The 114869-nt window shown below is 46.1% G+C and overlaps 1 protein-coding gene across 1 annotated transcript; it reads left to right on the forward strand.

Moving 5' to 3' along the window:
• The first annotated feature begins 41491 nt into the window (after window positions 1-41491).
• SDC2 (syndecan 2) lies at window positions 41492-112328 on the forward strand. Its single transcript, XM_087825292.1, has 5 exons — window positions 41492-41626; window positions 104084-104195; window positions 107488-107621; window positions 110005-110140; window positions 111054-112328. Exons 1-5 carry the CDS (start codon window positions 41567-41569, stop codon window positions 111215-111217), a joined length of 606 nt encoding a protein of 201 aa, XP_087681418.1. The 5' UTR covers window positions 41492-41566; the 3' UTR covers window positions 111218-112328.
• The last annotated feature ends 2541 nt before the right edge of the window (window positions 112329-114869 follow it).

Below are 114869 nucleotides of genomic sequence, written 5' to 3' on the forward strand. Positions count from 1 at the left end.
ATGAACGGTGCTGGTGTCGTTTTCCATTGCGCTAATGGTTGCATCGAGCCAGTGGGACTTTTTCCGCTAACAAGGGGCTGGTACCCAGCTGGTTGGCTTAGAGATACATATAAATGTCCTGAAGTTAATCCTTTTGTTCCCTCATTTCACGGAGCACAAAAGTGCCGATGTCCCTTTTCCCTTTAAGGAAATCTTTAACCGTGGAAGTGTAACGTTTCCTTTTTCTGCTAAAGAATTCCAGCGTGAAGGGGCTCAGTGAATCACGCAGGCCGGTCACACCCTGTGGTCTGGGCCTCTGGCGGCCACTGGGTTGAGAGCCTCACACAGACGTGCTGGGCGGTCACCAGCTGGTGCAGCGAGGACAGGGCCGCTGCTCTGAGCTGCCCCATGCTGTGCAAGCAGCAGCCCTGTCCTTGCCGTGGCAGCTCCGAGGAGAGGCCAAGAGCTGCTCGTCTCAGAAATGCACCGACTTTTATCCCCATCAGAGAGGCCTTCGGAAGACACAGGCACGGTGTAAACACTGTGCGACTTTGGAAGTAGGTGCGTTCGGTGTGTTTTCCCTGCATTCTGCTCTTCTGAGCACTGAGTGGTTCCGTGTCTCCTGCACACGTCTGCCTCACTCCTTCCCCGTGCCTGGGCCACTTCCATCGTTCTGCAGGTTCGTTTTCTGGGAGAGCCGGGCCCACCGCCTTAACGCTCCCCTAGTTAATCAGCCCCACCGGCGGAGCACCTGGTTAGCGTCGGGGGCCTTTGACTCCCTTCACGGGACATGCGAAAAGCAGACGTGCACGGGACCATTTTTCCTCCGTGGCTTTGTACGAAATGGCCAGGAAAGTCCTCAGATACTTTCCACGCCCTTTCCTGGAGGTTTAGACTCTTTTTTCCCCTTTCAGTAAGAACTCCTGACTGCTGCGGTTACAAAACCGGAGCGGCTCATGACTGGCCAGTCCCACAGCTGCTGTGCCTCCTAGAAACCATACTGCTGGGCTTGGCCCACTTGCCCACCCGTTCCCATGGAAATGGACCTCATGTGGATGGAAATAGAACGCAGGTTTCAGAGACCTCATTTAATACTGGAAATTATTTGATTGCAAATTATCTCACGGTCGTCATCACAGACTGCCCTCCTCGAAGGCCGTTATTTTAGACGTAACACAGGAAGAATGTTTTATGTCTTTTCCTCCATACGCATCACTGGGAGTGTTAGATACTTTCCCCCCTTTGTCATTCCTGGTCTTCCCATGGCCTCTCCCTGCTCTTCTGCGTCTGTTTCCCATTTGTAAAAGCCTTGCCCAGGCTGCTCCCACTGCATTGACCCGTTAAGCGTCATGGTGATGAAAGACATCCTGTAAATGCCAGTCTTGTTTTCACTAGGACTTTCACTAGAATGGCTTCCACAGGGAGCGCCCGAGAACAGTCCTCGTCCAGGAGAAATAAAGTGTGTGTGGGGGCCGGCGGGGTTCCTCCGAGCTGCCTGGCCGCCTGCCCCTCCACAGTCTCCCCAAGGCCTCCGATACCAATGTCCCTGCGTAGGGTGCCGCCCGTTTCTGGACGCTGAGTAAAGGGGACTCGTGGCTGTACAAACCGCAGGAAGTAAGGTTTGTTTGCCTTTCAACGAAAAATAGAAAAATTTGAGACTGAAGACCCAAAATGTTGTGTTTTCGTGCCTGAAGTGTACACACAGTAGCCTTAATTACAGTGTGGGGTTGCAGGCAGGTATGTCCACAGTCCATATGGAGAGTGGACTGCACACTCCTGTTCCCACTCGCCCGGCTCCCGGCTGCTTTGGCCCATCCTTGCCAGTCCGACTGCGCACCGCCTGAGCAGGGTTCGGGTTTGGGTTAGGTGCTGCGTTTCACGGGTGCTACCTGGGAGGGGCTTAAAGAGCTCTAGCTTTCAGTGTTTAGATTCCCCCACCTTCTCTTAGAGTGGGGGGGATCCAGGCCAGGAGCAGAGGGATGAGTTGTTCACTGGGGTCACTGCTAACAACTCCAGATAAAAGCATTTGCAGCCCTGGGAACCTTTGAAAGGCCCCCGGATGGGGCTCTTGGGACCCTCTCTCCGTTTCGAATCTTCCTAGTGGCCAGATGAGCACTTGCCTGGCGTTGCTGGAGCCCCGATGCCAGAGCAGCATCTTCATCTCCAGGGGAGGGGGTGTCATCCCTCACAGCCCCCTCCCCACCTGAGTCCAGCACCATGTGGTCTCGAATCCTGTGAGTCTGGTGTGTGATCCCCATTTCTAGGGTCTTGAGGTTTACAAGTTAAGCACTTGCACAAGAGGACGCAGCCACCAGGGGGCACCGGGTCAGCTCAGCCCCGTGTTCCTCTGCTCCAGGCTCCTTGATTCCTGTAGGACCGCGGTCTCCGCTGGCCGCCCCACCTCGCCCCCAGCCAGCCTCAGCCTCAGCCTATTGACGGGGATGAGCCTGGGAACGGCCACGCCTTTGTCTCCCTCCCTTTGGAAGGAGACTCCAGTGACTCAGATGCAGGTGGTCCCCTTAGGGTGGCCAAGCCTCCCAGCCGCTCCAGATGTTGGCCGGGTGATTTCGGCTGGCTGCTCAGGGGAAGGAACAACTGTGTCCACCTTCGGCGTCCCTCCTGCTCCCTTGAAGCGGGGTCCTGCCTCCCCCTGGGTTCTTCCCCGGGTGGTCCGATGCAGCCTGCAACCTGGAAGCCAGCGCCTCCTGCCTGCAGCAGCTCCCTCTGCCCTCGGGAACCTGATTTACGGCCCGGCGAGGCCGTAAACCTCTGCTCTTCGCCTCTGAAAAATAGCAAAGTATGGGAGAGAATGTAAATCATAAATCCCGAATTCCTATGGTCAGCAATAATGCCATGGCTGGGCGGTTGGCTTTTAAATACAGTGTGCATATGGCTTTAATTTCTGGGTTCTCTGACCCACCACCGTATTTCCAGGGGAGACAGATAACGGTGAGATGTCCCACCCAGATAGCGTTCTTCCGCAATGAGAATTAGCATTTTTCTGATGACTCACTGCCAAGTAGTTTGAAATGCCACGCTCCCCCGAGAGGGATGGGACAGTAGGTGACTGCAAGAACCCCCTAAAATATTACCTTTCTAGGAGGAGGTTTTCCTGGATATTTTTTAAATTCTCTTGTCCCTTTTATCAGTCACTAGCTGGGGACAGACTTGCTCTGCCGCCAGCAGTAAGGACAGCCCCGCGGTCATCCCGAGCACCAGTGGCGTGGGGTTGGGTTTGACCCCGGGCGGGTGGGCTCCGGCTCCAGGCGTGGGTTTCACCGGCCGGCAGAAGCGGCTCCTCGCTCTGCCCGGGCCTCCGCTCCCCGCACGAATTCCCGGTGCCGCCTCCGACCCCGGGAGCCAGCGCCTCCCCTGGCTGGGCTGGTGTCCAGCCTTTTCCCCTTTAAGCCCGACCTCGCCCAGTTCGAAATGATGGGTGAAAGCTGAACAAACACCCGGAGGCTCGGAGCTCCCGAGCTGCGCCAGAGCATCTATTAAAGTTGGTTGTGTTTTCCTTTGTGTGGCCGGCGGGTGTGCTGACAGTGGAGCGGTGTGTGTGAGAACACGGAGCTGGAAACCACGAACGTGTCCACCCACCGAAATATATAACCTCACAAGCACCTATTCACTCCTGCGCTCGCCCCGTGTCTCCCTGATGTTTTCTTTGGACCACGTTTGGTTCACAAGATGCCAGCCTCAGCAGGGGACAGGCCAGACCACCCAGAGGGCATGGGGGAGAGGGCTCAGGGACGTCCGAGCGGAGGTGACCTCAGCTGCAGGCCCATCCTTCCGTGTCACGCCTCTGCCGAAGGTTTCCGTGTACCCGCATCTGATCATTTCAGCAGCAAAGATAAGCCCAGAAGTGACTGCCGCAGAACATGTATACCTCGGAGCGGTGGTTACCATTATGTGTCGGCTTGACCAGGCTCAAGGATGCCCAGGCAGCTAGGAAGACGTTATGTCTGGGTGTGTCTGTGGGTGTCTTGGGAAGACAGCCTGTGAATCGGGAGACCGATGCCACGGGGTGGGCATCGCCCAATCCGTCGACCTGAAGAGAATAAGGGTGGAGGGAGGGTGCGTTTGTTCTGTTCCTGCTGGAGCTGGGGCATCGACCTTCTCAGGCCCGCAGCACCTCTTGGCTCTCAGGCTTCAAACTCAGACTAGGACCCAACATCACCGGCCCCCCAACTCTCAGGCCTTTGGACTCAAACTGAACTCACCTGAGCCATCCTGGGTCTCCAGCTGCAGACAGTAGACTGGGAGTCTTGTCGGTCTCTCTAACTCTGTGAGCTAATTCCTGTAACATCTCATATATATAGGAACTGCGTGTGTGTGCATACAGTTGACCGTGTGTGTGTGTGTGTGTGTGTGTGTGTGCGTGCAGTTGACTCAAACAACATGAGTTTGAACTGCATAGGTCCACATGCACAGGATTTTTTCCAACAAATACTGTAAATGTATTTCCTCTTACAGTTTTTCTATTTTTCTCTTCTCTAGCTTACTTTGTTGGAAGAATATAGTAACAATACATAAAACATACACAATATGTGTTAATGGATTATGTTACCAGCAAGGCTTTTGGTCAACAGGCTATCAGGAGCTACGCTTTGGGGGGGTTATACATGGACCTTCCACTGTGCAGGGAGTCAGCGCACCCCTAACCCCTGCATTTTGTACGTACGTGTATCCTATCGGTTCTGTTTCTGTGGAGAATCCTGAATCTTACAACCAGCTTTGTACTTGCACTAAGGTTTATAAGGTAAACTCAGAAAGGGAAATGACAAAGTTCTTGAGTAGGGACTGCTCCAAAATGTGATTGTTGGCATGGAAATTGGCTTGCATTGTTACTGGCTTTTCCGATACCCTTGCCGTGAACAGCAGAACTGCCTTTTTAATTTTAGAACAGTGGGGTAAACAATTTCCTTCAGCTGCGGCTGCTGGTGTCGTGAAACCAGCCCCAATGAGTACGAAAAAGTTGACCTGAGGACAGAAACGAGGTCTGCAAACATCATGCCTGGACTCGCGGCCTCTGACTTTCCCACTGGTCCTATTCCAGCCCTTGAGTTTTAAAAAATTACTTCAGTTTAGTTGTGTGTAAGAAATCCTTTACTATCCAGCTGCTCAGACCGGAAGAAGGGAAAAGAATATTTGGGTAAACTAACGCTTAGGCCAGTCATGTGCCCAGCACCGTGCTTGGTGCTCTTGGCAGATGATCCAGTTTATTCCTCAAAAGACCCTCCTTGGTTTAGCTACTGTAAATAATGCCGCTATGAACGTACAAATCTCTTTGAGGCCCTGCTTGCAGTTCTTTGGGGTAGATACCCAGAAGTGGAATTCCTGAATCATAGGGTAATCCTATGTTTAATATTTTGAAGAATCACCATACTGTTTTCCACAGCAGCTGCACCGTCTCACATTGTCACCAGGGATCCAACCACATCCTCGCCAGCAACTGTTATTTTGTTTTGCTTTGTTTTTTTTGTTTGAACAATAGCCATCCTAATGGGTGTGAGGGGGACCTTGGTGTCTTGACCTAGGAACTGGGGGGGTCCCACCACAGGCTGACCCAGAGCCCCCTCCCCGAATGCCTGCTTCTTCCTCTGTCCCTGTGTGCGTGTGACCAGGTGAAGGTTAGTCACGCGGCCCCTTGCTGTTGGGGCCACACCTTCCTGCGCTGCTGATGAGTCAGAAGCTGGGCCGCAGAAACCGCATCTGGGAGCAACTCTCTTTGGATCAGAGCGGGTGAGAGTGTGCTGGCCTGTGTCACGTCCTTAGCCACCTTTTAACACAGCCCAGCCTTCTGGCTTCAATCAGGAGGGACTAGTAGTCTGACTACGGGGTTGTAATCTTGCAGAACCACAGGTTGGCTTCTCCCTGCAGCCCAGCGATTTGTTTTTGGCTCCGTGGACCCCAGAGCGAAGTCAGATCCCAGATCCGCACCGGCACTGGCCTGGGAAAGGCGGATGGGCGGGGGTGGCTTTCTTGAGGAAACATGTTTTTTTAAAAAAAACAAAACATAAGCGCTTTGTTCAAGGAGTAAAATATTTTACTCAGTGGTCTGTCATTGCCTGTTTGGAAAGCTTGTGGTGAGCAGATGCGAGAGGGAAGAACATTCGCGTTCAAAGCAAAAATAGTTCCCCCAGCAAAACTGGTCGCAGCAGGATCGAGTTAGCAGGATGAAAGGTAATTATTTCAGTTTGGGGAAAACCGCCAATGGAAGCGCCGTTTCTGGGGCCCCTGTGGAAGCAGGAACCGGGCTCGCAGGACACAGAAGGAAGACATCTCCCCTAGACACACAGCAGACGCGGCTCCTGGCAGCCCAGATGCTGGGCTCCGGAAAGCGCCCCCCGAGCTCTGCCGTCACATCTGAAAACCAGAGGGGCTGGGTCTTGTCAGGAAGGAAGCAGCTTCCATGGGAGCAGGGACTCCTCTGTAAACTGTCAGATCCGATGAAGCAGATCCAGCCGGTTCCTCCTGGGGAGAGAGCCACAGAACTGGGGAACGGGGGGCTGCTGCCACAGAGCGTCCTGGGCCCGCCTCTGGGGCCTGGCAGGGTGCCCACTCGCAAGTCCCCCCTAGGGGCAAGCTGTTCTGGGTGGGCAGGGGGTGACAGAGTGGCAGAGAGGCCAAAGGGCGGGAGGGGCTGAGAACTCCACTCTTTCCTGTTGGTGGGGCACTTACGGGACTCTCCTGGATGTGCTAGCTGGGCCCTGGCCTGATGGGTACTGTGGCCCCAGAGGAGGGAAGGAGGTGCCTGACTGGTGAACGGGGCTCCCCTGGGGCAAGAGCTGAGTGTGCAGGAGGCTGTGTTTGAGGTCTGAATGTCCAAGAGGCCCCCTTCCTGGCGCAGTGTAGTACTGTGGGAATGACTTTCAGGCATGGTGCCACCTGGCCACCCAAGCTGGACACTACTATGGGATGGGAGCTGATAAACGTGCCATGGTAGAGTGGACAACAGGTGGGCAACTGTGCCCTGCTCCGTGGGGGTGAGCCCCTGGATCCTGGTGCTCCAGGGTTGATGGGGCTCCTCCAGTGTATGGACCAGATGCCTACTGTTCTTGGAGAATTTGGATGGCGTGGAATAAGCCTCAGGGGGACAAGGCTACACCTCCTGCTGGTGATGGAGCTCATGTCAGGGTCTGAGCAGTCAACTGGAAGAATTTGAGATGTGCCTTATGTGAGCCCCTAGCAGGTAAAGCAAGTGCTGGTTCCCGGAAAGGCAGATTCACAATGAGGTTGAGGGAGCTCATGCTTTGAGTCCCCTTCACCAGCCTCGGCCTCTTCCGAGCCTACAGAGGTGGCCTAGCATTGGGGTTATGTGGCATTTACTTTAATCACAGGGCAGTGCCAGGAAAGGAGGGCCGCCTGGTCCTTCAGCCAGGCCCACCCTTTAGCAGGGCTGAGTAGGATGAGCAGTTCCCATCCTCAGAGGTAACAGGGGTCTATTTTCAGAGAGAACCAACATATAAGGAGCACCTTCCATCTGCCACATACACTGTCAACTGTTTTCACATCCCAATCCCATTTAGTCCCCTCTACGCTGTATGAAAACATGTGCTGACTAAAGGAAACATCCTCAGTTGGGTTCATGTGTGGTGTATGGGTAATATCACATCAAGGCGCCTGGCTGGCATGGCTCAGTAGTTGAGCGTCAACCTATGATCCAAGAGATCATGGTTCGATTCTCAGTTAGGGTACATGCCCCCAGTAGGGCTCCATCCCCAGTAGGAGGCCTGCAGGAGGCAGCCGATCAATGACCCTCATCATTGATGTTTCTATCTCTCCCTCTCCCTTCCTCTCTCTGAAATCACATCAAGGCCACCACTGGTAAAATCAACTCCAGGGCAGGAAAAGGCCTCCTTAAATGGGATTACCAGCCACAGAGCCTGGTTACCAGAGGGCGGTGTTTTCCAGTCACCAAAACAGGGCTCCAAGTTCCTCTTGGTTAGTGAGCTGCTTTAGCCAACGGACATTTCTAAAAAACACTTAAAAATCAGCCTGGTGGGAATTGAATCTGTTACAAAATGATTGGGTCCTTAAACATTAGTAATCTGTGAATTCCCTAATTAAAAGTTCTCCCTGGCCTTACTATCTGACATTAATTCCTTAGAAAGAATGGTGGCCAATGCTTCAGGCTGAAAGTGGGGAGCGGGACACAAGAAAAATCCATATTCTTTAAGTCAGTCAGTGTTTGTTTTGTAGGCAGAACTCAAATCCAAACCATATTTCCTGAAAAGATTTCCCCCTTAATTCTCAAATCCATGTGTGTTCTATGAGAAACCGAACCCGCGTGTTTCTTACTCATTTACACTTAACTCATCAAAGCGTCTCCTCTGAAGAATTATTTGATGTCCAAGGAGACGTTAGAGACTTTTTCTAACAAGCCTTTGTTCTTAGAAATGAAGGAGCTGCTGAAATTGTAGATGCGAAGAATAAATGAACTTGAACCTCAGAAAGGTTAAACGTTGTTTAAGTAGGTTCTATATTTGGAAGAAACTTTAGGAAGGGGCTGTTTTTCTTTAAAAAAAATTTTTTTAGGAGGGGCCTCCAAGCAGACTTGGGTTTTCATTCAAAAACAGTTTGCTCTCAGCTGTTGGTAGGCACCGTTGGTTGATAAGGTCTGTCTCCGTAAGGCATCCTGAGGTGGTCTTCAACTTTTTAATTAGAAGGGACCACACCTAATTTTGATCTCTCTCTGAGAATTTGCAGCAGAATCTGCCCAAAGGAGCGGATAAAGTTAATTCTAATATATTTATTTAACCCAATATATCCCAAATGCCCTCATTAGGACCCAGCACTCTCAATATAGAACCCCTATAAAAACTATCAGTGAGATATTTCGTTTTCTTTTCCTTGTAAAAGTTTTTGCCATCTGCGTGTGTTTCGCACTGACAGCCCTAACTAGCCCCCTTTCTAGCGCTAACAGCCGCAGGTGGGTGGTGGTTACCAGGCCGGACAGCGAAGGTCTAGGTAACAGCTAACACCTGCGGAGCAGGTTCCCTGCCGGGCCCTGCTGTGCATTCCTCCCGTGGACCGACTCATTCCATCCTAACGGCCCGAGATGGGCACAATCACTGTCCCCATTACACACGGGGAGCTGAGGATCAGAGGGCTTGAGTAGCCTGCCCGAGGCCATGCACCGCTGCGTCCCCAGGTGGGCAGCTGAACCCAGGCATCTTGGCCTTGCCTTAACCACTGTGCCATGGGTGCCTTAGTAGGACTTGGCCCTGGGACTCCTTTTCTGGCAACGGGGGTCTGCACAGCCCGGTGGCCTTGGGCTGGCCCCGCTGGGAGCGTGTCTCCCTGCCGGTCCTCAGGAGCATGGCAGAGACGCTGCCACCTTCCGAGAAGCAGAAGGGAGCACGGGCTCGCTCACAACTGCCCTTGACGTCGACGTCCACTGTTCTTGTTTCCTTTAGGAGAGGCTGTGGGTCTGCGCAAATCAACACAAAACAGGTGGGGCCCCAAGACCGCCCAGCTTACCCCCAGGATCCTGCTGGTGACCCGTCTGCTTCCACTACCCCTTTCTCCTGGGTCCTCCTCAATAAAGGCAGATTTCTTCATTTCTGGGACTCCCTCAAGATTATACCGACAACTCACTCATTAATTATCAAATTACCCCCCATCACAAAATGATTACACTTGCTTCCCACCTAAACACCACCCCTCACTGATGCGAAGTCTCATTTAAACTATGCTTTTAACTCGCTTCATTTCAACGCCTCCGTGGAGGCTGCTAATGAGCTGACTCCTCGCCCGGCTGGCCCCTCGGCCCTGCCTCCTGCCCCGTGTTCAACACCAACTCGACTCCTGCCGTCCAGGGAAGGGGCGGGCTCGCCTCTGGAATCAGAGGCCTGGCCGGAGCCTTCTCCAGGGATGTGTGTGTACTTAAACCCAGGACCGTGATTCTGAGCCCCACAAAGTGAGACTCCACTCGCTGCTTCCAGCAACCTGAAAACCGCCTGAGAGTGCAGCCCCTGGACTGAAACGGCCCGGTTTCGACTGGGCAGCTTAATGAGTCAGGTAATTATACCCAGATTCCTTTTACGGGGGCCTCTTAATTATTATTTAACAACGGGGATGATTTCAGGCGGCGACCCACAGCCTGGTGGCATTAGAACCCCAGAGCTGGAGAAGGGGCCCCTCCCAGATGCTCTCCGCAGGGAGGCCGGGGGCTCGGAAAGGACCCCTTGTCCCTGCCCTCGGGAGAGAGCACATGCCAAGCCATTTCTCTTCCTGGCACGGTCTCCTCAGGGGTGTCAGATGGGCCCTTTCACGGCAGTGCCATGAATCAGGTCAGCCTGTTCCTCTGATTAACCCTGATCTCATTCTGTTGGCAACAGGCGGCACCCGGAGGCCCTGCTGCCTCCTGAAGGCTGCCCACTCCCGCGGGGCGGCTGGGAGCAGGAAGCTGGCTGAGCTCACACCTCACCTCGCCAGCCAGGCTCGGTTCTGAGTGCTCTCCGTGCCTGTCTCCTTACAATTCCATGTAGATATTACTTTCCTTTCCTTCCCATTTTACAGATTAGGAAAGTGAGTCTCTTGGGTTTACTGACATTGCCCAAAGCCTCACAAGTAACGTAACTGGGAAAGTGGGGGGTTGAACCTAATTCTGACCCCAGAGCCTAGGGTCTCAACTCCTGCCCCATCCCGCCAAGGGTTAGCTGGCCAGGGAGGGAGTTATTTGGACTATGTTCTCATGGCTAAAACTTTGGTAGGTTATCTAAGGACTTCCATTCTCATCAGTGTTGATGGCGCCTTCTGCTCTTGGCATATAGTAATTACCCTTTCCCTTCCCCATCCCAGCCACGTCCATTAGACCAGGCACGAGCCCATTATCCCAGCCAGACCTATAGAAGGTCTTCAATGGGGATTTTCAAATTGGAATTTTAAAAAGTGGGGTCTTCCCCACTCCAGTGGTAGAGCTGGGTAAATGTGAGCTCCCAGGGGCCATGGGTCAAGGTCCCGGCTTGTAGAAAAAGGCAAAGAGATACACAGAGAAAGAGAAAAAATTCCCAATGGCATGTGAGCCCCTGATTCAAATTCCTGCGGCACAACCCTTTTATTTCCCACAATTCAGCTATGAAAGCCAATAAATTTCCCCTTTTCACCCAAAATAGTCCTGCTTAGGTTTCTATTACTTGTGATAAAATCATTCTAATACACCATGCTCTGGAATTTGGTCTACGGACGACGGGGATGGTGGTTGGTGTCAAGAAATATTCAGTGGGTAGAAGCTCTTCCATTTTGTGATTGATTCCAATGGGAAAGATGACATTGGAGGTACCCAGGATGACCCTCAAGTGGCTTGTGATGCCGTCAGCCAAACGGTAAAGATGAGGCAGAGCCGACTCGGGGAGGCAGAGAAGCAGCAGGTCCTAGACTTGGCCGTGGAGACTCGGCCAGCCGAGCGCGGCTCCTTTAAGCGGAACAGCCTGTCCTGGCACCAGGACCGAGGTGTACTCTGGCGGCCACCTGCTGGCCGCAGGCTCCGTCCTGACCTGTGCCTCACACCCGTCCATCCGCTCTCGGCTCGCCCGCTCGCCAAGTGGCCATCTCATTTTTGTCACTGCGTCACCCTGATTTGTCAGAACCGGTACTGCCTTCCTGTTGGGGTTGGGCTCTTTCCACGGGATTCGTCCTTCCTGCTGCTCGGCTGGGTTGAGCCGCCTTGAATAACTAACTCCCTCCCCGGGCGCGGGAGAAATGGCTGGCACTGTTAAAAACAACCGGGAGCCCCGCTGCGGAAACCCAGGCGGCCAGCTTGGCCGCTTGCAACCCTGCCCCGCTTGACGGGACACGAGGACCCTAGATCTCAGCGGCCCCAGCCGCCCAGCGAAGGGGTGTGCTAGCCGGCAGGGAGAGCGGGGCCCAGGCCACACGCCGCTGTACGGACACGCCTGGTCCCGGGCACGGTAAATAAGGCGTGATCTTTTTTCTGTTGGATGACATCCTTGCTCTCTGTCCGACACAACCCGGCGCGATGAGACAGACAGTATTCTGTGCGGCACAGAGGCCGGGTGGAGTCTCAGGCTCGGTGGGCTAAGCTGCTGAGCCTCCAGAATCCTCACACTCCGCTCATGTGCGCGCGGAGGGCTTGCCTCATGGCTCCAGCTATCCGCAGATCTCTTGCACCATTGATTTTACAAATGAAAAATCATTTCTAAACCCATTATACAAGTGAACAAACCCTCTAGCGCCAATGAAAGATAAAGATTGCTAAAGGTCTACCCAGAAATAAACATGCACAGATAGGGTCAATTAATATTTGACACAGGAGTTAAAAACACCCAGTGGGGAAAAGATGGTCTCTTCAATAAATGGTGATGGGAAAACTGGATACCCACATACGGAAGAATAAAATTAGACCCCTATCTTACACCACTCACAAAAGTTCGCTTAAAATGGATTAGAGACTGCAATGTAAGACCCCAAATTGTAAAATTACTAGAATAAAACATAGGGAAAAGCTCCTTGACATTGGTCTTGGAAAAGGTCTTTTAGATATGACACCAACAGTGTAAGCAAAAATAAGCAAGTGGGACTATATCAAACTAAAAAGCTTTATTCTCCCCCCCCAACAAAAGAAAGAATCAGCAAAATACAAAGGCAATGTAGAAAATGGGAGAAAATATTTGCAAACCACCTATCTGATAAAGTGTTAATATCCAAAATATATAAGAAACTCATACCACTCAGTAGCAAGCAAACAAACAACAATCCAATTAAAAATGGGCAAAGGACTTGAATAGACATTTTTTCCAGGGAAGATATGCAAATGGTCAACAGATACACAAAAAGATGCTCAATGTTACTAATCATCAGGGCCATCCAAAGCAAACCATGGTGAGGTATCACCTCATATTTGTTAGAATGGCTGTTATCAAAAAGACAAAAGATAAGTGTTGGTGAGAAAGCAGTGAAAAGGAAATTTCCTTATATCCTGTTGATGGGAATGCAAATTGGTGCAGCTAATATATTGCTAAAGGTCTACCCAGAAATATGGAAAACAGTGTGTAAGTTCCTCAAAAAATTAAAAATATAACTGCATATGATCCAGCAATCTCCCTTCTGGGTATATATTCAAATAAAATGAAATTACTGTCTCAGGGAGATATCTGCACCTCCATGTTCATGCAGAATTATTCACAATAGTCAGACATGGACACAACCTAGATGTCCATCATCGGTGGATGAGTAGGTAGAGAAAATGTTATATATATATAATTTAGCCATAAAAAGGAAATCCTGATTTTGAGACAATATAGATGAACCTCGAGGGCATTATGTGAAGTGTAATAAATCAGACAGAGAAAGACAAATTCAGTATGCACTCAGTTATATGAGGAATCTAAAAAAAAGTGGAACTCACAGAAACAGAGAACGGAATAGCGGTAGCCAGGGGCTGGTGGTGGGTGAGGGAAATGAGAAGTTGCTGGTCAAAGGGTACAACCCCCAGCTATAAGATGAAGCTCCGGGGACCTAATGTGAAGCGTGGTGACTATAACAGAACTGTATTAAATACTTGAAAATTGTTAATAGAGTAGACTTTAAATTTTATCAACACACACAATAGTAATTATATGAGGGGATGAAGGTGTTAACTAACTTTACTGTGGTAATCATTTTGCACTATATATATACACCTTAAACTTACATATAAGTCAAAAATATCCATAGAGCTGAAGAGAAAGATTGCTGAAGATCTCACTTAGAAAACACTCTGGGATGTGTATTCCCGATCAGAATACAATAGATGTTAACAAATTGCTCCTAGAATGTAGGTTGAAACTAACACACACATCTCTCTGTCTAGGCTAAAATATTTAAAAATAAATCCATGCAGTGTAAGTCACACCATGTACTTGCCCCACCCCTTTCTCATCAGTTACCTGTCTTTGGCCAACAAATCATCGTTGGTGATCCCTTTTCCAATACATGGGTGGGAAGGAGGGAGGAAATAAAACAAAATCGGTTTCTCTTTTGAGTTAAATTCAATTTTACAAACAAATTGAGCACCTGTGAATGGCCAGATATTCTGCTTGGTACTAGGGATAAATGGACTAGGAATTACAGTCCAGTGAAGGAGACGGGCTAGTTGACTCTCAATGATGAGAACTTAGCACAAGGTGCTACAGAAGGACCCAGCCCTGGAGGGATCATGAGTTTGACAATAATTTGAAAGTGACCAAATATAGAAATATCTTTAGTCTGTTTTCACTTTAAAGGTTCCAAGTCTTCACTGCGTTTGCTCTCAGGGTGAGCTCTGGCGCTGGAGTCTGTGCTGGCTGATCTCTGATATTTAACTTGAACAGAAGAAAGCGACCAGAAGCCTTATTGAGTTGATGCGCCCCGCGAGTCACAATCCCTGGTGGGGGGAAGGTCGGTGAGGTGCTGTCGGCCAGACAGGAAGCCCGCCGGGGGGCCACTGACCTCGTTTTATGCACCACAGTCCAAATACACATACTTGGACTTGACATTTGCCAAAGTGGAGCTAAACAAACGGTGGGAAAGTGATGCGCCACCTATTCAACGGCATATCGAAGTGTCGAAATGGGGTTTTTAATGTTAGAAAATAGACTCGGCAGAAATAGTGAGATACAGGCCATTCATTCAGAGCAGCTCTGAACCTGTAATTTTAAATAAGACCAGGCCTATATCTCATTGAACATTTTGTCTCCTTCAAATATATAGCAAAGAAGGAGCGAGCGTGATGTGTCATTTATGCATCTAGTATATGCTTTCACATTATGTGGAAAACACTGTGGGCAAATGATTGCTGATCCCAGAAGTGCCAGGAAAGAAACTGGAGACTGGGGAGGGGCAGGGCTCCTGTTTCTCTTCTGCACCTTTAGCCAGAGCCCCAACATCACAAAGTCTCGCCAGAATCAGCATTCTGGGCAGGAAATTCTATCATACAGAGTTGACAGCCACAATTCTAGGAAGCTCTGGGCCTCCATTCCAGTAGAGCTGGACAGGTGTGTATGGCCTGGGGCTTCTCATTTTTCCTTGTGGGTCCTCCGAGGAGCTCTTGGATGAAGGTCATTCTGTGAATAAAATCTGGAGGGTCTGCATTCTTTGTGCTGGTCAGTAGTAAGAATGGCCAGAGATTTCACAACAAAAGGCTCCCAGCCTTCATTCAGAATTCTTGGAGGACCGGATGTGTTCCAGAATTTAGAATTTTTCAGTAGGTTGCCTTTTCTTTTTGTTAATGGTTTCCTTTGCTGTGAAAAAACATTTCAGTTTGATGTAGTCCAATTTGTTTATTCTTTCTTTTGTTTTCTTTGCCTGAGGAAATATGTAAAAAATGTTGCTAAGAAAAATTTCAGAGTTCACTGCCTATGTTGTTTTTTTCTAGGAGTTTTATGATTTCGAGTCTTACATTTAAGTCTTTGTCAGTTTTGAGTTTATTCTTGTGTATGGTGTAAGGAGGTGGTCTAGTGCATTTTTTTTGCATCTGTCTAATTTTCCCAGCACCGTTTATTGAATAGACTGTCTTTACCCCACTGTATGCTATTTATTGTCTCCTTTGTCATCTATTAACTGACCATATAGGCGTGGGTTCCTTTATGGGCCCTCTATTCTGTTCCACTCACCTATGTGTCTGTTTGTATGCCAGTACCATGCTGTTTTGATTACTGTGGCCTTGTAATATAGTTTGATATCAAGTAGTGTGATACCTCCAACTTTGTTCTTCTTTCTCAGGATTGCTATGGGTAGTTGGGATCTTTTGTGGTTTCATATAAATTTTTAGAATATTTGCTCTAGTGCTATGAAAACCGCCATTGTTATTTTGATAGGGATCTCCTTGAATCTATACATTGCTTTGGATAATGTGGACATTTTAATGATATTAATTCTTCCTATTCGTGAGCACAATACATCCTTCCATTAATTTATATCTTCTTCAGTTTCTTTCTTCAGTGTCATTAGATTTGGATAGGTCATGGAGTAGGACCTTCAAGATGGGATTAGTGCCCTTTTAAGAAGAGGGCGAGAGAGATCGTGACCTTTCTGTACAGCTATGCACCTGGGAAAGGCCCTGTAAGCACATAGCTAGACAGTGTCTGTCTGTCTACAAGCCTGGAAGCAGGCCATCACCAGGAACTAAATCTGCCCATACTTTGAACTTGGACTTTCCAGCCTCCAGAACTGTAAGCAGTAAATGTCTATTGCGCCTGTGGTATTTTGTTCTAGGAGCCTAAACTGACTAAGATATTACTGCGATCCATTATTTGTATGATCACGGGTTCCTTCACTTATATTACAGCTCTCCAAGAGCATGTTTTATTCACCTTTGTCCCTCCTGGTGTCTAACTACAGGTACCTGTATAAATGCTTATTACATGTTTGTTAAAGCTTAATTCTGTTCTAAGGAGTTTGGACTTGGACAAGGAGAGCCAATGAGAGTTTTTGAATGGGGAGTGGTGGTAGCTGTGCTTCCTCAGGCAAACAGCTTGCCTCTGAAGCCTCAGAGGAATTAGGTTACACAAGGACAGAAGGATGCACAGGTTCTCTGAACAGCATAATCCATTACTGCAGAATCCAGGGGCTTCACGTTTGGCCCCCTGCCCTCCTCCCAAGGCGAGAGCACCGGCCACAGGGCCACTCTGTGACGTGCTCAGTGCATTTCTGTTTATCAAACAGGGCTGACTCGCGGCTGAGTGATTATTCTAACCCTCTGCTTCTGCTGCTTCTGCAGAGGCAGTGTTCAAATGTGGAGAGGATTTGAAATCCTTTATTTTGGGGGAAAAAAAAGATCTCCCATCATGCCTTGCAACTTTACTTCTAGGCAGTAACTGGAAATTCCTTTCTAAATAGTTAAAATTCATTTTGCTGTCCAAGAACTACTAACGGCGATGAAACCTCCCGTTTAAATTTGTCGGCTGTGTTCTAGCAGCCATAAAGGCCCTTTTGACTCGCACACACATGCACACACACATGCACACTCACACTCCATACCTGTTGCTGTGGTTGCCAACCCCCCCTTAGGATTGCTTGACTTATAAAGCCCACAATACACTGAACACTTCCCATGAAAATGTCCTAGCTGGGGAGTTCGCTGTGCGACAAGAATTTCCATATATGGCAGTGTGACTAAGAGCCGAGAGAAAATGTGGCAGAGGCCGTTGGCTACAGCTCCTGACTCATCCCCTGAGAGGGGGAAAGGGTAAGGAGACCTGCGGGCGCAGGAAATGCCTGTCTGCGTGACCAGCCACCCCTGGTGGGAAAACGCCAGCCCCCGCGCGTGGGAAGATGCCTTAAAGGCTCTCTCCCACTTCCACCCTTTCAGATGCCCAAGAGCTTCTCGGGGTGCTCTTGGAAAAGCCCGGGGCGCTCCAGGCCGCTCTGCACAGCCCTTCGCACGGGCTCCGTGTTCCTTGCAAACTGCGGAATCCTTCAACCTCTATATTTTGTTTCCAAGTCATAAATTTCTCTCCGGGCGTCTTGGTTTTCAGAACCAGCCCAGCATGTCTCATTTGTGAACAACTGGAAGAAAGCCATTTTACTGCCCAGCTAAAAAAAAAATGTTTTAACTTTTATTGGGTTTTAATTTTACATAAAGTTATGCCCTGTCTGCCAGATGCAGGGAAACGCAATGGCATTGAAGTCATTTAATCCTCAGAATTATGCTGGTTTTCTGGTCTAAAAATATCTCGCCAGGCTGAAATGTTGGGCTGATTTAACAAACTATAAATGAGGCAAGATGAATGTAAGATCCCTCGCTCAGCTTCAGTGGTCCAGCGGCACGAGGGCAGTCAGGGGCTATCTACCTGCAAGCCCCTGGTCCTGGGCTGGATTTCCATTCTGCCGTCTCGGGCCCCCCGGCACAGGCAGGGCCATCGGTGTGGACCCCTCAGGTACGGAGGGCTGGCTGTAATCAGAGTCACCACCCAGCGACTCCACCTCTGCTATCACCTAGTCCAGGTCTCTGTTGTTACTCACGGGAGCTGTAATGGCCCCCTAACTAGTCTTCCCTCATCCATCCAGGCCCTATCCAATTCTCCATACTATAGACGAGTGACTTTCCTAAAATGCAAATCTGATCACGTCACTTTTGAGGAAAAAAGGACTGCACCCCAAGATTCCTACACTAGCCAAGATATCCTTCATCTGTCCATGAGAAAGAGATATTTGGGGTATGCACGAATTTGGAGTATGTCTTATTCCTATAACCTACATGGGGAAAATACTGGAGAAAGGATTCTAATGAAACAACAAATGAACCAGGACCAAGGACTCAAGTTCAGGGAAGACGATAGGAAGCGGGAGTGAGCGTGAGGTTGTTTCTATTCCCGGGTGCAGCACCCAAGTCCACAGTAGGCTGCCTGAGAGTGTATACACGGAGTCCTAGAGAGGATTCTTGAAATGGGCAAGGAATGCCCCAAGGAAGTTGTAATAAAAATAACCTACAATGTACAGTTCTCCTGTATTTCAGCTAAAACTAGAAGGAGAAGAGGGACAGAGCCGAAAAGCAAAATCATCACGTCTCCTCTGGAGCGGGAGAGGGAGCAGGGAAGGAAAAGCATCCTAAAGGGGAATCAGTCAACATGGATACTGAGTGAACCAGGTAGAAAACAGAAGCATAGTCGATGCTATGAGCAAACCCCAAGACTAGTTCTTGAAAAATTCAGCAAAACTAATAAACCCCTCTCAAGTCTGATTAAAGAAAGAAGGAAAAATAGATTGGGAATGAAAAAAAGAGTTGTCACCACAGATATAGGAGAGATTAAAATAATTATAATTTATTGTATGCTAACTCTATAACAATAAGTTTGAATATCTAAGGGAAATTACCAAAATTAATCTAAGAAGTTAAATCCTGAATAACTAATTATAGTGGAAGAGAAGGGAAAGATTAAGATCTATCACTAAAAAGGGAAATGAGACAGATGGTTCCACAGCTCAGTTTCCTAGTCTTCAAAGAATAGATTATATCAATGTTAATTAATTTATTCTAGGCCATGGGAAAAATGGAAAGCTTCTCAATCTATTTTATAAAGCAAGCCTAATCTTAGTGTTAAACTCTGATAAAGATAGTACCAAAAAGGACACGATAGGCCAATCTTACAGCTGTAGATGCAAAAATCCTAAATATTCACAAATGTAATCGAGAAATACGGCAACATGTAGCTAAGAAGAGTTTATTCTAGAATTACTATGTACAACATCAAGAACTTTATCAACATAAATATTTTTGTCAATAGATTAAAGGTGAAAAATCATATCATCCTATTAATAGTTTCAGAAAAGTCATTTAATGAAATTCAGCAGCCACCCCTATTAAAGCTTTAAGGAAAATAACAAAATAATAGTTGGATATAATAAAGTCTCTCTATCAAAAACCAATAGCTAATATCATTCTAATCAGCAAAAGAGAAAGCATTTTTATTAAAATCAAGAACAGGACAAGAATGCCCACTATTGTCATTTTAATTCAGTATTTTCTTAAAGACTTAGAGATTTAAACAAATGTAATAAGTTAAGCAAATAAAGTGATTAGTACAAACATTTGAAAGCAGAAATAAAGTATTGGAATATTTCTCTTTGCTCATGGTTCTCTCTCTTCTTTTCCAGATTCATGCCTGCTATTGACATTACTATTTAACAGTGCCTTGGAGGTTTTTAGGAAACACAAAAAGAACATAAAATTAAGTAACTGACATGAATATTTTCTTCCACTAATAACATGATTGCATTCTAAAACCCAACAAACTAGTTTTTTCTAAAACAAACAAACAACCTCCCCCCCCCCAAATTAATGAATTTGGTAAGGTGGAAAGAGTTACAAAAATGCATACAAAAATTAATCACTTCTCCATATGATAGCATTAAGGGATCCAATCATAATCCACATCAACACATCTTAAAACTTTTCTCAGGGCATATTCCTCTGCAGTGATGAAATGTTTAGGAACGAGATAAAGGTGGCAGTTGGACAACAGTGTGAATGTAAATAAATGCCTCTGAATTGTTCGCTTTAAAAGGATTCATTTTATGTTCGATAAACTTCACCTCAATAAATTTATTTAGGGGGGAAAAAATCCCTTTCTCTCCCAGCCTAAAACTGCTTTTATGTCTTACTCTCAACTCTACCAAAACTGTTCCTCGAAGCCCAGCCCATGAGCCTAGGCCGCTTCTTTCCCTTCTCTCTCCTTCCTCGGTTTCCACTCCTGTGTCTTTGCACCCAAGCTCTTTATCCCGAATCTCAAAGCCCCGGGAGGCGGGCTGCAAACGTGGAATTCTCCAGGTGGGTGAGGAAAGAGGGGCGCCGAGGGGAAAAAGACAGTTTCCCTTTAACGGGCGGTGGGAATGGGGGGCGTCACTCCAGTCCCTGTGTGTCTTCCTCTCTTCTGTCTATAAGAGCACTTGTCATTGGACGTAGGGCCCACCCAGGTGATCCGCAATAATTTCATCTCAAGATACTTAATTATGTGTGTAAAGACGCTTTTTCCAAATAAGGTCACATACTGTTTTGATTCCTGTAGGTTTCTGATACAGTTTGAAACCAGAAAGTGCAATGTCTCCAGCTCTGTTGTTCTCCCTGAAAATTGCTTTGGCTATTTGGGCTCTTTCATAATTCCCTGTACATTTTAGGATTTCTTCTTTTTCCCTATTTCTGTGCAAAATGCCCCTGGAATGTGGACAGCGATGGCATTGAATCTGTAGACTGCTTTGGGTAGTATGGGCATTTAACAAGATTACGCAGAATCTCTCCGTCTCGCTGTGTGCGCTTCAGTTTCTTTCCTCAGTGTTTTCAAATCCAGCGTTTCAGACGTTTACGCCAGTAGGAGGACTGCAAAGGAGGGCAGGGCCGGAGGAAGGGCGAGCAGGCAGGACACCAGTTAGGCTGTTGTTGCCACTTTTAAGCACATTAGGAAAGACACCTCTTCATCACAGAAGCCACCCAGACAGGCCCGGCGAGCAGAGCGCAGGCTGGATTGCAGGCCACTTCGGCCCAGGCGCCCCGGTGCAACGAACACCATGCGTGGCCGTGCGTGGGAGCAGGCGGCTGTCGTCCAGGCGAGTGAGGAGGCCTGAGCTGCACCGCTTGGGGATGTTAAGAACAAGACACAACTGTGCGAGGTGTTGCTTTGGGAAGTGCCACGCGCTGGAGGCGCAAAGGGCAGTGGGAGCCGTGGGAGCGAGGACCTGCCCAGCGAGGGCCGAAACGGAGGGCTGGCCTCTCCACGCCTCTGCTAAGGGGCAGCCCTGCTCTGTAGTGTCCGTTTCATTTCACGCCAGGAGAGTGATCGAACTAATTGCCTTGAAGCAGTGCTGCATTTCATGTGTATAATGCCCATCATTTGGGATCGGAATACGGTTGCAGTAAATTATACTAATCACAGAAAAACTTCATTAAACTAATACAGGTTTATTCAAAAGCATGTAGTTTTAAGCAATCGGCATTCCCTAATTGAAATGGTGCCTCTTTGTTTTATAATAAAAGATACTGGATAGTCCTCAACTCTGTTAATTGGAAGTCCATTTTTTTCTAAAATAATGGGAGTTTTTAGACAATGTGAACCCATTTGGAAAATGGTCATCCTTAAGTCATGAGACATATGCTAAGAAAAAGATTATTAAAAACCCCAGAAACCTAGAAAGTTTTTAAAAACCTAGAAACCTTAAGTGGGAAGTCTTTAAAACTCAGTTCTCTCTATTCTGAATACTTACGGGTTTCTCAGGCAAGGAAAGTTTAATTTTTGCAATTCTGATTGCCTGAGTGTGAACCGAGGCAGAGAAAATGTCCACCACGGCCACACAAGGTCGAACACGCACACAGATACGAATACATATCCTCTATTGGTCAGGGTTCCTGCAGGCTTTCCACTGACATTCAGTCAGGGCAATTGAAAATTGTTTAATAAAAAGATCATTTACAGCTGTGTAGGTAGGGCTAAGGGAAATTACTGCTGACTGTGACACCTGGGGGCTGTTACCACCCTCAGCCAGGAGAAAGGAGTGGAGGCCCTTCCAAAAACTCTGGGAGGGTAGTTGCAAGGGGAGGCTGGCCATAAGGGGCTTTGGCCTTCGGTAGAGGGGTGCGACCAACTTACAGCTGAGACAGGACAGTAAGAAGCTAGGAAAATTCCTGGGCAAGCGGAATGGGGAAACTGAGACAAGATCATTAAGCAAAGCCAAACAATTTGAACAACTTACAGCCCGCTAATGAATCCCAAGACCTTATCTCCCCTAACCAAGGACACTTGAGAGCAAATGGTTCATACCCTCCTCCCTGACCAGAGAATAAATAGCTTAAATTACTCAGATCAGGAAAATAGAGAACAGAGGACCAATTAATGCCATTGTGCCAGCCAAACCCAAACCCAAATAACAAAAACCCACTTAGAACCAGACAGACAGTTCTGCACAAACACACAGCCTCCCTTTCACAACGCCTTACAGCTAGCAAGTACTTTGGAATATTTTTCAAATACGCATCACACTCATAGCAGATACTCCATACGTACTTATTAAATAAATCAATGAAATGTATTATTTGCAACTGAAATGCTTTTCTTATTCCCAATAATTAGGTTTCTTTATGCATTTATTTTTTTTACTATGGAAAAGTATACATAACATACGATTTATCATTTTAGCCGTTCAAAAATATATAATTCCGTGGCATAAAGTGCATTCATGGTGTGCAACCAACATTATTATCAGTTCAGAACTTTTTCATTACCCCAGATGGAATCTCTGTAATACAGAATTATTTTTAAAGCGACAGGCCCGTTTTGCGTGCAAAGATTTGTGACGGACGACTTGTATAAAGATCTATTAAATGGTGTGGCAGTTTTCCTGATGGTGAAGAAACAAACCGAGCTCAGTATGACTCCATCTGTAGAAACCGTGAAACACAGAGAGCTTACGTACAATTGGTAGACGCAGAGGGGTGGACTCGAATAGGGGACCTGGCTCTCTGAGGAGGTAACTTTCTGCAGCCTGCCTTGATTAAAATTGGCCAGAAAGGCGGTCGCTTCCTCGCTGCCTTTTGACCGCAGAGATGCTAATGCCTTGAGAGTGCGCCCTTCTTCCCTCTCCAGCTAGGAAACAGTCATGATCAATCCCTGAACCTCGCCAGTGAAGCTCTGATATGTTCCCACAGAGTTCAGGGTAAACGTAATTCCATGGTCTCGGCGGGCCCGTGAGTGGCAGGAGGGTTGTGCATCCACTAGCTGTGTGGGTGCAGGCTGCCAACCTGGCCTCCCTTATCCAAGGAGGGTGCTGGACCTTGATCCCCGAAGGCCCCAGCTGCTTGGATGCCCTGGGGCTCTGGGCTCTGCTGCAAACCTCCGACGCTTTCGCTGGGAAATGCTCTCAGGCCGAGCACATGAACTATCTAGCCCGCGGTATTTACCTTTCTGATGAAACTGCCAGTGTGGAATTTGGCCCTTTCAACAAATCACGGATGGCGAGGCCGGCACTGCGCGCGTGCAGGGCCGGTGGGGACAGGCGGAGCGCTTGGAGAAGCAAGTAAGCCGGACTCACTGACTAACCTGGTTTTGAAGGGGCATTTCAGGGATCTGGAGAGGCTAGTTCTGACCTTTCTCAGCAGCACCGTTTTCCCTGTGGCACTGGCAGGCCGGCGCTGCTCCACCTGGTCTCCTTGGTAACCAAGGGCCTAGATTTGTGAAATGTTTGCAGGACATCTGGCCAAGATTAAGGTGCAGACTACTGCTATGGGAGATCAGGCCCTTAGCCGTGGCCTTTGAAGACCCCACGCTGATTAAAGACCCGGCAGGCACTGGAGCGCCCAGCCCTGCTGGTGAGTCAGGCGCACAGTGGTGGAGACGCGGGGCTCTGGATCCACGCTGCTCGGGACTAAATACCAACCTGTCTCTGGCTATTGGTGGAATCTTGGGCAAGTTTTTTGTTTTTTATTTTTAATGTTTTTATTGATTTGAGAGAGAGAGGAAAGGAGAGAGGGATAGAGACATCAAAACATGGATTGGTAGCCTCCCACACGCCCCCCAAGGGGGATCGAGCCCACGACCAGGGCATGGCCCCTGACCAGGAATTGAACCGGTGACCTCTTGGTTCATGGGTCGTCGCTCAATTTGCCAGGCAACCTTGGGCAAGTTTTAACTTGCCTCTCTGGGCCTCAGTCTCCTCATTTGTAAAAGGAGTTTACAAAAAGTACCTTCCTCACGCAGTTGTTGACTCGCTTAAATGCAGTGAGCTATTAAAAATACCTAGAGCTCGAACTAGAGCCAGGGCTCCGTGTGAATTAGGCTGCAGTAGTGAGCATGTGATGATCACGTAACACCACGAAGAAACATGGAGCTTTCTCAAGACCGCACGCAGCCTTGTTTTAGGGAGACCCCAGCAAAGGAGGTGGGAAAATTCAGGGCAAAATCCCCTGTATGTTCCCATAATAAGGTCCTGTCCTGAATATTTGCTGTAGGTTATTTCAGTTAATTCTCTCACAAAGCTAATAAGTTTCAGAGCTGGGGTTTGAATCTAGGTCATTTTTAACCCCAACCCATCCAGTCCATCCCACGGCAGAGGAAGCGGGCAGTCCTGGGCGGGCGAGTGGGGGGTTGGGGTCTTGGGACAAGGGACTAACCTCGCCTTCCCGGAGGTGGGAAACCACTGGGGGCAGGAGTGGAAATTCCTTCCAGGTCTGAGGCAGGCACCTGGCATTGTTCGTTGCCCAACCCTAAAGTAGCTTTAGAATTCTTCTCTCTCCAGGGCCACCCAGGATCAGATCTGAAACTTGTTTGCCACGTAGAATAGATCTGGAAGAGTCACAGGGTCCTAAAGGAGTCTCGCAGAGCCAGAGGTTCGGAGAGGATGACTTGAATTTTCTAAAGTTTCTCAGTTGCCTTGGGGGTTGGCGGGAGTTATTAACTTGAAAATCCTACTGCTAAAAATTTGAGTCTCTTGCTTACCCAAGGAGCAGAACCTGAGTTCAAGGTTTGGATGGCTTGTCTTTGGTGCAGAAATCTCAGCATTAGTTACTTGTAAACACTGGCTGACTACCCCAAATTCAGACTCCAGGATGGCACTGCAGGCTTAGTAAGAAGTGTTCACAACTTAATATCCAAACCGATTCCCACCAGCAAGCCGGCTGCTTTGCTTCCCTCTGCTCCAGGCGCTCTGCGGTTAAGGAAGCAGTTTGAAAGACTAGCCAATGGGTATTTTCTAGCTAATTCCAGGAAACCCCAACGAGGCTTTAGAAAACAAAACTCCAAACTGTGGCAGGTGGTATTATTCCAGAGAAGAAATTAGGCCCCACTAAGGATGGTAACACTAGACCCAGATGTCTCTCTCCCCCCTGTGTGGGGGAGTTGCTGGAGGGTGCTAGGGTGTTGCATGGACACATCTGAAGCTCTTCAAGAAACACACTTGGGTCCCAAGCGGCCCTTTAGGGGAAGGGTTTGGTTTGTTAGCCAGAAAGCTTTTAACCGGAAGGGAAACATCCACATAAACATTGTTTCTCTCTCTCCCTGGAACTCCCTATGGCAGGGATCAGAGAGAGAAGGGGAGTGCAAAAGTTTTCACAGAGTAAGGAATTGAACCTGGCAGAGGGACAGCCACCGGGGGTGTGAATTTTTTATGACAAGGCATAAAAACTATATTTGAGACAAATATTGTTGAAATGAGTACCGTCCTGCTTAAATAAAGTGATTGTGCAGGTATAAACAGGAGGCTGTGTTTGGTAAGATATTAAGTGAACATAAAAGTAAGCTATCGAATACTATATTTAATGTCATCCTAACTTTATTTAAAAATAAGAAAAATGCTGCTTATAAAAATCAGTATTGAGACTAGAGGTTTGCATTTTTTGGTATTTTATATATTTTTTTATACTGAGTACATGTTGCCTTTATAATAGAAAAGCAGTAAATTTTACTGAATAATAGTAAATAAACAGTAGTAAATTAAAACACGAGGCTCTATGGACCTGGGTATTAGATCAGTTAAGCTGTGAACTTGCAGAGTGAAGGCATGCACAGGGTCATTTCTTACTCTTTGCCAATTTGACAAATAAAAAAACAAACAAAACTAATGTCGTTAATTTTTATTACTTTAAAAATTTCTTATCTTATTTTCGTTTTTAAAATAACTTTTAAAATTTTTCAATTATGGTTAACATAATATATACTATAATGTATTATATTAATTATATTATTATATATCACATACAGTCCAGTGATTAGACAGTTATATAACTTACTAAATGATCATCCTGATAAATCTAGTACCCATCGTATACTAGATTTAGTATCTAGTATACATAGCATCTAGTACACCACACATAGTTATTATAATATTATTGACTCTGTTTCCTATGCTGTATGTTGCATCCCTGTGACTGCTCTGTAACTACCAGTTTGTACTTATTCCCTTCACCTTTCACTCATTTCCCCCAATCCCCTCCCATCTGGCAACCGTCAAAATGTTCTCTGTGTCTATGGGTTTCTGTTCTGCTTATTTGTTTATTCTATTATTTTTAGATTCGATTGCTGATAGAGCTGTACTTATTGCCATTTTATTATTCATATTTTTTATCATTTCCCCCTCCTCCCCCTTCTTTGTCATCTTCAAGAAGACCTTCAACATTTCATGTAATACTAGTTTGGTGGTGGTAACTCCTTTAGCTTTTTCTTGTCTGGGAAGCTCTTTATCCGTCCTTTGACTCTAAATGATAGCTTCGCCAGGTAGAGTGATCCTGGTTGTAGGTCCTTGCTTTTCATCACCTTGAATATTTCTTGCCCATCCCTTCTGGCCTGCAAGGTTTCTGTTGAGAAATCAGCTGACAGTCTCATGGACGCTCCCTTGTAGGTAACTAATTGCTTTTCTCTTGCTGCTTTTAAGGTTTTCTCTTTGTCTTTAGGCTTTTGCATTTTTATTATGATGTATCTTGGTGTGGTTCTCTTTGGGTTCATTTTGTTTGGGCTGCGTACAGCCTCCTATTTTAGTCGAGCCTTGATTGTTGTTGGCACAACAATGGAAGAGATCTACCCCCAAGTAGATAAGCTGTAAAGACTGGCAGCGACCAACCACTGTGGAGGATCAGTAGTGCAGCGGCCTACTTCACAGAGCAGGACTAACTTCAGCAGGGCTCTGGTGCCCACTGACTCCCTCCCTCCTACCAGTCTTGATGTGGCTTCTTCTTTATATCTTTAGTTGTAGGACTTCTGTTCAGCTAGGTTTCAGGTGGTTCTGAATGATGCTTGTTCTGTAGTTTGGTTATAATTGTGACGTTGTTGTGGAAGGGTTCAAGTAATGCATTTAGCTACACTGCCACCTTAACCGGAAGTCCTCATTTTTATTACTTTGATACCCATTGAACACTTCTCTTTTGGAGAAAACACTGAGGAGAGCACTTTGGGTATCTGGCATGCAGTACTGTATCATTAAGGGGGGCACCCACAGTGTTCTCTTTACACACAAAAGTCACACTTCTGAACTTGGTGTGACTTGGTGAACTTTCCTTAAAAACTGTGGGTGAACTTCCAATGCATAAATAAGGTTAGTGGAATTCTGCATTCTACCAGAGAATCATTAGCTTTATGCAGATTCTGTGAACTCAGTGTGGACCTGTGGGCTGTGGGTAAGGTGGGTGGGATTTGGAGAAAAACTGACAATTCAAACAGGAAAAGATGGTTGACTAGCTACATATACCACATACAACTGGTATCCTAGGTGCCTCCATGCCAGCCTTTATGTTCCACCACTTGCCTAGGGCCAACTACCAGCTATCTGTAGGCACCTGGTAGATACCTGTGCCCAATTATTGGCCACTGATGAAGAGTTAGACCTTGATTAGAAAGTAAAGGGGAAAAGATGAATCAAGCCTCACAGTAATTTCTGCAGCTTCTACTCTCCCATGCAGACCTATTGAGAGTTTTTCCAGAAGCCAAAGTATCCTTCTGTCCTTTAAAGTCACTCTATTGTGTCATTCTGGGGATCCCCCAGGAAGTCCTCACGCATTGTGAGCTATGACTTTCATGCCAATGGGAAGAGTTACTGTTAATATCTGTTAGGCTCTTCCTGCGTGTATGAGCCGTTGAGAAAATGCTGCAGAGTTTCAGAACTGTGTTATCATAATTGGCAGCAGCGTCATCATCGTCATCATTACTAACTTCAAGCAAATTGACTGTGCAGTCTACATAGCATTTTATAGCTATCCTTTGCTGAACCAATTTTCTGAGTAAAACCTTCCCAGTCTAACATTGGGTCGAATGAGGTTTTTTAGAACACAGCAAGGAGGAGCTTAATGGGAGGTTTAGCAAGGTGTGGGAAATGAAGACTAGAATATGTAAAAGTGTTAGACAACCACGAATGGCAACTATTACTTACATAACAAACACTCCATGATTTTAATATTTATAACATCAATGACTATGTTTTTGATAATTTTCCTTTAAAAATTATTATGTAGTATAATGAACTTTGTTGTTGTTGTACAGAGCTACAAACTTTAACAGATGCAGGGATTCATGTAACTGCCACCGTAATCAAGATATAGAACGATTCCATCACCCCAGAAAACTCCTTGTGCTCCCCTTTGTAGACACACCCTCCCTCACCCCTATCTCCTGACCACCGATCGGTTCTCTGTCACTATAGTTCTGTCTTTAAGAGACCGTCGTCATGTGAGCGCAGTCACACAGTATATAACCTTTTCAGACTGACTTCTTTCACTCAGCCTAATGCTTGTGGACCCTGAGAAAGAGGATGCCTACTAAGAAGGGCTCCTGGCAGCTAACTAAACAAAAAAAGGCAACAAAAAGCCAGCCTAGCACCATTTATAAACGGGGGTGTCTCGCATAAGCCATGTTTCAGGGAGAAGCCTGCACTGACCTGCCTGCCAGCCCTTATGAAGGTGTTCCTGGAATTATATTTCAACCAAAAGGCCTGAGACTTTCCCTGTGCAACAGGAGCTGTGCAGCTATATCCCAAATACCATCTTCACTGACCAATCAGAGTGGCTTTACTCTGACCACTCAGGACACTCTTTTGGGACTAATCAGGGACCAGGGGCAGGGGCCGTTCTCTGCGTAAGTTAGCTCCCCACTGGCTCCCAGAGTTCACATCTAAGACAGAAAACTGCCTTTGGGTAGTTAGAGCTGACCCCAAAGTCCCACCAGGGCAGAGCAGGGGGAGCAGGGGGAGTGGAGTGGACCAGAGTAGGTGGAACAGACTGAAGCAGAGCAGGCCTGCCTCGCCCTAGGGCCACCTCACGGCTGTGCTGTTTCATGATTGGACTGGAACGTACTGAGCAGCTCCACCGTGTGCTCTTCCCATGGCCATGCGGTATCGCACTTGAGCTGTTTGCACTGAATAGTTTCCTTCCTCATCGCACCCCAAATTGGAGATTCCTGCTGACACTCAGTTGGCACCAATGACCACTGGTTGACGTGCCTTTGAGAGTTACCCATGTCGTTGCCTGTATTTCCTTTTCATTGCTGAGTGGTGTGCCAGTGTATGTATGTACCACAGTTCATGCATCATTTGTTGAAGGGCATTTGGGTTGTTTCCCTTTTTAGGGAGCCAAGAATAGAGCTGCTGTAAATATTTGTGTACAGATTTTTGTATGAACACAAGTTTTCATTTCTGTAGGATAAATGCCCCGGAGTAGGAATTGCTGGGTCATATGGTAAGTCTATAATTAAAGTTCCAGAAAAACTTAAATGGAAAGTTCCAGAGTGGCCGTATTCCTTTGCATTTCCTAAATCAGCTATGTATAAGAGTTTAAGTTGCTTTATATCCTTACCAGCACTTGGTATTGTCTTTTTTTTTTTTTTAATAACTATTGCACTGAGCACGTAGTGGTATTTCACTGTAACCACAATTCGCATTTCCCTCATGGTTAAAGATGCTGAACATCTTTTCTTGTGCCTATTGACCATCCTTAGATCCTCTTTGGTGAGGTATCTGTTCCTCTCTTGCTTGTGTTTTAATTGTTTTTGTTTTCTTACTGTGGAGTTTCAAGGGTTCTTTTGTATTCTAGGTATAAGTTATTTATGGAATATTTAATTTGCCAATATTTTCTCCCAGTCTGTAGCTTGTCCTTTCATTCTCTTAACAGTGTATTTCATAGAGACAACGTTTTTAATTTTGATGAAGTCTGACTTATGATTGTTTTCTTTTATGGATCATGCTTTCGTGTAGTGTCTAAGAACCAACTCTAAGTTACAAATATTTTCTACTGTGTTTCCCTCTAAAAGTACACGGTTTTAGGTTTTGCATATAGATCTAGGACCTATTTTGAGATAACTTTTGTATAAAGTGTGAAGATAGCTCAAGGTTCATTAATTTGCCAATCGTTCCAACATCATGGTTTTAAAAGAGCATTGTTTTCCTCCACAGAATTGATTTTGCCCATTTGTCAAAATCAGCTGGTTAGACTTGCATGGGCCTATTTCTGGACTCTCCATTCTGTTCCACTGACCTATGCGTGTTGCTTCACCAATACTCCCACTGCCTTGATAACTGTAGCTTTGTAGTTAAGTCTTAAAATCAAGTCGTGTGATTACTCCAACTTCATCTTTCTCAGAATTTCAGCAGCCAGTTTTCAATAAGCTTTTGCTATGAATCCAACACCATACCAAGCACCTTACATGAACTGTCTCATTTAACCTTCACAACAAACCTGGGAGGATGTGTGTCAGTTCAAGTCTGCCAAGAAGCAGATGTCAGAGTGGATTTAGAAGTGCAATCTTTAGCCCTGGCCGGTGTGGCTCAGTTGGTTGGGCGTTGTCCTGTGCCCCAAAACGTTGCCGGGTTGATTCTGGGTCAGGGCACATGCCTGGCTGTGAGCTCAATGCCCTGGTAGCCAGTTAACGTTTTGCTCTCTAGTATCGATGTTTTTCTCTCTCTTTCCCTCTTCCTTCCTCTCTCTCTAGACATCAATAAAATCTGTTTTTAAAAGTGCAGTATATTTATTGGGTGAATTGCTATAAAGGGGAGAGGGAGCAAGAAAGACAGAGAGCCTTCAGCTTGTCACACTCCTCTGACACCTGTGGAAGGACAGGAGGAGGCAGAGCTGTCTCTGAGGTTCAATACTCCAGGTGCATCCCTTGAACATTGAGAGCATCTCAGTTTGTACAAGATTTTTAATGTGTTTTGAATGCAAGCTGGGGGACTCAGCTTGTAGCACAGCTCTGAGGAAGCCTCAGCCAGAGGTTAGGAGGAAAAATACCAATTTGGGAAGGAATCTCCAGGATTCTTGGACCTCACTGTGCTCAGCCATTGGCTGGGAGCAGCCTGGGAAGAGTTTTGCCAGGCATGAATGCTGCAGAGGAATTAAAAAAACCATCTGATTCTACCCTTATTATTTCTCCAAACGCAAAGTACATCTTATGGTCAAATTTAATACTACGAACATGTAAAATAATCTGAACCCTCCCTGCTCAAAAATGAAGATCTCACGGTTAATAGAGTTAGAAATTTTACAGCATTTTTTTCTGGCAACAATGCAATATTACCAGAGCTCAATATAGTGCTTTGTTGATGGTGTTGAGACCCATTTTCCTGGACACAGACCAGGGGACTGGATTTGGAATTTATTTCTTGCCCTGGCTCCTTATTAAATGATGTTTTTTCCCTTAATATTTCGATCCTTTCCATTCTTCCTTTCTTACCCCTCTGTATAAATTTTTTCAAAGATCAAAGTCACCATCCACTCATGTCCTCCTGTCTGGTTAAGAGGCCAGCTGTCTTCTGCTTTATGGGACTCGCACATTCGGAGTGTCTTTAATCAGTGTTCCCGTTTAACACGTGTAATAAAGCGCTAACAGCGACCAGGCCCCCGTGCAGAGCCTGTGGCCAACGGCAGCGCTGTCTCTGAGGTCATGCTCCAGGTGCATCCCTTGAACACCGAGAGCATCTCTGTTCTACAACAGATTTTTAATGTGTTTTGAATGCATATGCTGACCAGCAGCTGACAAATCGGGGCTTTATCTCCACTAATTTTTCACTGATCTTTCCATTCGTTAAGAAAAGAAACAGTCACAAAGGAAAACGGTACTCTTTTTAGTAAAAGCAATGAAAACATGGACTTAAGTATGTATAGTTCTACTTCGGAATGTGCTCCCTTCTTTCCGTCCTGAAACGAACCTGCGAGGTAGATGGCCAGTGCTATCACCCGCATTTTACAGATGAGAGAGGCGTAGCCCAGAGAGTTAAAGTGACATCCAAGGCAGAATTGTGACGCCCATTTAAGTTTCATAACTCATGTGCTCTCTTCTCTATACTTGAAAGCCTGTAGATAGCATCATAATATGTAAACATAGATGATATACAAACCTTTCAACAAGTAAATAGTGGACAGAAGGGTTTGAGTGTTTGTGAACATGAAACATACTAGACATACGCATGTTTATGTGGCAGCCCAGCCACCCGCACTAACGAAAGATTGACCCAGAGGAAGTTTAAAGACAGTTGAATGAATGAACGAGTGAATGAATGGAGGGCCTGCCCCAGATCCTGGCAAAGCACCCACGGACAGCATCGGGGCTCGGAGGGTAACCAGCAAGTCCCGCCCGTCCCGGGACATCTCTTCCTGTGTCACCATGTCACATTTTCCTCCCACTTGCCCTGAAAGCCTCGCAGGCAGCCTCTGCTGAGAGTCGGGCAGCGAAGGGAGAGCGTATCCCAGCCCTGGGCAAACCAGAAAATGTACGGCCTTCCTCCCAGCCTCCTCCCTGCCACCTCCGCCCCTGTTGTCTAACTCGGCCCATTGTCTATGTGTCTGTCTCCTTCGTCATCGAGTGAACAGTGTGATTTCGGGACCGCACTCATTGGTCCTTAAATTCTGAAGTGCCCATGGCAGTTCCTGGTGTAGCTGGCACTCCTGAGGCACTTCTGTAAATAAAGGAAATTAGGGCCAGGTTTTCTAGCATTCAGGTGGGGAGCGGGCTAAAGGTGAAGGCCGACGTGGGTGCTATCGGTTAACATTTATCAGCAATTTTTACATGCCAAGCACTGTACTACATTCTCTCTGTTATAATGTAAAGCTGACAAACACCTTTTTTTTTTTTTTTTTTCAAGCCAGGAGATATAAATTATAAGCCTTCTGTTTTAGAGAATAGACCAAAAAGCTATGTGTAATCATAACAAAGCTATAAAGTTCTATTCTGTTCTTCAGCATGAGGCAAAAAATATTTTCAGAGTAGTGAATATAATTTTGTGTTCGGATGTCAACTTCAGGCTTTGCATCTTACAGCAACGCCCTTCATTACTCAGATTTTCAACTGATGCTTTTTGTAGATTTGCTTTTTATACATGGAACACCAAAATACGGGGGTGGAATGTACAAGTGGATGCTCAAGTACCTTTTTTTAACCCGATTGTGTATCTGCACATACTTTGATTCAACTGTTCTCTAAATACCTAAATGTGTCGTTTCACAAGAAGAATGCAGTTGGTGGGGAGGGTCAGTAGGAAGCGAGGAAATACAGAACTAAACGAAAATGTTACCTGTGGGGCCTCCTCCCACAGAGAAGGCTCCCAGACTCTCAGAGAACTACGAATAAGCAACCCAAATGCCCATCGACAGATGAATGGATCAACAAGTGTTTATCTATCTATCTATGTATATATATACACACACACGCTGGAATATTATTCAGTCTTGAAAAGGAAAGAGGTTGGGAACCATGCTACAACATGGGTAAATGTTGAAGACATTATGTTAAGTGAAATAAGCCAGCCACAAACGGACAAATCCTGAATAATTCCACTTATATGAGGTACCTAGAGAAGTCAAATTCACAGAATCAGAATGTAGAATGGTGGCTGCCAGGGGCTGAGGAAATGAAGAGTTATTGTTTAATGGTTAGAGAATTTCAGTTTTGCAAGATTAAAAAAGTTCTGGAGACCTGGTTCTTAACAATGTGAATGTACTTAAACACTGCTGAACTGTATACACCTAGAAATAGCTAAGACAATTACATTTATGTTATGTGTATTTTACCACAGTTTTTAAAATTTACAGACGATCTAACCCAGATAACTAGACTTTGAGTAACCTGCCATCCGCGCTTATATTTAAAGTTGCATTCTCAAGCTCAGCTGTATGAGTTGGGGTAGTCTAAACCCCAGAAGCAGAAGATCGTCTCTCTCTTGCGTAACAGTCCACGGCAGGTGGTAGGAAATGTTGGGTTATAAGATGGGTCATAAGATGGGTATACGAGCCACAGCGCCAGGTGCGAATCTCATTTCACAAACTCAGACGTGAACGGTATGGGACTTCGTTCGTATTGAAACTAAAATGTGTTTTGAATATTCTTTCTGCTAGGCTAGGTGGCCAAAACTAAATCTGAGACAGCTCCCTGCCACCCTGTGGTAAGTAAAATAATCACCTCCCCGGGGATGTCGGCGTCCTAATCCCTGGAGCCTGGGGGACGCCGCGTTCTTGCCCTGCCCTCTCCCCTTGCCCTCGGCCCCCCCAGATGCCTCCTGAGGGCTCCCTCAGTCTGTGGCGGGCTGAGGTTCGGGCGCAGGCTGCTTGCGGGGAGCCGAACATAACCCGCGGCCTAGGACAATTGGTAGGAGCTGCGCAGGGCACCGTGGTGGGTGGCCTGGGAGGCGATCATCAAAAGTGAGGGACCGAGAGGCTGGGCTGGCGGAGGCGGAGGCAGGCTTCACGGAGTGTCCTGAGCCAACGTTCGGCCTGTACACGTTTAATCAAAAAGGCACACTTTGAGACTAGGCTTCATTTCATCGGCCACCTTCAGATGTCATTGTGTCCTATGCGCACAGAATGTGTAATGCTATTTTCAGTCCAACCGGAGTTGTCACAAAGCCAATTTTTTTTTTCTCTCCAAAGCAATAACACTTCTACCCCTTAAGGTTTCCTTATGTCCTCAATCTTAAAAGTAAAACTTACCAGCTCAAATTTTTATTGCACATAGAAACCAAGTAAAAAGTTACTTAGAGAAGCAAAATTATGTTTGTAGTTTTCCCTGAGTATATATTTTTTAAAAGACCAAATAAACCATTAAATTTTGAGACATCTCGGCAGTTCATACTATCATCTTTTTGCTTTATTTTACCTTTAGGTGATTTACTGCTTAATATGTAAGCGTTTATGCCATAGTGTCTCAGTGCTTTATGATTTCACTCCGTTCCATTTTCTGTAGTTTACATGTTTATGTTCCTTCCCGCCTTCCCCGCTATCCAAGAAAACTCCTACCCCATTCTTTTTCTTTTTCACAAAAGAACTATGGACATGGCAAGCTATTCTGAGAGTTAAAAGAATATAATTCATATCGATTCGATGAAAAAAAGACACTGGCTATAAGTCCCAGTGGAGGTGCAGATAATAAATCTAAAGAACAGTGTCTTGCCAGGATATGAAAGTGTTCAGTGGAAGAAGCCACCAACAGTGACCAGTCATCTGCCACTGAGCGGGGCAAGAAAAATGGTAATGAGCGACTTCCCACCACCCATGGCTTCTTTACCTCCTGCCTTCTTATCTTAGCAGACAGTGTGGGAACCAAACACGAGAAGCTGACCCGCGGGGACTGCCCCCGAGCTGGCCGCCGGGCCCGGCCCCTCCGCGGGGTGACCGGCCCGGAGAGGCTGGGCCGCCCCTGGACCAGAGGCGCTTACTCGGCAGAGGGACACTGGAAAGGCCGGGACACAGGTGCTCCTTCCCTCTGCTGCTCACAGGAACCGCACTGGCGCCCGGCACTTTCACATTGGGGGTCTCCAGGGCAATCCTTTGAAACCTGAAAAATGAGGACAGGAAGATACTTTCACTCCTTCCTCTGATTTCTCTCTTAAAAATGTACTTACCACGTGCTTCGGGACTTTCATCCAGTCTTTTCTGTAATCCTTTGCTTTGCCCTTTTTAGTTCTAAGCCAAGGATGGAGCTAGACCAGAACCCAGATGCCTTACAAATTACTTCAAGGGGAAATCAGGAGTTGTGTGTAAACATAGCCTGTGGTAGTTAATCATACTGAGCTATTTTTATTTCTAACAAAAGCCTTGTAAAATGTGTTGGTCGTCTCCATTTAATATAGTAACAAAAACAGACGAAACATAGAGTGATTTGTTCAAAATTCATCATATTCATGGAAGAGGCAAAGCGAGAAACCAAGAACGCTTTGATCTGAATCCAAAAGAGTTTGTATAGCTTCCAGTTTAATGGGGGAAAAGCTGTGAGTACAGGTCTTTGAACATAAAATCAAAAGAGAAATATAACTTCTAGTGCATTTACTAATTGTCAGAGAATGCAGCCTCCAGTTTTAGAGGGCTTTTTTTTTTTTTTAATCTTCACCCAACGATATGTTTACTGATTTTTAGAGAGAGAGAGAGAGAGAGAGAGAAACATTGATCAGTTGCCTCCTGTAGGCACCCTGACCAGGGATCGAACCCAATCAAACCCACAACCCTTTTGCATCCGGAATGGTGCTCCAACCAACTGAGCCACCCCACCAAGGCTCCAGTTTTAGAGTTTTAAAGTCTATTTCAGCATTTCAATGGTTTTGGCACCAGCCTCAATTAAGCCTTCATTTAGATTGCTATTAGCAACATCACTATGTAAGAGATTTTTCTAACTAAAAGGAAATTAAATGTTTATACATCTTCTCCCAGTCCCGCCCCCGAATGTGTTTCGCTATTTCGAATTGTCCATAAAAGCAATACAGCTCCAGCAGCAGCTTCGGCCTCAAGCTGGCACGGGCCCTCACGACTCGCCTCTTGGATTTCCACCCCGAGACCGCTAAGCTAGAAGTAAACCCTGCCCTTCAGGACAGCATCCTTTAGCCTCTGGCAAAGGATCTGCAGGACAGTGTTAAAGGAAGCGAAGTGACAGGTACTCAGGAGAAAATTTCATCAGGAAAGAAGAGCACCAGACTACAGTAGAGAGAGATGAAATAATTTATGGTCGCTCTCAGAATGATCAGGTTTGGATAAGTTTCCTGGTTTATTTTCTCTTAATTCTTTACAAATACGAAGACACAACATTTTTATTACTAGATGAACTATCTACCCAAGGGTATTCGAATTTTAAGACCTTTCTTGTTCTGTTTTCAGCATGTAATTGGCCAAAACAGAGCCACAGCCTAATTATTTTTGCCTCTTGTTTCCCTGTTACCTAAAGAAGTTAAAAAAAGGAAAAAAGAAAAAAAACACAACACCCTGAGGATTAGATTTAAATTCATTGTTTGTAATTCAATTTTTGGTGGTGGTGGTGGTGGTTATTGTTTAAAATAATTACCTTTTCTAACTCCATTCCCTCCCCTAGACTCCTTCGGGCTAAAATAAACTGGGTTAAACTTAAAATTAAATGAATGCAGTATTTTTTGATGGAAAGAAAGGACCACCAATATTCTCTATGCTATTACTGATCCCTGCCTTCACCACAGCATATTGTGACAAGGTCAAAAAGAGAGGCAGATGTTTTCAGGCCAGTACTTTTATGGACTTGGGTTCAAAATCTTTATCTGTAATACTAATTAAAATTAATTTGAGATTATGATCTTTGGGGAGATCTGTGATCCATGTGCATATTATTATTATAAATTATTTTCCAGTAGGGCTCCACATAAAGGAAATGAATATGATTCTATGACTAAGCAGAGGTGAAACTTCATAATAAAAACCAGCAAGGGTTGGAATGAGAAATCTTTTCCCAGAGATACCTTAAACTGAGTCAGAACTTATTTGCCCTGAGTGATTCAGCTGAAGCATCTCTGGAGGCTGAGTGATGGATTATATAACTCTGAAGTCTCTTCCCACTGCTGCAACCCAGTGATAAATCTCCAGGCAGTACATCAGGTTTGTGTCCCCACAGATGGGAGACAGGGCCTTCTCCTCTGTGACTTCAATGAGAAATATATGCATTGAGAGATTTTCTTCTGAGGCTCTCTGTCACTCTTCCTGCCTGAAGACAATGAAGACAGATACAGTTATCTAGAAAGGAAAACAAGAAATTTATTAGATCCCTACCTTATACCAAACAAAAATCAATTCCACATGGATAAGATGGATATGTCAAATGCAGAACTTTAAAACTTTCAGAGTTGTATAGGTGAATATCTTTTTGACCATGAGTATTTTAAATAGTACCTCAAAATGTGCTGGCTATGAACTAAAAGCTTGAGAAAGTCAACTCCATTAAAACAAAGAACTTCTACTCATCAGAAAAGACCTTTAAAAAGTGAAAAGCTAAGTGATAAACTGATAGGGGGTATCTGTAACACATATAACAGACAATATTGTTATTTGAGTTTAAAGGACACCTTCAAGTTAATGAGACATAGACAATCAATAAAATAAGCAAAAAAAATGAAGAGGCGTTTCACAAAAGGTAACTACATAGCCAAAAGACATCTGAAGAGATGCTGAAGCTTATTAGCAAGAAGGGAAATGCAAATCAAGACTACAAGGCTCCATTTTATACCCATTTAATCAGCAAAAATTGAGAAATTTGACAATATCAGATATTGGAAAGAATGTGACTAAACAGAACCGCTTGTACCCTTCAGGTAGAAATATAAATTGCTGCATTCATTTTGGAAGACAATCCGGCATTCTCTCCTTAAGTCACACCTCAGGGCTCACCTGTTCTGTTCCTGGGCATACACTTGTGCGCTCCCTGAACGCTCAGATTTTGGGGACTAGCAAAACCCCCAACCGTTCACAGAATAGAGAGATTGTCCTGTGGCATACTCACCCACTAGGGTGAGTGAACTCTAACTCCCCACAACACCATGGAGGGGTTTTAGTGACACAATAGTGCACGAGAAAACGTGACTGAGATATAAAATACGCAAAACTAAGGAACACCGTGTACACATACATAAAGAACGATAAACCCAAAATTCAGGATAGTGGTTGCTTCCGGAGCTGAGGAAGATAGCACAGAGGTAAGTTTAACTTGGGGGTTATTTGTAGTTATCAGAGTGCACGGCAGGTTCATAGGTTTTTGTTAAATAATTAAACAAAAACAAAAGAAAAAAATAAATGAAAAGAAGATAGCTGCGTTCATACAAAAGATAACGGTAACTAGAAGACACATTAAAGACAAAACTGGAAACGTCCTCAGTGCTTTCCATTTCCAACCAAGAAGAGTTTATGGAAGTGATTTCAGAAAACTTTCAAAAGCTCCAGACACATTGGGCTGGGAATCCTGGATCTAAAATTCACTAGTTGGGTCAATTTGGACAAATGATGGAAACTCTTCGAGCTATCAGTTTCTAGTCTGTTAAATGCAAACATTCCTTGGTTTACATGATGTTTCCCCTGAAATAGTCACCGTGAGAGTTATTACAATAAAACGTTACTAAGACATTGTAATTCTCACTTAGAGTATGGCTGTATTTTATTCTAACGTTAAATTAAAAAATTACCGTATCCTAGTATCTATCTATCATCTATCTATCATCTACCTATCTATCTATCTATCTATCTATCTATCTATCTATCTATCTATCTATCTATCTATCATCTATCTATCTATCTATCTATCTAATCTATCATCTATCTATCATCTATCATCTATCTATCTATCTATCTATCTATCTATCTATCTATCTATCTATCTATCATCATCTATCTATCTATCATCTATCTATCTATCTATCTATCTATCATCTATCTATCTATCTATCTATCTATCTATCTATCTATCTATCTATCTATCATCTATTTATCTATCTATCATCTATCTATCTATATCTATGCATCTTTTATTTTTTTAATCCTCACTGGAGGATATTTTTTCCATTGCTTTTCAGAGAGAGTAGAGGGAGAGGGGGAAGAGAGAGAGAAACATGGGTGTGAGAGAGACCCATCAATTGGTTGCCCCGGGATCAAACCCAGTACGTGCACAGGTAGGTGCCTCGGTAGGTGCCCTGACCGGCCACTGAACCTGCACGCAACCTTTTGGTGCACAGGAGGACACTCCAACCAACCGAGCCACCCGGCCAGGGCAGGGTCACAGCTCTTATGCAGTACAGATTGAGTTTTAGATCAAAATTTATTCAATAAATACTTATTGTGTCTTAGGTACCAGAATTGAGAAAACAGTGGTGGACAGGACAGAAAGGTCCCTGGTCTCCTGGAGCCGGCATTCTAGAAACAGAACGGCTCCATAATGCATTTACCCCGTAAGTCAGACGGAAAAACAGTGTTAGAAGCTGGGAGAAGTGCATTTGCCGTGTCCCGCAGTACGCCCTTGATGTGGAATTGAAAAAAAAGCAACAAGACTTCAGATTGATTACTTTCATTCGGGAAATACATGCTCATTATTTCCTTCCAACTAGAAATTACTCTATCCCTCTTTTCTTTGAAGTCCTCTTAAATCTGTTATTATTCAGGGTCTCCATCCAATTTTTCATCAAATTCCCCTATTTGTAGCTTCCAAATGTTAACACCTCTATGCTGAAACGAAGCCTATAAAACGCCTTAGGGGCTTAAACAGCGTGTGAGGCAGAAATGGTATCTAAGCCCTTAATGAAATTAGGAGCTTTGAAGCTGCTGCATTTGGGGTTTGCAGGAGTCTTCCTCCACTTCTCTTTTTTTGGGGGGGGGGGCGAGGGACTGGGGGGAGGGAATACTTTTAATTCACGTTTTTTACCTGTATTGTCTTAGCTTTTAAATGACCGAGCTCATGCACTGGAGCTGTCTGCCCACTGCCCCCTGCTTGGAGCAGGCATCTGCACACTTGGTGTGTTTTCCCAACTCCCAGAGCAGTTTCTCCCCTCTGCTCTCATCCTCGCGGGCGGACAAGCTACAGACGTCTCTCGCTGCTCCATCGATCTTTCTCCAGAAAAATGAAAGCGAAGAGAACACGACCCAGAGCAGCCAGGGGCGCGGGGCTTGGAGAGGGAGCGAGGACGCGCGGGGAGGGGAGGGAAGGGGCGCGAGGAAGCCGGGGGCGCTGGGGGCCGGCTGCGGGCGAGCCGCCCGCGCGCGCGGGGCCCGGCGCTGCCCACCCGGGCGGGGTCCCGCAGGATCTCTCCGGGCTGAGCGGGGAGTCGCCCCAGGAGCCCGCAGCAGCCGGCTCGGGCGGGAGGGAGGGACGGAGGGAGGAGGGAGGAGGCGGGGGAGCGCGAGGCGAGGCCGGGAGGAGGACCCGCGGGGCGGCGCGGCTGGAGGAGGGGCGCAGCCGCCGAGCCACTAGCCGCGCCGCGCCGCGCTCCTCGCCAGACTCGCCGCGAGCTCCAGCCGCGCGGAGCGCGCCCCCGCCGCTCTGCCCCCGAACTTCAGCCGCAGCCGCGTTCCAGGGCGTCCAGTTGACTCCCCGGGAAGGGAAGCGGAGCCGCGACGCGGACGGGGAGCCCGGGAGGAGCAGGACCGCCGCAGAGCAAGGGGAGGTCCGGGGAGCAGCTTCCCCCGAGCGGCCACTCGGCGGCCGGAGTGCGGAGACCAACAAGTGAGAAGGCGCCGCGTTCCCGGGGCGCAGCCGAGGGCCGGGGAGCAGGCGCAGGAGGAGGCGGCGAGCGGCCCCGAGCCCCGAGCCGGAGCCCCGAGCCGGAGCCCCCGAGCCCGAGCCCGAGCCGCGATCGCCGCGGCCGCCCTGCCCCGGATCCCTCCTCGCGGGCTGCGCCCGGTGCTGGACAAGAGGCTTCCTGGCGAGCGGCGGCTCCCAGCGCGTCCCCGGGGAATATGCGGCGAGCTTGGATCCTGCTCACCTTGGGCTTGGTGGCCTGCGCGGCGGCGGAGTCGGTGAGTGGGCCCGGCGGGGGGCGCGCGCCGTTTAGGGGTGATCGAGGCGGCGCGGAGGGCGCAGCGCCGTGGGAGTCGGGGAGCACCGCCGGGGGTTCTCGCCTCTCCAGGCGCCCGGCCGCGGCGCTCGGCCCCCGGGGGATCTGCTGGAGCAAATGCGCCCGCTTCCCCGCCCTCGCCCCCTTCCCTGCCCGCTGGAGTTGCCCCGCGGTCCCCGCGGATGAGGGCGCGAGGGTCGCAGATTTGTCACACCGCAGAGGCCCCTGAAGTCACTACCAACTTCTTGGCCTGCGGAGGGGAGAGGGTGGCCGGGGACGGGAGCCCGGACAGGGCTCGCGGAGGAACGGGCCCCCTCCTCGCGCTCCTCCGGACCCAGGGGCGGCCAGGAAACCTCGGGGTCCCTGCGTCGGCACCCCGTCTCCCCGCGCCCGCTCTGCTGCCCGGTTGAGCGCAGGTTCTGAGCGGAGGCGGCCCTGATTTTAGGAAGCCCCGAGTGCTGGGAGAGGAAAGTTTGCAGAAGTTCTTTTGTTTGATGATCCCCGTGGCTGGGGCGAGGGAGCGGACACGACGTGGAAATGCTGCTCGCGGAGGCGCCGGCCGCGTTCCTGCGGGGGGTGCGCCAAACGGCCGCAACACGCCGGGGCCCGGCCTGCGGGAACCCCGGCCCCGCGGCGAACCCCCTCCTCCTGGAAGGACCGAGGGCGGCCCCGCGGGCTCTTGGGGGGCAGGAGGACACGCTAATGCTGATTGCACTGGGGCGCAGCGAGCTGCACGTGGCGGGGTGCCTGGGACGCCGCGGGGCCGTGGGGCGCCGGGGAGCTCGGGGCCCGGGCGGGGCGTGCGGGAGGCCGGAGGAGCCTCTTTCCTGCCCCGCAGGCTGCGGGCACTCGGTTCCCGGTGGTGGGAAGTTGGATCCTCCTTCGGGTGGTTTTCGGTGGCTGGAGCTTGTTTCCCTGCCGCCCTGAGAGCGCCCTCTAATGGGGACTGTCCCCTGGGCCTCACCTGGTGGGCGGCGGCGCGCACCTGGGCGCCCGCGCTCCGTGGGGCTCGGTGGAAGCCCGCCACCCCCGGGTATGCCTGCAGCTCCCGTGCTGCCTGGGGTCTCGGGTGGGGGCCTGCAGCTGTCTCTGTTCCTTCCAGTTCCCCACATCTCCTTCCCTGGCCACCTAAGACTGTGTCCATTTCTAACGAGCTGAGGTGTCCCTCCCAACAAATAATGCCATCTTTCGGGGTGGGGTGTGCGTTCCCCCCTCCCCTCTGCAGTGTTCCTTCCCCTTTCCCCCTGTTTCGAGTTGAGGCAACTCAGGATTGGGAAACCTCTGGCACTGAGCAGCAGATGGATCGTTTTCATCAGTGTGGGAGCCTCTGCGTGGGCTAGCAGGTCCCCAAAGGGTCCTGGAGCTTGGAGAGCGGGCGGAGCAATTGTGCGCTGTGCAGAAGAGCTGAGTACGTGGTGCTCAGGCTGAAAGAGAACTCCCAGCCTGATCAGTATGATTTCTCTTTGGCAAATGATCTTGAATCCATTGGGATTGGCAGTCTCCCAGCCAGTTGTGACCTTTGGCTTGTTGTACACAAAAAAAGGGAGAGATTCTCAGTTTATTTCAGAAAAACGCTAGTGGGCATCTTGTTGCAAAACAGGGCAAAGGAAGAACTGCATTGAAAGGTTCTCAAGAGAAGGCTGCCCGAAATGCTTTGCAGGTTCAGGAGGCCCTTTTCTGCTGAGATTTGCCCCGGGGTTTACTAAGAAATGTTACTGTTTGGGGATTCTAGAAAAAGAATGTCTGTCTTCTGCCTCTCTGGGTTTTTGCACAAGTCAGACAGTTGTGCAGCTTTCTGGCTGAACTGTACCTGTCCTCCCCATTGGCACCTTTCCCCCAGACTCGTTTTTGGGGTTCTAATATTTCTCATTTCCAACCAGAATTGGATGCTTTCCGAGTGAGCTGCTGTGCTGTGCTAGATGCTATTTGCAGTCATTGGAATATCATCCAGAAGGGTGCTTAGATATTTTTTAAATGTGAACTTGGAGACTAGAGAGAATCTTTGTCAGGCAGCGAGTCAGCCCTTCTCAAGTCTGTGTTTGTTTCATGTACATCCACATAAATGTATGCAAAGTAGAAAGATTTAAGTTTTAGACTTTTAGCCATTACACACGTAGCACATTATTTCCAGTACTTCGCATTTAAATGTGAAAACCGCTGCCGTTTCCTGGGAGTTGGAAGTACTGATCTTCTGAGCATAAAGCCTCTCTTTTAAAGGAAGGAAGGATGTCTGCAGTTAGTGAATTTTTCCGTTTAAACTAAGCTCAAGGGTAAAAAAAATATAAAAAAATTCTCAGGAACCAGGGCTCAAAGCTGTCTGTGAAAAGGAATTGGTGGTCCTTCCTTGACGGACGCTGGGGACAGCGGGGACAGCCTGTTGGAGGGGATGCTTTTATACTCGCCACGGGCAGGTTAGGAGAACGCCGTGCGAGGGGAAAAGCGGACTGAGTGTGGCAGTGCTGATACGTGGCTGCCTCTGTTTGCTTTCTACATGACTGTTTAGCTTTAGAAGTAATATACTGCAGACTGTTATGAATGCATAATTGGAAGTGGAAATGTGTTTTTAAAAAGGAAGTGTTTTGAACTGGTGGGATTTTTATACACATACTCAGATGTGTGGAAATTCAAGGAAACTGTCAGGTCATTGGGACCCATGCGTTGCCTTTCTGTGTGTGATGAAAAGAGGGCTTTGGAAAGGTTGCATTAGAAGGAAAAATAAAATCTGAACAATATAACCTTTTGCAGTGCTTTAAAAATATATGTGTTGGCTGTTCGAGTAAATGATCCAAATTACTTTTGCTGGGAAATTTTATAGAAACAAGGGCTCTTTCTCTATTAGTTGGATATTAGCAGTAGGTAGATGCCACTTAAGAAGGAAAGATCTACCCTAGCCGGTTTTGCTCAGTGGTTGGAGCGTCGGCCTGGGGGTTGAAGGGTCAGGGTTTGATTTCAAGCAAGGACACGTACCTTGGTTGCGGGAGGCAACCAATCAATATGTCTCTCTCCCATCATATGTTTCTTTCTTTCTCTCCCTTCCACTCTCTCTGAAAAGCAATGAGAAAAAAATCCTCCGGTGAGGACTGCATAAAAAGGGGAAGATCTTATAAGATCAGACTTGCAGAAGACGGGTGTCCTAGAAGGAATCTGAGTATGTCCTACAACCCTTACTTCTGGAAACTGGTACACCGAGTTTCGATGGTGCTCTTTCGAAAGACTGTGTAACATCACTCAAATGATGCATTGAATAACCATTAGTTTGGAAAGGATTTCAAAGACTCATCTAGGTTTTTTTTCCAGGTGGGACTAGTTCTTAAGCCTCCCAACCGCCCCCCTCCCCCCCCCCCCCGGCCCTCTGAGACCTGACTGGCCAGCTGTAGGTGGCCTGGAGTCTTCTCAAGTTGACAAGGCCCCCAAGGCTGACCCAGCCACATAGAGCTTGGCCACCTTTGTCATTAAGATTTATAGGGAGTCTGGTCAAGCCACTGTGCTGTTGACGTCAGCTGGCAGTGACCCAATGGGTCATGTGAGGAATGTCACCTGCGTTTAGATTCTCATGAGAGTGGCCCTCCTCCATTTCCTAAAATCAAACTCAAAGATCTCACCCATTGTTTCCTTCTTCCAAAAACAGAAGACTTGCCGTTCATGCCACTGTTGACAGTACATTAGAGCATCTCAGAGTCACCTGATTCTTCCCTGGACCAGCAGCCAAAATAAAGTTGTAAGGAAGAGCCAGAGTAATGAAAGCAAGCTACTCTTACTTAACTTTATAGCCATCTGTGCCTGCACCATCTGTTAATTGCAGTCTTTTGGATTTGGATCTTGAAGATGTCCTTGACTCATTTATCTTTGTTGACTTACATGTCTAGTTGGCCTCTCAATCCACGTACATGTTGGTTCCACACATGCTTATTCAGCCCCTGTGAGATGCTCAGGATAAAGCAGTGAGCAACCAGGCAAAACCCTCTGTCTTTTGGGAGTTCTCAGTTTACTGATCCAGAGAGTTTTCCCTTCCCGTTTTTTCTCTTCAGGGGCCTTGCCAGCTCATACCTTCCTGTCAACAGCCTTGTAGTTGCCCTTCCTGGCCCAGATGCTCATCTGCTGTTTGATTTCTCCTGTGTCACTTTGATGGTATTGCCCATGCCCCATAAACTCCGTGTTTCCTTGTTGTCATGGGGTGGAGTCTAAATACCTCCACAGATTTATAAGATGTTCCCTAATATTGCTCCTTCTGGCTTATTACCCCCTCGATCACTCTCAGCTGTGTTTCTGGGCCTCGGCCTACAGGCCTCGCTGTCTTAAATGCTCCTGGGATGTGACCTCTTCACTGTTTCTCCTTTTACATTCTAGTGCTTCAAATCCGAGCTCTGAATAGCTTAACATGAACGACCAGCCCTTGTTTTTCCCTTTCTGTAAATAGTCAGGCACACTGATGATCAGAATCACTGAGAGTGTGTAAAAATACTGATTTCAGGGCCTTCTCAGATCTACACAATTAGAAACCCGAGAGGGGGCATCGTGGTCTGTATTTTATGCAGCACCTCAGGTGATTGTAATGAATCAGCCACCTGTGGGAACCACTGCTCTGGGTCCAACATTTCACCCCTGATTCCAAGCTCCTTGTTTTAGCCCCAGGGCTTCCAGCAATAGGTGGCTCTGTGACGCAGGGGACTAGGGTAGAGTGCAAAGGGCTGGGCGTGGGAGGGGGAAAAGCCTGGGTTCAGGTGCTGGTGCTCTGCCACTTAACTCAGTTTTGCCCCTAAACTCTGAGTCACTTAAAAACCACACATGTGTGTATAAATTATACCTAAGAATGCCCCAGCAGCATGACTGTAGTGAGCATCAGCTGAGGGAGCGTGGGAATGGTGCTGAAGGCACAGAGGTACTAAGTGATTTTTTTCCCCTTCATTTTTTTGACTCAAACCAGGGAGCCGCATAAGATGTTCCTAAGGTCTCCTCTGACATCCCAGAGAGGCTGGCGCCACCTGAGGGGAGGGCCCTTGTCCCCACACCTTTGCGCCTGCGGTGAACACCTGTTGATGTTGCTGTTTAAGCGCAGTGGGGTTGGTGGGTCCTGCTGGATGCAGCTGGCTTCCCTCTGGCTGCTTTGGGCTGTGTGCTCGGGGTCAGCTAAGTCCAGCCCCCGGGGTGGACCTGAGCTGGTTTGACAGTTTTGACTCTGGACCTCAGCTTCACGTATTGCAGTGCTGGCGTAAGAAGAATAAACCAGCCACTGACGTCAAGTCCCCGCATGCTCAGTGTGCCTCCAGGCCTCCTCCCGCTCTCTCTGGCTGGGTTGAGATCCCAGCGGGGTGGAAGGAGAGAGTTCAGTGTCTGTCACGTGCCGCTGGTCATCAGAAGGAGGTGGCAGGGGTGGTGAGGGAGTGCTGGGAGCTGGGGGCCTAGAAAGGGAGCACTTGTGTTTAGGGGTAGACATGCATGAAATTTCTCCTTGCAGCAATTTGAGCTTTGGGTCATACTATGAAAAATCTTCATTGGGTTTTGACAAATCTGTTTCTAGGGCAGCGTTAGCTTTAGCAACAAGGCTAGAGGGGCGACTGCCTCTGGGTAGGAAAGAATGCTGTTGGATAGAATTGTGAATACTTGTTTTTCTCAGGTACCTCAAGGAATTGGTAGGACTGAGAGAAGGGGAGGAGCTTGAAGTCTTTAGAGATTTCCCGTTTGAACTTCACATCAAGAGTGAGGCCCGCGGGCCACCGTCGGTGAAGTAAGAGCTGGTTCATGGTCCTGGACTCCACGCTCTAGAAAAATGTCACTGAAGACATGTTTTCACATTTCTTTCCTTTGCTGTTGAATCTCTTTTGTGACAGATGTCACAAAGATGCAGTAAATATGCCCTTTACGAAGCATTTTGATGTCTCTTTTCTTGTGGTGATACAGGTGTATTAAATACAAATAGTGCTGATAGTAAAGGGGTATGTACAATAGAATTTGATCATGATAAGAATGACTGATTAGAAAAGGTATCAATTATGAAAGGAAAGGTATTTTTTTTCAAGTTCTTACCCCCAAATGAGTAAAAAGTTAAATATGTATTTGTGTGTGATTTATTATTAAATGTAAAGGCTGTAAAAATAATTGTACAATATTTAGGGCAAAAGTAAGGTTTTGCACACATTTAATGAACTGTCTTAGTCCACCAGGGACCTTAACCATCTAAAGGTCCTGGATGAACTGGAGAAGTTCTAATCTAATACTGATTAGAACTGTCTCTAATACTGATTTTTTCTGTATGCTTCAGGGCATGATTAGAGAAATGGTATGATTAACCTAACCAATAAGTAATTTTTTAGGCTCCTGTGAAATACTATTTTATTATTGAAGCAAGGAGTTCACTCACTCTTCAGAAACATTGAGCCGTTTCTGATAGCTGATTAATTAGTTATCTTGAACTGAGTATTTGTTGTGTGCTAGGATTATGTACGTTGCCCGGAATGTTCGTGATCCAGTGTCCACCATTCTCCAGTATATTTTCTGATATAAGCCAGTGTAGCATCAAGACTGGTTGATGCGATGGGATTCACTTCCGTTGCAGATAGAAGACACCAGACGTGTAACTTGGAGGGCTTTTTAAGGCAGAGGTGAGTTACTGAGGGGTCTCAGGCTTCTCATTTGGTTTCTGGCCTTGCCCTGGACTTCCAGAGCGGGGCCTTGAACCGGCACCTTGCCTCTGCTTCCCCCATGTGGCCCTGGAGCCAGTGTAAGTGCTGGGGAGACGGGAGCAAGATTCTGAGCGAGCAGGAAGAGGGGCCCAGAGCCTGGGCACTGGAGGCGAGACTGGCTTGGGTTTGAGTCCACTAACTGTGTCTCCTTGGGCAAGTTTCTTAATCTCCCATGCTCAGCTTTCTCATCTGTAAAACAGAATATCCGAAAATAGGTTCTTAGGATTATGTGAGACAAAATAGGTAGGAGCTTTTCATGCCTGTGTTACGTGTTTGCTGCTGTAACTCTAATTCCTGGTTTTCTGATTCCCTAAAGGGTCGGGGCTTGGCACACTAAATGGGCTCATCTCCTGAGCTCCAGCCCAGAGCAGGGCCCAGGATATGCATGGCCCAGCCTGCTTTTTCTTACTGGGGCTCCCCTCCCTTACTTGGGGGGGGCTAGTTCTATGTTGACATGTTAGGGATATATATGCTTGTACTCAGCTTTTCTCTAAATGTGGGAGATGTGAGAGAATATGTCATGGATTATTTCTGGCCCGTGAAAGGTACCTTACTAGGACTGGATGAATCTGCAAGTGTTAAGATGTGAAAAACCCATCTTTTCCAGTAATTTTACCTCTACAAATCTATCCAAAGGAAATAATCATAGCTGGGTAAATGTGGTTATTGAAGCCTTACTTACAATAGTTAAAAACTGGAATCAACCTGAGTGTACAGAAATAATGGTTCAGTAAAAGATTGTAATTTATACATCAGATATGATACAGCATTAAAATGTATTTGAAGGATGCTCGTAACGTCGAAACTGTTTGCAATGGACAAAAAGTTGGATATAAAGCTATGTAAAATAAAACTTTGGTTATATTAAATAAATTATATATACATATATGTATACTGTATAAATATGTACACAAATCTGTATATGTGATAAAATCGGATAGCAGTGGATACACACACACAAACACACGCGAACCAATGAGTATAAGTAAAACCAGAGAACTCTGAATAAGATGGGTGGACTGCATCAATGTCAGTATTCTTGTTGTGATATATTTACTATGGTTTTATAACATGTTACCATTCGCAGAAACTGGGTAAAGGGCACACAAGACCTCTCTGCGTATTTCTTATCACTTTTATGTGAACCTACAATTATCTCCAAAAAAATTTCAATTAAAAAAATGGCACCAGACCTAGACAGTTTTACAAGTTCTGCTGAGTCTTCAGAACAGACAGTAAGCTGTCCCAGAGCTCAGAGACTGACAGAAGGCTATTCTTTTTCATTCTCTGAGGTTAGCAGTACTCTGTCAAAAGCAGACAAGGAGAGTACAGGAAAACAAATCTGCCCGCCAACTTCGCTTGTGACCCTGGATGCCAGCATTTTAAATAGAATGTCATGAAACTGAACACAGCAGCTTATGAAGAGAACGATGGGTCCAGGCAGGGTATTTTCAAGGAACGTGTCAACATCAGAAAAACACTCAGCTATTCAGTTTAAGGGAGACAATACAACCATCTCAACAGATGCAGAAAAGCATCTGGTGAAAGTTCACGAAGATGTTAATGGAAGGGCCTCTCATTTCTGGTTAACTGAAGGTTTACTATATTAGGGTTAGTACATCTGTGCCGAAGGCTCAATTCACTTGACATGTTTGGGAACCAGAAGGCCACTGTTTACTGAGTTGTTAGGCAACAGTCTCTAGTTACATGGGTGACAGGTGTGTGACAGTGCCATAAAGTATAGATCGTAACATATGTAGGTTTTAATTCATACGAAGTGTAGTTCTAGCATTGCCAAGAGCTACAGTTGTGTGCCCTCCCAAATTAAGATAATGCAGAAGGTAACCTTGAAGCTTTGGGAATCAGATAGGTTGGGATTCTGTCTCTGGTATTACCCCCTAAAAGCCACGAGACCATGGGGAAGTTTCTTATAATCCCTGAGCTTGTTTTTTCAGTTTGAAACTGGGAATTAGAATAATTTGATGTTTGGATCTTTTGGAGATTATCCTCAGTAATGATTGAAAACTTCTAACACAAAACCTGACCCATCGTAGGTTTTTTAAATGCATTTGTTTCTTTTTCCTTCTAGCTTTTAAGTTTTGTGATTCTGGAATATTTTTTATATGCATAAATATGTATGCGTATGTTTCTTGTTTCTCTCCTGCACTCTGACCCTTGACACTAAAGGACACGTATTTTCACAAAGTTATGACCGATTTATTTTTTACCAGGCAAAGTGCGATGCTGAATTACACTTTTTCTTTCCCCATCATCGTATTTCAACATCAGAAAGGCAGTGCAGTGACTCACAGTTCAAGGGAGCTTAGCTACACTCAGCTAAAGCTCAACATCGAGTTCTGTGCAAGTTGGAAATTTAGTTAAGACTTGAAAATATAGTGTACTTGGGATTATAATCGTAAAATTCTTAGAGAAGGTCAAGTTGGAAGCTTATGTTGTACACTGATTTATATTTGCTAAGTCAGCCAGTAAATAGTGAACTCACATCACTACACACTTACCAAGGGCACGATACCTATCTTCAGGCAACAGTTTTCTACCTTTTGACTATTTAGGGTAGTTGGAGGTGGGTTGACCCCATAAGATATATATGCATCATATAAAATATGCATCAGTTTGTTTTTGTCTAGGTAGACATATCTAGCAATCAGAACTCCCAAAGAACTGTAACTGAGAGGGGTAAGAACCTGTAAAAGAGAAATCACTGCTTTGGCAGAGAAACAAGAACATACCTTCCCCGAAGTGGCAGAGTATGTTGGGGAAAAATCAGAATTCTATTGATGACTCCAAGACACTTGATTTTCTTCTCTTTTTCTGTTTTTCTCCACCTGCTGTCCAAGGAATGACTTCCGAGTGTTAAGGTGTACAGAAGATACAGTGAGCAAGGCATTTTTTAGAACCTGAATAATCTGGCAATGTTTGTATCGGGGTTAAAAGAAACCTTACATTTCACCAGCCTAATTCTTCATGCTCTAGAAGCTCTAGGCTCCTGAAGGTGAGAGCTGGGCCTTATGTTACGAGTTAAGATCAAATACTCTCAGCTGATGAATGAAAGAGGCATACAAGTGGTGGGATGATTCCCATTATATTCTTTTGGATTCTGGGTTTTCAATATGTAATGATGGCTTAGAGAGCTGGAATTGACTTTTTAAAAGGAAACATATCCAAAGAGGTTTAATTACTTTGTCCAAGAGCACAGTTAGCTGGTGGTAGAGTGACACGTTGGGCCGAGGCCTTCGGATTGGTTAGCATTTTTTCCTTGCCATGTAACAGTCCCCGTGTTAACGATCAGCACCAGATGAACTTACTCCGGGCACGTGTTTGGTGAATACCTGAGGTACCAAATGAGCGTGCATCTGTGTTCTATACTCTGCACCAATGCGGTTAATGCGTTTTCTGCAAAATGAATAGCTTAAGGTGATGATTAGATAATTTCTCAGTTTCCACCAAAAATTGTGCTCCAGCCCACTCCTTTGTCTGCAGATCTTTGGGCTAATTCGGGGAGGAGAGCCGAGAGCACGGGGAGTTGGAAGGCCCTGAGCGGTCAGGGACTGAGTGAAGTTGATTTGTAAATCTTAGGAAGAGTCTGGAGACTTGTGGGCAGCAAAGGAGCTAAAATCTTCCTGGAGATAAGAATCCAAACCAGAAGCGAAATCCTCATGAATTGAATGTGGATTTAATAAGGGACATAGCTGCTATTGTAGGTTAAGGGAAGAGCATTTCTTGGGTTTTTATACTTAAAATGTGACAGTGCTTTACAGGAAAAGAGAGTCGAGGCCCTAATGGCTCAGGTAAAAGCACTTTTTCACTTAATTGTTTTTGCTAATGTTGGATGTAGGTTCATCTTTTCTCCCAACAGTTTTTTTCCTTGAACACTGCTTTTGTAAATCTTAGTGTAATTACATATCTGAGTCGTCATTGATCAGAAAATGAGTTTTGGGGATGAATTTTTAAGAAATGAATTGATTGAAAGACAGTAACATTAAAAATTAACTACATTTCACTTATCTACTTAGAACTATGATAGGCCCTTTCCATTCACTGTCTCTCACCTGCAAGGCGGTCCAACGGGGTGAGGCTACATTTCACGTGGCCCAGCACGAGTTAGACCCGCAGTTTTTCAGGCTTTCAATAGTCCTGACATGATACTATACTTTTTCAAGGAAGCAGTGACAGTGTTTAAATGTATAACCACTTTTCAATGTCTGTACGGGTGCGGCCCCAAATAGCGAAGTGTTAGTTCCTTCATTTGCATTGGTTGGCCCATAGGTCACCATATTTTGATTTCTTTATAACATTTGCCGTAGTACTTTGATGGGCCCTCTCCATAAGCTTCAGGCTGGTCATGGGAGAACTAGGGAGTAGAATTAATGGGAACCTCTGTAAATTCCAGCTCTGCCAGTATTGGTATGACTTTGGGCAGGTTACTTAGTCTCTCTTCGCCTCAGTGTTCTCATCTGTAAAATGGGCTTAGTCACAGTAGCCACAGTAGAGATGCCATGAGGATGAATGGGTTCCTCCATGCCCAGCATTTAGAAGAGTGCCCGGCATGGAGTCAGCAGTAGCCTCAGTACCGAGGCTGACTGAGTGGATGGCTCATGAGATGTGCTGATCAAAGAAGAAAGCATCCTCTTTGGAGGATTTGAACCTGAGACCGAGGAGCGTGATGATGGTGCCACTGACCAGATAGGAAAGGCGGGGGAGGCTGAATATTTTCCTCTTTTTTCCTTTGGTGAAGAGAGGAGGCATTGAGACCTCTGTAGTTCTAGGTTCTCATCTGGGTAGTGAAGGGCGTATTCTGAGTCCAGGATCTCAGTCCTTTCTGCACATTAAATTCCCCTGGCGGATTCTAGAAGCTCTCTGAGCCTGGCTCACCCGGCCCCAGTGGAATCGGCGTCTGTGGGCTGGGGCCCAGCTCCCAGCTTGTGAAAGCTCCCCAGGTGACCCTCACTCCGGAGGCTGGGGCAGCTCTGCTCCACGCGCCTGGTCGCTCCCAGCTCAGAGGGGGGTCTAGCTGGAAAGATTCTGTCACCTCCAGCCGTGTGCTCTCCTGCTTGTGACACAGCCCCATGGAGAGCGGTGGCTTCGCAGGATTGATCTGCTGCCCTCGGAGGCTAACTGGGCAGAATCGGGGAGCGCTTGCTCCCGGCCGCCTGCTATCTCTTCTCCCCTCGGCCCCTTTGCTGCTGGCTCGTGACCTTCTGATATTGATGTTGTGGGTTGCGATATATCCAGGATCTACCAGAGAAGAGGCTATATGTATATGTGTACGTTAAATTTATCTGATGATATCTTAAAAAATCAAAACATTTCCCTCTCTGAAGGACAACTTTCCTTAGTGGAACAAAGGATGCTTGTCTTATCGGCCTCGTTGCAGAAAAGCCTGTTTGGTCTGCTTTATTAGATTTGCCCCAGTTTGTGCTTTGCTCAGAGACTGTGTGTTTCACTGATTAGAAATGTATTCTAGGACTTTTCTGAATTTGCCGATCATGTATGAGCCCTACACATGTGTCTTAATGATGGACCTCTGCTTGCCACTGCCCTTCAGTGCAGCTCCTCGGGCCTGGTTCAAGCCGAGTTAATTCCATGACCTGGCGGTTTCCGGCTGCAGTGAGGAGAGTGCCTGAGGCTGTCCTGTGAATGAGGCCTCTGAGTTGCCTTTAGTTTTTGCTTCACTAAAAAGCAGCAGCCCATTATCTAATCTATTCATAGCTTACTTTGTTCGAATATCTAATTTGGGAGCATGTTTGCCCTCACTCAACTCTGAAACACAATTTTCCATCCCTTGAATAAAAGGGGATATCTTTAATAGACTCAGGGAAGAAAAAATCCCCTTATGTAAGAATTCTGGAGTTCTCAGAGCCGTTGAAAATTGCTCTGCGGGGTAACGTTAAAATGCTTACTCTTTATAGAGACTTCTACTCGACATCTATCTGTCCCACAACAGAGTTGGAAGATCTTCTGAGCAAGCTGTTAGAATGAGCCATTTGTTGTTATGATTCATAAGCTTTTAAACTCAGTAAGTCTCAAGGTCTAGAATAAAATGCAGCATTGCTGTTTATTATTTGGGGGCTACAGGGTTAAATGTGCCTGTTCCAGAGCATTGATATCATACAGTTTTCAGGTAGAAGTGTTTGTTCTAGGCAGAAATGAAGCCTGTTACCAGGTCATTAATTAGGGTCAGCCCTTCTCCAAGTATGGATAGATCTGTAGCATCTGCATCACCTAGGAACTTTCTAGAAATGCAGATTTAGGGGCTTCCAGACCAACCAAATCAGAAACTCTGGGGGTGGGATCCGGCAATTTGAGTTTTAAAAAGTAACTCTTTTGCTTGCTAGAGTTTGAGAATTACTGAGCCGTTCACGTCCCTGATGGCACGGGCACTGTCAAAATGAGAGCCCCGGGCTGTGTGGCCCGGATGTGAGTATGTTTTTTAAGCCGCCCTGGTGACCCCAGCGTGCAGCCAGGCTCAGGCCTTGACTTTAGGACCTTGCTCCCCAGAATGTGGGCACCAGCCCAGCAGCATGGGCCTCACCTGAGAGCTTAGGAGAACTACAGGATCTCGGACCCCACCTGAGACGACTGAATTGTAATTTGCGTTTTAACAAGAATCCCAGTGGCTCATACGCATGTTAAAGTTTATAAAATACTATATACTTTATAGAAATAGTGAGTTTCCTTATAGGAGTCAGTCCCGAGAATGCCCTTAATTTAAAAGTTTTTGTGAGGAGGCAGGATGGCTGCTGTGGCTTCTGCCTGGTGTTGACTCCGTAGCAGCCACTGGACGGAAAGGATGCCTCCAGCAGCTTCTACGCAGAAGGACCCAGGCCCAGGAGGGGTAACAGCGGCCTGTAGCCATTCATTACCAAGTGAGGGATAGCAGGTAAGACACTTTCAGACGCGGCAGCAAGACCCCAGGTCAGGCTGGCGTAAGCAATGGAGAGGAACTTTTGGCTCAGATCAGGACGTCCAGAAGTAGTCTGTTTGAATCTGGAGGCTTAAGTAATGCTCTCAGGCCTTAGGTTTTACAATCTTTCAGAGTAACTTTCCGTTGTTAGATGCACTCCCAGGCCTTATGCTAATTATAACAGCTAACCTGTTGTTAAAAAGAGATCCCCAAATAGAGTGGCTTAAAATAGGTGGGTGCTTTATTTCCCTTTGACATGAAAGTCCAAGGACGGCTGGTGGGATGGCCCTGCCACGCTCACATGCAGCCCTTACCTAGGGCTCTGCCTTTATTACAGTCTCCCAGCCGGGAGACAGAATCAAGGGGAGGACATGCCCATTCCTTTTAAGGCCACAGCCTGGGAGTGTGCACCTCACTTCCACTTAAATCCCATTGGTCAGAACATAGTCACATGGTCACACAGGGTGCGGGCAGGCTGGGAAATGCAGTCTCTATGTGGGTGGCCATGCACCCAGTAAAAATCTGGGGAGCTTGTATTCCTGAAGAAGGGAAGATGTTAGATATTAATGACAATCAGAAGAGACCTCTCGCTGTGTGGTGGCAACATGGGGCCTGGTAACTCCAGGTGAGCAGCTGTGGTTTCTTTTCCCCAAACTATCCTGGTGACATCCGAGAATAGCTTCTCTCTGACTCTGCGTTGGCCTGGCCTGCCTGTCTCTGGCCTGGATCACATGCCACATCCCTGGAACTGTAAGTGGAGGAAGCGTTGCCAGCATCCTATGGACTGAGATAGGGAAGGATTGGTCCCCAAAGAGAAATGGGAGGAGGAGAATGGATGCTGTCTGGAAGGGACGCGTTTTCCTCCCCTCGCCGGTGCTCTGGCTGTCACTCCTGTGAATCCTGATCTTCGCCTTAGCTGGTTTTGCTGGGGTCAGATGTTTGGTGCACATCACAGTTTGCCTCAGGGCTCACACTCTTGAGGAGGACCCATCTTGGATATGGATGGGTTCAGGCATCACCCTCTATCCATGTGAAAACTCCCCTATACGTCTATTTAGTGACAAAATAGAAGCATTCATAGTATAGAGTGAGCTTAACCTCACTTTTTTGTTAATTGACATTTGGACCTAGACAGGAAAGGGGAGAACTTGGGGACACTAAAGCCAGGAGTGGGGGAGAATTTACCATCAACTTAGTTGAGTATGGAGTATTTGACGATTGTGCGCACACTAGATAAAAGGCATTTAAAATTTATTTGGTGAGTTTAATAAACATAGGAGACTGCAGCAATGTACCTTTGATGCCTTATTTCAGTGGTTGGCGAATATGAATCGAGGAAGACATAAATTTGTGTATCTTTGGCTGCTTCGTAAATGCTTTTCCTAAACCTGAAACACTAATTCAAAAGAATACATGCCCCTCTATGTTCACTGCAGCCTTGTTTACAACAGCCAAGATTTGGAAGCAGCCCAGGTACCCATCAGGAGATGAGTGGATAAAAAAGCTGACACATTTACACCATGGAATACTACTCGGCCGTGAAAAAGAAGGAAATTTTCCCCTTAGTGACAGCATAGCATGGATGGGCATTGCACTCAGTGAAATAAGCCAGAGAAAGACAGGTACCATATGACTTCACACGCATGCGAATCTAATGAACAAAATGAACTAACAAGCAAAATAGAGACAGACTCACGGAGAGCAAGCCAACAGCTGCTGACGGGGAGGGGTTGGGGGTGGAGGGATTGAGCAAAAAAGAAAAAGAAAAACCTCACGGGCGTGGACAGCAGCGTGGTGATTGCGGAGGTGCGGGGAGGGGGTAGAGGGAGTAGATGGTGATGGGCGAAGCCTGGGCCTGGGGCGGTGAACACACAGTGCGGTGTACAGGTGAGGGGCTGTGGAACTGTGCGCCTGGAACCTGGATGCTCTCGTTAACCAGTGTCACCCCAATAAATTCAATAAAAAAGAAGAAAAAATAGAAAAAAATAAAATATTCTAAATGAAATTGTTTGCATTTTTAACTGCTAAAGACTGAATACATAGAGGCCTTCAATGTATTAAATGATGAGTGTTACAAAATGATAAATTGCACTTAGGTTTACTCTCTCATTCTCAAGGGTTTGTTTCCTCTAAATATGTATTTTTATACCTTACTCATTGCATGGAGGAATTGAGGTGATTTCCAGGACTGCATATCTTTTCCACAGACTTGAGAAGAAATGATGGAAATGGTTGATTTATATTCATATGTGACCAGAGCATTCTAAATGCACACTATGTAATGCTTTTTAAAAGAAAAAAGAGTTGAAGTCTTAAATGACAAAACATAATACATAATATTCAGAATAACATGCTATTTTCAAGCCTCTCAACCGAACCGAAGGCTTTATTATCCTTTTAATAAAAATGAAGATTATTGAAGCACAATTGATATAAATGAATTAAAATTTTATTTGCCCAGAACTCTGTGTATTTTGTTAGTAAGATTTACCCAAAACACTATTGTTGGTTTAATAAATATTAAGAGAGCATTTGTGAGTTGCCTCCCGGTCTTCGGTGTTTTTCTCCTTGGGCATTAACTACTCCTGTGAGTCTACCAGGCTGCTCTTGTTATTTTGTGCCTTGAGGTATAAATAGAGACAGAAAAACCCAGAAGATTCAAACAAATTCCATACCATAAGCTATTTGCAGATATGTTTAGTACTCATTCAGGAGGAGAACCTTTTAGTTTATTTAATATAGAACAACTTCCTTTCAGCATTTTATATGTGCAAGAGGATCTGTTTTTATTTTATTGGAAATTTAAACAATAATCATAAAAACATTTCCTGGAAAGTATCATCATCTAACAAGCGCCAGGAAGATTCTCTGCAGAGACTTACGCCTGACCCTTGGTCTTCCTGGATCTGACATACTTTTGGATAACCCTGACTGGAAGGCTGGAAGCGTCCAAGGAGACCCATTTTGACTGGTTAGAAGGGAGACCTTTCTGAAAGGCGGTCAGGGGTGGAATAGACCCTTCGCAGTAGTGAGGGCTGGGCCTGGAGGTTGGCACACACGGGTTTGGATGGCACCTACTTGGGATCGTTAGAGGGGTGCGGAGCACCAGCTGCCGGGAGGTTAGCTCACCTTTACGCTTCCTTCTCACCTGAGGGTCTGCTCTTCTTAAAGTATTTTGAAGGGGAGTGCTGGGCAACTTAACATATTTTATTTCCTTCCCTATCAGCTTGGTCCGCCTCGGACTAGACACCCTTTGTGGCCTTAGTTGAAGGAGAGGATGGCACTCCAGGACCACTTTTTGTTAAGCCGATGGCAAGGACTCTATTTGCCAAATTTAGGGGATAATGTAACTATTGGAATTTGACATTGCCCCTCACTTCACATGGCCCTGACAGGTACTTAATCAGTAGAACAGTCAGCTTGACTGGCGTGAGCCACTGGGAGGTAAGGCAGACTCAGGCCAGTGTGGGCCTTGAAGGGGAAGGATTTGAGAGGGAAGGAAGAGACTCTCCAAGCCCGTACGAGGGAAAGGGGCCACTGTCCCAACCTCCCAAGCATTTGGGGGAGAAAGTCTTAGCCTCCCAAGCAGTCACCTCTCTGCCACTTTGCGACATGCACCAACCAGCTCTTAGACTGGACAAGGACTCTCAGACTGTGTCATCAGCACCCATGACCCACGGGTCATAGCACAAAGCTTTCTATATGAGGCTTAAGTGACTATCGTGAAAATGCCACTGAAACAAATGATGGGCAGAAAGGCCCTACATTAGGAGCCCTTTCCCTGTGCATGAACCACTTAACCTTTTTTGCCTCAATTTCCCCATTTGCAGCCAGACATACTATATAGTTCTTTAATGGCTGCACTCTTTTTTCTTTTTTCAAAAATAATTTTTCTTTCTTTCTACCTACTATCTTGGAATCAGGTTTAAAAAATTCCAGTCCGCATTTTAATATTGTGCTCTGTTCTGCTCCCTGCCTCTTTGTCAGCAAGCAAATTGGTTACAGTTGTCACTTAGAATGCAGTAATCTGTCATGACTAACCGTGTCCTCTGAGATGCCACTCCATCGAGCTGCGGTAGCTCAGGTTTCTTCCTCCCAGATAGGACGGAGGCTGCTCCTGAGCATGGGAAATAGGAGTTGGAGTAGGAGGTAGAGTTCTCACAGAGGGGGAAATGCTGCCCACCTGTTAGAGACAGGAAATAACTGGTATGAAGGCCAGCTGTCCTTGTTCTGTGGCTGACAGTTCCCAGCGGATGTCCCCCTACCCCCTGCATTTTAGGCTCTGAATATTGCACACGGGGTGTATGGTTTTGTTGTCCTGGAAGCTAAAAGTTCTGTTAAGGACTGGGCAAGTGAATGCGCTCAGAAAAGATCACGAGGCTAGAAGTAGATCAAATACTGTACTCTGGGGGTGCCAAGGAGCTCAGAACCTCCTCTGCCAAAGGCTAACATTTCACTCAGTGTAATCTATCCACAGATTTTCTAATTTGAACATCTCCCAAATGTCTATGAAATTGATGGCAGGAATTATTATGAGGCAGGTGGAAAATACTGCCCAACTGTGATCTTGCCACACTCACCAATTGACAGCTCATTAGCCCAGGGACTGCCCAGAGGAGACTCTCCAGGGGGATGGGTCTCCTTGCCCAAATGCTGTCCTCAGCCTGCCTGTGTCGGAATCATCTTGGGTGTGTTTTGTTAAAAATGCACATGCTTGGTTCCCACCTACTGCATTTTAATGTCTAAACATACTGAAGTTGCATAATAGCTGCTTTAGGCTGAGAGGCTACAAATCTTGGAATGGATTTCTGTGGACCCCACCACGATGCTAACCTTCCTGGCGTTTTTAGTTCCAGGTCCTCTACAAAATGCAAAATTTGACACTGAGCTCAGGATCAAAATATACCTAGCATTACTTAGAAATTACTTTTTCATTGAAAAAAATTAGTTTATTTGGCCATTCAGTAGGGTATCTGTCAAACAATAGTTTATTTAGTTTATGCAGTTGACGTACATATTATATGTACATAATATTTAACATCTTTCTTGAGATAAACTCAGATACCACAAAAAAGTCACTCATTTAAGGTACACAGTTTAGTGACTTCTAGTGCAGTATTTTCACAGTTGTGTGACAGTCACCACAATCTTCTTTTAGAGCATTACCATCGTTCCCCAAAGAAGCCCTCTTACCTATTAGCAGTCACTTCTTATTCCATCCCCCCCCCAAGTTCTAGTGGTTACTAATCTGCCTTATGTCTTTATGGGTTGTGTCTGTAGATTTGCATATTCTGGATATTTCATATAAGTGGAATCACATAAAAATATGGTCTTTTGTGCCTGGCTTCTTTCACTTAGCGTAATGTTTTCAAGGTTCCTCTGTGTTGGTACATATATCAGCAATGCATTTCTCTTTATTGCCGAATAATACTTCATCGTGTGGATGTACCAGATTTTTGTTAATCCATTCATCAGTTGATGGACATTTGGGTGGTTTCAAATTTTTGGCTATCATGAATAATGCTACTTTGAACATTCCTGTACAGATTTTTGTGTAGACATACACTTTTCTCTTGGCCATATACCTAGGAGGGGGAATCGCTGGGTCATATGGTAACCTTTGTTTAACATTTTGAGGAATTGACAAACTGTTTCTGAAGTGACTGTAATATTTTACATTCCCACCAGCAGTGCGCAAGGGTTCCATCTTCTCCACATTCTTGCTAACGTTTGTCATTGTCTGTCCTGTAGATTATAGTCATTCTAGTCAGTGTGAAGTAGTACATATCTCACTGTGGTTTTACATTTACCTCATGGCTAATGATGTTGAGCATCTTTTTGTGTTCCTGTTAGCCATTTATTGTTCCTTTTTGGAGAACTATTTAAATCCTTTGCCCATTTAAAAATTGGGTTATTTAACTTACCACTGAGCTTGAGAGTTCTTTGTATATTCTTGATACAAGTCCCTTATCAGATAGATGGTATGCAAATGTTTTCTCCGATTCTGTGGGTTATCTTTTCATTCTCATGATAGTGTCCTTGGAAGCCAATAAATGGTGGGATTGATTATGACCAGTTCTCTTAAGTTATGTCGTTTAATGGCATATGAAAAAGCCTACTTACTTGCTCTTTGCAATGTTTCTCGGTTATTTGAATTTTTAATGATGAAATGCATGCCATACAAAAAGGAAACAGAATTTTGCTGTGACACTGTATGCTTCTGCCTTGTGGATGTAGTCAGAGGGATATTCTTACCTTGAGAACACTTAACTATAGATAAATAGCTGAAACTTCTTTCAGAATGCCTTAATTTGAGTTCGTGGGAAATTAGAAATATAGGCTTTTAATTGTTCACAGCTGGTGCATGAATATAGTGGTAATAACCACTAGGAATAACATGGTTCACCTCTTAAGCTGTTAATTTTAATCCACTTGGTTTTTTTGCTCTGAAGTCTGGCAAAGTGTTCAAGTGGAACATTTGGAGAAGGTCCATGTTAGTTTTCAGTCAGGAAGTGTGCGAGTCCACCTTGTCTTTTTAAAAATATGTTTTTATTGATTTCAGAGAGAGGAAGGGAGAGGGGGAAAGAGAGATAGAAACAGCAATGATGAGGGACAGTCATTGATCGGCTGCCTCCTGCACACCCCCTGCTGGGGATCAAGCCCGTAACCCCGGCATGTGCTCTGACCGGGAATCGAACCGTGACCTCCTGGTTCATAGGTCAACATGCAACCACTGAGCCACACCAGCGGGGGAGTCTGCCTTGTCTTGCTCATTTGCTATAAAGATTTCGATGGCTTGATTTTCAGGTCACACACAATATCCATGCAGACTTCCTCACTGCAGAGCCCTTGAGCATAAGCACCAAGTACCAAAATCCTGTGTGAATCAGGCGTGTGGGAGGCTGGCAGCCTCAGGCAGGCTCTGCAGTGGGGCCAGGCCTGATGGGGACAGGAGCCTTGTTGGGAGAGTTTGCTTTAGGGCTCCCGTCAGTGGAGGCGGAAGCCGTGTGGCACTCAGCCCTTTCCTGGGGTAGAAAGAGCTCCTCCAGTTCCCAGGATAAAGCATAAAGCTGACCTCATGGAACCCTCCCTGCCTTGTTCTGTGTAAAGCCCTCAGATTCTAAAGTATTAGGACAGTTTATTGGTGTTTACTTTCCATGGTTCTTAATGCTCCGCCGTAGAGAAAATTTTCAAAATGTTTTAAAATTATAAATATTTATTAAAGAAGAAGTATAAAAATAGGATGTGTGTTTTTGAAGAATGATTTGGGTGGAAGTTGTGTTCTGGAAACTTTAAAACAACAAAATAGATGTCTTATGAGAACATGTAATTATATCAAATTATTTTTAAAAACCACTTATTTTACCCCGGATAATTTGGGGAGGAAGAAAAGTCTTAAATTTATATCTCATATGTGAAAAAAAGCCTAAATCCTAATTCACTGTGTTTTTTAGAAGTAGTATTATAACATTAATTATATGAAGAACTTGACAGCTTCTCATATTTTATGCTGGCCATTAACCTGGCTGAGTTAGTAACAGTTGTTGGAACTAAGTGATTTTCATAAAACATCTTCACTTTTCTCGCAGGACTTCATGACTTTTGTCAGGTATAGTTGATATAAGAATCCTGACAAGAAAACTTTGCAAGGACAGTTGTTTTTTTCTTTCTTTTAAAAGTACACGTTGAAAAAAGCTCTCCTGAATCTACAAACAGAACCCATTTCACGAAGTTAAGCTGTTAGTCACATCATATTTCCAGGAAAACAAGGTAGAATTGTTTTCACTTCAGCGGGCCAGGGAACTGCAGTAGAGAGAGGCTGCGACTTCGTGGAAACACTAGATCAGAATAGAAATTAGCACGAGATCCACAAATTTAGCAATTTCCAAACGGGTGATTTTCCTGCTTTTTTCACGTTTACTTTTTCATGAAATCTTGCTTGTCAGAGTGAATGGAGGAGCAGTAGTACTTTCATTAACAAGCAGCCCTGCAGCCCTGCCCCTCCAAGAGCCTCTTCTCCCTTCCCAAGCTGTTTAGTGACCAGCACGTGGACCCTGTACAGGTTTTAAGTATTTCCTTAGGACAGCTGGCTTGAAAAACCAAAACAGAAAACTCCAGTGGCATTTCGTGAGTTGAATCTACAGAAGACGTTGTTCGCGATGCGCTGAAAACATAAGGTCCAAACAGCCGGGACAGGCCTGGTGCCAGCATTTGCACTGAGAGCAAGAGGAGGCCCGGAGCGGCCTTTCAGGATCCTCTCCAGCTCGGCAGCTGCTGTCGGAGTTTGATTCTGCAAATCCTGCTCTGGGAGGCCTGCAGGAACCGGTGCACCCCGGCGGGGTGGGCGGCTTCAGGCCTGTCTTTTAAACACAAGACTCTTCCCCTGGACACCAAGGGCAGAAGTCCAAACAGTATGGAGGTTGAAAGAAGCTGCAGCTTTTTAACGATTGGATTTGAGAGACCAGCTTAGGAAGGAGACTGATGGGGAAGTTGGGATCTGCAAGTGCCTTTTAAGACCCTGTAATTTTACAATGGGGAGGCAGAGGCTGAGAAGTTGAGTGTAACTTTCCCAAAGAGAAGCAGCCAGAACTGAAATGCAGGTCTGGTTTTCAGGTTGGAGCTGTTTTATATAGTACCACACTCTTGATGACATGATTCTCACATCGGTATAAATAACTAATATGTTGTGTGTTTTGGAAAATTGAGTTGTAAGAGAAGAAACTTTGGAATTATATGCTAACCCCCTGTTATATACCACTCAGGCATATTTGGATTTTCCTTTGAAGCAGCAGGGTTTTATCAGTGTGTAAATCTTAATAACGGGCCAGTAAATAGATTATTCCAGGAAATTCTGTGTATAATTCTTAAAGGCATAGCGGAGAGGTGTTGGGAAGGAAAACTTGAGTCTGGGAAGACTGCTGTGAAAACTAGGAAGGATGTTTATGTAACGAACTCTTTTGTTCAACTCTGGCTGTGTCTGGAGCAGGGCCACAGCCTCTGAGGATTTATGGCCTGCAGTCTGGAGAAGGTAGGTGGGCCCACGGTATCTGTGTTGAAGACCGCGTGTGGGGTCTTTGAGCTTAAGGCTGTGCAGGTTACAAAGGGCTCTGTCAACGAAGATGGCTCTCTGGAGTTCTCGGAGAGGGATGTGTTGCTGTTTACTTCACATCTGTGCTGGGAACTGAACATTTTCCCTGCTCTGTGGCTGCAGCAAGAGTCTTAGTTTTCTCATAGGAAAGAATTCATGAAATCCAAGGATATCACTAGAATGTGGATGCCTTCTCTTCTTGCCCAAGGAAAGGACTGAGCTGTTGGAGTTTCGTTGGGTGTAATGGAACTATTTATTTAACACTGTTGACCTGAAGGGTTTTGACTTAAATAAGCAAGAGAGAAAAATCGGGATGATTTCGTTCACTAAAATTATCCTTTTTAATAGGGGGGTTTCTAATTGTTCTTTCATCTGTAAAGGTTATGTTGAGTGTGAGCTGAGTATCCTTGACTGTGTCCCACCATCTTCTCTGCAAAACCTAAAAGAAAATGCTACATTTCGGATGCTCTGTTGAGATGCCGTGGAATGTATTTCTGTGCAAATCTCTAAGATTTGGTGACACCTATAACTGCAAATGGGTAAGGGAAGGTCTGGAACGCATAGTAGGATGAGACTATATCTCAGATAGGTGAATTGAGCGTCTTCTTTCAGAACTATGCCTTGGGAAATGTCTTTTATTTAGTGGCCTAATCAGGACACGTCTGTGTCTGCTTATTGATGGATGAGCTTTTGAACTACCGGTTGCCTGAAAGTGAATTTCTCAATTGGGTACCTGATTCCCCTTCTCTCCCTCGCTGACTGGAGAAACCTTAGGGATGGAGGGAAAGCTGTGTATTATTTTTGTTCTTCACCGAAGACACAGTTTTGGGTTCTCTGGAAAGACATCTCAGAAGGTCGTTAATCCTTCCCTCCTTTGTTTCCTTTCCCTGAGAGTAGCTCTAGGCGCCCTTGAGAAGCACTCTGAATGTTATTATTCTGCTGAAATGATATCAAAGCAGGACACTCAAGTGATTTTCTTGGTAGGCAATTATTCTGGTGTATATGATATATTATAAACCTTTCTGGAGACCTGTCTGCAGGACTAAGGTAGGAGAAATTGCTGAAGGACGTATGACCTGTACTTGCAGTACTTATCTAACTGGATGTTTAGAGAGTTTCGGGGGATGTATAGCGTCAGATAAAGCCTGCATTGGTACTGCTTCCGGTTGTCACCAGGACCAGAGGTAACATTCCTGGGGTGGTGGCCTTCTCCGGGAAGGGGATATATGTCTGTTTCTGCAGGTAGTGTTTTACAGAAATGAAGTGTGTTTCCCACCTGCTGCTTTTTGCCTGGGGTTGGGATTTTCCCTTTTCTCTGCTTGCCAGTTGGCATTTGCATGGAAATGTGCCCTCCCTTTCCGAGCCAGGAGATCCTGTGTAATTCACCAGGAAAAAGTTGTCCAAGGAGTTGTTCATTCAGTTGCTCCTTAGTAAACGGCTCAACACCACAGCGATGAACTTCTGAATTGAAACTCTCTCTTAAAAATATTTTTTTCCTTCAAAAAATGTATACAGAAATGGATTTCTGAGCAACTAAAATCCCACACTAGATGCATTGTCATCCTCTGTCACCCCTTTTAGAAGACATGCTGGTGGTTTGCCCCTTGGCTAAATCACGCTCACTTGAAGTTCAGGCCCGAGAAGTGTAGCAGAGGATCAGGAATACTAACGGCAGAGCCTGTAGATTTCCTTGCAGAAGACAGGTGACTGTACAGTGAATCTATGTGAACGTCACCTTTGAAAATGGTACTTGATAGTTTTGGTGGTGAGTTAAGTTACCCCCTGGTGGATTGGGCCTCTTCCAGGAGCAACACTCGGAGCCCTCGAGCTATTGCAGAGGTGCCTTTCATTCTTGGCATTCTGGGGAGATTTACATCTGTAAGCCGGATAAAAATATGTGGAAAGGTGATTAGTTTAATTGGCCAACTGTTATAATTATTCAGTGGGAGGTGACTGCTGTGCGGCTGCTGTTATAGCCCGGAATGCATGGTAGGACAGGGAGGAGGCTCCTGGAAAACAGCAGCGACATTATAAAACGCTGGTTTCAACGGGATTTAGTAACAAATCACGGTGGCACTGGAAGGATGATGGAGGAATTCTTAACTATTTGGGACAAGAATCTACCAAAAATAAATGAAGAGGAGGGCTTTTTTCAAGGATAATCGTAGGGGATTCTGCTAATGATTTCTCTTCCCTTAGAATACTATATGGGGTAACAGGATGCAGTGGGTGTAAACTCGCTCCCATTGTTTGTAAATGGAAGATGGACACCCTGAAGTTGCTGCGACAGGCGCTCAGGGTGGCCCTCCTGGTGGTGGTGTTTAAGCTTCTTCCAAAAAGAATCCCGGGGCAGGGTCATGTTGTAAAGCTGAGTATTTGTATTTTATTTTTTCACATCAAAGGGCAGGGAATGTCCTACAGGCAGCGAGCTAAGAAGCAGGGAGCGGGCATTCCGGCACTTGCACTGGGAAGCTATGTGTGGAATGTCCTAGTTCACAGACCAGGGACCCCCAAGTGAATCCAGGTGCCTGCCCGCTGCTGTTTTCCTAGAGAGAAATGACTGCAGGCAGAAATTGCAGCCAGATGAAGCAAAAAGAAAATTGATGGCTTTATTGGACATTCTTTTCATGAAATTTAACTTTCTAATGTGCACATACATCACTCTGGGGATGTCATTATAAACGGCTGACCTTTTGTTTGGGGAGCTGCTGCTGGCTGGCTGTGCGGCCCCACTCCGCTCGCTTTGATTCCTGCCCACATCTGTTGAGCATGTGATCAGCTTTTTTCTCTCTCTCTGAAGCACACTGACAACTGGCTAAAAAGATTTAATGAGAACCAGTCAGAACTAATTTCAGTTAGATATTCCAGCCCCTCTGGTTGCAGATGTAGAAGTTACGGCTTCCTAAAAGTGGCTGCTGAGGGCGGCCTGAGGAAGTCGCGACCTTAGGCAGGGAACGGGGCTGCTCTGTCTCCTGCCGCCGCTCCGGGTTAATGATTGCGGGGTGGCTGGGAGTGGTGACCCAGGGCAGCAGGGCTGGCTATCAGCCAGCTCGAGTAGTAGTGAAAAGCCCCCCCGCCCATGGAAGTGGGAGCACCGCTGCGGCTACACCTAATGAACACTGCAGACTCCGCTGGGCTGTTTAATGGGACCTAATGTCCTGTCACTTGCGCACTTTGGTGAGTGGTTCTTATTTTGTGCGGTTTACTGCTCCGTCTTGAAAAGATGTGAGGTTTGAGGTCTTTCCAACAATGACTGTTTTTTTATGGAACCAGAGTTTGAGGGAGGAGACTTTGGCCTTTATTTAGCAGGTCGCCTGGGTTTCCATCTGAGCTTTGGGGACATTGGAGAAATTAGGTCACAATAATATATAAAATTGTGTCTGCACTTCATCTCGCTCCAGAGAAATGAATGGAGCCCCGGATCTCCCTCCCTTTTCAGGCAAATCCCAGTCATGATTTCAGCCTCTTGAGTGTTCACGCGTCCTGAGGTCCCCCCGCCCAGGGCATTCCCTGTCTTGTATTGGGCCGATCTGAAGGCAGGAAGCGGTGAGGCTTCTGGTTGGTGTGTGATGTCACTCAGGGCAGGAGATGGCCCTGTCTTGGTCATCCTGGAGAAGCTCCTGCCCCTCACGGGGAAAGCCACCCTCCTTGTATTGCCCAGTGGCCTCGCGCCTGTGTTTGGTTCTACAGAAAGGTCTCAAGTCCCCGAGGCTGGGCTGGTCGGCTTAGGTCACTGGACACGTTCCTCATCAGAGCCCCTTTCCCACTGGGGTGCTGATGGCCCCCATCCTGCCCTTCCATCCTCGGTGCCATTACCTGTGAGCTGTTAGGGGACAGTTTGCAGATTCTTGCCCTGGGGGCCAGAAAAGTGGCCCAGTTCTACTAGCCTTTGTCTTCTAGGAAGCTCTCTGGGAACAAAACTTTCTCTGCTGCCTGCCCTCCAGGCCGGTTCCTTGGACTCAGACGGAGAGAACTGGCGCTTGGAAGGGTTAGAGGACTTGTCTGAGACCACACCCGACAGGTAAACTGGATCCCCAGGCCTTTACTGATTTCTGGGGACTCCCCGTTGATTTGTTGGATTCCCCCACCCCACCCTGGGCAAAGCACTGCTTGGGCCTCAGTTTCTCCATATGTAAAGTCCTAATAACACCACTAACTCGTGTAACTGATGCAATATCAGAGGGTGGCCAGCATGCCTCCAGAGGGAAGGCTCTAGGATGTCTGCATCGCTCTTCATAATTGACAGAGCATTTTCTTCACGTGATCAGGTCCAGTCCTCCCAGGAACCCTGTGGGGTGGGCATCACGGGCCTTGTTTCTCACACGAGGAAAGTAGGTGCCAGAGAAGTGGAAAGCCAGGCTTGTCAAAACTGAGCATTTGGCCTGAAGTTTGTTAAGCCTCAGAGGACAGAGACTTGGCTTTGGGACGAGACTGCCAGGCACTGGTGGGCATGTTTTGCCTCGTAGCTATTTCTTGATATTTTGGTCCTGGAGGCCTCCCCAGAGTGGCTTTGTACCTATTTTTGTTATGGGTCTAAGGAGGTTAGAATTCAGTGACTATGTACTGATTATATGTGGTTCTGGATTGAAACATAGGAATCTTTAAAGGGAATGCAAACTAAAATTTTGTAGAAAAAGAAGCATGAAAAATCCTTTTACTTAGGCAAGAAGAAGAAATGACAAGTCTGCACGCTTGATGCAGAGCCGCTCTCCCCAAAGCATTTGCTAAAAGCACCTCGTTATCATTTAACAATGTCTGTTTCTTATTTGACAGTCGCAGGAATTTCTTCCCTCCCTTCCTTGAAGTTTACAAAGGTGGAGCAGATGTCTCTAGTCCAGCGAGCTCCGGCCTTTTCATCTCATGCCACACATGAGCTAATTACTAACATTCCGCGGCACACCAAAAAATGTATTATATTTTTTGCCGATCTGACCAAAAAATAGGTATAATTTTGATTCATTCACACTGGACGGCTGTTGTTGTGTTGGCTGTTGTCATTTTAAAATTTCACAGTCTAAGGGAAAAGAGGTCAGTGCCCTGACTAAGTGGCCAGAGTATCGCATGTTTTAAAAATTCTTGCGGCACCCCAGTGTGCCGCGGCACACCGGTTGAAAATGGCTGCTGTAGTCTATTTGCAGTGCGCTGAGGGAGGTAGAGAAAGGACTTTCTAGACGGCAGGCGTGCCAAGGGATTGGTCTCGCGCTAACAGTGCATAAGTGGTGCCCAGAGCTGTGGAAACCCTGCATCCATCAAGGGGGAGGAATTAAGCAGTGAGCAAAAAGTGGAAAATGCCCTTTCCCTTTTTTTTTTGGAGACTTTTTAAGGGCCTTTGTAAGTCCTTGGTTACATCACAAAGATGAACGGTCACTCCAGGAACCAAAAATTGGTTCTGTATTGACACCCCCTCCCGCCCTCTCCCCATCTGTAAAACTGATAGTGGTATTGCCGCCTGGAGGAAGGCTGGCAACCGGGGAGGCTGCTCTGCAATGCGAATGCCACCGGAACCGTTCTCTGTTTCCAGTGCCATTGTCCTCACTGCTTGTCTAGGATGGACACTACAGGGGACTCCTCACGGCTCTTGCTGACTCTGTTGGGTGCTTTAACAGTAATCTAGCCGTCCGCTCTCACGGCTGTCTGTATCTTTCTAAAACAGAAATCTGATCACAGCTGCTTGAGATCCCCATCCTGAAGGTCACGGGAACTCAGCGTCCAGGTATCTCAGAGCTGTCACAAAGTTCCCAGGAAATCCTGAAGACAGTGTGCGTAATGGCTGGACGTACATATAGTGGAGCACTCTTTAGGGCTGGCTGGGTTCTCTGTTAGGGGAAATAGCAAATCAGGCAGCCATGAGGTCACAGCATGTCAAGAGAGTGCCATAGAAATCAGTGGCTTTAGGTGTTCAGGGAAATCCAAAGAAATTACAAACTTTTCTTGTGAAAGATTTTTGCTTTGAAAGATTTTGGTTATTTTGTACTGGCTCCAAAAGCTATTTTAATGTGTAGCGGCGCTGTAACTATAGCCATGAGTTTTAAGGATAATTTAGGAAATTAAAAAAAAAAGTTTATTTTCCCCGAAGGGCTAATGCATTTAAAAATATCTGTTGGCTTTGTCTTTAAAATCTTATTATTTACAAGTGACTCCTGACTTTGGGCCTAATTGGTTCCTGAACGCTTAACCTGGAGACAAGACCAGAGCACAAACTCTTATTTCCTGTAGGCCACGTTAAATATAAAGCTTATGTTAAATTGGACTCCCATTCCTGGAAGTCGGCTTTGTAATATTAAAAACAACAAAGCGAGTATTAAAATATATCCAAAACACAAATGCACCTTCTAAACAAATATTTATTCAACATTTCAAACCAAAGATAGTCAAAATAGTGAAAGAGCTTTGCTGTAAATGTTGCTTTGGGGGAATTTTTCCTGCTGAGGCTGAACTGACTGAAGCTTGTCAGGGTCCAGTGTTAAATCTCCAGAAAACAAATACAGATATTTCCCCCCATTGCTTCAGGGACCTTTCAATTGTGATCTGCAGTAGGGTTTTCTGCCTCAAACGCCGTTGTGTGTGAAGGTGTAGAAATGCCAATTGCTAAAAGTTGGAGGGGCAGTTGCCATGGCCACCCTGCCCTGGTATTTCAGGAGGGTCGTAGCTGAGCTGTGAATGAGTTAGTAAGAATTCAGGCGAGTCTTCAGAGCGACTGCTAAGGAAAGCCGTTTGCCGTGACCGCAGCGAGAGCGGACAGCGGGCTGGGGCTGTACCGTCCCCCGAGCCGGCCTGGCCAGTCCTCGGACCCAGGCATTGACCCTGTGTGTCAGGCGGCCGTCGGTTTTGGTGACCCCGTGAGGATCTTGTGAGAGAGGCGTTTTGGGGGTTTGAAGCCCAAACATCAGTTGGATGTTCTCTTTTGACCTGTATATGTTAGTGTCCCAAGAAAGTGATGAGCAAAATAGAAATTTGGACTAAAAGACCGTATTTGTGCTCTATCAATTTTCTGGTTTTCCTTTTAAGTCAAGGGACAAAGCAGGGCTTGGCTTTACCGGGTAATAACCAGGAGTGACCACAGACGTTTGTGTGTCTGTACCTATGGGAGACGTCGGAGTTCTGCAGTGACATTAAAGAAGAGCTTTTATCTCCCATGTTTTCAGAGATGAAACACATCTAAGCGTGAACGAGGTGATATGAAAGTATTTTCTTCCAACATTTTTGGGTTCTTATTTTTTCTTACTGATTTTTTTAACTAGATTTTATGCTTTGCAGGATTGTGTACATGGTGAAATACTTAAGTATTTGTGTTCATGACTGTGTTGAATCTCACTATCTGGTTGAAATTGTATTTTTTTAAAAATTATTGAATTATGTTAAGAAGGAAAAAGAAACAGCGGTCTTGCATTATTGCTCACAGTCGAGTAAACATCAATCAATAAATCAGTGTGTATTAAGTATAGTCGATAGTTGCCTGGCACTGCAACTCGGGGATCGGAGGAAATGGGAGGAATGATCCCAGCTCCTTTTAAGTTGCCCGGTCTGATTTTCTGACCACTTATTAGTGATCAAAAACCAACGTGACATGAGTTTAGATTTTCATGGCAGTGCATTCTACTCTACTCACATTTTTTTTCATTCATTCCGTTTTCCTGGGTTAGATAATACTTCTAGTATTCTTAGTCTTGCGGGTCACTCCTCTGCCCAGGTTTTCTAATTTTCTAAGGTGTCATTTCTTGATCAGGGGATACTTTAACCCTTTCCTGCCCTTAGGACATCACAGGATAGAAATGAACAGAAGCAGTTTTGATCTGTTAACTTGGTTTGGAAAATGGGGCCATATTGACAGGAAGAGTGAAGAGAAGAAGTGCTTTTGAACAAGTCATTATATTTAACTTTACTGAGATAATTAGATCAAGCCACCAAGAAGTTCCCAGGAGTAGGAAGGGAAACAGGGTCATGCTCCTTATGAGCAGCGCCTGTGAGGATGCGTTTCGGGTGCAGAATCTGAAAACGGAGGGAGGGAGGGAGGAGGGGGGGAAGGCCTCCAGGTAGCACGGCCCTGCCTGGAAGGCTGCACACCCCCCACCGCCGCTGAACTCCCCCCCTCGCTCTCACCCCCACCTCCGGTGCCCACCTGCCCACCTGGGAGGCCACCTTTCCGAGACACTGGCTGCCCAGAGGCCCCGCCCCCAGTACTTTTGGAAACTTCTGTGGTTTTGCAAAAGTCCGGATTTGGAAAGTTAGCAGCGTTCGTTCTGTGCGGCTTTGTCCTGGGTGGAGAGGTTCTCCCTTGGCCTCGGTGGAAGGGCTGTAGCTCTGCCCTGAAAGGGAAGCGTTAGCGTGTCCGCTGATAAAAGCAGAGAGGTTTGCCAGAAAAATCTCGGCCCCCGCAGACCAAGGGAGTTATTGAGTCATGCGTTCTCTTGAGCGACAGGACATAGAAAAACCTTGGGGAAGCTTTTTTTTCCCACCTGATTTTTATTTGTTTTAATTGCCAGTTCATCTGTGTTTCTGTAAGAAAATTTAAATATTACAGCCCAGGAAACACACTTGAAATTCTCTCGAGTTGGAGGAGACTGGGTTCTAGTCTCTGAGGTAGAGCTACTTCATTGATTCACAAGGTGTGTAAAAACAATAGGTTATATATGCATAAAATGGAATATTATTCAGCATCTGAAAGGAAGGAAATTCTGAGGTATGTTCCAATGTGGATGAACCTTGAGGACATTATGCAAAATACATAAGCCCGTCACAAGAAAGACATGCATTGTATGATGCCACTTAGATGAGGTACCCGGTATATTCAAATTCATGGAGACGGGCTGAGGAAGGAGAGATAGGTGGATATAAAGTCCCAGTTTTACAAGATGAAAAGGGTTCTGGAGACAGAGGTGAAGATGATCATAGGACATTGGAAATGTCCTTTAGCAATACAGAGCTGCACACCGAACAGTGGTGAAGGTGGTAAGTTTTATGTTATATTTTATTAGCTAAAAAAAGGTATTTATAATTACAAAAAAGGTATTTATTGAGCACTTGTTTTTTGGGTGCCAATTAGAGTCCAGTGATGGACACAAAAGCTCCAGGTTTAAGGGGGCTCACAGGCCAGTGAGAGCTGGGGCTGGATGCTCCTGGGATGGGCCACGTTGTGGTTTAGGATGCTTCGGTCCTGGACTCAGGTGAGCTGGACCAACCCTGAAAAGGGGCCTGCGGTGGTTCTCTCGGTGATTCCCGCCTCTGCCGCCCCCCAGGTGAAGGCTGCCCCCTTGCTGTGGCCCCAGCCTGTGCCTGGGATCCCTTGAACCCGCTTCTTGAACTGGTGTGCTTTCTGCTCTCTGCCCACGTCCAGCTCTGCTCTTCCTCCCTGGCCTGCACTTCTCAATCCCTTTTTGATGTGCGAGTCTCTCCCATTTTCAGGCCCATGCTGTGTCATTTTCCTTCTTGGACTATAAATTCAGAGGGGACCTGAGCGCCACCCTTTGACCTTTGCAGCACCCAGCACAGTAAACCACACTTAATGAATGTTTTGGATGAGGAGCTGACATTGCTAATGCCTATTTAATTGAAGGTTCTTAGTGCCTCTTTAGCAGTGAAGGATAGTGTTCAGTTTCCAGCACAGACCAAACAAGCCCTTAAGCTTTTTCCAGTGGCCCCGAGGAATTCGCATTCAGGCGTTAGGCCCGTACCTGCTGACCTGGGCTTTGCATCCCGGAGAGGAGAGAAACAGCTGGGGTGGGGGTGCAGGTGGGGGGTGTTGGAGGGTGGGGGGGAGGGGGCAGCTTCTTTCTTGTGCATGGTTCAGAGAGGGGGGCTCCGTGCTGGGGGAGGGCCGAATGTTTACTTACTGGTTCAGCTTATTAAATATGCACTCTCCCTTCTCTTCCTGAGTAAATAGACTTTTCTTTCTACCCAGAATAATAGTTGTAAGTTGGGTTCCATATGTCCTTGCTTTTTTTACACCTGTCTTGCTGGCTTAATTATTAACAGCTTCCCCCTTTCACTCTCAAAAGTGCCCTGGTTTAGAGAATTAGTTATTAGGGGAAGGCGGGGAGAAAGAGGAAGGGTGGCTGAGGTTGCTAGAGGTTCAGGAGGTGAGGAATGTGAGAAATACCTGTGTAGCCTGCCATGTTGGCTATTCTTTGGGTGGGAAAAGTTATTTGACTTTTAAATTATAAGCATGCTAGTCTAAGACATTAGAGTTTGAAAGTCTTGAGGTCTGCATGGGATCAAGGGAAGATGTATTTTAATCAGTCATTCTATAGAATCTTTTAGTGCGGGTTAATATTTTTACTTAGAGCTTCAAACATTTTTATGGCCAATGGCAAAAGAGTTTGCTCTAATGTACAAATGTATGCACATATCTTGCACCTGTTCTTTCACTATGAAAAAGAATCCAAGCCTGCTAAAATTCTGTTTTATATAATTTAGATAATTGTCTAGTTGATATCCAGTATTGATTGACTTTAGCTCTTAAGAAAAGCCAAGCTGGTAATGAAGGAAATTAGGCAGAACCATATTAGTACCTTCATATTTGTTAAGGGAACTTCATGTAATCTGAACAAAATAAGTGGTTTTTTAAATCAGGTGTCACTTAGGAGTTTTTATGTGGCAAGTTTCAATTGTAACTGGTTTGAGCTGATTTCTGTTAGGGAGATGTATAGGTTTAAGTAAAGGGAATGTCTTGCCAGTCATGCTTTTGGGTTGGTTGATCCACAGCCCAACAATGTCAAAATCATCCTGTTTATTTCCATTTCCCTGTCCTGGCACTCCTGGTATCTCCTTCAGCCCGAGCCTAGTTCTCCCCTTGCTGTGACGCTCACCACAGTCCTTCAGTTTTTTATCGTGACAATCTCTGTGTGTTACCTCTATATAAAAATAAATTTCAATAAATATTTTCAAAAGTTACCCGGTAATATTGTCTTATATTTTGAAAGAGCTTTGCAACGAGATGTGAAGGTCCTAATTCACATCCATCTCGTTGGACCAGCAAACGACCTTACTGGGCGGAGGAATAACCATTTGTGTTTTGCATGGGAGGAAACAGAGTGAGTGACTTCCTCACGGTGGTGTAGCTGCCAAGATGAACTTGGACTCACACCCAGGTCTTCGGACTTTATGCTCTAGCTCGGATCTTTCTTCTTTGCCTAGTTTATTTCAGAAAATTTCTTTCCAATTTCCTTTCCATTTAGGCTTAATTAAAGGCTGTGCCACATCACTCCTTGTTAGGAAAGAAATAACCTGGGTGCCTTTGGGCTAATTGGACTTGACTTGGCTTTACTGATGCAAAATTATCCCTCTCCTCCCGGCGCGCCCAAGAGAGGTTAAGGGGCCTCGTTCAAATGTCCTTTTGGCAATCCTGTCTCAATTGCCTTCCGTTCCATTCCGAGCATTGGGGCTTCTCCATCATTGTCCTTCAGCTCTTGCCCCTCCTGCCTGCTGACTGTCCTCTCAAATTTAACCTCCACGTAACAGACTAATGCTCATCCCTCCAGATCCGAGTGAGATGCTGCCGCCCCAGTGCTGTTTTCTCTGTTTACTCTGGTAATCACTCTTCGTCTCCCGAGCTCCTGGAGCGCCTTGAATTTCTTTTAAGGCGCTTATCACACGCTGCTTTGCAGTCTAGCTATTCGTCTTTATTATATCCCTCCCCACAAGCTTGTGCTGAGCTCCTCAAGGGCAGTGACCATTTCCCATTCATCTTGTCCCATGGCACTGAGCACAGTGCCATCTCCCTAGGAAACTTTGCAGTTAACTTTTTTAGAGTAAATGCAGGGTTTAGAGATGGTTGTGTCCACACATAAGACTTGAGGATTGCAGATTTTTAAAACACATGGATATTCTAGGGAACCTTATTATTGGTATAATTATCACCTGGTTTGTACATAATTAAAAAAGTAATTGTATATTTTTCTGCAGTAGGTTACAGTATTCAGTCTGCACTACTTTTTATGGGCCTACCATTGAGTTAAATAGCATGGGTGTTTTGAGAATGCTGCTGTGTGGAAGGGGAGAGAGGGAGAGGTGCAGAATCTCAGTGACCTGGCTCCTTGCCTTGTGGGTATGTCCTGCTAGGCTAAGCCAGGGCACAGCTGTCCCCACCTGACCAGCTTTTCTCTGGGACTTTGCATTCCTTGCATTAGCCGGGAGAACAGGTTGAAAGGATTTTAACTCTTTTCTGCCTGGCCTGGGTTTCAGAAATATTTTGGTGGTTTTGAGAGTCCTCTCTGTTTTATGTATACTTAATTTTTTTTGGTGTTTACATATTTACATTTCACTCCATGTTCCCCTATTTCTGTAGAACTTGGATTCTAGCCTAGGAACTGGCATTTTTAAGGACATCCCCATTTCCCCCCAAGTAGGTAATTCGTGTATGTGGGGTCCAAGAAGAATCCACCTCAAGAGACACCAGAATAGATTAATATTGGGTAGACAGACCCGTTAGAATGTGCGCAATGAAGGTCAGTGGAGAGGAGGGTTTTTCCATGTAGAGTAAGAAATAGAACAAAGTCTGAGCTAAGAGTGAGTCTGCAAAATGAGGGCAGGTGGGCAGGTGGGCTTCAGTGGAAGCTTACTTTAGAGCAATTGCCTTGCAGACTGTGGGTGTAAGGAGTGCCCAGTGAACTTCTTAAACACTCACATTGCTGTGCTCCACCCCCACCCTGAAATTCTGTCACACCTGGGGTGTTCTGAGATTTAGGGTGTATCCTGGGCATGTGCACTTCTAACAAACATCTGACTAACCGTGAACACCTGGAGTGATGGTGTTGCCGGTGGATGAAACTCCCCTGTCGTTTGGGGGAGTGAGGTTCTTGGGGCACAGCTGAAATAAGAATTTTCAGAAGCCCCCCCATGGGTTATTGAAAAAAATGAACCCAAACAACAAAGAAGGCCCCAGCCCATCGGATGGAGTGGTGGAGCAGCCCTGAACTTCCTACAGAAGACCTGCATCTGCTTTTGTGTTGGGGTGTCCATTATGAATAGAGAACTGGGCGAGAAGGGAACACGGGGGCTCTTTGTGGAATGCGTGCTGGATTTTTCTGTTCCTTGTGGAGCAGTTTGGTGGTCTCAGCTGGATTGCGGGGGGAGCTGTTGTAGCGGCGGGGAGGCGAACGCTCGCTATTGCTATCAAGTTTGGAGCTGAGGGGAAAAGCTGGTGTGCGAAACAGGACTACGTGTGAATGGATTTCTCAAGTGTTTCATTAGAGACTCGTCAGAATGGTTAGCCTTCTAACCGTCCTAAAGTCTCTGGCTTCTGACTCCTTTGTGGAATTAAAAATGGCTTTGGGGAAGAGAGGCTGAGCGAGTCTTTTGTTGGAATTTCCAGATATTGATTAATGGGCCCAGCAGAGCAGCCTGCTGTGAATTCCCTCTGCTGGTAGCCCTCACAATGAGCAAAGCTTTTCTGAGATGCCACTTTCCATGCAGCCTGTGGGCTGCTGTATTGGGTGTGACCATTTAAAAAAAGCCACGGTGCTAGGATGAAAACGGGCCATTTCTAAATGGCCTATTGATTTGCAAAACCTTTTTGTGTCAGATTGAACGTCTCATAATCTGAGTTGAGGGGAAAATGCGGGCTATTTTCAATTTATTATTGTGTCTTGAAGGTTTGAGTTGACAACATCCCTGCAGTGAAGTTCCCTCCTGTTGAAAGGTCTCCTTGCATCTCCTGCCTTGGTGATACATGAAAAAATCTAGTTTCATTCACTTATACTATAAAAGACTTCTGCAGCCCCACTTACAGTGTGAGTCGCAGCCAATAAATATGGATCTAGAAGGCCTATGGCTCAAGCTCACCCATAAACTTGGGGACCACCTCCCCACCAATGCTCTCTAGCAGGCTGTTTATGGAAGAAACCACACATTTATTAGGTGTTGGCCTATGAAAGTAAGACAGCCCTAAATGAGTCCCTGGACCTCTTCTCCAGGCATGTTTTTAAGTCTATTACAACGATTCTTACTGAAGCAGGCCAACCAGGACAGTCTAGTGCCCTTCTGGGATTACTCCTCGTGTGTGTGTGTGTGTGTGTGTGTTGTGTAGGTCTCCCTCCTTGGGTGACGAGCCAAATTGCTTGTTGATGGGCGTCCCGATATTTTTTCCAGTCCTAATATTGTCAGCTCTTGGTTCCTTCAGTCCCTGTGATCACCTACCTGCTGGGGCCCCCAGCTCCCAAGCTGCCGTTGAGGAGGACTTGAACCCTGCCTCCCGCGCGGCCAGTGAGTAGCGTGTTCACCCGTCTCCCCTGGAGAGCAGCGCTGCCGAAAGAGCAGGCGACTCTCCCTGGGGAACTCCTGCTCGGCGCAGGCCAAGCCCTGCAACCTTGGGGGTTTCTCTGACCCACACTAGCCTGTGCAGGTGGGCTAGGTGCACCGAGTACATGTCACAGCCTGGCTCTGGGTTACATCCATTCCTCCTACAAGCCCCGAGAAACTCATCCCTCACCCCTGAATGGGATTAAGAGAGAGAACCTGTCTGTGGTTATAATTTCCCTAATCAAACTATCCCCCCTTCCTAGGACAGTATAAAACCAACTGCTTCCTCGGTAAATAATTACGGGTAACCAACACTTACATGTTGCTGGCTTACCGCGAGCCAAGCCCCTATTCCAAGCAGTCTGCATGTGTTGTCATGGGATCCTCGCAGCCCTCAGGAGGCGGTTATGCTGTAATTGGCCCCAGGTGAGGAAACCAGACAGTTCAGTAACTTGCCCAAGGTCACTGGGCTGGTGGAACCAGGGATAAACCCCACCCGCGTGACTCCAAGGCCCTGTCCTTTCCCCCTCATACCTCTCGTTGCCAAGTGCAAGCTTGTTTTGGGTGGGTGGTTAATTTGGATTCTAATGGATCAAACTGTTTGGGTTGAATCATTTTTGAGAGCAGGCAGGTAATTTTCTGACTCTGCAAAGGGGAGGTAATACCAAGTAAGAGATCTGACCCGCTGAGCGCGGCTGGCAGGCCCCAGCGCCCTGGGACTTGCTCTCCTTCCCCTCTGGTTCCAACGCCCAGGAGCTTGGTGCCAGGTACTCTTGTGCCCATTTCCTTTTTCTTGGAAAAGATTTTCACAGATATCTCCATCTCCCTTCGCGGCTTCTCTTCCCCCTTCCTTTTTCTTGAACAAGATCAGCCTGTGTTCACTCTTGGTGGGGGAGGGTATGTGTCCCCCGAGCCAGGGGCTCCATTGGAAGGCGGGGGGTGGGGGGTGGCGGTTCTTGGTGCCAGGTCTGGGGAAAGGAACGGATTCCAGCATTCTCCAGCAGAAGCAGTGACACGCTGGCATGCGTTTGGCTTGCCCCTGACTTGAAGTCACTCCTCTCCAGCCAGGCTTGGCCCAAACCCCTGCTTCACCCCGATCCTGTTCCTGTTAACGTCTCAGCCTCCAGGGGAAATGAGGAATGAAATACAGGTTCTGGTATCTAATATAAAACCCTAACTTGTTTTTACTCCGAGCTCCATCCTGGGACTACATTCTGTGCAGAGGCCCCGAGGAACTTTCACTCTTTTGTTTTGATATATTAAAGTTCTTGAATTGGATTCCGTGTTATTGATCTTGGCAAATGTCGGTTTCAGAATGGAGAGAGGAGTAAATGGTATAAGTTTACAATATGCCCTGTTGTTACTGTACGTTTGTCCGAACTCTATCCCACGTCCAGAAAGGAAATATATCAAGCTAGAACCTTTTCACCTAAAATCAGTTCTCATTTCGACTTTTTAAAAATATTGATGACTGATTTAATGCATTCAGTGTGTGCCCTACCTAAGAGAGTTCATTCTGATTCAGATCGTTGTAAAGCCCTACATTTTACTTCGACCACGTTTTCGAATAATCCCGCTTTTACAGGCTGTCTTCTCCTGCATTCAAGGCTGGAAGAGACAAAGGAGCTTTAGGTTATTGTCACTAACTTAGAGCACAGAATTAAAAGTAGCTTTATACTGTTCTGAAGCCTCTGAGCCTGGTTTCCGGGTTGTGCTGCTCTTTAGAAGGGACAGTTTACTTTTCAGACGTGGTGTCCCCTCCCGGTGTAGGAAGACTGCGTGATGAAATTCCTGCGGGGTCTTGAGGCATCTGGCCTTTGTTAGGGAGTATGTTTCTCTAACTCATCAAGCTTACGAGAGTGTTCTGGTATTGAATGAAAAAGAACTGTAGGTATTTCAGGAATTCCTGAATAGCTATTTTATAATTAGACCGATGAAAAGAAAACAGTTTTAGGCTTGGGAGTTCTATGTAACACAAGTTTCAAATTTTGAAAGTGATGCCCAAATGGGACACCCTTATTTTCCCAAATGCTCTTATGCGCTGAAGGATAACTTCCTAAAAGGCACAGAATGTTGTATTGGATAAACATTTGAAATAAAATGTGTTTTGTGAGGCATACTTTTAAAATAAACTCAACCCCTGTAAACCAGTGTTTCTGTTGGTACTAATTCCAGAAAATTTGAGTGGCAGGAATTCAGTTTTGATAGCTAATCCATAAATATATATTCTGTCCACACAGGTTGTCGATGAGGTTGTGTTTTTATAAAATTTTATCTTGTTCTTTTGATTTTAAAAAATAATGTTTTGAAGATACCAATAGCATATTGTAGCTGTTAGTGACCTAGAAGTTACCTAAACAGCCTACAAAGGTGATTTTTTTTTTTGGTGAGGGGTGTCTACTGGGTCATTGCTCTGGCTACGTTGGGTTGCTGTAAAGCTTCCTTTCAGGAAGCGATAAGGGGAAGGGGAAGTTGTAGAGATAAGCTGGGCTCACACCCGCTGCGGCTCGAGCACCTGGCCCCTTTCCTCTCCTGCTATGTTTTGGCGGCAAGAACTGCACGCTGCAGTGACCGAGTAGATGGTGCAGCCGCTCAGCCACCCTCCAGCGCCCCAGATGCTTCTCTTTTCTGTACGTGTCACGGCCGCACTTCAGGAAGTCGCCTTCAGGCCGCGACAGCCTCTTGTACGTCACCTTACTGATGCGTGATTTTACACTAGGACCTAACCTGTCTGGTGTGGCTCCGAGAGCTCTGTATCACACAGCTCTGGATTTCTGCCAGGCATCATTTTTTTAAGGATGTTTACATAGTGATAATTTAAAATATAAGATTCTGATGTACTGAAATATAATATGTAAGTATCTGAGCAGCCTGCCATCCATCTGTAAAGGGTCATAGGACAGGTTTTAGCTTCTGAATTTTAATATTCTTGAGTTTTCTGTCTCCCCCCCTTTGGTGAAGCTCAAGTCTGAGAGCATTCGTTTTGAAACAATTTTATCTTTGGGCACATGTTTCTTAATTTGTCTCTGATTTTATTTTATTTTATTATTTTATTGATGTTTAGAGAGAGGAAGGGAGAAGGATAGGAGAGAGAAACATTGATGGGCTGCCTCCTGCAGGCCCCGCTACTGGGGATCGAGCCCACAACCCGGACATGTGCCCAGATGGGAATCCAACCAGTGACCACTTGGTTCATGGGTTGACGCTCAACCACTGAGCCACACCAGCAGGCCTGTCTCTGATTTTAAAAGGACAAAGGTTTTATGCAGGTTATGGTTTAGGTTTCAGTGCTTAATTTAAAAAATGATAGTCTTACAATACTAGTTGCCAAATACTTGACAAAGCACTTCCACATACTTTGACCGAGTTCATTCCTCGCAAGGATGTCCTGAGATAGGCGTTAGTACCTTCAGTTGACGCGCCGAGTGGGACAGAGGTCAGGCCTGACCTTGCATGGCACCCATCTGGTTTTTGAACTGGGACTTGGGACTTGGGTTCACTTGCTGATTTGGGATCCAGTCCATTTTGTTAGATGTCACACAAAGCTTTTTGTTTTTTGGGGGGTTTTTCCCTTCTTCTTATGCAGGGCAGGCAGGTCTGGCCCCTACCTCGCCTCTGTTCTCTCACCCCACGTGGCCTGCCCTCCTGCCCCCCAGCCCGTGGGCCCAGCTTCCTCCGCCAGGGGCTCCTGCATGAGCTGCTCTGTTTCCATGGAGCCCTCTTCCTTCCCCTCGCCCCCTCGCCCCCTCGCCCCCTCCATGTCCCCTAGTTAAAGCCCAGTCATTCTTCAGGCCTCAGCACAAGTCTTTTTTGACCCTACACTCTCATAACTCCACTCGCTTTTTCTTGGAAGCACTTCTACAGTTTATTTTTGTGGAACTCAGTCACCTCCCTCATTAGAAGGACTCAGGCCCCTTTGGGGGTCTCTGAGGATCTTTACAGCCCGGCTACCGAGGTTCCACTCGGAGAGACACATGATGTTGGAATCGCGCTCCCAGCTGAGCCACAGTGAGGTCCCGCGGGCGAGTTCCTTTATTGGGGCCAGGGTGGAGTCCACAAGCAGAAGTCCCGAGGGGATTTCATTGACTGTCACCAGGTGGTAGACAGCGGGGAGAGGGCAAGAAGGGGCACTTTGACAGGGATGGGCCTTATCGTTACTGGTGCAGCGGGTCGCCTGGGTGTGGTGTTGACGGCCTGTGTGTGGGGATGTTGAGGCATGAGGAAAATGCTAAGTTTTAAAAATTTACAGGATATCCCCATTATAATCTCAGCCCTAGCATGGTGCCCAGCACATAAGAGGTCCTATGTATTTGAATAAGTGAATGAATGAATGAATGAGTGAATGACACAGACTTTGTCTTATCTCACTCCTTAGACCATTAGGATCATGGGGAATTCACGGGATTCAGTTAGTAGAGCTCTTAGCTAGATTGGAACAAATCAGGACCCTTTTGTGTTGTTTAGTTCCAACTCCAGTAAATTAACCAGTGTTTCCTGAGCTCGCGACGGGCGTGCGTGCTGTAGCTCTGCTGTCTTATTTCTCCACCTTAGCATTTTTCATATTTAGAGCCAACGAGAGCGACTCGGGCAGCTGCTGGCAGCCGCCCAGGAAAAGCGTGCAGTATTTATATAGGGGAGCCCCACAGACATTCAAACACGAATGTATATCTTGATAAAGTAGGCTTGATTGGAAATTTTTCCCTGTGATGTATATAATACTTCACAATCTTGGAAGTTTTGAGCAAATGAGGCAGGCCGCTTTTCAGTTACTCCTGACAAAACTCACCCTTCAGACATAATAGCATTTTATACACCAATGTTCTTCCTTTGTTAATCTCTCAAGCTCCCCTTATTGACCCTGCAAGTTGAGGCATTCATACAAATCCACAGGCTTAACCTCTTTGCCTGCTGCAGAGAAGGTTCGAGGTCATGTCAGTTTTCTCTTGGTCTAAGAATAGTGTATCTCCAGCTTGAGCTTTCATGGATTGCTAAACCTAGTGAAAACTAGACCTGTCAACTTCCTCTTGAGCTTGATTGTTAAAATATAATTTGTTTGGAGCGAATTCCCAGAATCTCCCAAATACACACATCTTCATGTGTGATTAAGTGACATACTTAGAAGTCAGAGTTGAACTATGAAGTCTGTGGTTTGGATTATTTTTGTTAATATTATTTCAGATTTCCTGCCATTATCTTCCCCTCTTTGGGGCTGATAATTTGAGAAGATAACTTCTCAAACCATATTTAGTAAGAAATTTTTTGTTTAAAAGAGGAAACGAAACATGGAAATTACACTACCACCCTACCCCTGCACACACCTACTTTAGGGTTGTATCAGTGAAATATTTTGCCATGTGTCTGGTCGTTGGTGCGTATGTGAGAATGGTGCCATTTTTTTGCTGGACAATATTTTTATCTCACTGGTCCTTGCCTCAAGCCAGCCCAGGAACACCATAGCTGTGGTAGGGAGGTCCTAGATTACCAGGCTGGGATTTTTTTAAGTGAAGACACATAAGTACAGGAGGAACGCCAGCACATTCAACTGATCCTGAGGATAGATGTCAGGGCGTGTCTAAACCATGTCTACATTTAGTGTACTTTGTAAACAAAGCCCATAATTGGTATGCATGAGTAGCTGGAGCAGCTCTAATTGCCTGAAACCCGTCTGAGAGAAGGATCCATTCTGTTCTTGGCAGTGGGGAGATTATAAGTGCCAGGTAGAGCTGTGTGTCGTTTAGAAATGGTTTGCTAGGGTTCAGACACGCTCTCCTCTGGTGGGTGGAGGGGGGCGGGTGAGAGGAAAATAGTTGGATTTGCCCTGGGTCTTGGGGAGGAGAAAGGGATTTGTGATTCTGGCTCAAGCTTTGGGTAGCCAGGAGCAAGGCCCAAGCAAAAGCGCTGGCTGGTGGTTTGGGGGCCAGCAGCGGACGGCCTTTATTGGTAGGTGTGCTGCTTGTTTCGGCACTTGTGTTGGGTTGTCTTCAATTACATCCTTGACATGGAGGGAGGAAATCTTTTCAAAGTAAACATAACGACAAAGAATTTCTGACTTTCAGCCCCTGAGACTGGCTTAGGGTTCTGTGACTAAATTCCTGATGCCTAGTTGCTTCTCTGAAGTATTTATTTATTGAATGAATGAGTTGAAGCCACATCGGCCAGTATCTTCTCAAACTGAACCTTTTCCGTTGCTGTTTCTCTAAGTGGTGTTAGTGAGATGCCTCTACTGCCGAGTCTGGTTGACGTTCCCAAGTTCCGAGACCTGAGGGATCTCTCCCTTGTCCACATTCCGTGACCTTGCTCTAGGTTAGCCTTCCCGGCAGCCTTCCGGCAACTCTTCCTAATGCTTCCTAACGCACCCTTCTACAGATCTCACTTCCTGCTCCCCAAGTTTTCAAGAGCTCACAATTTCTAGTTAGAGTTTGGGCTTCCTAAGCTAGCACTCAAGGCTTTAGAATTCGTGGCACTTTATACCCAACTTTCACATTATTTCGGCATTTTCCCTCATGCTTTTTCCTACCCAACTAAATTGAGTGTTCATCTTGTACCCCCTTTCCTAAAATACCTTATACTTTTTTACTTTTATGTCTTTGTTCTCAGACTTCTAAGCCAGTGGTCCTCACACTTGAGCATGTGTCAGACCTGCCTGGAAGGCTGGTTACAGCACAGAGTAATGGGCCCCGCCTGCCCCCAGAGTTTCTGCTTCAGTAGGTCTGGGTGCTGAGAACTTATATCCCTAAGTACCTGGTGATCCTGGTGGTGCAGGAGCCCCACCTTGCACCTTGAGAGCTGTTCTAAGCAAATTTCAAAGCTGAGATGGAAGCATCACAGTCCATATTTAATATATTTGGATGAAAAGATTAATTTAATTGTTTTTATGTTTTTACTGATTTCAGAGAGAGGAAGGGAGAGGGAGAGAGAGAGAGATAGAAACATCAATGATGAGAGTCATTGATTGACTGCCTCCTGCACGCCCCCCGCTGGGAATCAACCTGCAACCCCGGCGTGTGCCCTGACTGGGAATCGGACCATGACCTCCTGGTTCCTAGGTCGATGCCAGCTGGGCATAAATTTAATTCTTAAGGAGGCTGTCATTTATTCAGATCTGTGCATTGGAGCTTATGCACAGTTATGTTTTGAACATAAAAAACACACGAAGCTCTTTGCCAGCTGACAGGCCCTTTGCCTGAAAAGCACTGTTGAATTGTGGCTTATTCTTCTCTTTCCCCGCTACATATTGGATAGGGACACTTGCCATATTTACGCGTGAGCCACCAGTGTCCACACTCTGTCATTACAGAACAACAGGGCCTACCGACAGTCAACTACCAATTACCAAACTACAGGCCTGTGTTCTAAAAGCAGTTCAGCTAAGCAGTGCCAGCATGCTGGCTGTATCTTCTGTTACCAGGCCCAGGCATAGGCTTGGAGCTTGTTGGCTGGGTAATTACACTCTGGTAATGACTCCGGTGTACCCAGTTGTCCTGGTGAGACAGTTTTACATTTTAGTCTTGTTCTGAAATGTAGGGATCATGTCCTTGCTCTATTCTAAATGGGAGTGTAAACCACCGGGACCACCAGTGGGGGTAGGGAAGGAGGGGTGGGGAGTCTCTGTGGCCTGTAGCCTGTTAGGAGTACTTTAGGGCTTTTACCTTTGCAAGAGTATGTCCAAGGGTGGATGCAGTTTGAATAGGGCATTTGGAGCTCTTAGAAGGTAATCAGCACTTAACAGAAGCGTTTTCACTTCTCTCCTTGTTACGGTTCTTTTCTGCTGGTCTTGACTGCAGACCTTGGACGTAGAGCTGCATTTATTGGTTGAATGGGGCCTAGCCTCATGCAGAGAGGGAAATGCCCTCTGATTCAGTGGCTTCTTTTATGATGGATCCTACAGGGAAAGCCTGAAGAGTGCTTTCCAATCGGTGCATGTACCTAAGATGTTTCCCTTACACACCTCTGGACTTTTCATTACCTAGCCTGAAATAAAAACTTTCCAAGGAAATGCCTCGAGACTCTGGATTGTTTTCTGTGGTTCATCTTATAAGTTGTTTTTTTAATTTCCTATAGGTAGGACTCTAGTCTCACACCCTTTTCGATGTCGATGGTGCCCACTGCCTGGTCTATCTCACAGGGGTTCAGTGAATGTGAAAGTGTGTCTCAGACATAAAGCAACAAAGTGAAATGTCTGGTGTTTTATCGTGGTTATATTATCTTGGCTGACTTTATTGTGGGCTTCTAGATGCTTCTCTTAAATGTGGAATTTTAATTTAAAAACACATTTTGTGTAAGAACAGTGGAGGTGACTTTGATAAATTAATGAACTTAAACACTTAAATTCCCTCACAACCTTTAACTATTTCTTGATTCTTTAAGAACATTTAATTCATCCTAATGCTATGGACTTATAAACCATTAAGGATATTATAGCTTTGGAAGCAGAGGCTACAGCTAATTCAGTAGAATGATGAGGAATATTGTAGAAGGGTTTCTAAGCATTCTACTCACAACGTTTCTGGAAGGAAAAGAAATGTGAATCATAACAGGTTTTAATTGGTCATATTTTACATGCCTTAAGAAGCTCTTTATTAACTATCAGACTTGTTAATTTTATGTGAAATACAACTAACAAGTATACATACCATGCCAAAAAATATCTTTGTTCTTAGTTTCCCTGAGATTGGTAGTCTTTTTTTTTTTTTTTTTTTAATGATTGTGACCTAGCATAGACATTATTTTCATACTTTAATCCCCTTGTAAACATTTCTACTGAGAGAGAGGGTGTATGTGCGTCTCTATACGTTTCTGTGTGGTTGTTCAAGTATATCTTTATTTTTCTAAAGTTTACATAAGTGGAAATTCATTAATAAGACCTCATGGCTATAACGGCCTCTATCAAATGTCAGCACAGCCTCACATGAAGAAAACTGGTAGCAGAAAGATACGGAAGGATGCTCATTTCTCAGTTTCAGTTTGAAGAGAAAATGGTGTCTTTTTATTAAATAAGTCCCAAGTTTTGGCATGTGCTTATATCTTTAATCTCACGGAGCATTCACAAGAATAATTTAGTTGTCATAGATATTTTTCCTGTTATTTTACCATAAAAGCCTCACCACCCACCTGTATTCTGAGGAGCGACGTGAAAGTAACATCTGTTGAGTACCTACTATGTGCCAGGCGCTGTTAGGCACTTATGGCAGGTGGTCATTATAACCACCGTAGGAAGTAGTCATACAGTCCTCACCTTTTAGAAGAAGAAACTCCCCCTGTACAGTGTCGCTGCCATTTGAACCCAGGCCGGCCGCACGCTGGAAAGTTCATACTTGAGAGGAATAATTACCGGCTCTTTTTCTGATACGCCGGTAAAGCTTATTTTATGTTTTAGAATCAATACACCGAAAGGCGCGCTGGCTCAGTTTGCTTTGCTTTGTCTTACAAAGGTGCGCGAGGCGGGAGCCAGGTAAACCCCCGTCTGTGGGTTTTCCTCTCTTCCTCAGAAGTTTCTAATTACTCTTGGCACAGCTTGTGGGGAAAGAGCGCGGCCTGTGGGGGTGGAAAACGAAATGTGAACTGTAACGAATCAGATTGTTCGCCCACTCCAGGAGCTGGTCTAAACAAAGGGGGTGCAGCTTGCGTGGATGTTTTATAATCTACCTTTAACACATAGACAGAACCTGTCCGAGGTACTAAAACAGCTGTCCAGCTGCTAAAATGGTCGTCTTGGCCCTCGGTGCGGGGCCCTGACACTGTCGGTGTCAGCTGCACACGCAAGGCGGCTGCAGGAGTGACGTCTGTGGCTCAGAGAGGTCCCACGACTTGCCTCGTGGAAAACCCGGGGGCGGGACTCTTGGCTGGAGCTCTTGGTTCAAAGGTGGGACCAGAGGCCGCAGAGGTTGAGTTCCTGCCACCTCCTCTCGTACCTGCAGGTCTGTAGGGCGTGAACTGTAGATGGAGCGTGTGTCTGCCGAGGCCAGGAGCTCGGGGACCGCTCAGGCCTAGGACCGTCTCTCAGGCTGCCAGGAAACGGGCGGAAAAGTGAATTCACTCAGTAGACACGTATGGGACGGTTTCTGTGTTGGTAGAAACACAGGTGACTTGTGCTCCCCCGGAATGATTAGACGTTTCCTGGTAGCCTCGGTGCCGTTTAAGCTACTCGCCTAAAAACAATAGAGGCGTGTTCTGCCCTATTTGTAATTTCTGATGCCTGAGCCACACTTTCTGTCCAGATTTCTCAGCTCTGCACATATCGCGATCGATGTCTGTGGGGTCACTCTTGTATCGTCTGTGTTTACTGTCAGATGGTCAACTAATATATGTCATTAAGTAATTAATTCCACACTTCCTAAACCCACGAGGGACTCCTATTTTGGTAGGTTTATGTGGAAGTGGAGTTAGGTTTAGGCATAGTTTCAGGTCCTTTGTTCATTTATTTTTCAGTCCTGATCGGCTTCCTTCGTCTGTTTGGTTTTGTTCTTGCGAGGTGATTGTGAACACCCGGCTTAGTTGTGACAGACTCACCAAGCTGTGTGATCTCCCTGGAGGGGCTTGAGTGCGAGGAGCAGCCAGTCCCTTTTTTAACAGGGCACTTGACCTGCCTGAAAGAGCAGACGCACCTACACAAGTGTGATCGATCGTTCGTATTGGGTCTTCCTCTCGCCACGCTCTCTGGGTTCTCTCTACTAACCTCCCAGCTGTCCTGTGGCCTGACACCCCCACGAGTGGCCGACACAACCATGCAAACCCAGTCACTGAGCCTAAGTGGAGAAGCGATGACCTGCCGCGTGTCACTTCCGATCTTAGTCCCGCTGGTTCGTGCTTCAAACTCGTGACAGCACAACCTGTCTGAGCCCACCCCTGCCTCTCCCATGTCCCCGAGTCAGCGTAGGGCTCCGCCCCTCACTCTGGGGACCAAGTCAGAAACCTGCAGAAACAACAGTTCTTCCCCACAAGCAACCACCAGCGAAGAGCGGTTGTCTGTGGTTACCAGGTGCAAACTCTCCACTGGCTGAGGAGCAACAAAGCCAGGCCCGCTCTGCTCGAGGCTGTGGCGTCTTGCACTGTTGTGACCAGATCACACCTGTGTGCGTCGGCATCTGCCAGCTCTGCGTGGAAGGCTTTGGGCACCCGTCTAGTCTTGGGCTGTTGTCTGTGAGAAAGATGTTTAACGCCTCCCATCTTCATGTTCTGCTGTACTTCTTTGGAAGACACAGAAGCATGAACAAAGTATTCCACTGCATGTATGTTCTAAACAACTCGAGATCTAAGCCCTTCTCATGAAAAGTGGGGGGTTATTTGCGGTGCTCCCCTCCGAGGCAAAGCCTGCTACGGTTTGAGCATTGGCATCTCTGACAGGTGTGCCTGGAAAAGAGCTACAGGATCCACCTGCTGTGCAGCTTGTAAATGCAGACCTGTAATAAGGAGAGTGCTGGGACCAGCGACAAGGCTTCCTTCTCTAAAGTGAGGTTGCTCTTTACATGTGTTTTAATAGGCCTTTTGCTAAAGTAGGACACAGTCGGAAAAACACACAGATCATAAGCTTACAGCTTGAATTTTCTAGTTGCCCTCTTAATACGTTCATATATAGTACATTAATAATTTAGGATTTGGTGCTAGTACTTACTTCTCATTTAATTAAATTAAGGAGTCAGGGAGGGTGGAGATAGGAGTAAAGTTCTGAGTGCCATTCTCCGGACACAGCTGTTTAATAACCTTCCCATGACTCCCGTGCTCAAGGGGGCAAAGTTTTGTTTTCCTGATGGCAATATCTGAGCCATGCACAGCCTGTAAGTTTTACCTCCAGTTCTGTTTCTTTAGCCTTTTGAATACATATATGAATTCCGTTAAAGCCACACATATATATACATGGTCGGCTCTTGTCGCCATGTCAGGTAAGACAGCCTCTCCCACCTACGTTCAGTAATTGGTAGTATTCTACCATTGGCTTTCTTCTCTCTTATATATAGATTCTGGGGGTTGTACTGTTGAGAGTAAATTTTGGTCATCAGCAGACTTCCCTCCCGAACACTTCGGCATTCATTCCCTATACACAAGGACACTATCTTGTATTAGAAAGTTAATGATGATTCTACAATATTTTCTAATATGCAGTCTATTTTCAGATTTCCGCTGTTATTCCAAGAATGCCTTTTTTTAGTTTTTTCATTTAAACTGCAACACACTAGAGTTTTTATCCCCAGCAATTTATTAATGCATCCAGTGATCATGACCTCTCTGTGGAGGAACCGTGGGGCTGCCCTTCACACATTAGACACATGAGCTCCTTCCCCAGGAGAAGACTGCACTCGCCTGTCTACTGTGGACAGTTTCCTTCCTTGCTTGATGCAGCAGTGGACGCAGGAATGAATGAATGAATGAATGAATGAATGAATGAATGAATGAATGAATGAATGAATGAATGATTGAATGAGAATTCATAACCCCCATCACCTCTGTGAATGGGCCGCTTACCAATTTTAGAAATCCATGAAGGCTTATTAATTGGGTAAAGCTACTTGAGTCAGATGCTACTGGCTGAGGCAGCCAGGTGCACACACTGTTAGCAGCTAGGAACCATCTCTTGTGTGCTGGTTTCCCAAAACCTGGTGTCGCTCTAGCACAGAGCACAGCTCAGGGCAGAATATTTGGGCGGGCCTCAGGAGGTTTCCAGGCATAGGGGCCTCATGATACAATAGACTTTATTATTATTTGGTACACTTTCAGATTTATAGGATAATTGAACAGATAGTGCCTAGAGTTCTATGTACTCCTCCCCACTTCCCTTATTGTGTGCATTCATATTATCATGTACCTTTGTGAATATTGCAATTAATGAACCAATATCAGTACACTCTTATTAGCTGTAGTTCACAGTTTGCATTAAGGTTCACATTTTGCTCTGTACAGTTCCATGGGCTTTGACAAATGCATAATGTCATGTATTGTTACGGTTTCATACAGGATAGTTTCATTGTCCAAAAAAATCCCCGTCGTTTACCTATTCACCCCTCCTCCGTTACCCCCTGAGCCCTTGGCAACCACGGATCTTTTTACTGGCTCCATAGTTTTGTCTTTTCCAGAATGTCCTATAGTTGAAACCATGTATTATGTAGCCTGTGCAGACTTTTTCTTCACTTAGCGATATGCATTTAAGGCTCCTCCATGTCTTTTGGTGGCTTGATAGCTCGTTCCATTTTGTCCCAGAATAATATTACACTGTGCCACATATTGATTATTCACTCACAAGTCTTGCTGTTTTATGTTTAAGCAAATGATAGAACATTTCGGCACATAGTAGGTGTTTGAGAAATAGTTATTGAAGGACCGAGTTGGATTGAATCCTGAATTTTAGGCAGGTGTATAGTGCTGAGGGAGAGTTGATGGAAAAGGCAATTATGTTGTTAGGCACCGATTTCTGCTAATGGGAAGTATTGTTTAAGGAGAGAGCGTTTAGCCCTGCAGTGGTGTAGCCCAACAGCAGTCGGTGGCTCTGATCTAGGCCTCCAACAGCAGTTTAAAAATTTCCTCTAGAGCTGCTCCAACACTGTAGCCACCAGCCACATGAAGCCGTTAGAATTTAAATGGATTAAAAGTAAGTAAAATTTAAAAAAAACAGTGCATCTGTTGCATTAACCACACTTCAGCTGCTCACTAGCCCTGTGTGGCTAGTGGCTACCGTTTTGGACAAGACACCTAAGAAACACTTCTGTTGTCATAGTAAATGTTACCGGACAGGCTTGATCTGGATCATTCAAACAGAAGGATGGAATTGAAATTAGTTGACCAGGCTGATTTCGGTTTCAGTGCTTAACTGTTTTGTGCTGTGACAATTTTACAATGGCAGAGAGGAAGGCCAGAGATTGGTTTGCTGGAGAAAAGTTGCTTAAAATAACTTGCTGGGGATAAAAAGGTTGCCCGGGCCAGGGAAGCTGTGGAATCCTCCTTGTGTGACAGCCCCAGGAGGTGGGGCTCCACAAAGGGTTAGGCCCTTGATCAGCCGGTGTTAAGGGGTTTTACAGAGCTCTGAGCTCTGGCTTGTTTAGCTTGGTGAAAAAACAGAGGCCTTCTCTAATTTGAGGGGTTGGGGTGGGTGTGGAGAGGGAGTTAAATTTCTCAACTAATAAATTGGTAAATTGTATACCTAGCCCTTCAGTAAACTCCCGAGCTTGTAGGAGGCCAGGAACGTGACACCTGAGTGATTGTCAGATATTTGCCTTGAAACTGAAATTACTCTTATTTAGGAACAAAGTGAATGGCAGTTACGTTTTCTTGTTTTTCTTTTCCCCTTTTTTGCCAGCTCTTTGGATTTGATCAGATCGAGTTTCCTTCACGTGGTAAGTGCCACGCTGACACACAGTATTATGGGCTGTCAGTCTCCTTGGATTTCAGTTCTGCCTGCATTTTATGTCCGGCATTTTCATAAAGTCTTCGATGTGTTTTTTTCTAAACAGAAGTGCAGATAACAGACATCACATGGAATTGTGCTTTTCCTTAATGTCTTATCTGGAAATTGGCTCTTGATGCTGGTGAGAGTTTTTAATATAATTTTTAAATAAAAATGCCAGGTTGCACTGTATGCCCATTGTAGCTTTAAGTGTTGACTTTTTGCCTTTTGAAATGCTTGCGTTTCCAAGAGGCCTAATGTGGAAAGGCGAGTTTGACAGAATAATACATCTATTCTAATTCCTGTGAAAAGACTTAAACTATTCTGGTATTTGGAAGTTCAGTCAGGATGTGACCACTTGGAATCATGACTGTCTATAAATACAGGCTTAGAGTTGATAGTTTTCTCTAAGAATAGGCACAGGGAAAATAGTATATTATCTTGCAGATGAAGACAGATTTCCCTTTAATCTTTCAACCAGTGTCACCTGCTAAACAACCCTTACAAGAGCTGCTGAGGTTTAATCAGTATTTAATAATTATTGCATTTGTTCAACTGACTTTCCTTTTAAAAGCAAACATGTCCCTTGAATGAAAGGCAGGATAACAGATGGATTTCTTATATCTGATATGGTTTTCATTTAATTTGAAGCATACATTTTAATTTAGATACTGTTTCATGTTAGCGAAGTTGAGAGAAATGGATTATGGTTTCTTAGCAAGGGATTGTTTCCTTAAAAGCCATGAGCGGGAAAAGAATCGATATTAGTGATTTCCAAGTGGCAGCTCTTTACAGAGCCCCCCACCACGATGGATTACAGCTGCTTTCGTAAAGGATTTTAAGAGGAGAATCTGTATTAAAAACATTATTCTTTGGTCTGAGCTTCAGCAGCTCCAAATGGGTTTCCATGGGGGCTGTGCTGCAATGTGGCCACGAGGAGAGATTGTGGCTGTCACGGGTGGGCCAGGGCAGCGAGGCCGGGGAAAGGCTAGGAGGGGAGCTGCTGGCTCACATGCCTGAGGGGTCCCCGGGCAGCTGCAGCCGGTCAGCCTCCGAGGCAGGGGGGCCGAGCAGGTTGTTGGGCAGAAGGTTGGGCCGCAGGAAGAGAGCCTGGAAGGAGGCCTTTGTTCCAGAGCCTGGCCTTAGGCAGGTGTGTTCAGTGGAAGTGATGGCACGTGGAACCTCACAGCTGCCAGCCTCACATCCTGAGGCCCGTGAGGCGAGGACGTGTCTTCACGGGCATCTCACACGGGGGAACGTGGCCGGGCTCTTCTCAGGCTGCGCGCTGATCCTGTACCAATTAAACAACAACCTTGACTGCGGGCAGAGGCGCTGTCTGGAGGCGGGGGTGTCTGGAGCAGTTAACTCTATTAGAAACAGGTCCTGTCTCAAAAAGCAAGTGACAGGGCCCGAGGGAGAGGCCGTTAATGCGACTGGGCTCCCAGGGTTTTTTATTCTCAGTATGACACTGTGCTGTCTGGGAAAGGAGAATTTAACGGGGAGCCCAGGTGGCTTTCATCCTAAAAGGGGGGCTTTGCAGAAGGCTTTGCAGGAATAGGGTGCTCCGTTCATCGGCGAAGAGTGGAAGGTCCTGGGGATCGGGGAGCTTTTAGAAAATGCTGTTCGGTTTCTTGCCGTCAGTTTCGTTTGGTGCCCTTGGCTGCTGACCCGGCCCAGACGCCTTACGTGTGTCTTGCTGCAGACCTCGGGGGGGGGGGGGGGTCAGCTGGGAAGGTGCTTTTATTACTGGACTCCCTGGAGTATAAAACCAATTCCTTCAGGTGGTCGGGTGTGTTTTTGGCTCAGAACTATTTGCTTTTCTTTATGTCCCATAGTTTTGGAAAACTAAATGCCGTGTCTCTTATCAAATGGTGCTTTTGAGTGTGTGTTTCAACTGAGGCTTAACTGTCGCTGAACTACTATGATTGATTGCCTAACTTGGGAGCAAAAAATGATGATATGCCCTTTTAAAATGTATTCTCTAAAGCGCTTTTTAAGCATTACTTTGCTGTTCCGCGTGTTACTTTACCACCTTGCAAAGGGTTCTCTTGGTCCTGGTCCTTCACACCCTCAGGTCGTTGGAATAAGAGCCTGGTGCCATCAGCAGGATGAGGCAGAGATCCTGATGGAGGTAGATCAGAAAGACCGAAGGCAGCGTTGAGGTGGATTAGGGTACATTTTGCAGTTTTGAAGGCTTTGGCTATAGGTCGGTTTGCACAGCCAATACAGTATTTATTGTGGGTGGAAAAAAATATTACTGTCCACAAGTGTCCTTTCTTCTTCATTTGGCAAGACCATCAATGCTATCTTCAAGCGCATTCTAGAATGCATTTGCTTAGAGACGGCGCCGGCCCTGGGACTGCACACACTCCCCTTGGCTGGGAGCTCACGCTCCTGCCTCCAGGGTCACACTGCGGCCTGGGGGAGCCTCCCGTTTCTTGGGGAGTGTCATGCAGGGTCCGTGATGGATTTCATAATGGACTCTAAATACCCCTAAATCCTTTCCTGGTTCCTCCATCAAGGAGGCCATTTCTTTCAAAGCTGCCCTGCCTTCATTGTTTATTTTACTTGGTTAAAAAGTTTGGTCAAGAACAGTTCCTTTTGTAATACAGGGAAAAGAAATCCGGGGCCTAGGGCCGTGAGTCTTGGGCTGAGTCAGGGTGTTTTTCCCAGTAGATAGCAGAACGTGAATAATCTTTCGGGCACACGGTACGACCCCACTGTGACTTCACTTTGAGTATTAAAAGCTCGGAAGAGCTCGACTCCTGTTTTGAAGTCAGTGGACTCATCGCCTTTGATGTGTCCCTTTCTGCTTAGCTTTGCTTCTTTCCAGCTGCAAATGTCATCTTTGAAAAAGCCCTGCGAGGTTGGGTAGTCGCTGGGTTGACCCAAAGGTCTCCTGGAATTGGCGAAAGGAGAACGAGAGGCTCCGCTTGCACACACAGGAGCCGAGTGTGGCAGAAGCGCCCTGAAACCCAGGAGCGGGGTGGGCCGTCTGCGGGGGATGGAGTGGGAGGGAGTGACTCCCTGGGAAACGGGCAGCCCCTCGGTGACATGGAGTGGCCTCCTTGCTCTACGGAACCCAGGAGGAAAGAGCAGCTACCGAGATGGGTAACTAGACTCAGGGCATTTTAGAACCGAGAATCTTGCGATTATTCATTTTACGGGACCTTTGTCTTCATGACTTCCGAGTGGCACTCTCCCGAAGTGTGGAGATTTTTTTTTATGCTTGTCACTTATACACCTGTATGACACTGTTGTTAGATTTTTGTTTTTAATGTGTAATACACGTATCTCTGTTTGAATGTATTTACTGTTAAATAATTAAGTCTTCAGAAGTCATTTCTGCTGATTGGAGGCTGGTCCTTGGTCATTTGTGACCGTGACTCATTGGTCTTGTGCGTCCTGTACATTTAGCACCATATGTGTGGGGGGTGTGGGGGGTGTGTGTGTGTGTGAACAGTAGTATCAGTTAGGAAAGAAAGCACGCCCAAGCCTACCTCGCCCTTATTCTCTCCCATTTCAGCACTTGGTCAAATGGACATGGAATTTTAACAGAGTTGTAATATAGGAAATGTTAAAGCTACATATGCTTTTTAAATTTAATGTGTAGTCTAAACATTTTTTGTTGTTGCTCTGTGGCGTATGATTTCTAATGGCTATGTTGAGAAAATTCATGTGTCATGTATGTAACCCTCTGTAGCTGGCCTTCAGGTTGTCTCAGGGATCTTCTTTTTTTTTTTAATTGAGGTATGACACACTCGGTGATTTTACTTTAATGCAGTAATAAACACCCCAACTTTTCTTGTTTTTAGAATATTTCCTTAGGATAATTCCTGCGAGTTGAACTAAAGATGGCTTAGAAGATTTTAGGTTTTCTTAAAACACATTGCCAGAGGGCTTCCCAAAGAGTTGTGCCGATTTCTGTTAGTTGGCGCCTTTTACATAGTCCAGGCTTCTCTTTACGGGCCAGCAGGACAGTGTGCATATTCGGATTGACTTGCAGCCTCAGTGCTAGCTTAGGCCTCTGCCATACAGGCTCAGATGCCATTTATCAGCTGCTGTGGGGCGCAGGTCCTTTCTCTGCAGCACCTGGAGGCTGGGAGGCAAGGTCTGCCCTTGGGACCTCAGGTCTTTTCCATTTTCCCAGTCCCATAGGCTTCCTGTGGCATCTGTCAGCCCCCACACAGGGGATAGAATATAGGTGGCTGTGCCTTGGGGCCTAAAATGATAGCAGTTGAAAAACCTTTAGAGTGAATTATTAAGTCTAAGCCAGAGCCCGTTGGCGTCCTATGCTTGCTTGCCTTGGAGTCTGTTCCATTATGGTAGTTTTTACAAAACACTTCTGAACTAGAAATAAATTCCAAATCGCTTTTTTCCCTCCTCTCCTGCCAAACTCCACGAGGAAGCAGAATCTCGTTATTTCAGTTAGAATATATTAATACTGACCCTCCCCGGCACTTGGGACTTTTCAGGTTAGACTCACACGGCTTCTATTTTTACTCCAGTCTAAACTGTGGTCATATGGACAAAATAAATACTGGAATATTCTAGTTTGAGTGGTGGAGAGGCAGCGTTGCTTATAATAACATGGCTACAGACTCCTTCCTCTGTTTGATATTCCAAAAAAGGAAGAAAGTAGGGCCGGGAGCACATCTGTCAGTAATGAGCATTTTCCTTTCGTGTGTCATACATATTCAACATAGTCCCACTTGAAGTCCCAGGCGTTGCTTCCTTGTACCCTGGCTCAGAGGACCCTGCTTCTGTGGCCAACAAGTTTAATTCAAGACAAAGGTCGCGTCCCTTTTCTGCCTGGATCAGAAATCTGACCCCCCCCCCCCAGTTGACTTTAAAAAAATATATACGCCTTTATTGATTTCAGAGAGAGGAAAGGAAAGGGAGAGAGAGAGAAACATTAATGATGAGAGAGTTGTCATTGATCGGCTGCCTCCTGCACGCCCCCGACTAGGGATCGAGCCCGCAACCCTGGGCCTGTGCCCGACCGGGAATCGAACTGCAGTTGCCTGGATCCTAGGTCGATGCTCAACCGCTGAGCCACGCCGGCTGCGCCCAGCTGACTTTCTTATTGCAGAGGGAGAAGACTGGTTTTTATTTAATATTCAACCTATAGATTGCATTTTATAATTGAAACATTTCAAAACTTTCAGAAGGACATAAACTGAAAATTCCCTCCAGGGGAGACATTTTCCTTTTAATTAGATGTCTCTGTCATTTCTCTAGGTTCCAAAGTACAGGGTTTGCCAAGATTTTGGGTGCCAAGTTTTGATTTCTTTCTGCTCGGTTTATTTAGGGAAGGGTTCTTAGAACTTCATGGAATGGTGGCTTGTAGAAAGTGGGGTTTGGATCTCAGGAGTTGGTAGGTGCTATGCCAGTGATGGGATTATTGGTCGATGAGCACATTATCAATGAGCATCTGTGATTAGGGCTGTTCCTTGGTACCCAGTTCCGGATGAAAGAGGAATGGAACTGGGGGGCCTGGATCCTGCCTGTTGTGTGTGTCCTGATGCTTGAGGGGAGGGGAGGGGGGGGGAGGGGAGGGGTGCAGCAGTCAGTTAAGTAAGCATCCACTATCTTCTGGATCATCGTAACTGAGATGCTCTTACATTTACCAGGCAAACCACTTACTGAGCCCAGTTACAGTTCTGGAGACTCAACAGACAAACTTCATAGGAAGAAAAATAATTTTGAAGCACCAGCTACACCAACATACATATAGTGAGGCACCTTTTCTGAGAACAATATTGATCCTGTTTAATCATAAACACATAATTAGATGAGCCGAGGGATCCTTTGGCAAGATTTTTGTGTTGTTTTTGTTAACATGCTGATGACTGTGCTGAGCATTTTATTAAAGAAAGATTTTACTTGAGCTTTGTTGGCTAGGAAATCTAGCTGCTTTGAACCACATTGAGTTTTGTGTGTTTTTTCTTGACAAAGAGGAAAATTTCTACAGTTAAATACACTAGCTCAGTGTTTTTTAAAATGCCTCTCAGCCATTTAAAGGTTCTCCAAAGAGCAGCGCTGTGCCTGGCTCATTGGAGGCGTTCTAACGAGTTGGCTGTTTCTTCTAAGGCTGTGTCACCCTCCTCGCAGTCCTCCTCACGCTTGGTTAGGAGGCTGAATTCCAGGTGCCTCTTTTAAAGATACCAAGGAAGAGAGCATTGGTTTAGTTTTCCCAGGTGTGAGGTAACCAGGTAACTTCTATAAAAAGTGTGGTTATTTCTTTTCACCTAATGGTTTAACAGGTAGGTTCAGCCTTTTAGAAGAATGTGCCCTCCGAGCTCTTGTCGAGCCTTTCCCATCGCCTGGTGCGGACGCAGAAAGCCTTACACCTGGCCCCGGTCCTGGGACCTCTTCCAGAAATGTGCTTTCCAAGTGATGAGAAAGAGGCAGGAGGCGTCGACTGGGAAAATCCAACCCTGGTTCCGAGTTCCAAACCATTGGTTCACACTTGAAGGCATATAATAGATGCCATAGGAATTCTGTCATCTGCCCAGCCTTGGTTGGTTTTAAACTGTTCATGGAACCAGTTGTATTTCTCCCCAGTTGCCTGTGATTGGACTTTTTTTTTTTTTTTTTAATTTGATTTTACATTTTTATGAGCAGCCCAGTCATTCTTTGGCCTCACACTTCACACCCAAATGTGATTCTACCTTTCTAGAACCTGATTTTTTTTTTTTTTTTCAGAATTGGGTTTATTTTCCTGATATGCACCAGTAAAAAATTTAAATTCACACCCCACTCTATGGAAGGAAGGTGTGTGGCAGTGTTTCTCAAAGGAAAAGACCTAGCTTTCTGTGTAATTTAAGAACCCAGTGTAGATGTTTGAAGCAGTTCTGAGCTAAAGACCTTTCTTAGGTAGGGATTTAAGCATTTTCTTTCACGTGTAACCTCATCTTTGACCTTGGCTTTTGTGTGTCTTACATTATAATCAGGATGGTAGAGTAAGCCTGATACGTGATTGGGTTCCAGGTAGTTGTTTGTAAACAAACCCTTAAAATAAGTGTTTGTAAATACAACAATATTTGCTTATAAACCTACATAGCAGTCATATCTCATGTATTCAAGAACAGCAGTATGTTTTTTCTAGTAATAAACATAAGGTTCTTTCTATTACATTTTTCATTCAGAAGGGACACCTGGTAGAGGGAAGGTATTACTAAAAATGAGTGAATGGCACTTGCTGCACACGGCCAACCCTCTCATCGAGTTCACACGTTGACGTTCGCGTGGGCTGGAGTCCCCGCTCCGTCTGAGCTATAGGTCCCCTTGGTCTGCAGGGGAGATTGTTGAGAGCATTAAATGCGACAGTGCTTATAAAACACACTTAGCTCAAAATGCCTGGCACATAAACAGCTGACAGCTAGAGCTAATCCTTCTGAACCCCAGGCCGAATAGCTCCAATGACTTCATGTTCTGGGTCATCAGTGCAACAGAAAGAGCCCAGAGTAAGGTAACCAAAGTTTGGGGCTCCGTTTTGGCCACTAACTAGACTGGATGATAGTTGGTTAGCTAATTTGCCTCTCTGATGTTCTCTCTCTACTTCTGAAGAAAATAGATGATTTGATGCCTGTAATGTCTAGTCACACTCTAAGGCCATATGTTCCTTTGGGGCTGTACCGAGGCCAGAATTGGCAAGTTCATCTTCAGGGCAAGTCTGTCATCTTTGAGCAATGGTATGGGGGAAATTATTTCATTTAATACATGTGTTAGCTAGTAATAAAATAATTTACTGAGTCACCTCCAGAAGGATGAGCTAAGGTTTCAGCCAGTTTGGCACTCTGTAATCCCCATAAAATTTAGGATACATTTGAATCTACATTAGGACTGGTTGTGCCTTTATCCTAAAACCAAGAGGCAGGATCTGGGTGTTGTTTTCTGTGATGTGATGCAGAATGTAATACCAGGCAACCTGAATATCTTACTGTTGTGTCCAGAGGCTAATTTTCTGAATGTGGGGTCCAGGGGGTGGGTGGTGATCATGAATAGTTAGGTTTTCCATTGTCTGACTCTGTTACTCACCTAAGTTTACAACATGAAGTGATTTAACACCTACTGCTTAGAGCGTTAATGATCTTATTGTTTGCACTAGTTTAGGGCATTTAGAGGGCATTATTCATCTAGTTTACAGGGGCGGGGAACGTGGGATATTCGGCCCACAAAATCATTTGGTCTGTTCCTGCCAAGGCAGCTGTAGGCGGGACTCGAAATTCAATAAATCTAGGAGCTTATTTCATAGCTAATTTTTAAGTTGATAATTTTGTATGGCCCTCAAATGATGTTATAAATACCCAAATGGCCCTTGGCAAAAAAAAAAAAAAAAAAGGTTCCCCAGCCCTGATTCTAGATAAAGCAGTGTGACTTTCCAGAAGGTCCTCTGCTTCCTAAATAACAGACTTCCACGCTGGCAGCTGGAAGCATGAGAGCTGTTTGGAGCAGGAGATGACCGCTGGTTTGATGTGAGATTATTTGCGTTGCCCTGGATGATGGAGGAACAAATACTTTTAGCTTCGCTTAAGCCCATTAAACATCCTGCCAGCCCCTGGACCACCCTGGAGCCCTGCAGATCCAGGGTAGCCGAGGGCAAGTCGGCCTGTCCAACAGCCCTCAGCCTCCACCCCGAGTCATGTAGTAACTTGGCCCGACAGGAGCCGGTGGTCATGGGGAAGGCAGTGGCTTGTCAGGCTACTTATGTACTTGAACTGTGAGCACTGTGAGGTGTCCAGAGTCTCTGGGAGATGTTTTTGCCCATCTGCCTGTGAGTTTGACAGATGTGTCAGTCCAGACAACTGAGTCACCTGATGAATAGAAATTTAATTTACACACGGGGATTAAATATCTTAGCGTTCCCCATGCCACGTCAGACTTCCTTGACAGAGCCAAGAGGAAAATGAAAGTCATCCAATGAGTTGCTAATATGTAAACGGAGTCTTTGACTTACTCTTAAGGCTCTAAGTTACGTAATTGGATGCCGTACAACACATATGGGGCAGATGATCACCCTCGCTTAGAAGGGAGAGATTTTAACCATAGGAACCCTGCGGGCCTTGTGACATGTGTTGACTCGGAAACCTTGAGACAAAGGCTAATGTGTTTTAGGCAATCTCAGTCGACAAATATTTATCAAGAACCTGTTACTTTGAGAGGGGCAGGGAGCAGACACAGGCCATTGAAGACCTGCCTCAGTGAGTTGTACTCCTCTGAGGGGCAAGAGAAATCCACATGTGACAGTTAAATAAACAGTGACGGTTTATGTCTTCATTGTTCATATGCTACAAAATCCAAAATAGTAGTTGATAGCTAGGGAACATATAAGGACTGGAGAAGTCAGAGGCTATCTGGGAAAGAAGGAGAGGCCCTCCAGATCAAGTTAACAAAGGTTAACCCAAGCAGGCCCAAGAATTGCTTTTAGGTGGGAGCACTGGAGCCCAAGAGGCATTCACTGAGCACCTACTATCTGCAGGCCCTGGGACTGCAGGGAGCTGAGGTGGATTAATGATGAACCGAGTCCAGTCCCTGCAGGCCAAGGCTGTGAGTGTAACAGGGGTCATTTAAGTCGATTGCAGAGCTGCAGAATGCAGGGCTCCTGACACGGTCCACAGGCTTTGGGAATTACAGCCTGGAATGGTGATAGCCTTGGAAACCGGTTTAAGGCAGGATGGCCTCAGATCGCAGAGTTAAGCTCTGACCATTCTAGCAGAAAAATTCCAGCACGCTCATGGCTCAGGGGGGTCATTCAATGCCTGCAAGCCAGCCCCCTGGAAAACCAATCTTGAAGGTTTTGGTTCTCAGCAGGGGCCGGTGTGGTAGCTCAAATAAGCGGGTTCCCATACTTTCCCGTCGGTTGGCACTGGAGCCTGGTGGGGATCATGGGCTCGGGTTTAAAATACTTCGGCGTCCGCAGCCAGCAGCTGAAACCCGAGAGGAGAGCGGTAGTTGTGGAGGGCTGGACCCGGCTGGCCTAGGAAGGTCCAGCCACAGAACAGAACGTTTTATTTTCAGAGGAAATCTGATGAAAGCCAACGTAGTCAGGGAAACATTTTGTTTTTTTATAATTCCTGTTAGGAACAAACATTCTATTTGAATTTTAAAAATAGGGCAGTAATGAGCGTAAGTTACCTGTTTCCAAAGACAAATATTGTTTCGAAGCTGAGAGTCTGCTTTATTTGCTTCTGGGCTTTGAGGAGACATTGGTGGTAAAATATCAGGTTACTAAAACCATTTGAAAAAAAACTGTGTCTACTCTGCCTTCAATTCATGCGTGTTACTCTCTTGGCAGGATTCGGTTGAATTTTAATACGAACACTTGCTGGAGAGCTGAGCTGTGGAACTGGTATACTTAGTGAGGGATCCGTCATAGTCAGAGTGTGATTTGCTGTTACCAGGTGCCAGCAATACAAATAGAATGTGCTTGGGGGGGGGGGGGTATTTGCATTTGTCATGAAGGCTCTGCAAAGCCAGTGAGCCCTGGAAGAGGGCTGGCAGTGGGCTTTCGCCCTGGTCAGTTGAGCCTCACTAGCTCTGCTCCTCATAGGGTGTGACGCCTGGCATCCTCCTGCATCTGGGCTGTGGCAGAAAGCTCTGGACTGCCTGGGTGACGGGGGAGCTCCTGGCTGCAGTGAGGAGCCTGGTCAAAGCTCTGAGCATGGCCAGGCCTGCAAACGTCGGTGGGCTTGATGGAACCCTGGGGGACGGTTTAGCCTAAGTGCCGTCGCACCTCTGTACACATCCCAAAAAAGTCCTAAATGACTTCAGTGTTTTGTGGCTTTCCCAGTAAGGGAGCTCACAGTGACTGTGACACAGTGAATGCCTGCGATGGGTTAAAACTAGCACAGGGACCACCGAAACCCAGGTTTAGTGCAACGTGACAAAATGGGTGCTGAGGTCCCCGTGCCACCTTCCTTCTAGAGGATTCGTCTGTGCTCAGCCCTTCATGCACGTCGTCAGGGAGTCCCGAGGAAGGGCAGGGCTGGAAGTGGGGGTTCAGGGGAACAGGGGCTGGGGGGGCTGGTCACTGCAGTGCAAACCTGAAGAGTAGGATAAATAAGCACATCTCTCAGTTCCTCAGCATCCTGAATCCCTTCTCTTTCCTTCCTCAGAGGGCAGCGCTGACGTCGGATAAGGACATGTACCTTGACAACAGCTCCATTGAAGATGCCTCCGGCGTGTATCCCATCGACGACGATGACTATGCCTCTGCGTCAGGCTCGGGTAAGGCCGGCTGCCTCCACGCTCGCCTTCAAGCTCCATGCGTGCTCTCGGGCGCACACACACGCACACACACGCACGCGCGGAGGCAGGCAGGGCGCACCGTGGTTAAGAGCATGCTCTTTGGAGTCCAAGTGCCTGGGCGTGAGTCTAGCTCTCCATCCCCTGAGCTGTGAGATCTTGGGAGTGGATTTAACTTGGCTGAACCGCAGCTTCATTTGTGGAATGGGGGGGTCCCTACCCCATAGGCTTGTTGTGAGGATTAAAGGGGTTGACACATCTATAGCTCTCAGAGTTTGCTGCTTGGCATGTAGTCAGCATTCTGTCAACATTAGCTTTCCATTTTATTATGAAGGCTTTCGGAGTGATGTCATGAAAACCACCCTTAAATAGACCCTTCAAGCACTAGTTTTATAAAACTGCCTACGATGAAGATTATGGATGACACCAAGGAGAGTTATATTTCCTTACTCCTAGTGGATGGCTCAAAAGTAGAAGGGAGAATGTGGCAGGGATGTCCTCAGCTCCTTGGTGTATCAGCTATCTGTTGCCTCGGTAACGCTGCATAACAAACCACCCCAGAATGTAGTGGCTAAAAGCAACAGTCACGTATTTAGCTCGTTGTTCTACGGGCTGGCAGCTCAGGCTGCACCAAATGGGCTCCTGCCCATGTCAGTGGTCAGCTGCAGGCTGGGAGTGAAGCTTTGCTGACCTTGGCTGGACTTTGTCAGATCTCCGGAGCAGCTGGGCAGACTTGGCTGTGGTCCACGTGGCCTCTCATCCTGTGGCAGGCCAGCCGTGGCTCACAGGGTGGAGGCAGAGATCCCAGGAGAGCAGAAGTGTGCAAAGCCCCTTACAGCCCAGGCTTAGAACTGGCACCGCATCCCGACCACATTTTATTTTATTGGTCAAAGCAAGTCATAAGGCCAGCCCATATGCCACCTCTTAATGAAAAGAGCTACAAAGTGACGCTGCAGAGGATGTGGGTACAAGGAGGAAGAAGCGATTCTGGCCATTTTTGGACTCTCCCTGACGTAGTAAATGTTTCACCTGTGCCAAGAGTGGCCCCCAAGGCTCTGAGAAAGAGGAAATGATCAGGTTAGGAATTTGTGGTCAGCAGCATGCTGGGAAAGTCTTATCCAGAACCCTGCTTGCTTTACATTTTCACTGTAAATTCAACAGATGGTAAAAGTTATGCTGAACATAGTTGTCTGATAATCAGATTGGCCCGGGCTTCAGAATGACCCAGAACAAATTAAAATCAACTGTATCTTTGGTAGAGATCTAGCTACATAAGAGTGAGTGTTTTAAGTTAGAAAATGGCAAGTCTGGAAAAAACCGAGAGGTTGTGGCTGACCTAGTAACAACGAGCTTACAGTGCAGGCCTGATGTAAAAATAGACTCGTTCTTCTCTGGAGAGTGGTACATATCGCACGCACAGGCTGAGTGTGAAAAGTGCTTCTCCGTAGCCCACAGCTCTATTAATATGTTCGCTCATGGCACCTCTTTTTTTCCTTTAGCACCTCAAAAGTGCCTTGTAACTGTCATCTTCAAAATGTCCCAGGAAATAATAAATGTGGGTGCTTTTTTATCCCCATTTCACAGATCTTAGCATCCAAGAGTGGGTAGAGATCTGTAGCTGTTGTCCAAGTCCTTTTGCTGATTTCTGCCAAGATTGTCCTTAAGTTTACTGTCTGCGCAGTCCTGCTCTGCTGATGGGGCCGGGCGGCTGCCAGGTTTCTGGTTTGGCAGGAGGGTCAGCGTGTTTGATAAAGATAAATGCTAGAGAAGAACTGCCCGAGGCGGATCAGTCATCTGTCTCTACCTTCAGAAGTGCCAGCTCGAGGGAATTCTCTACTTTATAGAATCTCTTCTCCCTCACAACAGACTCTCCACACTCCTAGTTCGGCGATTCACGTTTGTAGCTATTGTGAACCAAGAGGGTGTTGAAAGCCCTTAACTGTATAAATTTCTCATTGAAAATATTTTTCTAAGAAAATGATTTGTCGTAGGAGGAGCAGCAGATCAAGCATATTATGTGTAAAATTTTGATGGAAAACCAGGTAAGCTGATACGAAAGAGCAGCGTATTTCCAGGCCCCTCATCACTAATGACATTTTACAAAACATTTTCTGTGTACAAAATGCTCTCCAATATATAGCACCCTTGAACCTCTGAGAACTAGTTCACATTTTCCAGATGCAGAAACTAAGACTCGAGCATTACTTGCCAAGGTCACAGAACTAATACATGCCAGGCCCAGTACTAGGTTTGTTGGGTTGTTTGTTTAGCGCCAAATCCAATATTTATCCTGATGTACTCTGCCATTTCTTCTCTGCATTATGAGTGGATGTGCTGAAACTAAAGGAGAGAGTGGATATATTAAAATATTAGAAAATGCACCACGCTCGTAGCCATGGTGCTGTCTCCAGCACATTACCTCTGCATTTGCCAGCTGCTTATTACATTAACAGGATTCTGCGAGGAAATCGAGGTATTCATCATTCGCTTCTGTCTGAGGAAACAGGTTAGTTGGAGTTACAGAGTTTGAATTTATTCGAGAGGTTACGAATTTGACGGATGGTGAACTTAAAAAGAATGTTGTATTTGAATGGCAGAAATTCTCAAACGTTATTGTGGTAAAAAGGTAAAAGGAAAAAAAACGGTGCCAGGTTGCAGCCAGTGGTTAGTCACCTGGTGAATAAATACTGGATCAGAGCCTGTATTTGCTGGGGACATTCAGGGGACAAATCAGGTGCCATCCCATGGCCTTATGGAACTTCCAGTCCTGGAGGGGAGACTTTAACCAGTAGTTACACAGATAAATGTTGTGAGGGAGAAGAGTTACACAGATAAATTAGGGTAAGAAAAGTGGTACTAAAAATGCATTTAATGGAAGACTCTGACCCAACATGGCAGAGGGACCGAGGGCAGCAGCTCCTTCAGATAAGGGGTCAACCTTGGAGAGTTCTCCTTTTTTTGGTTTTTGTTTTATGTTTTAAAATAGAAAATGGAGCATGTAGAAGGGAAGAAATCTCATCAAGCAGGAAAGATGAAACATTACAAATAAAAGGGCTACTTGAGAAGGTTCAGGATAATATTATTTTTAAAACTTGCCAGGCGACCCACAGAACCCCCGTGAAGCCGCCCTCCATCGCAGGGCAGGCTCCTGGATTCTTGATGAGCGGGCCTTTGAAAGAACAGCGTCAGCGTCAGCCTCGGACAGCGCTGTCCGCTGACGTGGAAATCTGCACCCCGACGCGTGTCCTCAGCTCATCTCTGCTGCTTTTTCCAGGAGCCGACGAGGACATGGAGAGTCCCGAGCCGACCACATCTCGACCGCCTGCGAAGGTGCCGTTCACCAGCACCGCTCCACAGGCGGAGGCCTCGACGCCGAAGGTGCAGACCAAGATGCCCGCCGGGACAAAGGTGCGTCCTGTGCCGCGCGGGCTGCCAGCTCACTGCAAGTGCTCCTTCACTTACTCCTGCAGGCTCGTTCTTTTAAGGGGCCCCGTTGGAAAATATGTTAGGACAAATGGTCTTTTCGTTAGATGATTGTGTCAGGTCAAGCGAAAGAAGATACATGCGGATGCATGTCATTATATGTTTGTGAGAACCCAAGAAATGACAACCCAAAGAACGCAAACTATGGACTTTGGGTGATAATGACTGGGCGATGTGGGTTCCTTGGTTATAATACATGCCCCCTCTGGGGGAGGTGGTTGAAGTGGGGGAGGCTGGACATAGTAGGGCCAGGCGGTAAAAGGAACTCTCTGTATTCCCACTCGATTTTGCTGTGACCTACGACCCCTCTAAAAAACAAAGCCTACTCAACACACACAAAGAGTAGTTGGTGAGTAGAAGTCACAACAGTCATTTGTGGGAGATTTATTGAGTGCTACCCATTACGTGTCACATACTGTTCTAGGTACTGATAACTGGTAATATTGATAATGAATGATATTAATCCTAGTGATTAAATTTTTACTTTATAGTTACATGGCAAAGCTAAATTGAACACTGCCTCTAGGATACTGTTAACGTAGACTTGGCTTTTGAATGGATCTCACAGTGGCCTTCATGCCACCCTTATAGATATTCTTTCTGTTTTGTTTTATATTTACATGTGACAAAAAATGAAAAGAACAGTTGTTTGTTCGAGCAGAACATTGCTCTTAATCTTTTCCTTCCATTATGTTCCCATGGCATTTAGACAAGCAGACATGGATGTGACAGATCTTTAATTGGCTTCATTTAATCATCTGGGCTGCCTTTTGGTACTTTCATTTTGCACATGTATGCAAGAGTTAAGTTATTTCAGATTGATTGTATGCTGTAGAAGGAATTCTCACGTAAACTGAGATTCTCTAACCCGCTGGTTTTCAAACCATAGAATTGTCTGGTGAGCTTTAACAACAGCAAAAATAAGTGGTAGCTTCCCTACCCCATTGCAGTGGTAGGTCCTGCCTTTTTTTTTTTTTTTTAACTTTTTAGGTTTCATTGTAACTATAGTTCATTCACACTAGATGGACAATTGTTGGAGCTGAGTGTTAGAAAGCCAGCAGATGATTTATGTGCGCCTGTTGTAGACTGTAAAGTATTCTGGGTTTCAGAGAGGTGAAAGACAAGGGAGGGCCTTGTTAGGGACAGATGGACAATGAAAGGAGTGGAAAACTTGGATTGGAGTTAGGAGAAATACATGAACCCAGGCACGGATGGTAAGATCAATTTTGGTAAGTAAGTGGTGACAGAGATGGCTGCGCAGGGTTTCCTACTGGGGATCAGGCCTGGGGGAGTCTGGAAGCGGCCCCAATATATGCGGTTATGAGGTTGTTGCAAAGACTTGGGTGTGATGTGATCAAGACCTGAACGAGGCCGTGGAAATGAGAACCCAGGGAGGAACTTGGCTGGAGAGAATGGTGAGAGCAAGTTAGCAGGACTGTGACACAGCAAACTGTGATATAGTTTGGAACGTGCAAAAATGGTAACCTGGGGGGGGCAAAAGAACGGTTGGTACCATTCATGGAAATAGAAAGCGGGTCTGATTCGGTGCTGCAGCCAAGGGTTAGAGTCCTACAGGCTACTGGGTAAATGATGATAATGCTGACCGGAGATGATGTGTTGAGAGTTATCATCTTAGACTTAATCCTTTAGGACTGTGGGATACCCAAGAGCCTGAGAGTGTTCTTCACTGGTTGAAAAAACCAAGGTCCAGGAAAGTGGCGACTTAGGATCACACAGGAGCTACTGGCAGCACCCTGGTCCCCTGAAGCTCTAGCTCAGGGCTCGCTGACCGGGTAAGAGTGCATAAGTCAAGGGAAGGATTGTAGAGTAGGCCTGGGGGCTACTCCCCACAGAGAGGGATCAGGAAGAACCTTTGGGGAGCAACCGGAGAGAATGTCTAGATGGAAGCTGGCACAGTGCCCTGTGTGGCAGAGGGATGGAGAGAGGAGAGCTGGGACAATGCCACTGGGTTGGAGCAGCCAGAGAGGGGATGGTGGCCTGAAGTCAGAAGAGCGGTGAGAAAGTAGAGATCTTTTGAAATGTCAATGAAAACAACCTAACCATGTCGTCAGGTTGTTATGAACTCACTGTATCTGTCTTGCCAGTATGCGTGATTTTCTGTTATAAAAATCCGTGAACTACATGGGTTTATCATAGAACTCACCCCTTTGGTGAAAACATCACACAAAGTGGTTCTTCCAATTATTTCCTAAACTTGTTTGAAAGAAAAAAAAGCAACTTTGAAATATAATTATTTTTCAACACATTAAAAAACTCTTTACAATCTTTCCCTTTCCCATACCTCCAGTCACCTGAAGAAATTGATAAAGAGAAAGTTCACTACTCGGACTCGGAGAGAAAAACGGACCCGGATGAAGAGGGCACAGATGTATATACTGAGAAGCACCCAGACAACCTGTTTAAAAGAACAGAAGTCCTGGCAGGTGGGTAGCCTGGCGGGGTCAGGGCAGAGGCTCCCTCCATGGGCCTCTCTCTCTGTCTAAGTGAGAGTCAGGGGTGCAGACCCAGCTGGCTGAATGTCACCTGAAAGCCGTCTGGGGGGCGGGGGTGTCATTCCAGAGTGAGAGGCAAGAGTTAGGCAGATGTTGTCTTTGTCTTCTGTCCGCTCCCTCGGGCTTGCCCTTGGCCGGCCACTGGGGGGGAGCCTGGGTGGGGGGAGAAGAGGAAGGTTAAGGTGTGAACTGGTCTAGAACCACTGGGCGGGGGTGGCAGGATGTGAGGATCCATCCGTCCTGCTCCAAGTCACTCTGATTTCAGAATGAATTAAAGAGAAGGGCAAGTTCTTCATGGAAAAGGGAACTGACACAAGTAACACCCAAGATGTTAAGGGCGTTGCTCTCATTGTAACGTGTCTGATGAAAGCATTACTTTCGATTTTTCGAAGGGGAAGGTGTACAAGACTTAAGAACACATAGTCCTTGAAAGGACAGTCCCAAATCTGAGTCTTGAAAAAACTTTTTGCATGCTTTCTCCCCCTTTACCCTTACAAACTTTAAGCAAATCATAGCACGCTTTGTGTTTTCCTTGAAAAAGCAATGAGAAGATGAGACTGTGAAATGTGAGAACGGAAAAGACTAAAGAATCTGAAAGTATAGAACTAGTTGAGTTCACAGCCAGGTTTCCCTTAACGGGGCTTTTGGGTGGTGGTGTTAATCATTGTGACATCCTGAAGGATGTCAGATCTGCACGGTCGCCCGGTCGCTTCACTGAACCCGGGTCTTGAAGGTTGGGGGGGGTGTTCAAAGGAAGCCTTTTGGGCAAGGGGTGTGACACAGGTGGGGCCATTCCTGCAACCCTGAATGTCTCCTAAAAGCGGTGTTGCCCTCGGTGTTGCAGCTGTGATCGCGGGCGGGGTCATCGGCTTCCTCTTCGCCATTTTCCTCATCTTGCTGCTGGTGTATCGCATGAGGAAGAAGGACGAGGGCAGCTACGACCTGGGCGAGCGCAAGCCGTCGAGCGCGGCCTACCAGAAGGCGCCCACCAAGGAGTTCTACGCCTGAGCCCCCGCGAGTCTCTATTTATGAGATGGCCGAACTTTCAGAAATAAAGCTTTTGCATAGAATAATGAAGATCTTTTTTGTTTTTCTGGGTTGTTTTTTGTTTGTTTGTTTTTATTAAAGAGCCATTCTGGCCCTTTAATGAGAAAATCCCATTGTATTTAAAACTCTCCATGTATTTCTTTAGAACAACGTAAAATTAAAACTTAACATCGGCAGTGTTCTGTGAATAGCAGTGGCAAGACACGATGTGATGAAAATGCTCGATGTTCATGGAGTCGGTTTAAACGTCTATGTGCAAATACGAGATGATTGTTTTTGTTCAATGGTTCCAAGACGAGAGCTGTTTAGTTTGTGTCGGCATGTCTCCCACTGACCTGACCGAGTCGGTCTCACTTTGTTAATTTATCTGTTGTTCCCTTCTCGGCTCTCCCCTCGTGTCCCCTGGAAAACAAAACAGAACTCTATGCCTTTTGTAGCTGTTACGGTGCAGTTCGTCTTTGGATAATTCAGATAATGGTAATTTAGTGTATATGTGATTTTCAAATCTGTAAACTTCAGCCTCCTTTGTATAAATTTTTAAGTGTCAGACTATCCATTTTACACTTTGTTTTTTCATGACCTGTAGCTTCAGGCAGATTCGCAACAGCAAATTAATGTGTAAAATTGGATTATTACCAGAAAACTGTTCAGTCGTATCTGATCCGATCTTCTTATGGAAGGATTTGATGTGAGTTACTGACAAGCCTCAGCAAACCCAAAGATGCTAACAGTGTTTTGAGAAGTTGCTGCAGATTTCTTTGGCCACTGTATTTGTTAATTTCTTGCAATCTGAAGGTATGAGTAGGAGTTTAAGGAAAACAATCAGTTTTTGTTCTTAAAAAAATGCATTTAAGTTGTAAACGTCTTTTTAAGCCTTTAAAGTGCCTATGATTCTATGTAACTCGTCACAGACTGGTGTTCGTGAGTATATATAACAGTTAAAAAAAAGTTGGTATTTTATAAGCACAGACAATTCTAATGGTAACTTTTTTGTAGACTTATGAATAGACATAAATTGTAATTTGGGAACATAAAAACTACTGAATAAATCATGTGGCCTAATAATGGAAAATGTCAGTTATAAATTTTGTACATTTCGATCAAATGTACATCTCCCCTTTGCCAGTGACCATCTGCCCTGAAGGGTGACATGGGTTTGATTTCTGAGCGTCCCCAGAGTCTGTAAGTCGTAACCAAAGAGCTCCTCACTAGGACTGTTACGGATTCGCATCCGAACTGGCCAGAGGAAATCGAAACGTATCATCCTGTGTGTACTGGGGGGTAGATGCTCGAGGATTGCCAGGGTGGGAACTGCGACGTTTGCAAGCTTTATAGGACAGCCGATGGCAGTCTTGAGACAGATGCCTGCTTTTGCAAACAACTTTTAGGGCTATAAATTCCAAAGCACCGAAGAGAGCTTTCCTGGCGTCAGTGTCTTAGATTTAGCTGCATAGGGTGATCTACCTTGGAACCTGGGCTCCCAGTCTCTCCCGAAGCCTGGCGGATCGCTGATGGGTGGGACACCGTCGCTCACGCCCAGGGAAGGAGAGGGGCAGGGAGCGCCGTGGGTAGCGAGGGCCTCGCTGCTTAGGGCTGAGGTCGCCGCAGGCAGCGGTGCCCGAGGAGATGGAAGTAGGGGAGTCCCCTGCTGGGGACTTTTTTCTAACTAAACATTTCCTTTTTCTATTTTACCATTAACTGTTTTAAATTGTGAGCTGCCCAAGTGGGAAGAAGACGGCAAACACGGCAACCTTTCCAACATACAATCTTCTTTCAATAAAGATGAATACTTCATTGCGAGAACATTCCTTGGGTTGGCCACAGAACTCATTTCTTTTAAAAAAATGGAAAGCAACACTCGGAACGGTGTTTACTTAAATTCTTAATGGCCTTAATTCTCCAATTCCTGCCCTGTCACCTACAGAATCACTTTGGGGTGATGAAAAGGAGACAACAGCTTAAAGCTGCACAAGGTCCCCGGTCCCCAAGTTCAAGGTTAGGAATCTCGTGAGCATCCCCCCAACAGCGCCGCGCACAGTGAAATTCAGTTCGTAGAATAACAACTGCTTGGGAAATCTACGCCAGGAAGAGAACGTTGCTAGCAAATATTTTGTCACTGCTGGAAAGCAAAATATTTGTTCAAGTGCCAAAATAAAGTCTGTCACGCTGAAAGTAAGACATCATTGTATAGACTGCCATCCCGTTCTCCAACTGTGTGTTTTCTGCCTGGTTTTATGTTTTTTACTTCTCAGATGCAATAAATAGTGCTATAAAAAGCGTTAGTCCTGATTACCGAGGTCAGGAAGCTTTTGGTCCCCTGTAAATATTAAAGGCAGTGTGAAGATCTCCTGTTTCCTTGGCCACCCGTGAATGATCTGTGTGTAGGCGAGACCCGCAATATTTAAACTCCATTTTCAGCATATGGGGGGAAAGGGGTGGAGCGCATGGGTTTGTTTTTTTTAAAAGTTATAACCACAGGTACCTGAACTGGATGTCCTGGGAATTAGCTGGAAGGGTGTCCCCCAAGCAGTAGTCCTAACACTCAAATGGCACGGCGGTGTGAGGCTTTGGGCTTCGGGGCTTCAGGAGTGCTGAGCACTAACGAGACTGATTCATTCCAGTTGCCTTGGCCAAACAGCATTCAAGCAACAAGTGCCTGTAGGTGCAAAGCAGCAGGTTTAATCAATAGATACTTGCCTACTGAAGATGCCGCCTCCTAGAAGCCCGGGGTAGAGCGGTGCAATTGGTAGACAGGGACCCTGCTCTCGTGGGGTTTGAGAGGGGTGCATAGTGGAAGCAAAATTAGAGAAGTGGGGATGATCAGTCGGTGGTGATCTCTGTGACGGACATAATGCAGGCCGGTGGAAGGGAGAAGCCAGAGCACCTTCCCTCTCCCTGCTTTGGGCAGCTCCTCCAGCACTAATGAATCCCCCCCGTGGGTTGAATTCCCTGGGGACGGACCCTCCTCCAGGTTCCCAGCTCCCACTGTTCCTAAACTCTCAGAAACCCCCCTTTCCCCCTTTGCCTCTCCGGCCTTAGGGAGGCTAGCGGCTTCCTGCTGTTGCTATCCTCTGGGCTGCCTCGCCCTCCCCAGTTTGCCCTTCCAGCTTTTCCAACATCTTTGTAACTAATTCCCTGGACTGAATTCCCGCTCTGCATTAGCAGCGTGGGTTCTGTTTTCCTTCCCGGACCCCGGCTGATGACACAGAGTGAACAGCGTGTAGATGGTATTAAAAGCTATAGGACGAGATGAGAGGATCTGGAGAGGTAAGTAGATGGAGAAGGCGGGTGGCCCTGGGTCTGCCTTCTAGCAGTCTGTCTTTTTAGATGAACCGTTACCAGATTCACTCTTTAGCTCTGCTCACAGGACTGGGTTTTCGTGTTAGCATATGTTTAGCAGGGAAACAACCTGTAATTGCAAAGGGGGAGAAAATCTCCGTAATGTATCAGAGGGAGCTCATTTTTGAGCAAATTAACGAACATGTTCAAGTATCCACTTCTCCCAGGTCATTAATAACATACAGTATGAACTGTCTTTTTTTTAATATATTTTAAGTAATTGGGCTGAAGAGTAAGAACTATTTGAATATTGAGAAAATATCTCTATTTTCTG

This window comes from Miniopterus natalensis, chromosome 16 (genome assembly GCF_054644295.1).
Source record: "Miniopterus natalensis isolate mMinNat1 chromosome 16, mMinNat1.hap1, whole genome shotgun sequence".
Lineage (NCBI taxonomy): Eukaryota > Metazoa > Chordata > Mammalia > Chiroptera > Miniopteridae > Miniopterus > Miniopterus natalensis.

Coding starts and splice junctions, on each gene's coding strand:
- SDC2 (XM_087825292.1), top strand. CDS start 41,567: ATGCGGCGAGCTTGGATCCTGCTCACCTTGGGCTTGGTGGCCTGCGCG. Junction 104,196..107,487: donor TGCCTCTGCGTCAGGCTCGG/GTAAGGCCGGCT, acceptor TGCTTTTTCCAG/GAGCCGACGAGGACATGGAG. Junction 110,141..111,053: donor AAGAACAGAAGTCCTGGCAG/GTGGGTAGCCTG, acceptor TCGGTGTTGCAG/CTGTGATCGCGGGCGGGGTC.